Source organism: Plecotus auritus, assembly GCF_963455305.1.
Source record: "Plecotus auritus genome assembly, chromosome: 3".
NCBI lineage: Eukaryota > Metazoa > Chordata > Mammalia > Chiroptera > Vespertilionidae > Plecotus > Plecotus auritus.
Window position 1 is genome coordinate 213,129,741 of NC_137772.1, and position 144,179 is coordinate 213,273,919.

General features: G+C 43.1%; 2 protein-coding genes across 6 annotated transcripts; one reads left to right on the plus strand and one right to left on the minus strand.

Moving 5' to 3' along the window:
- Positions 1-41,358: 41,358 nt before the first annotated feature.
- Positions 41,359-102,600, minus strand: PAH (phenylalanine hydroxylase). Of its 5 annotated transcripts, XM_080661433.1 has the most exons (14): positions 101,445-102,600; positions 94,979-95,086; positions 85,127-85,310; positions 72,854-72,942; positions 64,093-64,160; positions 61,131-61,327; positions 59,344-59,479; positions 58,211-58,280; positions 56,484-56,540; positions 55,603-55,698; positions 54,934-55,067; positions 53,194-53,309; positions 52,265-52,326; positions 50,219-51,325 (listed from the first exon to the last, which is right to left on the minus strand). In XM_080661433.1, exons 1-13 carry the CDS (start codon positions 101,505-101,507, stop codon positions 52,283-52,285), a joined length of 1,362 nt encoding a protein of 453 aa, XP_080517559.1. In that variant the 5' UTR covers positions 101,508-102,600; the 3' UTR covers positions 50,219-51,325; positions 52,265-52,282. The 5 variants fall into 5 exon arrangements, with proteins under 5 accessions (XP_080517557.1, XP_080517556.1, XP_080517558.1 ...); XM_080661431.1 differs by lacking the exons at positions 50,219-51,325; positions 52,265-52,326 and adding an exon at positions 41,359-42,272 and having other exon boundaries at positions 101,445-101,612; XM_080661430.1 differs by lacking the exon at positions 52,265-52,326 and having other exon boundaries at positions 49,656-50,441; positions 101,445-101,608.
- A 19,559-nt stretch (positions 102,601-122,159) lies between these two features.
- On the plus strand, positions 122,160-124,469 carry ASCL1 (achaete-scute family bHLH transcription factor 1). The gene is made up of 2 exons (XM_080661434.1): positions 122,160-122,943; positions 123,356-124,469. The coding sequence occupies exon 1, from the start codon at positions 122,204-122,206 to the stop codon at positions 122,894-122,896; it is 693 nt and encodes a 230-aa protein (XP_080517560.1). The 5' UTR covers positions 122,160-122,203; the 3' UTR covers positions 122,897-122,943; positions 123,356-124,469.
- Positions 124,470-144,179: the final 19,710 nt, after the last annotated feature.

Genomic DNA, 144,179 nt, shown 5'->3' on the forward strand with positions numbered 1-144,179 from the left:
ACCGGTCGGTCGTTCCACTGGTTGTTCCACCAATTGGTTGATTTGCATATTAGGCTTTTATTATATAGGATATTGTCATCTATATTCTGTACATTAGCTCCCTAGGATGTATTTACTACTCGTTGCAAGTTTTACCCTCAAACAGCATCTATCCTATCTCCCCACATTCTGCCTCCCCTGGTCATCACCATGTTACTCTCTGTTTTTACAGGTTTGGCTACAAAGGAGGGATAATTCTATGTGAAATTCTATGTGATCTGATAGAGGTGCTAATTATCACTACAGTGGCAATCAGATTACAATACATTCATGTCTGAAATCCACATGTTCTATACTTTAGAGATATATAATGTTATGTTTCAAATATATTTCAATGTTTAAAAAAGCTTTCTCAGGCTATGAAAACCCAACTTTATCTGACCCACCACACTCAAATCTCTTTACTTAACTTCCCCCATGCCTTCAGCTCTCTGCCCCCAGCCTCTGATTAATCTTGTCTTGTTCTTCCCACACCTTCTCACTCCATCCAAGGTATATATCCCACCTGGAATGTTACAAATAGTTCAGTGTTTCCCAAAGTATTTTTCCTGGATTATCTGCTTCAGAATCATGGGGGTGAGGGTAACAGAGGAGGAAGAAAGAAGGATTTTTAAAATATAAAGATTCCTGGGCCCAGTGACCCCAACTCTATTAAACCATATTGGGAGGGGGGATGACTTTGGCAAGCTGCATTTTTAATCCTTGTCCCACATGATTCTGATACACAGGAAAGTTTGAGGACCTCAGCAAGACCAAACCTACAGGCTTCCCAAATTCTTTCTTCTTCAAGGCCCTTCTCAGAAGATGAGAGGACTCTCCCACCCCCACCCCCACCCCAACACACAATGTAAGTCCAGAACCTGGGCCATACACCTTACACAAGTCACTTAAAAAATCTCCAACCCTATGCTTTCTTATCCAAGAGCAGGAAGTGGCATCTAAGTTATAAACTGGTAAGAGGAACAGGACAGGTAACATATATACAGGAATGCAGCTGGCCTGGTCACAGTTAGGGGAGGCTGGAGGTGGCATGTTCCAATTAAGCAGGAAAGCTATTCCTCTACCTCAGTCAATTGTGACCAGGTGTGAGTGCCATCCAGAGGTGACAAATCTTCTACATCTGGATTTTTATTTAAATTTTTCTAATTTTTAATTTATTTATTTATTTGTGTGTGTGTGTGTGTGTGTGTGTGTGTGTGTTTAACAAGCCAAACAAAATACATGTGATGGGCACATTTGGGCTGTGAGTCCACATTTGCACCTCTGGACAAGAACTCTGCAAGGCTGTTTTTAGCATGAGTGTTCTAGGATACTTGATCCTGAACCTTTCTGGTTTAATAAGTTGTCTGTCACTAGTTGCAGCTTTTCATCTGTCCCCTCACCTTTCCAGGAAAACCAAAGGCTTTGGTCTAAGCACTTTGCATTATTAACTTTAATCTTTATCACAACAGCATTATGATGGCATTATCATCTGCCATATCTACATGAGGAACTGAAGCCCAGAAAAGTTAATTAACTTGCCCAGAGTCGCACAAGTGAGTAGAAGAGCCAGAATCCAAACCCCAAATGCCTGATTCCAGAGTCTACCATAACTCTTGCAGACAAAGTCAGCACACTTTCAAGAGGAAAAGGAAGCATCTATACTAATAAAAGGGTAATATGCTAATTAGACTGGGAGACCTTCCGGGAGAACTTCCGAATGTCCTTCCTGACAAAGCCATGGTGGTGGGGCCGAGGCAGAGATAGTTAGGGGCAATCAGACCAGGAGGGGAGGGCAGTTGGGGACGAGCAGGCCAGCTGGGGGGGCCAGTTGGGGGCAAGCAGGTCGGCAAGGGAGACAGTTGGGGGCAAGAAGGCCAGCATGCAGAGTGTTTAGGGGTGATCAGGCAGGCAGGCAGGTGAGCGGTTAGGAACCAGCAGTCCCAGATTGCAAGAGGGATGTCCCAGATTAGAGAGAGTGCAGGCCGGGCTGAGGGACACCACCCTCCCATGCACGAATTTCGTGCACTGGGCCACTAGTTATTAATAACAATGCCAGGACAACAGATGGAAACCACAACTATTGTAGGACAACAGGACATAAGGTCACCCTATGTATTCTTCCATTTAAACTGTACTCTCCGAGTGGTCTGCAGCTTCATGAAAAGGGTGCCAATTTCACAGCCAAACTCCAGCTTAACTGAGCTGAAGCATGAAAGGACCTTGCTCAGTGCCTGAACCATGGTAGGAATTCAACACATGTCTGCTTCCTTCAGTCAAGCTTTGATATTCCAACTGGGGAATATAGGCACATAGAGCCCTGATTCTGGAGGCCCTCACAACACAGTTGATAGAAAAAGAACACAAATGAAAACTCTCAAAAGGCCACACAAAGCCTTAAATGATGCATGGCTGGGTATAGGAGTTCAGAGATGGTGACTCTCTCAGGTTTAATTTTCTAAACCACTTGGTAAGTCCTCAGTGTTTCCCAAAGTGAATGGGGCTCAAATTGAATCCTGAGAACGAGACAGCAAGTCTAGAATTGAGCTAAAGAAAGACAAAGAGTTTACTCAGAAGTTAAAGAAAGACTCAGCAGGGTCTCTGTGACTGAACTCGAAGTTTCTCCAATTCCAACCTTTGTAATACTTTAGGATAACACAGAACAAAAATGTCCCTTTTGTGTAAAGTTTTGTATATTTGTCATTATTTTGCACCCACTCACAAACCCCCAGAGGACCTGGGTGAGGACTGGAACCTCCTAGGCATTGGAAGTATAGACAGAGGAATTTCTGAAGAGAATTGGCCTGTGGTTTTTGAGAACTTCTGAACTTAGGGATTTTGGACAAAATGCTGTCCATCACAATGGTTCTTATAGTAAGAGCAACAGCTACTGGCTACCTAGTGCCCCTGATTTATGTCAAAAGAAAGGGTAATTTCACCATACTTTTACTCGAGAGTGGGAAATTCTAAATAGGCTCAACACTCCCCTCTAGTGTGCAAAATGGGCAGACGAGGGGATCGAAGAGCGTTCATGACAAACACAGCTGGGTAGATGGGAGAAGGTGAAAGGAAAGAAACATTCTTATATCTGCAGAAGGTCCATGAATTAATAAATATTTAAGTGCCCAAGAAATAGACAAGTACTTCCATGATAAAAAGTTATAAGACAGTGCTTCCCACAGAATGAAGGGCTATGAAGCACCAGTCCTGAATGATAGCCCCTCTAAGGGCCATGGTTAAATAGGTTAAGAGTCCTCTCAGCACACCATGTTCCCCAAACTCCTGTTATGAAATTAGAGTGTTAGGTAAAGGCTAGACTAGTAAAGGCTTTGGGAAGTTATGCAGTAATGAAATTCCATTCCCCACACATTTTTGACCACTGAAGCTTTTTCTGATTTGCTTTCTCATAAATCCATGCCATTCCCCTGGGATGACTGCTCGTGGAGCATCATGCTAGTGGAAAAAACACAAGTTTCTTACCGTCAGCTCCCATAGGCATTGGTGGCTCCAATTTTCTTACAAAGGTCAAACTCAATAAACCAATGGTAAACCAATAGAGCTGACCAAGGCAATAGGGAAGAAGAACAGAGTGATGACTGATACCAAATATCTGGTCCCTGGTGCCAAGGACTGGAAGATCCCAGAAGGGGCTGAGAGCTAATCCAGTTCTGCCCCACCGCACACCCAGCCCAGTCTTTAAACAAGACACATAACCTTCTTACAGTCCTCCTAATGCGTCATAGTCACTATGTCTATCAAACTTCAGCTGAGGCTTATTTCAAGTGTCCCCTTCCTCAAATTTCCTCCTGACTCTAGCCTCCATTGAGCATTTCTTCTGATCTTCGATTAGACCATCCTTTTATTTATTCATCAAAGGTGTGTTGAATACCTACTATGTGCAAAACACAGTAGGTATACAGATCTAGAAAAGACAAAGAACCTACTCTCAGGAGCTTGCAATTTCTACCACTGGAGGAAGATTTAAAGAGGAAGCAACACAGGCTCTGCTCCAAGGAATACCACAGCTGATGAAAGATACTGTAAGTCACAAATATGTTTTCTGTAGAACGCATCCATCACTCTCATTATGACCACATGGAGTTCCTAGGACAAAGACTGCATCATGGTAGTTTTCATTATTGCTAATGTTACTACTACTGCTATTATATATTACATTATATTGCATTACTTTATTCTCATTTTCATGTCCAAGAAAGTAGAAGGGTTGACATTGAAATTGGGACTCAAAAGAACAGTTGGCCCAGAAAGAAACTCACTACAGACTGATTCATTTGCCTCCCAGCATAACCATTATTGCTTGTCTCATTTTTGGTTCTTATAAGGGTATTTCTAGTATCACATGACCTCACTCATCTAGGGGAAATAATGAACAACAAAAACTGATGAACAAAAACAGACCCGGAGACAGGGAAGCATCAATCAGACAGTCAAACCTCAGAGGGAAGGTAGGGGAGGGTGGGGGTAAAGGGGAGAGATCAACCAAAGGACTTGTATGCATGCATATAAGCCTAACCAGTGGTCACAGACAACCGGGGGGTGGGGGCATGCATGGGGAGGGGTTTGGGATGGGAATGGGGGGATGAGGACAAATATGTGATACCTTAATCAACAAAGAAATTAATTTTAAAAAAAGGAAGTAGAAGGGTAAGGAGCCATCTCCCCCACAAATGGATTAGTTGATGAAATTATTTATTTACTCAGTGACTGGTAATTACCAAAGCCAATGACACTTTATTTCTCTACCTGTAAAACAATGTTATCAATAACTCTCCTCTTGGCTAATTTCATTGGTTCATCAATCCCTTCCTTTATTCTTTCAACTAATACTGATGGATTCCCCGTGATGTGCCCGACTCTGAGCTAGGGAGAGAGAATCTAGTAATAAACAAGACAGATATGGTCTCTGCCCTCCTGGATCCTGCTGTATCCCAAGATTTGGAAGATGATTTAAATGGTATTATGTTATATGAATGTATTTTGTGACATGCAGGGCTGGGTAAATGTACAGTATTATTATAATTAAACACTGCTATCAAGCTTGGCCTCTGGTCTCTATAATGGAGACTATCATGTGCTTACTTGGCACTGAGCCTGGTTTCATAGGCACTTTCAGAAATGTCTGCTGAATGAATTAGTGAGTGGAGAAGTTAATTAAAAGCATTGTCACAGGAATTCCATTTGCTACATAAATAGTAATCATGATGAAAAGAAAGGGGTCAAATAAGAATACCTATGAATTAATAAGCTCCTGTGATGTGATAAATATGACATTATGTACTTTATAATCATTATCCTCCTAGCAACCATGGCATTGGTATTATATTCCCATTTTAGAGGTGAGAAAAAAGAAAGTTCAGGGATAGTAAGTAACTCACCCAAGGCTATAAGCACATAGCCTTGGCCAGGTGGCTCAGTTGTTTGGAGTATTGTCCTATACACCAAAAGGTTGTGGGTTCAATTCCCAGTCAGTGCACATCCCTCGGTTTCGGGTTCAATCTTGGTCGGGGCAAGTACAGGAGGCAACCAATCTATGTTTCTCTCTTACATCTCTCTCTCTCTCTTCCCCTTCCTTCCTCTCTCGCTAAAATCAGTGAAAATATACCCTCAGGTGAGGATAAAAAAGAAAAGAAAAGAAAAAAAAAACTACGGTAAAGGAATCAGTGGCCTGAGAATACACTTACATTTTACTTCTCCTTTCAGGGGAAGTTTCATTCCTCCTCCAGATCCAATTTCTTCCCCAGATCCAATTTTTATTATTGGGGAACATGGTCTTCTTTTACAGACAAACTAAATGAGAATGAATGAGGTGATGCGTTCTACCTAATGTGTTACAGCTGGAAATGGGGACCATGGCTAATTGCTGAAATCAATGCCTTGGAGGCAATCATTACCAGCTCAGCCTAATAGGAACCCAGGGCATCTCTGATAATATAGTGTTGATTTCCTCCCAACATTTTCCAAAAAAAGGGAAACAACAGATTTTCTTAACATAAAAAGGCCAGGAGTCTCTGTGCTGAGCGAGAGGATGCAGAACTCAGTCCCACAGTAGCAGGGCCAGAGTGGACCTAAATGTCACCTAGTCCAATTGCTTATTTGATGCCTGAATTTCCTCTACCTCATCCCCACCAAGTGCCCTCTAGCTGTGCTCTCACACTCCTGGGCCTGGAGAATTCTTTCATGCTAGGGGTAGCCCATTTTATCATTGCAATGAACTGATTGTAAATCTGCTATATGTTGAGCTGAAACCTACTTCAGAAACTTCTACTCATTGGTTTTCATCTTCTCCCATGGGATCACCCAGAAATCTGACCTGCTACCCACATGATTACCGTTTCCATATTGCTCCCATGATATAACATCACACACTTATACCATTAACCATTTCATGTTTTCTCTTTCAACTCATTGTAACTTAAACATCTATGTTAATCTCAAAACTGAGCCATAATGTCTGTGAACTCATAGGTTTGATGTGTTTGTTTTGAATTTTTTAATAATTATTAATTCTATTATCAATGTATTATTAATTACATGTATTATTTGTATTGATGTATTAATAATTAGCATTATTATTAATGTATTATTAATTTTTCAATGGTGGTATGGCTACCCCATTTTGGAAAACACCATGCATGTCCCTTTTCTATATGCAGTATTTGAAAATAACAACCACAGCTAACTTCATTAGAATAAACATACTCAGTATTCTCAGTCATATTACATATGCAAAATTAATTTACTACTCTGGTTACTTGCCTCCTATTTGTCTATAGGCTGATTTAGGTTGTGTGGACAGCCTCAACCATAACTCTTTCATTACATATACTCTGATTTTATGAATAAAATCTGCATTTTCGTTAGCTTTCTTGGAAATCAAGCTACTATATGTATTTCTAAAGAGTTCACTGGTACCTAACATCCTTAAGTCTTTATTTTTTTATCTGCACCAGGGTTATACCATCTTTTCCCATATTGCTCATTCTTTTTTCTCCAAAAGACAATGTGAGGAGAAGACAGCAACATTAGGAAGGGGACATGCTTTAGTTTTGCACCTTAGCCTGATACTTGTAAAGGCTGGTGTGACAAGCCAGAAAGCAAGTTTAAAATGAGCTTATCAGTGGTCTTTGTGGCACAATTCCTGCATCTGCTGCCACTGTAGCTACCATCATCTTGTTCTTATTGGATGAGCAACACAGTAATGCCCTCTCTTTAACCACTGACCTTCTCCAACTGTATCCATGGACACATAAGCAATCCAGTTCCTTGCCTTTAAGAGTTGCTATCCTAGAAAGGGGGCTGGATTCTTCACTCCATCCTACAGAGGCTACAGAGGGCCAAGCAAAATGGAAACCATTTCAAAGTGATGTATGAGACTATTGGCTCCCAATGGAAAGATAGACTAATAGCTGTGCCATATGAACTTCAGTTCCTGGACATTCACTCCTTTGGGAGAGAGTTGAGATGGCTGCATTTCAATGGGTACAGCCTCTCTGCAACCTTGGCCCTATTTCCCAGCTCTTAGAGGGTGAGTAGCAAGCTAAGTTTTCCAGTAGAAAGCTGTATTTCCAGGTGCCAAAATTGCACTTGGCCATGGAACTGTTGCAGAAGGCCTCTGGGGGAGTCTCTGTGTTTTTGCATGGTTGTGGGTTGCTAGGTCTGGGATAACCTGGGGCAGGCTACATTGCTCACCAAAGCCTTAAATAAAGTGCTTCAGCAGGAGAACACAGGGTAAGCTCGCCTGGCCTTTCTGTCAGGGTTGGCAAAGCCAGTCACATAGCTGCCATGTCAAAGACCTCATGCAAGGTATGTCTAGCTGAAAGCATGAAATGATTTGGTCAGACCAGATGGCTATGTGAGAGAGAGCCAGACAACTACCAATGCTTGTTTAAGGTAATCTGAACCACTTTTTAATAATAATTTTTAATAAACCACTTATCATCTGCTTCTAAATAGTAGAAAAGCCAAGTCTGTGTAACTAGGGGGAATTCATTACAGTGGAAGCTGTCTTGCACATGTTTTCTTCTGGGGTCCTATAAGCAGGCTTCAAAGAGATTTCAGGGTGAGGCATCCCAGAGTGAACTATATCAATGATGCCAGTGTCAACCTGGGTCCCCAGAGAATCTGAAACCTCATCTATTCTATAATGTGATCTGCTCAAATGCCAGAGAAGGCCCTCCCATCATCCCAATGTGAGAAAGGCTTGATTTGACATTCCTCTGGGTGTAGGCTCTCCACTTGGTGAAGTAAACCTTCCCTGCTTTGGATGGATGCCTCTGAAGCCACCAATATGTCTTGACAGTAGCTGCATGACTCAGAGAACTTTCTTTATTTGGTCTATGGGGGGGGGGGGGTGGCATTTGGCGTTCCGTATCTGGACCTAATCAAACAGCAAGGGAGATCTGTCTCCACAGCTTCCCAGGGTGCCCTGAAGCACATGGGAATTAGGATGGACTCAGATGCTCATACAAGACAGTTATGTGATTTTTATGGAGCAGCTGCATTGATATTCTTCACTGGCTTGGATTATTGCCATGGTCTCCTAATGGTCCTTCCTCATCTGTTCTTAGCACAGCAGCCAGAGTCCTGCTATTCAGTTACATCATGTCATTGCTCTGCTCAGAACCTTCCAAAGGCTTCATGCCTCACTCCGAGTAAATTAAAAGTAGTTGTGATAACCTGTAAGGCAGTACCGATTCTAACTTCATTTCCTATTACTTTGCTCTTTCCTCCACTCTGCTCAGCCACACTGGCCTCCTTGCTCTTCCTCGGGCATATTCCTGCTCTTACTTTTTCTTTGCCTAACTACATGGCTTACTCCTTTATAGTATCTAGATTTGCTCCAATACAATCTTCTTGGTGAGACCTTCTTTAATCCCTCCTAACCTACTAGCACCCTTTCCTATACTTCATTGCTTAATTTTTATCCCTGGCATTTATCAATGATAAGCAGACCATAAGGTTTGCTTGTTTATTTCATTTATTGTGTGTCTCTTCTGAGTAAACCATCTCTGGGAGCAAGGATTTGTTCCCTGTTGAGTCTCCAGGATCTAAAGTGTGTCTAATATATGATAAGCACTCAGCAAATGTGTTCAGTACTTGAACCCTATTGTTTAATCCTCCAACAACTTGTGAAGCAGATTCTTCTACGTTCAGTTCAGAGATGAAGAAATAAGGCTTAGAGAACTAAGGCAAGTTAGGTAACTTGCCCAGGGTAACATTGATGGCCACTGATGTTTCTGTGGCCTGGCTGCTTAGTCCAGAGTGCCATTATAATGCTTCTCCTGTTATAATACTGCATCTCCTTAAGTAAGTTGCCTTCAGATACAGTTCTCCCACATCTGGTAATCCCTGGACCCTTCCACATCAATACCTACAGACTGAACTTATCAGCATTTCCACCATAATTTCCCTTAGGACTTCCAAAGTAGGGAGCCACACTTTTCCATGCTCTAACTCACTCTCTGCCCAGAGTGGACCAATGACATAAGGAGGTCTTCTTTAGCTCAGTTCAGTCAAGTACCGAAAAGAAATCCCACTAATTTGGACATTTTAAGTAGAATGTATATAGCATATCTGATATGGAGGGCACTCTACAAACTTTCTTATGTATTTTTCCTGACCACTCCAGGTAAGAATTTTAACCCCTGACTCAGAAAGTCCTGGTTTATTATTTTTTAAAATAATATGTTTTAATTGATTTCAGAGAGAGAAAGGGAGAGGGAGAGAGAGATATAAACATCAATGATGAGAGAGAATCATTGATGGGCTTCCTCTTGCACACATGCCCTGACTGGGAACTGAACTGTGACCTCTTGGTTCATAGGTCCACACTCAACCATTGAGCCACACCAGCTGGCAAAAGTCCTGGTTTAAATACAAGTTCTGTTGTGTGCTCTCTGTGTGACCAAGGGAAGCTAATTAAATCTCTTTAACAAGACTTCCTATTGTAGAGGGCCCCCTGGGAAGGCACATGGGCATTCTTTAATTATTGTCAGCTGAATCCAGTGTCATCAGCAAAGCCACGCCCTGGGAACACGCCTTGCCAAAAGGGCAAGGGTGTTGTCAGCTTGACCTTCATTTCAGCCCCATGGTGTGGGGAAGTAGGTTTTGATATCTAAATCCAGCCTAGCCACTGTCTCTCCATCAGAAGAGGGCAGCGGTCCACCCAGCCCCAGCTTTTCTTTCTATCTCTGTGTCTTATCTCTTTCTTTTATTTCTCAATCCCCAGCTGCCTCTACTCAGGAATTGGACCCACTCTCTAGCCATGCTGGATTCGGAAAAGAGAGAAAATAGTTACATCTAATTTGTAATCTAGTTCCTACTGCAGGGAATGATTGTAAGGAGTGAATGAGATTATGCTCATGAAGCATTGGTGAGTACTATGGAAATGCACAGAACACTTAGATGTAATAAGGAGATGTTAGCATGATTGTCAAGAGCGGGCATCTAAAGAGACCACATGAGCTGAGTGACTTGCCACCATTCCATAGCCACAACCACACTCTTGATGCCACACTGGCCTCCTTGCCCTTCCTCAAGGAAACCTATCTAATAAATAAATCCACTGTTGATACATTGGCCCAAGTAAGAATGTGTGAATTCATTTATCACTGTGGCTACAGACAAATAGAAATCTCCAATCTAAGGGAAATGAGCTGGATTGCTTATGTGTCCATGAAAATGGTTGGAGAAGTCCAGTGTTTAAATAAAAAACAAAACAAAAAAAAAAAACGAGCTAACAAACTTCCACTATGTTCTTTTCATTACCATGTCCTGAAATTTAAAAAAAATAATAATTAAAATTATCCTATCTATCTTACCAGTATATATTTGTGGAGGTAAACATTTACATGGGAAAGAAAAACTAAGAGTAGTCTACAGTAAATGGATAGAGCCAAAACACAACAATGACCATCAGCATTAGAGGAGAAATTGTCCCTGGAAAAGTAATCAAGAAGGACTCAGAGGGAGGTGATACTGGGGCTGGCCTTGCATGTGAACTGGATGTGAATAAGCAGCAGGAATGCAGACCTGCCATTGGAGAAATAAGTGAGCTTAAAGGGTGGCTGGAAAGGATGGAAAGTCAGAGAGTAGATGGCCTTGAACAACAGTTGAAGAACTTTGGCCTTGGTCTTACAAGAAATAGGGGAGTGGGTCAGTGTTTAAGAAGATAAGAATGACATGGAGCCAGAGCATATGGACTGTCGAAGCTGGGAGGTGCCAGCCTCCACCTGGGACTAAGCAGGAAACAGGTCCAGAGAGAGGAAATGGCTTGCCCAAGAGATGAGTCATTCCATGACAAAATCAAGACTTCAATTCAGGTCTGTGACTCCTAGTCTGGTTTTCTCTCCACTATCTCATCTTCATAAAAGGTCAGCAGACAGATGATTAATTTTATGGGTCATAAAACCAAAAATGTCTTTCATTTCTTATCCCATCTCCTTACATGTGGATTAACCATGAATGTGCAATGTACACTTACTGTTGCTAAATTTATTTATGTATTCATTCATCCGTTTGTTCATTCATTTATTTTGCTAATCCTCACCCGAGGATATGTTTTCCCCATTGATTTTTAGAGAGAGTGGAAGTTGAAGGGGGGAGACAGAGAGAGAGAAACATTGATGTGAGAAAGACACATCGATTGGTTGCCTCCCACATGCACCCCAACCAGGGCTGGGGATCGAACCTGCAACTAAGGTGCATGCCCTTGACTGGAATCGGAATCGAATCTGCAACCCTTCCATCTGTGGGCTGACACTCTAACCATTGAGCAAAATCAGCTAGGGCTAGATTTTTAATATTAGAACTAGACAATCTAAGAGAATTCAGTCCAGTATTCTAGTGAGCAAAAGACAGGCTTTCTAATAGCCTGAAATTATATGAAACCTACTTTTATTTCACACTTGCTCAACTTTCCCTTCAAATTCCACTTCTTCCCTTCACTCATTATTCAATCATAAGGTCTTTATCCCAGGCCCTGTCCACATCAGGCCTGAGCCTTATGACTAGGTAGGTTCTGGCTTGCCAACAGCCAAGCATTTCCCAAGAAACTGGAATTGATTAGGCCCTGATTGGAATAAAACTTGCTTTTACAATTTACATCTTGAAATAAATTTAAACTTCTGCTTGCTGTATTGAGAGGAGCCAAATAATTAAATTGATAGTGAGATTGTCCCTCCATACAGCCCAGGAACCACAGGTGATGATGGCCCTGCCAGTGGGACGGGTTAAATACTGGATGGTGATCAGTCTAGGACACAAAATATGTTTCTAAGAAATTATTTCCTGAAAACAAAATGACCTCACTCTGTTAAACTCCTGGATATACCTTTACTTGTCCATCTGTAACATAAGCTTGTTGACAGGATGAACTTTGAGATACATTGAGCCCTAGAATCACTTTTTCCCCATTTTAGGAAAAATGACTCAAAGTCAGCTTTTCAGAATTCTAGTCACTGGTTGAAAAAAGTCTATGCATTCTTGCATTATACATGGTCTTGTGCTGGGGTTCTTGTCCCAGCGTTACAGAGGGTTCAGCAATCTGGAGAAAGGGGCTGATGCGTAGATTCAAGAAGGAGTCCAAAGACGAAAGATAATTTTGAAAGGCATTGGGGGTCAGAGGATCTTCAGCTAAAGGAGCTACGGTAGAAGACTTTCCCTTGTCTAGGACCCCGTGCTATTTATTAAAACAATTTGTCCTAAGGCAAGGTGGAGGCATACACTGCAAAGGGTACGGTTTCAAAGTTAGGTTTACAGAAGCATTGTCAGTTTGGGGAATAGCCTACAGCTGTTCAGGTGTTTGGCCAACAGGAGGCAATAAAATGCCCTGAGCTGTCTGGCAGCAGACAATCCTATTCAGGTTTGGGGAAATGCCCTTCAGCCGTTCCAGCAGGTAAACTACATTTGACTCAACCTTTGTTGAGCTCCCAAGCTTCACCAACCTTTTGATGAAACTCTTGTAATTATATGACATTTTGGAATTGGTTCCCGGCAGTCTTGTGCCTCATAGTACAATTCATCCTTAGAGGTCACAAGATATTAGCTTATTAAAGGCTCTAAGAAATCTTGGAGTAAATAAACTTTGCATAAAAAGCTATTGCCCAAACTTATTCTATAATAGAATTGTTTCCTTTCTCCCAAGAATTTCCTAGACTATTTTTCTAAATGTATAAGAGAGATAGCAATGAATGGAAAGCAAAAGAATAATTTCCTGTAAGATAAGGTAAATTCTTTATGGGAACATGGTTCAGTTATACATGACAGTGGTCTCTAGAGGAGAAAAGCAGGAGGTGACAAATATGATTTATAGTCATGTAGGGAAGGCCATATGGAGGGGTAGCTATGGAAAAAACTAATATTAGGTTCAAATATTATATAGGGTTCATGGCAGATGCACTAAAGTCACATAAATTCCCTGTAAGATCAACAATCACTATTGCATACTCATATTGTTAATAAAGTCCTTTCTTATACATTACCATAATTGAGTCACTCAACTGTTCTGATTTTTATCTTGTTTATAAATAAGGAAAAAAATTCAGAGAGGCTAAGCATGGTGGATGTTGTGGTGTGGTACCCAGATTCCTACGGTATTAGCACCAAGGCTCCCCTTCCTCCAACCAAAATTTTAAGCTGTTGATGGATTACAGCCAAGTCCCTCCCCAGGAAAGGGAGTTGCCTTGTACAAAGTCAGTTCCCTTTCCTGGGAGAGTCCACATCTACTGACTTCTTCAGAAGAGGGTACAGCCTTGGATGGTATGGCTTAGTTGGTTGAAGCATTGTCCTGTGCACCGAGGGATCTTGGATTTGATTCCCAGATCTTGGTCCTCTCTCACATCAATGATTTTCTCTTTCTCTCCCTCTCCCTCTCCCTATCCCTTTTTCTCTCTCTCGGGTCAGTAAAAAATATCCTCCAGTGAGGATTTCTTTTTTAAAAGGGTAGTGTGTAAACTTTTAGACTATCTAAATAACTCAGTGATCTATCATTTTCCAAGTAAACAACACATGAAGTTACAAAATTATGACTGGTTAAAGAATCCAATCCGAGTGAAAGATACTAGTAGACCAGTAGATTTTAATTTAAAAGAGTTCATTGATTTGGTTTCAAATTTCTAATTGCAATTAACTTTTAAGAACTTACTGCTAATTGAGTTTCATTTAAGCATCAAAGAAGATTATACACAATTATCTAAAAAAAAGTCTATTAAAATACTTCTCCTTTTCCAACTTCATAGCTATATGAGAAACAGATTTTCTTTATATACTTTAATCAAAACATATAACAGACTGAATGCAGAGTATTAGAATCCAGCTATTGAATAAAGCCAGATACTAAAATATTTTGCAACGATGTGAAACAATGTCACTTTTCTCACTAATTTTTTGTTTTTTAATAAAATAAAGCTAGTTTATAACATTTGTAAATGTTAGTGTTACTATGTAGATTTATTATTGTTAATTTAAAATTAATTGATGAATATTTTTAATTTCTTAATTCTAAGTTATAAATGGATAAATATTGCTAGATAAAACCCACACAAACAAAAGCTCTTTGGGGTCCTCAATAATTTTTAAGATTATAAGGGGATCCTGAGACCAAAGAGTTTGAGAACCTTCAGCCTAGAATGAGTGCTGGCATAGAGTTAGCATTCAAGAATCATTTATTGCATAACCCCAACATTTATACAAGAAAATAGATGGGTAATAAACATACACTCCCTGTTAAATTACAGATGGTATCTCTGTACATTACAAAATAGACTATTGTATCCCTCCAAGTTAATGAGTACACTTTCCTGGTGGCTCAAGGTGGGCAATGTCAAGAAAGGGAATGAATATTCATCCCAAGTTTGATGGTCTTGAGAGGAAATCTCCCTTTCCTGTAGACAGCCAAATTCTCAGGTATTTTTAGAATGCAGGAAGTCTGTCCACTTGAAATTTCTCCTCCCTAGGCCTTGCCTTGCCCAGTGGTGTTCTTTACCTGCAGCCAAGGAACACTTACGAAAGGGAGAACCCAGTACAGTCCCTGACGGCTCTACCCATCAGATCCCCCAAGACATGGAGGAAAGAGCTGCTGGGACAGGACATCTGCATTGGGAACCCAGACACTTGAAGTCTCTCTTTTATAGGAATGACCAAATCAAAGTCACAGCCAGGAGCAGCCCGCTGCCCCTCTTCCTCAAGCTCCCCTTTGGAATAAAGCAGGATAACCAGAGAGGAAAAAAACTAAAATCAAAAACCCTGAGATTATCAACGGACCTGGGGACACTTCGGAGTGCCTGTGTTATGAAAGCTGAAATTAAGCAGCACTGAAGTGCGCTTTATGAATATTAAGACTCAAAGATGACAACAGGGCTTTCTGCCCAACATTTTCTGGAGCTGGCCCTGGGACTTCCAACAGTTTTAAAGCAAGCTTATTCTATGGCCAGATTTTGAGCAATAACACCCACCAGCTTTCATAAGCAAAGTACAGGAGGTTCACTTCAAATTTTGGAATTTCAGCAACATTTGATTAAGTAGAACCAAAGTAACACGACCTTTTCATAAGACAGACACTTTTTATCTTACATTTTTTTAAAAAAACACTGATGTGATAAAAACAAAACACTAAATGACATAAATAATTTCATGAGAGGGAAAGGATTCTTTGCAGGGAGTATCCAGGGTCACACACCCTTCCAGCTCAGTCTTCTGTCCTTACAGCATTCACTGCAATTGATATAATAGCAACTGCGGCTCTGAATGTTGATTCAAGGCATCAGAGATCCAACACTCACCAACTTCTCGTGCGTGTTAGAAAGTTAATAGACATCATTTATTATTGAAAACTTTGCTTCATGTATTGAGATAACTGGGAAGTCTATGAGATTTTACAAGGCTCAACTATAAACTGTTGTGACACGTTCCCCTGGTGTGGCAGTCACATTGCTATACATTATCAGTTAACAGATAGTTTGTTACTGATAACAGCTAGCGTAGTGAAGGTCAAGATCATTTTTATAATAACAAAAGAGAGAATAATTTTTAAAAATTTAATATGTTTCACTTTTTTCCTTCTACATACTTGACCATTACTCTGCTTGACCCGGTCATGGTCATCCATTTGCAGAGACATGAGGATATTACAAAGGAGTCCACTATTAAAGAGGAGGGTGATGTTCATTCAAAATAAGATTTCAGAGCAAGAGGGACATTAAATTGGAGTTTTTGTTCAGAAGGTTTTCTAATTCCTTTGTCTCCCTTTTAGCATGGGGGTGTTCCTGGAAGACCCAGCTGTAAGACTTCCCCTAAAGGATGGTGAGTATCCCCTCCTACATGTGACAGGAGCTTGCCAATTCATAGCAATAGAATGTGACCAAAATAAAAGTTGTATCTCGCTCCACGTATACCCAGACAGCAATCTCAGGGAAAAGAGAAAGTAGAGATAGAGGGGATCTCCCGCCCCATTTGAGGTTCTGGGAAGATGCCAAGTCACAGACTTCCCCATATCATCCAGAGGCACGTCCATGTCAAAGTAGGTAGGACAGGGCCGTGTGGCTGGGCTGAAGGTGGCATGGAGTTGAGATTTTTTTGAAGCTTCCTTCTCTTCCCAATTGGGGTAAATGTGGAGTCAAGAGCCAACAGGTCTGTCGTAGGGTCTTTTCTATGATCGGTGGGTGAAATGAACCAGTAGCAGAAGCTGGTTGGGCCTTTTCACCAGGGGAACAAGAGGCAGCAAGTTAGCAAAGAAGGAAATGGACAATTCTCCCCAAGGGCACTGCCCAGGTCAAAGAATGATTAGCATTAGAAGCTAACAACATGCTTGCAGGATTGAAGGGCTTTAGGGTAGAAAGAAATTACCTGAGCCCAGCCAACCTGAATAGGATGGTCCTTCCGTGTAAGTGAAAGTTATTTATGGGTATGCAAATGTTTACTCTGGAGATGTTATTTTGAAAATAATAATGTTCTTTGCTCTTGTTTTTCCCAGTACATGGCTCAGCATCTCCATCTGCAGACAGGAGAAATTAGGAAGGCTGCAATTAGAATGCAAAGGAAAAGCGCATTAATAATTTTCCAAATTGGCCCTTTCTATAATAGCCTCCCTCTCACTCATTTGCATAGCAATGTGCTTACTGGAGTGTGGAAGGGGTGGAGTCTGAGTCTCGGCTGAGAATCACCCTTATATTATACATAACCCACAATGGGCTTGTCTGTCCCTGAGTGCTTGGTCTTGGCACATCCCAAGGCATCTGTCACAAATGTAAGTGACACTCGCCACATGTGCTTTGGCAGGAGAAAGACCAAAAACAACTGCTTTCAACAATGAACCTGCAGTTTGGGTAATAAGCAGCATGGAGGAGTATTAGGACTGGGGTGGGGGTGGAGTTGGGAAGAGACCGAAAGCTGGGCTTTGAGATATTGGGCAAGTTGCTTCCTTTCAGAGCTTCAGTTTTCCCTTCTGTGGAAGGAGACAGTGGAATGACTTTTAAGAGACCTTGCAGAGGGAAAAACTGTGCACTCTTCAATGCCTAAGCGCATGAGGTTGAGTCCCCTCACAACCTCCAAGTGCGCCAGACAAGACACAGCTGTGCGCACAGTGGCCTCCCGGCCTGCAGCAGGAGCCCAGACGAGGGCTGCACTGGGCTCAGCAGGACGACTTGGGAAGGTGGTCACTTGGTTATGTCACCTCTGGGCTCCCCTTTCTTCTCTAATACTTCATTGCCTTCTCCCACTCCACACCCGCCCCACACCACTAAAAAAACACAAAAAACACACACCACAAAGTACTCCAGATGCTGTCCTTTGTCAAAAAGTGCTTTCACTTAGCCTGGATGGTCTGGCTCCGTAGTCAAGCACTGACCCACGAACCATGTGGTCATTGGTTGGATTCCAGGTTAGGGCACATGCCTGGAATTCCAGCTCAATCCCCAGTAGGGGGTGTGCAGGAGGCAGCTGATCAATGATGTTTCTCTCTCATCGATGTTTCTATCTCTGTATCCCTCTCCCTTCTCTCTCTAAAGGAAAGAAATAATTTATATATATGTTTAAAGTGCTTTCAGTTAAGCTAATGCCACTAATCACAAATGTATTCTTTGGTGTGAATTTAAGTCAGATATTACCACTCCTAAGGAGAGATGGGGTACCCACTCACCCCATACACCACTCCATGTGATAATACTCTTCCAGGCTTCTGTGCCTGCCTATTCTGTCCCCTGCTGCCCTCACCAAGCCCCCAAGCCTCAAAGGCCCTCTTCCCAGTGAACGAGATCCATCCTCTAAGACAGAGCCCAATTGAACGCCACCTCTCCTATGCAGGCTTCGGGCCCCGGCGCCCGGGCAGTTATTCACTCCTGCACTGGGCTTTGGCAGCATTTAGGGACATGCCAAGTGCTCCCCTGCTCCTCTGACATCCACCAGACCTTCACCTGGCTGACTCCCAATAAGTCCTCATTCCAAATGTCACCTCCTCAGAGAGGTCGTCCCTGAACAGCCTGAACTTCAGGTCCCCTCTCTCAGTCATTCCCTAACCCTCTTTTAAGTTTTTCATCACACCCACACCTCTCTGCAGTTCCTGTATCCACATAGGCATTTCATGTTTATTTCTGTCTCTCCCAACAGGAAAAGAAGCCCCGAGTGGGGAGACCTCTCATTCACTGCAGTTCACCTAGAACACAGCCTGCTATGTAGTTTACTCGGCTCCTGGGTGGCAGAGCGTCAGGTAGAATCCAGGTTCTGGCCCAAACTCAGGCACCCTTTCTCCTGTCCACCCAGAGCGTGGCAATCGGGGCACAAGCTTTGCAACCAGTGTTAGGGCAACTCTTGGCCCTAGCCCTGGTTCTGATGCATGGTAACCACGTGTCACTGAGCAAGCCATTCCATCCCTCTGAGCCTCAGTTGCCTCATCTGTAAAATGGGAGCAGCTGGATTGGCCCCGCATAATGTTTGGAAAGCACTTAGCACAGTTCCTGACATGTTGTGAGGACTCAGGGAATGTTAGTCATCGCTAATATAACTACTATTACCTCCTTCCTAACTCTGGCATGTTTGGGTTGGCTGACTCCAGATTTACATACTGCGTGCCGAATGCATTCGGTGAGAGCTCAGACCCAAATCGTTGCCTCTCTTCTGTGCCCTGTTTCTACTCCAGCCTTATGCAGCTTTGAACTTCTGAAAGGACTACTGACCTAACCAGGCTTATCCCCAGTTACCTGAAGTTAGTAGATTGTTAACACAGTGCTCAGAGAAAGGGCTGCTCCTTTTAGCAGTTATCCGATGAATTAACAGTGGTCGGCAAACTGCGGCTCGTGAGCCACATGCGGCTCTTTGGCCCCTTGAATGTGGCTCTTCCACAAAATACCACGTGCGGGCCCGCACATACAGTGCGATTGAAACTTCGTGGCCCATGCGCAGAGGTCGGTTTTCGGCTCTCAAAAGAACTTTCAATCGTTGTACTGTTGATATTTGGCTCTGTTGACTAATGAGTTTGCTGACCACTGAATTAGGAGGTTCACCAAAGAAACCCTGTGTCCAGAGTCCTATGGATAATCCTATTAGGCATCTGGGGGTACCCCTCCTTGCTTTGGTGACACACAGGATGGGGACATCAACTGAATCTGAACCTGCAGTGCTGAAGGGGCTCACTCTGAACTCAATCACTGCCATTCTACCCAACCAGTGCTGGGCAGGCCTGTAGCCACATCCCAGAAACAACGACGCCAGGAGGTTCATTAAGCGTGTTGTTTATCAAGGCCTGGCACCCACTGCTTCCTTACCCTTATTTCTTTAGCTTAAAAGTCAAAAAAAAAAGAAAAAGAAAAGAAAAGAAAAGAAAAGAAAAGAAAAGAAAAGAAAAGAAAAGAAAAGAAAGGAGGGGAGGAGAGGGGAGGAAAGGGGAGGGAAGGGAAGGGAAGGGAAGGGAAGGGAAGGGAAGGGAAGGGAAGGGAAGGGAAGGGAAGGGAAGGGAAGGGAAGGGAAGGGAAGGGAAAGGAAGGGAAGGGAAAGGAAAGGAAGGGAAGGGAAGGGAAGAGGAGAAGAGAAGAGAAGAGAAGAGAAGAGAAGAGAAGAGAAGAGAAGAGAAGAGAAGAGAAGAGAAGAGAAGAGAGGAGAGGAGAGGAGAGGAGAAGAGAAGAGAGGAGAGGAGAGGAGAGGAGAGGAGAGGAGAGGAGAGGAGAGGAGAGGAGAGGAGAGGAGAGAAGAGAAGAGAAGAGAAGAGAAGAGAAGAGAAGAGAAGAGAAGAGAAGAGAGGAGAAGAGAAGAGAGGAGAAGAGAAGAGAGGAGAAGAGGGGGAGAAGGTGCCTAGTTAAGGGCGATTGCTCATTCATTGGTTTTAGTTAACTAAGAGGTTTACCATCATTCACATCAGGCAAATCACTGCTCTGCCTCCTGAATTGATCTGAAATAAGAAAAAATAATCTGTTTTTTCCACTTGATTTTCAGTACGTACACTGACCTGACTCTTGTTGGTCTGTGGACCCCGCCCTCTGTGTCTGTACCCACAGCTCTGGGTAAGGGATTCTAGAGTCCACCTAAAATATTAGCATTTTTGGATCCTGGCGAACACAAAGGTGAATGTGTCTATTCGGTTATGGAATTTTCCTTATTGCTGACACAGGCCGGCCCCGTGTGCCAGAGAGGATCTGTGCAGATGGACTGCTTATAAAAGAGGCTAGAAGAAGGGAAGGAGGGAAGAGGCAAGGTGGCTGAGGGTCAGCAGGAGGGCCAGCAGGGCCAAGGAGCGGTGGCCCAGGGGCCAGGCTGACCGAAGCTCCGGGCTGCGGCGGCTGCCCTGTGAGCACGGGCTTTCACTCCTGGCCTGAGAAAACCTTCGCAGGGGCCTAAATAAAACTTTTCAACTTACAAAACTTCAGCAGTAATGAATTCCAGCTGTGTGGCAGAGCAAAATCCCAAGTCCAAATAGTTTCCCTAGAAAGAAACTGTCGTGCTGCCCCTGCCTCCTTAACTCTCTTATCCCCGAGGGACAAGCACACACAGACCTGTTCTCTGGTCCCTCCAAGGTGGAATGGGGGAGCGGCTTTGGCGGCCTTTGCAAGGTGGGACTGGAGTAAGTTCATGTGGCTTTTCCGTCCCAATCCAATCCCTGAGATAGGCCACAGCTCTGTCCCCACTGTCACCGGAACCCTGTATTGTAGCCATCACCTCCATCAGGGGTTGCAAACTGGAGTCCACTCACTGCTCAAACCCTGCTCACTGCCTGTTTTTATAAATTGTGCTAATGGGACACATCCATGCGTATTCACCTATAGACTGTCCATGGCTGCTTTTCTGCTACTTGAAGTTGAGTGCATGTGACAAAGATAATATGGCCCACAAAGCCTAGCATATCCCCCACCTGGTCCTTTACACACAAAGGTTTTGGAGTCCTGGTTAAAAGAAAATGCACGATCCCTGGAGGCTTGCCTGTCTGTCTATACCAGTATCAAAGCTTTGGTCTTGTTTCACCATGGAATTGGGTGAATGAGTGTCTTCAGAGATCATAGAGTCCAATCCATTTTAGATAAGAAACCAAGGTACCCAAAGTAAAGGGTTAGGTAACTGTAGCATTGAGTTTCCCTTTTCACCCTCTCGCCTCCCAGGCCAGTACCCTTTCCACCATCCCAGCTGCCTATCCAACAAGGGAGCTCATGCACATGGCAAATGAACCAAAGTAACAGACAGGTCTTTGCCCGCCAAGATCAATAGCAAAACACCCACATGAACTGGTTTTCAGAAGAGACATTTTATTGAGATCTTCTTGCTATGTTCTGCATGGAAATACTCTAGTGTTTGCTAAAACATATTTTGCAACTTGTGTGTGCAATGACCTGGTATTTTAATAGTTGAGTATTTGTAACTAATGGTTAAATAATTGTTGAACCCAGGATAGAGAGGAAAAAATAGTGCTTTCCGCTCATTCCATCAAATGCTATGAACAGTGGCAAGAATTAGCACAGTGATTTTAATGGGCTACTACACTTAATGACACTTACAGAATGAGTTATTTTTCAGCTGTTTTCATTTAATTTACTCTAATAATCCCTCAAGGATAAATTTTGACTTGGACCAAATAGACCATAAGTTCTGAGAGAGCATGTAACAGATTGTTTGAAATGTATGCATTTCTTCCAGCTATTTTGGAGCTGAAATAAGACAATAACACGGTAGAGAAGCTCATGATTAACTGGAATCAATCTGAACCAGAGCCCTCAAACATCTGGAATTCAGTTTTCAGGTGCACCCTTCCCATCACTCAACATTTAGGGAGAAGAGCCTCATAGCAACAAAACAAGTGAATGGAAATTTAGTTTAAAAATTGACAAAGCAACTTCTGGAAAATGTCTCTGGAGTCAGTCCAGATGTGGAATGGGAAAGATGAGTAATTTCCTGGGATGCCCACAGCATGTTAGGTATATGCCCCTTGGGGGCCTGGGCAGTGGATTTCGGGAAGCAACCAGAAGAAAAGGTGGCGTCACCAGTTAGAGCTAAAGAAGAGACAGGACTTATGTTCTTACAACTGGCCCTGAATCAGAGCACCCCAGGCACTGAGGCACCCCTGAACTCACACCCAGGGACCAAACTGGGTTCAGACACAGAGGGCGGGGTCCACAGACCAATGAAAGTCAGGTCAGTGCTAGGTCTGTTCTTTATCAGCAGTGTAACCTTGAGCAAGTTACCCAGTCTCTCTGTGCCTTTGTTTCCTCATCTGTTGAACAGGAAGAATAATGGTGCCTGCCTATTAGGTTTCAATTAGCCAATGTCAGTGCTGAGGACACAGTCTATTACCTCCAGGGTTTTTGCACAGGCTGCTCCTTCAGCCTTGAATACCCCCATGCCACTTGCGTACGAAATGACTTTCACTCTCCCTTTTCTTCCGTGTGTCTACTCCCGTGCAAGGCTGGGTTCCGTTTTCTGCCTCTGGGTTCCCATGAAACCCTACACTACTACAAGGTATTTTATTTACTTGTCTGATTCTTCCATAGACTGAGTGGTCTGAGAGCAGGAATTTGGTCTCGAGCAACCCGTGTCAGGTAGAATGTCTAGCACAAACTACCCTCCAAAGACTTGGTTTTTAAATGAATACATAATGCATGAATGAATGAACTATGAATAAATCAACAAGTGAACAAATGAAAGACAAATTTCTATTGTTTTTAAATGCATTTTTATTGATTTCAGAGAGGGAGTGAGAAATAGAAACATCAATAATGAAAAAGATTCCTGCACACCCCCTACCTGGGATTGAGCCTACAATCCAGGCATGTGCCCTGACCTGGAATCAAACTCTTGGTTCACAGGTCAATGCTCAACCACTGAGCCACACCAGCCAGGCCCAAATTTCTATTCTATATCTTCCATTTATCTCGACCCTAGATTGTGCCCATGACACTCACTCACCTATTTGGCTTTGAGTGAATTAGGAAAAAAGATCTCTTCTCCAGACTCTTCGCTTCCATCTTTCAGAAAATTATCATGATACATTGGTTTTGTTAGAGCAAGACATTTTACTGTCATCTGTCAGGAAGTTTTAATAATAAGTATATAAAGGTACATGCCTATCATATGACCTAGCACCTGGGGTTGCGGAGTGTCAAACATACCCAGAGATGGCAGCCCTGGTTGTGAACCCAGACTGGTTTATTGGAAATAAAGAAATATTTATTTTTCTGAGTTTCTCTAAAACTCAGGAATCAGACCAAACGTGACCCAGCCCCTTGGTCTTCTTGGATGGGTGTTTGCTGGGAAGGATTGAAAGTCTGTCTAGGTCACATTGGGACACACCATGGAGTCAGTCCTTTTACTCGGGTCATCCATCTTCCTCAGGCATTTTTACTCGGGGACTTTTGTAGGCTTTTCCTCCCAACTGTGAGATATGTGGTGAAAAAAGGATAAACTGGAAGCCAAGAGATTTGAGTTTTATTTCCAGCTCTACCACTAATTGGTTGGGTGATCCTGAACAAATCTCTTAACTAATCTGAGTCTTAGTTCCCTCTTTAGGAAATTAATAATAAAACATTTTGAAGGCCATAAAACTGTCTGCAAAGATAAAGTGCTATCATCATTATCAAAAAAATTTATTTTTAGTAATAATAACAATAATAGTACTAGTAGTAAACCCACCACAAATGTCAGTAATAAGATATCATGGATTGGATTATCTGACTAATACCACCCACCCTCATAGAGAGCATAGAGCAATAGTTTAGGAAGGAGGGACATTTGATATGTCTTTTTTGTAAATTCTTTATTGTTGAAAGTATTACAAATGTATCCTTTTTCCTCCATTGACCTCTTCCAGCCCTCCCTGCCCCTCAACACAGGCCTTCAACCCCTTATTGTCTGTGTCCATTGGTTAGGCTTATATGCATGCATACAAGTCCTTTGATTGATCTCTTACCCTCCCCCACCCTCCCCTGCCTTCCCTCTGAGGTCTGACGGTCTATTCAATGCTTCTATGCCTCTGGATCTATTTTTGTTCATCAGTTTATGTTGTTCATTATATTCCACAAATGAGTGAGATCATGTGATATCTTTCTCCCACTGGATTATTTGACTTAGCATAACGCTCTCCAGTTCCAGCCATGCTGTTGCAAATGGTAAGAGTTCTTTCTTTTTTACAGCAGCATAATATTCCATTGTATAGATACCACAGTTTTTTAATCCACTCATCTGCTGATGGGCATTTAGGCTATTTCCAAATCTTAGCTATTGTAAATTGTGCGGCTATGAACATAGGGGTGCATATATTCTTTCTGATTGGTGTTTCTGATTTCTTGACATATATTCCTAGAAGTGGGATTACTGGGTCAAATGGGAGTTTCGTTTTAATTTTTTTGAGAAAACTCCATACTGTTTTCCACAGTGGTTGCATCAGACTGCATTCCCACCAGCAGTGCACCACTTGATATGTCTTGAATCATGAGAAAGATATTAAGAACATGAGATGCCTCCATACCACAAGAGTGTGAAACAGGGGAACATTATAGGATGCCTGAAAGTTAAAATCTTGTCACCCCAAAAGCCTGTATGAAAGTTTGACACAAAGGTTTTCTCTGAGCACAGGGTTTAGGGCCCTGAGGTGGTTTCTGACGGATAACTCAGAATTACACTGTGTATTATAATTCACATATTTGTTTGTGACCCAAATGCTATAGTGACCCTAATGGCCTCAAAGGGTCAGTCCTAACTCTGATTAAGGGAGAGAAGATCTGAAGGGAATTATCTAGACAGCACTTTTCCCATTAAGATAGAAAATTACAGATTCTATTAAAGCTTTGGGTTTCAGGACAATGTGGTAACCTTACCATTAAGATGCTTTGATGTCAAGATACTGGAATGTCAGGATTAGGAACACAGATAATGTAGCCCAACAACATTACCCCTAGAGGTAACATCCATAGTCATGCATCATAACAGTGGAAGAGCTATAACCCCAACCAAGTTACCCCAAATTTATAGATAGCATCAAGCCCCATTACTTCAAATGTCCTTATACCAATGTGGCACTAGCAGGAATTTCTGATGAGTGTCTGTAGGTTTCCTGGATGCCCATATCCACTTGTTCCACTTGGAGCCACACAGGTCTTGAAGACCCCGAATTTCCCCCTGAGGTCTGTCTCTACACACCCATGATACAGTGTTATAGACTAATGCAATGGGCTGAATGACCATGTTGGAAATACTACATCAGGGTGGGACCGCTTTTCTGTCCCTCTTCCCCACTTACTCTTTGGGAGAAGCATAAACCATTGAGCAGAAGGCCCCTCTACTGTCTAGGTTCACACATGTGCCTATACACTGGGGCTCACCACAGTGCTAGATATTGTCTTATTTTGTTAGTGACCATCAGCATTCATGTCTATCCATTTTACCTTCTCCCCTGAATCTTGAAGTCAGAGAACTACACTTACCAGACTCCTTTGCCTCCAGGGTTGTCTAAATGTGATTTCCAGTCTAAAAATGATTTCCAGTCAGCCAGTGAAATGGCAAAATCTGATGCCATGCACAGGAGGTTTTGTAGTGGTTGTCTGAAATTTACATGTCTCAGGCCTGTAGAAGGAACTGGTTTGCAAGCTCTGGATAGTTTTAAAAATTCTATGACTCTTGAAACCACAGCTTAAACTGGTGGCAGTCCTCCTAACTTTTTCTCTTTTAGCCTTTTTCCCTTTTAGCCTTTCCAATGGTCTTTTTTTTTTTTTTTTTTTTTAAATATATTTTATTGATTTTTCACAGAGAGGAAGGGAGAGGAACAGAGAGTTAGAAACATCGATGAGAGAGGAACATCGATCAGCTGCCTCCTGCACACTCCCCACTGGGGATGTGCCCGCAACCAAGGTACATGCCCTTGACCGGAATCGAACCTGGGACCCTTGAGTCCGCAGGCCGATGCTCTATCCACTGAGCCAAACCAGTTAGGGCTCCAATGGTCTTATAAATACTTATTTTTCTGATGTTAAGTCCCTTGTGCTTGACAAATCTAGAGTAAATTTTCTTTTATTTTTCTGAGCTCTGCCTGATAAAATGAGTGATTTTACCTTTGTGTGATTTGGGGCAAGTGACTTCCCCATTGCAAGCCTCAGCTTCTCCTCTGTAAAATGAAGGGTTGGAGGAAATGACCTCTAAGCTTCCTCCTGATTTTAGCATCAGTAAAACTCCATAAAATCGTAAGTTCTCTCTCATAGGTTTGTGAGAAAGCAAAGGGGAGACGGGGAAGGAAGCTTGCCTTTTGAAATCTAGATATGTTCTGCTGATGGATGTGGTCCTCTGAGCAGCCACAGAATTTCACCAGGAGCTGAAAGGCATCCAAGTACTTCTTACAGGTGTGGGTTTGGTAGAGGCTGCTCAGTTTCTGGTATACTTCTCTCCTGGAAAGGATACCAGTTGCATTATCATCCCTTTATGAGAGTGATGCTCGCCTCATCCAGAGTCCCAAGAAAAGCTCGTGCATCAGCCATGTATCTAAGTGGAGAATAAATTGCCCTCTTCCACCACCAAATTTCAGCTTCCTTTCTGATATTCAACCTGAATATGAGAGGCATTCATTTGAGTTAAGACATTATCCCACAGAAGCTCTTAAGAAAGTTTGATCCATCTAGGAGGGTATTTGTGGTTGACGTGATCAGTCATTTTACCCTGTAAGAGTTAGGGTGGCTGATCTGTGGGTGGTCCACTCACATTCCTTCAGCTTTAACATTTCAATGTGCCCCAGGTACTTCTATCCATAGGTATCAGCATTGCTTTGCCTGAGTACTTTCTCCAAAACTGAAAAGGGCCAATCTGCCCAAGTGCAAAGAAACCATGAAGTACTTGAGAATCAACACACCTCAACTACTGATGAGATGGTGTGTACTAGTAAAGACCCCAGCTCCTTTGCCCCCAGGCTGGATATCTTGGAGTCAGGTAGCATATTCCCCACACCATTTTTCAGAGTTTCCATAAGGTCCAGTTGCCCATAGCTTAATAACGTACCCTTTACTGGCTATCTTCCCTTCAACCTCTCTTTCCAAATAAACCACATGAACTTGAATCCTTGCCCTGGGGTCTGACTCTGAGGGACCTCAGCTAAGGCACTTAGTTTATCAAATGCCTTTCTTCATACCAACCAGTTACATTCCAGGGGGCTGAAGTAATGGGAATTTTTATAGGTAAAGAGGGAAAGTAAATTCTGGAGTGAGGGTTGGAGAGCAGCCTGTGTCCGAGGCTATAGCTAGCAGCAAGGAGGCCCTAAGGGACCGAAGGAAAGGCCAGTAAGAGCTGGAAAAGGGTTGAAGAACATGGAACACTTCTTCGATGCCTTTCTAAAGCTCTAAAGCTCTGACATGTAACAAGGGCTCAGAAGTGTTCGTAGTCTCTGCTGTCTTCACTTTCTTTAGCACTATCCATGAGTATCAGATTATTCATCCATTCTTTCATTCATTGATCCAGTCACAAGTTCACTCATTCAACAATCAAAATAATTTATTTTTTTTATTTTAAATCTTTATCATTGAAAATATTACATATGGCCCTTTTCCTTCCCCCTCCTCCTCCCTTCCCCCATTGACCTCTTCTAGCCCGCCCCCACCCGCTATCCCAGGCCTTTACCACCCTGTTGTCTGTGTCCATGGGTTATTCATATATGCATACAAGTTCTTTGGTTGATCTCTTCCAGCCCACCCACCCTCCCCCCGCCTTCCCTCTGCGATTCCACGGTTTGTTCCATGCTTCTAGGTCTCTGGATCTGCAATATTTTGTTCATCAGTTTATTTTGTTCATCAAAATAATTTCTTAAATGCTGATGTTGTGCTAGGAACTGTGCTAGGTGCTGGGATAAAGGATGAATAGGGCACATCCTCTGTCTTAAAAGGTCATGAATGGAAGCCCCCACTAGTACCAAGTATACCTTCCCATTCAGACGTGCTTGGCTGGAGGCTTTGCAAAGAGATCTCTGCTTGGCTCTGGAAGGGGTGGGCTGCACATTGTATTTTGCTCATTCGAAGTGAACAAGCAATAATGTAATGGCAGGAAGCCTCATAAAATGGTTATTTCTATTCCCGGACTGCTCCAGGGTTCTATCTCATTTATAAACATTGTTTTATGAAAAATTGAGATCATTCTTGGAAGTGCCCAGAGAGAGTGACCTTTGCCTGTTTTGGTGCAGTGTTTGTGTGTGAGTATGTACACGGCTGTTGTTGCTAAGGAGGCGATGGCCAGCCCGGGGTAATGGCTGTCTTTCTATTCTGCACATTTTCTTAGTCAGGGTGGGTGAAACGGACAGCCACCCCCTCCATATCCAGTTCTCCTCAAAACGAGAGAAATGGGGTCAATGGCCTGAGTGCCCGGGAGAGGCTTGCCTTCCCACAGCACAATGAGGACAGATTCCACCCATGTCTCCATATACTTTCAGGCCTAGACGTCTTGGGCACATGTCTCAGGGGTTCTTCATATCATTTTTATGGGAATCAGTTCTTAACACCAGGCTCTGTCTCTAGAGATTTCCAATACATTTCAGAACTCATGTTACCAGAACGGGGACCTGCCCTTGACAGGTCTGCCTAGCACCAGCCGGTAGTGTGTGGGTTTTCTACTTTGTGCAGGAAAAATTTCACAACACGAGTCCAGGTGACTAGAAGAGAACATTTATTAAAGCTGGGGACAGTGAAACAAGAAATGGCTTAGCATAGAAGAAACAACAGGAGAACATAGGCTGGGCTGCCTCAGTTCTCTGAGAAGTCAGAGAAAAGCGGTCCTTGGGGACAGGCTCGAGGGATTAGCCTGGACAAACTGGCACTGCCCATTGCTCCCCTGGCTGCAAGTCTCATGGGGTCCCTTTGAGTTTAGGAGATGCATGCCTGAAGGAAGAGGAAGGGAAAGGGAATGAGAGGCATGCTCCCCAGAGGGAGAGCTCAAGCTGGGCCTATTGTCTTGAGGCTTTTATCTGTCTCTTGTAGGCGGGAATCTTATGGGAAGGCTCAGGGGAGGGTTTCAACAGAATATTCGTCAGTTTTCTAGGTGTGCTCCTTCAGGATCGGGGTCTTTAATGATTGGTCGGTTCAGGGTAGGGAGTTGTTAGTCATTACAGCTGGTCCTGGTGGCAACCACCTGGTCTTGCTGCTTTTCTGGGCCTGGAGCTGAAATACAACTGAGGCCTAGATGTTATCTCTAGAGAGGTGACCTTCTGTATCTGAAGTAAATGTGTCAGCTGTCTCCATTTCCCTATTCCACTTGTCATGGCCTACTGGCCTGTCTCACTCAGAGCTGGTAGAGCTTAGGATGGTGGGGGAGTGTGCCTTATATGAGGGAAGCAGAGGATCTGATTCAAGAGAGGTTTGGGAATGACTAATCCCCAGACCTAGAAAGATGAAGAGCACCAAGCTACAGTCACCCTCCAGCTCTGCCACTTAATTTGCTGTGTGCCACTGGATATATCACTTAACCTCTCTGAACCTCAGTTTTCTCAAATGTCAGCAAATTTACCTGTCTCATATTTTATAAACAAATTCAGCAAATATGTACAATGTCTGGTAAGACACATAGCAGCCAGCCCCTGCCAGATATTTGGCCAGACTATTGCTTTTGGGTGGGATGTTATTTCATTAGTTATCTCCCTAGGCCACACCTTCTTTTCATTTAAGTTTCTGCTCAAACGTCACCTCAGACAAGAAGTCTTCCCTGCTCTGCCTTGTAAAACTCAGTCCCCCTTTTTATCTTCCCTTTTTTTCCCCATAGAACTTATCATTATCTGAAGTTCTGCCATATATATCTTTTTATATAATTAGCTTGTTCTTATTTTCTGTCTCCCCTAACTAGAACGTATGTACCATAAGAGCAAAATGGTTTTGCTCATCATTGTATCCCCAATGCCCACAATGATGCCAAGCACATAGTAGTTGCTCAAAATATATTAGTTAAATCAACTAATATAAGTATTATTAAGTATTATTATCATTCCCTATATGTAGCCCAGAGTATGTATTCTGGACTAATTTAGTAATGGGGGATCTGAGGTTAAACCTAAATGTTCATAAAAATGCTCCCATCAGAATTTGCCAGAATAGGTTAGACTTGTAATTAGAAGAATGCATATTGTCCCTTAATTGCTGGGGCTGACCAGCAGACCCTGAACACGGATGAATGAATTACTCTGACACAACATTTGCTGTGAAAGAGAGAGCTAAGGGACTGCCTGGCTAAAGGAACCAGACAGCCTCAATTGCCTGCCTCATTAGGCTTCTATTGTAGCAGCAGTTTGAGATAAAGTTTATCTTTTAGATACAATCAGTAGGGTAAGTAATATTGGGATGACACATGTGTTTGTAATGTCCTTTAAGCAAGGACACCCAGAGATTAAGTATGAGGATTCCAGTGAACACCGGGGGGTCTGCACATGCACAGACTTGTTTAGAAAGGTCAAGGAATAATTAGGGGCACTACCTTCGGCACTCCCCTAAGTTGGAATTCCAATAAACAGGGCAGGCGGCCTTCCGCACACTTCTCTTTTCTTGGAATGTCCTCCTTGGAAACTTTCCAACCAAGTCTCATGTGCTCCCCAACACTTAATGTTCACAAATGTCACCGTTTTTCCACAGGCACCATTCTATCTCTATCCCACTAGTGTACCATCATAGTTTGTTTTATCCCTGGGGCAGTTTTGGAAGTGACTAATTTTTTAAAAGTATTTTTATTGATTTCAGAGAGAGGAAGGGGGAGGGAGAGTTAGAAAAATCAATGATGAGAATCATTGACTGGCTTCCTCCTGCCTGTCCCCTACTGGGGACCAAGCCCACAACCCTGTCATGAGCCCTGACCAGGAATTGAACCATGACCTCCTGATTCCTAGGTCAACGCTCAACCACTGAGCCACACGGCCAGCTGGAAGTGAATTTTTTACTCTGGGAATATGTTTTGTCTTTGTATGGGCTGGTAGCACTGCAGCGGGACACCCTGCCCCCACCCCTTTAAAAGCCCTTAAAAATATTGCAGTGGGATGCTCAGTTCCCTGGAGGCTCTGCTGGAGCCATCACATTCATGAGGTCATAGATGTTACCCTCTCACATAGCCAGATCACATAAGAGCTAATTTGGAGAGAAATTTCGAGAAAGGGCTGATGTAATTGGCCCCAAAGGTCCTTGGGTGGGGCCATGTGAAGACAACCTTTTCACTGGTCTGGCATAGCCTTGCTCCGAATTACACAAGAATTGACTGGTAGAAAGACCAGGGCACAAGCACCAATGAAATATCAATGTAGATGGTACCCCACCACTCTCTAAAACCCTTGGTGCTTCTAGAGGGTCTGTGCTTAACTAGCAGTTAAAATAAGAAAATATAAATTCAGAGAGGTGAACTGCCTTACTCAAGGTCATACAGCTTGTTAGTGGCAGAGCTGGAATTAAATTCTTGTTTGCCCTGTTCTGAGCTAAACCTTGAGCACATTTAGGACAAGGACTGTCTGATTTTCTCACCATGGATTCCTCAGCACCTAGGACAGTGCCTGGTGCTTAGTATTTGGAACATACTATACATTTTACACCCACTATTTTGGATTAATGTATTTAGAAAAAAAGAAGTTCAAAAGGCAAAGAAACCAAAAGGTTGTGTGAATGAAAAAAGAGGTTCTATGGAAAATAACCTCACAGATGATCTGATCATAAATTCCTATCAGGGCAGGTCATGGTGAGTCATCACACCCCAGGCTATTTTTTGTCAGATCAGCAAAAATTATCAGATATTTTTTGGTAATTAATTTGTGTGCCAATTGTAGTAATTAGTTTATGTGTGCCATAAGATGAAAAAGTTTGAAAATCACTGGTCCAGCACATGAAATTGACTAGTATTGCTGAGCTATACAGCTGGGTCTCTTTGATCATTTAAGATTATCCGTTTGTGATAGAGAGTAAATGTTTGATTAGATTCTAGCCTTGGCTTCCCTATGCAGTTGCTTTAAAAATGCCAAGGGAATTATAGAGCAACAAATTCCCTAAACCTGCATGGCTTCATCAACAAAAAGTTATACAAAAAAATACATCAACAAAAAGTTATCCAAAAAAAATACATTCATCACGAGTTTAAAAGTCTCTTCACAAATTTCAAGGAGGGGAGGAAGGAAGGAAGGAAGGAAGGAAGGAAGGAAGGAAGGAAGGAAGGAAGGAAGGAAGGAAGGGAGGAAGGAAGGAAGGAAGGAAAGAAAGAAGGAAGAGAGGGAGGGAGGAAATTAGTTCACCAAGTTAAGATTTTCTGGGGTATGTAATCCACTCTTAGAAATGGGTCATTTCTTGGAAAGCAGGAGAAGAGAGAAAACACATTTTGCAAATTGATTCTCATTTTCTGGTTTAGATTGGTTTCTTCCCGCATGGGTACTAGAGTTAAGTACACATGTGTAAGGATTTCTGTGTACGTTAGTTCCTGGATTACCAAGCAAAGTTCTCATGAGGCTGTTGTCTCACTGATAAAGCTTTACAACACCAACAAGCCTTACCCAGCTGGAATCTAAGCATGAAGGCCATGTCCATCTTATTTAGCACGGCATCTCCAGGATCCTGCCAAGAGTAGGCTTTCAAATACTTTTTCAAATGAATGAACTCGAGTTGGTTTGCAATTTTTTTTTTTACTGCTACCAAATGATCCTATGTAATAAAAGAGTAATATGCAAATTTACCATACCTCCACTACACCCACAAGCCACACCCACCAGCCAATCAGGAGCAAGTATGCAAATTAACCCAACCAAGATGGCTGCAGCCACGGAGAGAGCAGGAGTCTTGGGTTTACCCAGCAATGGAGGAAGCCAAGCTTTCTGCCTGCCCTGCCCTGCCTTGGCCTCCGTTTAAGGCTACAAAGTTTCAATTATAGAAGATAAATAAATCCCAGATACCAGGGCCTCCGCTTGGGTCGCTGGGGGGCATGGCCAGCCTGCAAATCACCACAGGCCCCTCACCCAGGCTGTCCCACACCCCAAGGGAACCCACACCCTGATCTGGGACACCCTTCAGGGCAAACCAGCTGGCCCTCACCCATGTACCAGGCCTCTATCCTATCTAATCCTATCTAATAAAAGAATAATATGCAAATTGACCATCACTCCAACACACAAGATGGCTTCCCCCATGTAGTCAAAGATGACTGCCCCCATGTGGACACAAGATGGCCCCCACAAGATCGCCAGCAGGGGAGGGCAGGTGGGAGGGACCAGGCCTGCAAGGGAGGGCAGTTGGGGTGATCAAGCCTGCAGGGGAGGGCAGTTAGGGGTGACCAGGCCAGCAGAGGAGGGAAGTTGGGGGCGACCGGGCCTGCAGGGAAGGGTAGTTTGGGAGGACCCAGACCTGCAGGGGAGAGCAGTTGAGGGGGACCAGGCTTGCAGGGGAAGGCAATTAGGGGTGACCAGGCCTACAGGGGAATGCAGTTAGGGGTGACCAGGCCTGCAGGGGAGGGCAGTTAGGGGCAAACAGGTTGGCAGGGGAGCAGTTAGGCATCAATCAAGCTGGCAGGGGAGTGGTTAGGGGTGATCAGGCTTGCAGGCAGAAGCGGATAGGGGCAATCAGGAAGACAGGCAGGTGAGCAGTTGGGAGCCAGCAGTCCTGGATTGTGAGAGGGATGTCCGACTGCCCATTTAGGCCCAATCCTAAGCGGGCAATCGGACATCCCTCGAGGGGTCCCAGATTGGAGAGGGTGCAGGCTGGGCTGAGGGACACCCCCACCCCCGTGCACAAATTTCGTACACCGGGCCTCTAGTAATAAAAATAATAAATAGAAATAAATAGAATATAAAGCTATTAGAAAACCTGAAGATGACATTACCGAGAGAGACAGGTATGTGATTCTGACAAAATCAGGTTAGCTTTTGTTCTATCTATTTGGGGTCCAGAGAGAAAATAATGCAAAATGTATACATTATTTAGGTAAAGTTATGGTTATGCCATCAGATGATTTGCATGTGACTATCATTACTCATGCTTTGGGCTTGGGCTATGCCAATTCCAAGTCAATAGCTACCTGTTACACATGCAGATATAGAACTTTTCCATCATCATAGAAAATTCTATTGTATGCTATTGCTACAAGAATGTCTTTTGTTTTTATCAAATAATCTGCTGGTTCATAGGTTGTTGGAACAAGTTTAATTATCTGTGTTTCAATTTCTGTGTCACACACCAATATGGAAGAATGTTTGGTGCCATGGGTAATCTATGAATTGATGAAGTGGGCTTTGAGTATATTAATATATTGTTAACTTGTTAGAATAAAAGGTAAGTTTTTAATAATTCAAAATTGATTTCTAAAGAACCACAAAGCTATCATATAAATTGCCAAAAATACCAGTAAAATATTCCACAAATGACCATTCCTTTGGTTTGACAATTTTATATCAAACACAATTGACATTTTTATTGCTTTTATCAGCAGAACTAAGAAAAAGATAATCTGTTTATTAAATTAAAATAGATAATCACTGTATTTTTAAAAAAGAACTGAAGTTTTTATTATTTTAGTTGATTATTATTTTTTTAATCCTCACACCAGGATATTTTTTAATTGATTTTAGAGAGAAAAGAAGGGAGAGAGAGAGAAACATTGATGTGAGAGAGAAACATCAATCAATTGTCTCCTATATGGACCTTGATGGGGGATTGAACTGGCAACCTAGGTATGTGCCCTGATCGGGAATTGAAGCTGCAACCTTTAGGTGTATGGAACGATGCTCCAGCCCACTGAACAACCAGTCAGGGTGAACAACTGATATTTTTAGAACAACCTATGAAAAGGTTTTGAGATTGTTTCTCAAGGAAGTGATAGATATATTTCATCTCTTACTGTTAATCTTATTTTTCAAATTTATTTCCACCTTCTTTAACTCAGCCTCAATTCTGCCATTTTTTTTTTCACAACACTGGCATGTCTTTATTATTTAGAAAAGCATTTCCAAAGAATGGTACACATACTAGTTTTAGGTGTAACACAGACAATTATTTCTTTATTTTTAAATTTATAATTAGAAAAATTATCTCTTCTCAACCATGACTTCTCAGATATGAAGCTTTTAAAAAATAAATTTATACAAATGTGTAAGACAATTTGTAGGGAATAATCCTAATAATAAAAGCCCAGGGTTGTAATGACCAATCTTGACTGAAGGCTGACAAACCGCAAGTCAGTCCTGCAGTCAGAGCTGGGTTGCCCTGGAGCCCTTCACAGCCACTGCCACATGCTGTGTGCAAGTGATCAGAAGTGTAGGTACCACCTCCATACCACCCCCACACTTCCATCAGTCCCACCGAGCCTGAGGCGCCCTCCCCTAGCTGTTTCGGGGAGGCCTGAGGGAGGAACTGAGTCCTGGGTCCCCATGGCCACTGCTGCACGAGCTGCTTCAGCTCTGCCTGCAAGCTCCAATCAGTGCCCTTCACAGCTGCTACCACATGCTGTGGTATAAAACACAGTGTGCAAGTGATCAGAAGTGCAGGCACCACCTCCATGCCACCCCCACACTTCCATCAGTCCCATAGGGCCTGAGGTGCCCTCCCCATATCTCTACAGGCCTCCACCCGGGCTGCTGATCAGTCCCGTCTTTCTGATCAGGCCCTGTTGATAGGCCCAGAGATGCTGACTGGCATAGAAACTGACCAATCAGAACCAAATTGGCTGGCAGGGGAGGGCAGTTAGGGGTGATCAGGCCAGCAGGGGAGGGCAGTTGGGGGCAAGATCAGGCCGGCAGGGGAGGGCAGTTACGGGTGATTAGGCAGGCAGGCAGAGGCAGTTAGGGGCAATCAGGCAGGCAGGCAGGTGAGTGGTTAGGAGCCAGCGGTCCCAGATTGCGAGAGGGATGTCCGACTGCCGGTTTAGGCCCGATCCCTGTGGAATCGGGCCTAAACTGGCAGTTGGACATCCCCCAAGGGGTCCCTGATTGGAAAGGGTGCAGGCTAAGCTGCGGGAACCCCCTCTGTGCACGAATTTCATGCACCGGGCCACTAGTAGATAAATAATAGCAGTGTTATCCTGATAGGAAAAAAATCATGAAGTTAGTATATAAATGATTAAAGTTTAAAAATCCTGCTTAAATTAACCACCAGGCTTATCTGGCATCTGACCTCTTGGAAGATGATCCCTTAGCTGCTTGAACTTTAATCTAAAAAAAATCCTTCGGTTGGCCAGAGGTGCCACTCTTATTTTAGTCTAATTCTTCAACATTATTTAGAATCTCAGTCTTATTTTTGGACTCTCATGAAGAGGTGAGCATTTCTGTATATTTCCAAAACATTCCACACTATATTTAGCTTCCCTGTGGAAGCCAGCAGATTTTTAGTCTTCTCTACTGCATACGTGTATGTTTTCTCCCTTCCTTCCTTCCTTTTTTCCTTCCTCTTTTCCTTTTTTCCTTCCTTCCTTCCTTCCATTCTTCCTTCCTACCTTCCTTCCTTCCTTCCTTCTTTTCTTCCCTTCCTTCCTTCCTTCTTTCCTTTCTTCCATTAAAAATTGATGGAAAATATCCTCGGGTGAGGATTAACGACAACAACAACAACAAAAAACACTAAAAAATAAAAAGGGATGACATTTGTCATCACAAATGGAAGTATTTCACACAATGTGCTCTATTAAACACTAGTCTTCTATGTCAACCAGAAGAGCAAAAGAGCGCCAAAGCCAAATATATTTGGGAAACGCTGACTATTAAAATCCCCCCTTGGAGTCTCACGTGGCAAAGCATTATAGTGTAATGGTCAAATATGCAAGTTCTGTGGCTGCATGGCCTAAGTTTAAAACTGAGCTCTGTGCCTGTTTCTTCATCTGTGAGCTGGAGAATAGTAACAGGCCTACCTCATGGGGTTTTTGTGAAGATTAACTTGCAGGTAACACACTCAGCACAGGGCCGGGCACAGTGTGAGCATGCCCTAATGTTGATTTTGTATCATGAAAGCATATTACAGATTCTGAGAATTCCTGCAGGAAGGACACTTTTAACTTGGCTTAAGGCAAGTTCAAACTTATTTGAATGTGGAATCCTCTCTTCAAGTATAATATTTTAGTATTAATATTTACGGAGTCAACCATTTGGGAAACACTACTCCCAAAGCTTAAGAAGCTTGAAAATATGTAATACCTTAATCAATAAAGAAAAAAATTTTAAAAAATCATGAGGATTAACCACTCTGAAAAAAATAAACCATATGAACTGAAAAAAACAAAATAAAATAAAGAAGCTTGAAAAGCCAGTTGTTTCCTTCGAGGTGCTTCTGTAGGTAAGGATCTGCTGCCCCCAGGTGGACAGAAGGGTCTTGATCACAAACCTAGAATCTAAGAGCCAAGCTCTCCACAGGTGTAGTTGAGTGTGTGGAGGAAGGAAGTGGAAGGAAAATAGTAATACTGTAATACTGTCAACAATAAAAAAATAAACTTAAAAAAAGAGTAACCAAACTTATTAGCCTAACATGTTCATGTGAGCGCGAGAAAGCAACTCACAAATAAGGTCAAGGCCATTATTTCTTCTACTTTAAGCCCAATGGTTGTCTTCTTTACCCCAAAATACCAGAAAGACACAGCAACTTTTATTAAATTTCCTTAATTTATACCTCTCTTAATTTAATGTGGAAGAAAAACTCCATGTCTGTTGTCTTAATAAACCTTGTGAGAAATTATTTTAGATTACTGGGATAGCACATTAATGTACAAAAGCACACGTAAAAATCTTATTTAAATACAAAAAAGAGTAAGTGAACAAACAAACAAATAATTTTTCCATTAAGATGTGTTTCATACTGGGGCCGCGGGTAATGTTTTATTTTATTTTCATTTTTTTAGCTTTTATTTTTCAGTTACAGTTTACTAGTACATGCAATATTATTTTGTATTAGCATTATTTACACTAGCCAAGATATGGAAGCAACCCAAGTGCCCATCAAAAAATGATTGGATAAAGAAAATGCTGTACATACCTACAATGGAATATGTCTCAGCCATAAACAGAATAAAATCTTACCATCTGCAACAACATGGATGGATCTAGAGCATATTATGTTAATATGCTTTAAAATGATTTACAGGAGAGCTCTATTAAATACTAAGTATACAATAGATACTACCAGGGAGAGTGAGCCACAAGAACTAAGGCTCTGCACCATCCCCATGAAAAGACAGTCTTTTCACTTTATACGCCTTGATGGGAGCACTGCCCAGCCGACACATCACCACCTGCTGGACAATTTGGGTCTGGAGTACAGATGTCTGTGCTGGCTTTAGGCTGGGGCAGTGTTCCTGGATCCAGAACTTTCCCTGGGAAGAGAATGATCTCCCCATGGAATTTTTTTTTTTTTTATCCTGCAAAATGGGCTAGCAGGTATTGTTGTTTTGGGGAAAGAAAGGCCAAATCTGCCTTGAATGCTCCTCGGAGGACTCACTCTCATTGTGTTCAGCAGCAGGAGGTGATTAGCAGTGGGGAGCTCTTCACATTCCATGTCTAAGATGTTAATGTGAGTTGATTTATAACCACTAAGAACCCTCTTCTTACCTGCCACCGGGCAGGGCAGCAAAGACATTGTGATTCCCCTTTCCCTGTCCACTGCACCCCCCTCCCCAAGTGGGGACATTGGTCCAACATTAATGTTTCCTGAACGTCTGTATTCTAAATCTGTGTTTTCCGAGAAAAAAATAAATTAGTAAAGGAGGATCCATCTCTGGGAAGTGGCCCCATTTGTTCAGCAAGGTTTTGTTTTCTCTTTCTCCAAGAGAAGCAGTTACATCAGCCCCAACACTTAGGAGTGTCGTTAAGGACAGGCAGCAGCGTGGCCCCGTTGACCAAACATGAGCCCTGAAGCCAGAGAGACCCAGTTTGAACCCTAACTCAGTCAGCTATTAGCTGGAATATCTTAGGAAAGTTATTCATCATTTTTGGGCCAAAGGATCCCCATCATTAAAGTGGGGGATATTTTCTATTTTCATCAGCAAAGCAAATGATCGGCTTTATTTTATGGTGATTAAATGAAGAGAAGCTGTAAAGTGCCTAACACAGTACCTGGCACACTCAATAAATACTGGCTTTTCTTGGCTGAAATAGTAGTAGTTTTCTACTTGTTGTTAATGTCATTGTCTTTCATGTAGGGTGACTCCAAAGCATCTCATAGACCCATAGAATCTGAGCTGGAAGGGGCCAAAGGTCCAACTACCTGAAGTTGTTCATCTCATCCCCATGCCAAAGAGAACTCTACACAGCCAAGTGAGCAGAATGTAGGGAGACTTCCCATTGGCTGAAATCTAGACAATTAATAGCTCGCATTTATTGAGAGTTCATTCTGTGCTGGGCACTACATTAAGACCTTTATAGGCATGAAGTTAATTCTAAGTTAATCTTCAATACAATCTATGTTGCAATTCCTCTCATTGCCCCCATTTTACGGGTCATGAAACTATTCATCAAAAGGGTTAAGTGACTTTCCCCAAATCACATAGCCCACGAGTGGACTCAGAACTTGACCCCATCAGCCTGACCTCAGAGCCCCATTTCTAACCCTTACATTGTGCTGCTCAATATCTGGTTGAAAGACACAGCAAAACAAAGCCACAGGCTCCACATGCCAGGATGGCTATTTGGATTGAACTGATGAGTTAATTTTTTTTAATTGCTATGGAGTGAAGTCTGGATGTAGAGTTTTTGTTTGTTTGTTTGTTTGTTTGTTTTAAGCTCCCCCACGTAGTTTTAATGTGTAGCCAGTATAGAGAACCACAGGGGTAGATTCTCTTTGCCGCGGATGGTGCCACTTAGTCAGAGAGCTTCTTGAAGTCCTTTCGGGATTGTGTTTGTTTATCTTGACATTCAGTTCAGAACTAATTAGTGATTCCCATCCATTAGGCAATAATACCTTGTGTAAACTCTGACTGAGGATACCACTTTGCATAGAAATATGAGACTTTCCAAGGAGAACATTTTTCTCAATTACTAAATGTAGTCAAGTTTTCTTTGGAAAATGGCAACATCCAAATCTTTTCCTACTAATCATGTATTACAAAAAAAAATTGCCTTGAAACATTGCAAGGCAGCCAACACGATTCAGTAAATGACACCACATAACGGGCTTAGGCCTCATTAGGCTGTCCTCTTTGGCTTTGTCCAGGGAACAGCCACTTCCCTTTGCAATCCCTCATGGGGATGGATTTCTTCACTTTTCCCTGAAAGATCTGGACACCCCCTTTCCCTGAATCCCTCATCAAGTGGTGGCAGCTCAGCCTGTGTTATCTTCTTGTGCAGCTCCCTTGAGGATGGATTGGATTTTACTTACAAAGAAGAGATGTCTGCAACTTTAGATCACTGACATTTGAAAAAGAAACAGGACGCTTTTCTTTTGAATGAGGATACCGGGAGTGGATCTTGTTAGGTATTTATCCAGCATCCCTTTCCTCTTTCCCACCAGGACACCATCTTGTTTAGATATCACTCCTCTCCCCTGTGCGGCCCAGGCGTGACACTATTTCATTTGCTTCTCCAAATGCATCTTTCTTTTCCTGCACCCTGACCCAGGCCTGGGTGTCTGACCTGGGGCTGGGGGGATACCAATGGCATTAACGATGCCCTTCCTCTGTGTTTTTCAGCAAGTGGTGGAAAAGTATGGCTGCGGGGGTTATTTTGCTGTCTTCCTTCATTGCTAAGTAACTGCAGTTGCCAGCAGCTCTCTGGGAATGGACAGAGATCCTCCGGGGCAGCCCTCTCCCTCTGATGCTCTGTGCGCACCTTCTTGGAGAAGCTCCCCGTCCTCACAGTGAGGATGGTACTAATGGCTCCTTGTTGTTGCTACCTCTGGCCTGCACAGTCCCTTGTTGAGTTACCCAAACTCTGCCCACAACTTTATAGTCCCTTTAGTAAATTCTCTTTATGCGACTAGTTTTTTTAAATGTATATTTTTATTGATTTCAGGGGAAGGGAGAGAAAGATAGGAACATCAATGATGAAAGAGAATCACTGATCAGCTGCCTCCTGCACACCCCACACTGGTGATCAAGCCCGAAACCCAGACATGTGCCCTGACCCCGCAGACCTCCTGGTTCATAGGTCGAAACTCAACCACTGAGCTACATCAGCCAGGCTAGTTTTAATATGTCATCTGCTTCGTGCTGGGACCCTAAGACAGCACCAGACTCACTCCCAAGTTTCAGGGCCTGAATCTTTGTTGTTGTTGTTAATCCTCACCTGAGGATATTTTTCCATTGACTCTTTTTTTAGGGAGAGTGGAAGGGAGGGGAAGAGACAGAGAGAGAAACACTGATGTGAGACACATTGATTGGTTGCCTCCTGCATTTGCCCTGACCAGGGCCAGGGATTGAGGGATTGAGCCTACAACCAAGGTATGTGCCTTTGACTGGAATCGAACCCGGGACCCTTTTGTCCGATAATCTATCCACTGAGCCAAACCTGCTAGGGCAGGGCCTTGATCTTGATTACTCTAAACTAGTCACAATATCGCATTTGCCAACAATCAGTTCAGACACCCAGGGTGAAGGCAATCTGCGTGGTATGTCCTTAAGCAATGTTTGTGATACAGAGATGGGCACCTGACTTAAGATGACCAATTAGATGGAAGATATCTTGGTCTGTTTGGGCTGCTATAACATAGTACCACAGACCGGGTGCCTTGTACACAACAGTGATGGAGGCTGGGAAGGTAAAGATCAAGACATCAGCATGGTCAAGGTGAGGGTTTCAACATAAGAATTTTGGGGGGACACCAACATTCAAACTACAGCAAAAGGGCAATGCCTGGCTTCAGCTCCTTCCAGTAGCCATCCTGTGAGCATGAGGGAAGTCACTGTGAAGACAAAGACAGCACACTCTTAGGACACAGCCCAGGGTAATGGCACAGGAGCCCTGATTCTGACATCTATGGACTTACTGTTATGGGCAATAATAAATCTCTTCATAGATTAAGCTCGTTTTATTGAAGTTTTTCTCTCTCTCTGTGTGTGTGTGTGTGTGTGTGTGTGTGTGTTTTGTAGTTTGCTGGTGAAAGCATCATAACCAATATAGTTTTATTAGTATTTTTTATTTGTGTAGCAGCCAGAAGGTTTAAAGCATTTCTAATGCTTTTGATTTTCTCAACAACAGTTACAGCTAAGGTAGTAATAAAAATAGCTATGTGCCAGACACTATTGAAATCACTTTATCTGTAAATATTAACTTGGTTAACCATCACAATAACTATTTAGTAGGTACTATTATTCCTATTATAAGTATCAGATGACAAACAGAAGGCACAGAGAGATAAAAAAATATTAGGTCACCCAGCTGGTACGTGGCAAAGCTGGAATTTGAACCCAGAGCCTGTGTTCTTCATCACTATATTCTACTACACTGTGAATTGGGGAGGGCGCGTTTTCTTATGCTCATGTTTCAGATGGGGCAACTATGGTTCAGCGAGCCAAAGAGCTAGTTCGGAGGGAACTCAGAACTCACATGAGATCTAGTGCTATTTCCATCATGCTGCATTTCCATCCCAGTGAGCTTCCAATCCAGGGCCTTTCTAATAAGTTATGGAACAATCAATGCAAATGACAGCTCTCAACTTCTAATTGTTCAAGTAAAACTGGAGCAGTGTGTGAGAAGAGACTCCGTCTACGGGCCACTAAACACAGTGTAGCCTATAATACACACCTACTATCCAAACTTTTTTCATACACTCCTAAAAGAATTTTATAAAACTATGCACCCCTCATGTATTTGTAAGTTATCATCTGAAAATTTTTATCATCTATTGCAAATAATTTAATTTCTGGGGTATTAAAATATTGACATTTAAAATAAAACTGTAGCTCATACTTCTATAGGTTTCCAAAGAAGTCTGAATTTCATTACAACTTGAGATTCACCATTATCCATTCAAAATTTGTGAATAAGCATTTAGCTCATAGTTAAAAATGTTATATGTTTCCATTTTCTTAAATCCTATTTTCATTCTGTATTGCACACAGAGTTTTATCCCAATGTAATACATTTTATTCCTAAAAGCAATTTATTATACTTTGCAATAAAAAATATGAATATGAATTAAAAGTTTGTCTGGTTTTAAAATTTTTCCTGTGACCTTAAGGTCTTAAGGGCTAAAATGTTTCTGTGGATTGAGTAAGCATAATATGCTAATGACATGCTAAGGCCGCTCAACTGCTTGCTATGACATGCACTGACTACCAGGGGGCAGACACTCCAACCAGTAGGTTAGCTTGCTGCTGGGGTCCGGCCGATCAGGACTGAGTGAGACAGGCTGGACATGCCCTGGAGCCCTCCCATGGTCCCTCCCCGGCTGGCCAACCTCCCGCGTCCCTCCCCAGCCCGATCGTGCACTGGTGGGGTCCCTAGGCCTGGCCTGCACCCTCTCGCAATCCAGAACCCTTCAGGGGATGTCGGAGAGCCGGTTTCGGCCTGATCCCGCAGGCCAGGCTGAGGGATTCCACTGGTGCATGAATTCGAGGGACTCCACTGGTGCACAGGCCTCTAGTGTACAAATATTAAAAGTACACCATTTACAAATAGATATTTACCACAACAGTTTATATTAATTAAAAATGCATTTATTAATTAGTTAGGTTGGTATGCTTTTTACCTCTATTAGTTCATGTAGAATTAACTTATTGCTGTAATGAGTCAGAAAGCAGCATTTATTCTGTTTGTGTGTGTGTGTTTTTAATTTTTTATGGTGGTAAGTGCCGAGAAACCTTATTGACATAAATAAGGTTTATTATAATAATATCATTCAAGTATTTGAACATGTTCAGATTACTTGCCAAAAGTATATAGTAATCTATCAAAAATTATTTTAATGAAGAATTAGATGTCTATTTTCTTCATATCCCTTATCACATCATGAGCACATGGCTGAGTATGAGTTTGAATTTCAAGTCTATAAGTAATATAAATTTGAATTTAAATCCAGTCTACTTCAAAAATTTACTGTAGGATCCCTGGCTGGTGTGGCTCAGTTAGTTGGGTGTCACCCCATGTGCCAAAAGGTTGTTTGTTCCATTCCCAGTCATAGCACATGCCCAGGTTGTGGGCTCAATCCCTGGTAAGGGGCGTGCAGGAGGCAGTTAATCAATGTTTCACTCTCACATCAATGTTTCTCTCTCCCTCTATCTTCTTCTTTCTCTAAAAATCAATAAAAATGTTTTTAAACATTTTACTGTATGAAAGTACCTTAACTTCTCTAAACTTAAGTTGGCTCAGTAAAATGGAACCATTAAAACATGTCAGGGGAAATTAATATATTTGCAGCCTTACCACTTACAAGTACATTACTTTCCCTGCCAGGAGGAAGTATTATTATTATCCCCATTTTAAAGATGAGAAAACTGAAACATAGCATAATAGAATAGTATAGTGGACTTGGGAGTCAAGCTTCCTGAACTCGAGTCCTGGCTCCTTGACTAGTTAAGTGAAGTTGGGCATGTTACTTAATACCTGCCTAGCACAAGATAAAAGTCAATATACGTCAACAAATACTATTAGGCAACTTTTTCCAAGTCACAAACAAACAGTGGCAGTGCTCAGGTTCAAAGCTAGTCAATCTGATTCTAGAGACCATACTCAGAAGCATAACACTAAATTATCCTAGGAGCCAGAAGAACAGAAAAAGATACAAAGATATATATATATTTTTTTTCAACAATGCATCTTTGCCATGAAGATGATGCTTCTTTAGGAAGCAATACTGTAATCAAATAGGCAGCCCAGCTTTATTTAGATTAAAATGTCTGTAAGAATTCCAGCAGTTGACTCTGGATAGGGACTCCAAGGTGGGAGCTTGAAAATAGGGGCAGATATTTCTAAGGCAAATGCCACCATGTGTCCCTCCCAGCAGCAATGTGACTTGTATACCATGGATACTCATTCTATCCTGGGAACTGGCCAACTGGTCAATCTAGAGATCAATCCACTGAGAGTACCCAGGCAGAAGCTACACTCCCTTCTCTGTTTCTATGTGCTTCCACCTCAGGGCCATGCTAATGAAACACACTTCTCCCTCTGGCAAACTGAATCCAGGAAGTCCCACCTCCTCTTCCAAGGTAGATAGGTTGCTGTCCACATTCTTGGCCTGGAGAAGAGATATGGTTTCCTTTTCCCAGCTGATGTTATGTGTTCCCTGTGGCTACCTGCCAGGTGACAATGAATAGACTCTGCACTGACTATAACCTTAATGTCTTCCAATAACCAGCTCTGCCCTTTGCCAGTCGTTGCAACAATACCAGCAAGCTTTATCTAAAATTTACTGAACAATTGCTACGTTTGTCTGCTGAAACCAGTTGTGTGTTTATAGAATGTTAATTCATTTACCTTTTTTGGAAGATTGCCATGCTGCAGGATATTTGTGGTCTCTTCAGCTTCCAGATTCTGAAGATTCAGTGTGTTCTATGTGGTCTCTTATGGTTCCTCTACAAAATGCTGTTGTTGTTACTATCATCAATCCTTAGAGTGAGGGCTAACATTTCTTGGACACTTAGGATATGCCATTGTGTCAAGTACTTAATATGTATTAGTATTTTTAATCCCTAGGAAAATAACCTGTAAGGTGTGTATGCATTAGTATTTGTAGAGGGCCGCCTGGGAGGGCACATGGGCATTTCTTTAAATTGTTGTCAGCTGAGCCCAAGGCGACTGGCAGAGCCGCATCTGGGTTACTCCCTCCCCAAGAAGGTGGGGGGCGTTATCAGTACTGACTTTTTACCTTTGTCCAGGTGCCAGGGAGCGGGCTGTGATATGTAAATCCAGGCAAGCACCAGGAATGCTAGGGCCTACTCAAGAATGCAAATAAGCTCCTTTGATCCTAAGTTTTGGTGATACTTCCTGGTATTTGGGGGTATAAAATAAATGTGCTGCGTGGGCTCCAGGGTCCCTGCCTCTCCATCAGAGAGAATGGCGTCCCACCTGGCTCCCAGCTATGTTTCTATCTTTTTATCTGGTCTCTTTCTTTTCTTTTTTTTTTTTAAATATATTTTTATTGATATTTCACAGAGAGGAAGGGAGAGGGATAGAGAGCTAGAAACATCAATGAGAGAGAAACATCGATCAGCTGCCTCCTGCACACCTCCCACTGAGGATGTGCCCGCAACCAAGGTACATGCCCTTGACCGGAATCGAACCCGGGACCTTTCAGTCCGCAGGCCGACGCTCTATCCACTGAGCCAAACCGGTTTCGGCTGGTCTCTTTCTTTCTTTTATTTCTTAATCCCCAGCTCCTCCACTCAGAATCGGACCCATTCCTTTTCCGTGCTGACGCGGAAAAGAGAGAACACCTCTACAAGCATTATCCCTAAGTTGCAAATGAGAAAACCAAGTATAACAAGATTAACTACATTTCTCAAGGTTACCCAGTTTATAGTGGAGGAGCCAAGATGAGAACCCAGCCTGCCTGACTCCAGGATACCCACTCTATGATAGGAGTTGCTCCTTCTGAGTTACTCATGAATTGGAGGGTTCAATTTACCCTTGTATATATATTTGAGGTTGGGTTATTTGTAGTACATGTACATAGGCCTAAATCCGGAATTTGATTCCCAGCCATATTCTTAGGAAATAGCAGTCTATCAGGTTCCTGCAGGACAGTGATGATGATGGTATTCCTTTTCAGTGCAGATAAAAAACTTGCTTGAAAACCTCTTTTGGAAGTTGTAAGAGTATAAATAGTACGTTATGGGATGGAATTCAAATAAACAAGGTCATTTTTTTAAAAAAATATATTTTATTGATTTTTTACAGAGAGGAAGAGAGAGGGATAGAGAGTTAGAAACATCAATGAGAGAGAGACATCGATCAGCTGCCTCCTGCACGCCCCCTACTGGGGATGTGCCCGCAACCCAGGTACATGCCCTTGACCGGAATCGAACCTGGGACCCTTGAGTCCGCAGGCCGACGCTCTATCCACTGAGCCAAACCGGTTTCGGCTAAACAAGGTCATTTTGATTAGAGAGTGATAAGGGTCCAAATTGTGTCCATACTTGGTTAACAGGTGGTAGCAGTTGTTAAGATTTAAATTTTCCTTGGAAATCAGGGAAATGTAAGAAAGAGAAGTAAAAATATATGAGCTAAGAGAGAACAAATAAATATTAAAATTAATAATTTCATGGGATATGGGCTTCGGAATGGCAATATTGGAAGGGAAAATTCAGAAGCTTGTATGAGCAACACATGCCCCCATCATGATTAACAGGAAACATTATGTACCTCTGTCTTCATTTGGGTTCTCCCAGAAGTGGACCCTGAGACAAGGATTCTAGTGCAAACAGTTTACTTAGGAACTGGAGAGAAAAATGTAGGAAAGAGAAACAGGGAAGAAAAGACACTAAAAGGAAGTGTTATCAAGCAACTATTATTGTGGGCAATGGAGCTTAACTCCACTGAGGAAGTTCTGGGAGCCAGTTTAAAACAAACAAACAAGAACTTGATCAACTCTTCTTGGTCATTGGCAGAAAGCTGATGGGTGGGTAACTGACAGCATCGGAATCAATTTTGCTTTTAGAGGGCAAGGTACACATAGTACCAAACACTTACTGAATGCTTAGAATTAATTTAATTATCACAGCCACCACATAAGGTGGGCAATATTATTGTTGGCACTTAGTTGTTAAAAAGTACAGAGATAACAATTGCTTGTGGCTAATAGCTGGGGAAGGGTAAATAAAGCAGGAGTTCATCCAGGGAGTCTGACTCTAAAATTCATCATCTTACTTCCAGGGAAATGGCAAAACTTCATCTCTAAGTAGGCAAAGTATAGCTTCAGCCTCCTTAATCTATTCCCATTTCTCCAGTTCCATCCCTCTTGGCCACACTGGATTTTTTTTTGCCATAAAAGAGCCAACTTGCTTCTAACAGGTTTCCATTGCCCCTTGATTAGCATTTGCTAGGTAGTATTAGTGATGATAATTGATACTTAGCACTCTCCTAAACTCTTTACAGATTTATTTTAATTAACACTCTTATCAAACCTAAAGGCACATACTATTATATTCTCAAGTTACTGATGAAGGAACAGAAGCAGAAGGTGGTAAATAAATTGCTTGAGGCCATAAATTGCTTGAGGCCATATATTCAGGGAATGGGATACTCGGGTTTCAATCCAACTTCAACTTCTTTGATTAATCACCATGTTCTGTTGTCTCCTTAGTCAGAAAATGCTTCCAAGAACAAAGTTTTGAGGGTTCGGTGGCACTTGACTATTCCAAAAACTACTTTAAAATGAGACGAGGTTAGGGCACCCTGCTAATCCAGGGAAATGACAGAACTTCATCTCTACTCTGTTTTGATTCAGAAGAAATAGGAGAATACAACCATAGGCCTCTTTCTTCTGAGTGAATATGTGTATCTCTGAGCTTTTGTTCTAAGGCATCAATAAACAGGCTGACACTGGACTTGGGAAGGTCATATTCATGTAAACTTCTACTTGGGACCAAGCACCGTTGGTCTTGGGAGCAGGTTTGGGTACCTAGCTCAAGGCGGGACTCCAGGCTCTTAACAAGACACCCTGGGAGGATGGAGAGAGCAGAGCAAGAGGAGGCCTATCTGGGGAGTCACACTCCAGGTCATCCCCAGTGGAACTGGAGACTGTCCAGGGCCTGGAGGGGCAGAAGAACTGGGGCGGGAGCTGTCCGTGGTTCTGGCTGAAGTCAACTCGTGGATATTTAAGGTAAAGAGCAGCCAGCCCATCTTCTCCTAAAGTGGATGGAGAAGTCTGGGGCTTTGGGGGGGGGGGGGGGTGCAGGAGTTGGTTTTAATTAACCTGCTGAGTGGGGAGGTCTGAGAACCCCATTTCCACGCCCTCTGGAGCATATGTCATTGCCTGGGCGAATCTGAAAGTTTCTTTTCATGTTCTCCCTCAGTGTCACCTCCCATTTTAGACTTAAAGACTTTAGCTATTTTGATGCCTCTCACCCTTCCCTCTTCCAGAATCTATTTCTCCTCCAGATCCCTCCTCTGCACCACCTCCAAATGCAGGTGGAAGAGCACCAGGTGAGGGCTTCGAAGGCACATGGCCATTTTAATCTTTACTCCTGGTAAATCCAGGGCAGGCTAATACTGGGATTGGCTTAAAATCCACTGCCCTGGCCTGTATGTCCAGGAGATGGAGCTTTTAATTTCACCAAATAGAAACTGGATCTTTGGAATGCTGAGGTTTGAGTTTCCTAAAATGGAGCTTTTTTTTGTGGTTCCATCTGAGCAAATTCTGAGCCTGGACTGAAAAATGAAAGACTCTTCCTTTTAGTTCAGAGAGCCCCAGGGTGGAAGAGAAAAGGAGGTCCAGGAGTGGGATGGTGCATAGATGGAAACAAGGACCTGCTAAATCAGCTCAACACAGTGGGGTCACAGAAGCGCTGCCCCATGGCCCACCCGGTAATCATTTTGAACTGGCAAGCAAGTAGCTGGTCAAATAAATATTTGTTGTTTTACTGAAGATTCAAGAAAGTGTAATAATTGCATTGTCAATCATTGTATATTAGTTGATTCTCTCTTACTTCTACAAACTATACAGCTAATGGCTAATTTTGGTGACATTTATTTGACAATCCTTTAATGAGTGGTGATAGAGCAGTACTCTTAAAAGAACAGGATGCTTTCTTATCACATCCATAGTTGAGGGACTAATTTGTCCTGTTTGGTTTTTCAAGAATTATTTCTAAGGTTGGCTTTGGAGTGCAGTGCTCAGAGCGGGAAATGACATTGATCATGGTATCAATGACTTATTTTATTTAAAAATATGTTTTTATTGATTTTAAAGAGAGGAAGGGAGAGACAAAGATAAACATCTATGTGACAGAGAAACATTGATTGGTTGCCTCCTGCATGCACCCCGACCGGGAATCAAACCTATATCCTGGGCATGTGCCCTGACTGGGAATCCAAATGGTGTCCATTCAGTGCCCAGAGTGATGCTCAACTAACTGAGCCACACCAGCCAGTGGAATGACTTTTAAAAATTGGTCTTGAATTCCTGCCCCTAGAAAGACAAAAAGTTTGACCACTTGGGCAAGAAAGTCTTAAACTTGGGCAGCAAAGCAAAGTCATGTTTTCTTGTGTTGAATCCTCAGTAAAACCACATGTCTGGAGAATGATGATTTAAATCAATTTCCTTTATGTTAACTATTTCATAAAATTAGCACAACACAATATTTCCAGATTGAAAAAAAAAAGTCATTAGCAACAGAGTGTTGACTTTTTGGAGCTTGTGATTTAAAACCGGTAATGCTACAGCTCTAGAAGGAAAAGGAAGCTTCAAAATGGTGTGTTACTGTCAGAAATGGGAACAGAGGAATGAAGGTATACTGCCTTCAGCTTTAAAGAAGAAATTTCCATTTCAATCTCCAAAGTTATATTTTTCAAGATACAGGTTTAGCTTCATGTTGATGAACATTTCATTATTTTATTGCTTACAACATTAATTTGCATGTTTATATAGATTTGGACTGTGTTGAAAGGTTTAAATTCTGTAGTGTGAGAATTATTTCAAAGCACAGTATTTTTGTGTATTTTTTTAAATATATTTTGATTTTTTGCAGAGTGGAAGATAGAGGGATAGAGAGTTAGAAACATCGATGAGAGAGAAACATTGATCAGCTGCCTCCTGCACACCTCCTACTGGAGATGTGCCCGCAACCAAGGTACGTGCCCTTGACCAGAATCGAACCTAGGACTCTTGAGTCTGCAGGCCGACCCTCTATCCACTGAGCCAAAGCAGTCAGGGCCAAAGCACAGTTTTTAAGGCATTATTATCCTCCCCACTCTTTCTCAGATATCCAGTGTTCATGTGAGATGTACAACCAACAAAAGTTGAAGTCTGTTGACTATCCATCCAGATATGACTTAGATGATCACAATGAGCCCCTGCAATGGATTGGAAATCAGATTCTTTGACCATTGTTTCATGTCACAAGATTATCCAGCTAATATATTTCTAAGGCAGTGAGAGAAATATTTCATTCCAAGAAACACTTGAAAGTCCAAAATTTTGTAACCACTAAATATTTTTAACATAATTAAAAATTCTCATTTGCTCTTTAATAATGTATTTCCTTATTCATTCAATGACTATTTACTGAATATCTACCAGCTAGGCTTTTAGTTAACATCTAATAAATCATAAGAATCTTCAAAATATCTCCCAAAACAAACTTTACAATTACTGGAAAATGATGCTGCAAGTTGTAGGGGTCAGGTGTGGAGTTATACTATCTTCCACAGCAGTATTTATGGTTACAATAAAACATACAGAAATGTTTTGATATTATACTATGAATTTTAATGTTTCTAACTATTTTAATAGGGTTCTGAATTAAAGCAAATCTTTATAGGCAATACAATAAAGCAGTTATTAGAATCATAGTTCAATGAACTAGAAAATGACTTTTGTAGGCTAAGATTTATATTAAACCCAAAGTTCAATTCTGATCACAGGCTTGTGTTTTACATTGAGTGATACATACTCCTTTAGGAATTCTCTATGTAAATATGAAGCTTGAATGAAGCAGGTCACAGATTAATTAACTTTGATGAAAAGTTACATTATTCATTTTAACTCAGTTGAAAGTATGTGATTATCATCTCAAAATCAAAAGATGACCCCAAAAGATCCACCATTATGCTTTGGGGTATGTATTAATATGCTGTCATTTCAGATTATTTAGACTTATTTGTTGCTCCTTCACCTTGTTCAAAAAAGTGATTTAAGGCTGTCATTTCTAATTAAGGTTTGATTTTCAGACTTTCTCAGATAAAATAAAAGAAGTAGTTGGATTTCTATCAACAGATTCTCAGTTGACAGACCCGGTTCTGTCCATGGCTTCACTTTATTTTCTGGAGGGCATTGCAAAGGATTCCAACTTCACCTACAAAAAATAGATGAGCCACTCATATCATGAACACATACCCTTCAAGTGTCCACAATGTGTAAAGCACTGGGAAATCATTGGGATGCACCCCAACCCTCAAGGAGCTAACAGTGATAGAATTTGGGCAATCATGGCTTAGGTAGTTTCAACTTTTAGGAAGTAAGAGAGCTATTAATACAATTGGCTTCCTCTTTCCATAGACTGCTTCTCAGGAAAGGAGTTAACAGTTTTCTCCCCCGGTAAAATCACCAGCTGTTCTGTTTCTTTTTTACATGACCATCCACTGATGCTTCCAAGAAGCCAAGCCATTGAACCTAAAAGTGTGGTTCATACAAACCTCCTGTGTCAGAATCACCTGGGGCCTTATTACAAATACAAACTCCCAAGCCTTACCACATATTTAGTGAATGTAGTCTGGGGCTATGACCCATGACTATTCATTTTTAACTATCACCCCAAGTGATTCTGATGCACACTAGGTTTGAGAATGCACAGTCTAAGTAGATAACTCAGCCTAGAGCACTGGATTAAGAAGGTCTGATGGAGCCGCTCCCATTCATGCCATGTTCTTACCAAGCTCTGAGATGCTTGGCAATCAGTGCAAGGAGGGAATATAGCTCTGAAGAATTGAAGAAAACACTACATTATGAGTAAAATTTAGCATGGCTCCAGTGCCTCCCCTGTACCAAGAACTATGTTAAGTTCTTACTGTTCTATAGTCTTTATAATTCTCATTCTTATTTTAACCTTCATAAGAACATGGCAAGAAATTTAATAAATTTCTTACTGTTTTAATCGTAAAGATAAGAAAACACAACTCTTGATTTCTGGGAAAGAGAGTGGCCTCAAATGTATGTTACTTACTGTTGATGGAGTCAGCCAAAATCTTAAGTTGCTGGGTATTGTCCAAGACCTCAATCCTTTGGGTGTATGGGTCATAACGAACTGAGAAGGGCCGTGGGATTGTAGCAGCAAAGTTTCTGAAACCAAAACCATAGATCTGAGTGAAGGGCACCATTTGGGGAAAAGGTAATTCTGAAAGATTTTTCAATGGCCTTTCACTTGGCTATTAGTAACACAGAAAACACTAGAACAGAGGGTTTAGATGCTGAGACGTGTGATGGAATTTTAGTGAAGTCCTCTTGGGAACCCTTTGCTGTTTGTGTGTCTATGTGACTGTATAAACACATGTAGGCACATATTTATTTGGTCACCTACTTTCAAAAAAGACAGAGGCAGCTTACAATAAAAGCCCAGATTACAATAAGGCCCAAATTCTCATTATAAAATAAAATAAAATAAAATGAGCAAGCAGAATCCAGCTACAGAGTGTTATAGAAAAAAAAAGCTCTGAGATGCTTGGCAATCAGTGCAAGGAGGGAATACAGCTCTCAAGAGTTGAAGAAAACACTCCATTGTGAGTGAAATTTAGCATGGCTCCAGTGCCTCCCCTGTACCAAGAACTATGTTAAGTTCTTACTGTTCTATAGTCTTTATAATTCTCACTCCTATTTTAATTTTCATAAAAACTCTAGCAGGAAGGTACTATTATTTCCCCCATTTTACAGATGAGAAAACTGAGGCTTGCAGCTAAGTGTCTACCAACGCCATACTGACAATATATTGTGAAGCTGAAAAGACCAAAGTAGTCTGACTCTTCAGTAGGCTTGTTTCTTCTTTATTACTCCTAGGTCTGGGAGGAATGCACGTTAAGCAATGTAATTAACAAGCTATTCCAAAATGATGTATAAAATGCAAAGGTATCACAAATGATATTTCTAAGTTGGCTTCTGGTGAAAGTAGAAGCTGCCATAATGAGAAGACAATTATAAGGGAGGCTAGTAGTGCTCTCCAAGTTTATCAAGTCTGGTGGAGCACAGTGGCTAGATATCCAAGTTCCAGAGTTGGAATTCCTGGGCTCACTCACGTCCTGAGATTGGTGCATTTGCTAATTACTTGTTGAGTGCCTACTATGTGTCATGCAATGTTCTAAGGGCTGGGGGAAGAGTAGTAAACAGAAATAACAAAATCTCTATCCTCATGGATCTTAAATCCTATAATACAGTATAGTAGATGTTAATAAGTAGAAAACAGACAAATAAGTCATAGAAGCGGGTAAGTAGTGCTGGGGTTGGGCTGAGTAGTGATTTTAAATAAGTTGGTTAGAGAAAGACGCACAAAGAAGGTTAAATGTGGGTGAAGATTTGAAGGAGGTCAGGGAGTGAGTTCTGCAGGTGTCTAGGAGAATAAAGTGAACACAGGTTATAAGATTTCAAGGACTGATTTGGTGGAGGGACTTCTGTGTCTACTCTGCACACAGGAGGGTTCAATCTGTGGATTTGGTGGCTATATTGAACAAGGATCAGGTGGCCAGGTAGTCTGCAGGGATTGGCATGTGAGGACAATAAGCTGTGAAACAGGGTCTCACGAAGGAACCCCTCCCAACAGAGAGTGGGAAGGGACAAGGGTGGGAGGCTCTGTCTGCTACACACTATTTCTGTGGGCATTGGAGTCCATCTCGTGGCCAACCACCCACCGATCAGTGGCACCAGAGCAAGTAAGGAGGTTCCAAGAGCTGCTGACCTGCCTTAGTTGCCACCTCACCTTACTTTCTCCTTAGCATCATTAAAACTCTCAGCCACGTAATACAGGGGCTGGAACTCTGTGATCGTGTACTCCTGGATGGCTGTCTTCTCCAGCTCCAGTGGGAGGAGGATGGGCTTGTCCGACAAGCAGTACTGCAAACATCAAGTGGAAAAATTTCACAGTTAAATCAGGGCCAATGGTCCCTGTTGTATCCCACAGGCCATTTGTGTGCCTTCTCCCATCTCACCTGTATTCCTTCCACACCACAGCCCAAATTCAGTAAACTTAATTATTTTGCATCTGCTATATTCTACCCTTTATAGTTCATCTAAAACCTACAGTCAAGATAGAAATAAGTAATGCACTGCAACCATTTTCAAATAAGGTGGTCAACAGATGACGGAGCCAACCACATTTGTCGGCATGTGTTTTCATACATCTGTAGGCACAGTTCAATCTTGGAATCAGGAGGCCCCTCTGTCCTGGAGACATGTGAACTTACAGTTCAATTAACACCCACACTCATGATCAGATCATAACTGCTAAGGCAGCAATCTCTTCAGGTTAATCCCCTTGGTTGAATCACAATATGAATGTAAATGGGGTTTCCATAGCACCAATAAAAAAAGAATGGTCAGCTGTTTCCACCACTTTTAAATCTATTGTTAGTTCCTATTAGAATCATACCTGTAATTCACCAAAGGATGACAGGAGCCCAGCGCCATATGCCTTTATGGAATCTCCTTGTTTGCAGAGTCCAAACTCCACAGTAAACCAGTAAATCTGGAATGGAAAGTCAAGTTGAAAGCACACCTTAAGGGAGGTAAAGGCAGCAGATGCCCCACAATCAAGGACCGGACTGCCCAGGTGAGAGTTTGTGCAGGTTTGTTCTCTGAATCAGCATGACATGAGGTCACCTCTCTGTCTCTTGTGTCTCACCCTAACCAATCATTTGTTGAATCAACAGTTGGCTGAATGATAGATGAGACAGGAAGCAGTGACACTGTGGGAGAGTATTGAGGGTGCCCAAAAAGTATACCCCTAACAAATTCTTCTCTCTAGAACAGGAACTCCTTCACCACTTTTGCTTTCTTCTTCATGGAATCAACTAGAGTGAGATGCTCCCTTTATGTTGCTTGAACTTACCAGGCAATCCCATCAGGCTCAGCAGTGGGAGGCAGGAGATTGGAAGGTGATAGAATCAATGAAGGGCCATCCCCTCATCTGTGCTAAACTTGGAATTTCTGAATGACCCCCTTATCAATCATTGCTTCCACACACACACATATTTTATGCTGGAGAAATCTCAAGGGCAATTATTACAGCTTATTGATATTTTCAAGGCACTCTGTTTAGAATCACATGTAAACATCTGCATGCAGCTGATTTCAAAATCCAACCACTAAGGAGAAACCCAAGTGCAAAATTATACTTGTGCAAATGTAAACCAGCGCATTCTGATTTTCTTCCCAAATGACCTGGCTTTCAGGGGAAGATCAAAGCTTCAGAGACCTGAGGGCTGTAACCCATAACACTTCCACTACCCACCACAGAAGGACAGAATTTACCGTGGCGAGTTTCTCAATGTACTCATCAGGTGCACCCAAAGAGGCAAGGCCAATTTCCTGTAATTATGAAAAAACAGAGTCATTGGCATGACAGGATCTGCCTATTTTCAACCTTTATCCTCAGTTAAAGATAAAGGTACTTGACCACAGAAGGTAATGGTTGGCTAGATGTCTTCAGAAGAGCTCAGAGAGACCCTGATTGTTCTGTCAAGTCTTCCTTAACCACACATCATAGAATCACAGATCTCTAGAGTGGGGGAAACCATTCCCTAGCTGGCCCTTTGTATTTGTTTTACAGATGAGAAAACTGTGGCATAGAAAATGGAGATGGCATGCTCAAGGTTACACAGCACTTAGTGTCTAAAGCTTCATCTCTTGATTCCAATTTAGTAATTATTCTTCTGCAGCAGAAGTGGGACATTCCTGGGGCACTAGATGAGTCTTAATCATATACACTGAAGAAACCACAGGACAAGTGCTTGACATCCATCCAGGTATATATAGTTGGAGAGTCTGAAATGTCATGAACCACTTCTCATCACAGCTTCAACTACAAAATTTCTCTAGTGGTCTTTTTGTCTCTGTTGCAGCATTTGCTTCAGTCTGCCTTGTATCTGATAAGAAAACTGATTTATCTTTGGCCATAACAACAATCCCAGTTTTAAAGCTTCCAAAACAAGCAGTGGCACTGGGCAGCAATAACCACACTTCTGAAAGTCAGCCTATCAGCAGTAACTTCAGTCCAGTGGTAACACTTCCACAGTTAAGGTTCAACCAATCCTTAAGCACTTTTTAATGTCCAACAATCTCTGAATCCACATTTCCCAGAACCCTACATAAAAGCAAGTTTTCATTGTTTGGGGGAAGTCTGTGTCTTACAAGTACAGTTTTTCCTTATTTAGCAGGCAATTAATTCAGATTTTTTGTTTGTTCATTTGTTTCATACATTAAGTGGTAGCCTCTTCCTTCAACAGTAGAATGTTTATTTCTTCCAGCTACTTATGAAATTCACACACAATCCCATTACTCTGAAATTTATGCTTGGTCCAGCATTTGTTCATGGGTCATTCCATTTGATCCGTGTGTGTGTGTGTGTGTGTGTGTGTGTGTGTGTGTGTGTGTGTGTGGCAGGAGGGCTTTTTATTGATACACATTTGAAGAACAGGGTGGCCTGGCAAGACAACTTTTCTCAGGTCACATTGTTGTTCAACAATCTCATGATCCATTGATGGTTCTAGGCCACCTCTCAAAGCCTGGAGAGCATTAGTAGGATTCTTTCACTGATCACCGAAGCATTTTTTGAACACGGTCACCACTGTTATAGATGAATCAAGATCCAGCCTGCTGTTTTGATGATAGTGAAAAAACATTTGGCTTATTATTTTTTTTACCAACTCTGAGTAGGGCTATTGGCATTGGATTCTTGGCAAATGTCATCTTACTTAATGAAAACATACACCAAATGACTGCTTGACAAGGTAAGGTCACTTCTACATGGGAATCAGAGAGGTTTTTTATGGATAAAAGGTTATTATACTACACCTGGTAGGATAAGTGATATTAGCAAATTCAACAATATAATTTAGAGGATGAGGGATTCCCAAATCAAATGCTGTGGTCTCTAGAAGGGGTATTGCTATAGGACCATACAACCATCACAGGTGGTAGCACAGAACTGTACCTTCCAGAGACATGAGGCTAGAAGGCTAAAGAGATTCATTCCTCACCTGGGAAAACTGGGCAAAACTGCGATCTGAAAACAAGGGCACATGTCCCAACAGCTCATGGCAGATGTCACTGAAAGACAGAAAACATAGAGCTTGGGAGTGAATAAGGGTTACAAGCAAGCCTGACTCAGTCTTTCTACATAAGAAATGGGTGGGAAGAAAGGAATTAATTCTTTCAGGCTTATGCCCTCACTTCCAAGAATAAGTGGTATACAAACCTTGAGATCAGGTGAGGCAGAGTACAAGAGAAAAGGAAGAAGGTAAAGAAAAGTAAGGGACAGGACAGGACACAGCAGCCAGGGGGTCTTAGGTATATGCCCAGTGGGGTGCAGAAGAGCCAATATTTTTGTTGGCATTCCCCCAGACACCTGAGTGAGCTGTGGATCATGAACACTTCCCATCCCGAGTCCTCAACTTGGCATTGACATTCTTGGGCAGGTACAATGTGCTCAGTTATCTCCATAAGAAATAAAAAATAATTTTTAATAGAATCGTTCCTCTCTTATTCTAGAGTGGGCAGCAGTCAGTCAAGAAAGAGAACTTACATTGATTTAACACTTTATGTGCCAGGTCCATTAAGAACAGGTCTTTTCTGATTTATAGTAATAAATTTTATAGGCAGGGAAAGACCATTTTGGGTGTCCTATTGACTTTTTGTATAAATTGCTTAAGTTCTAGCTGCCTAAGGAGATAGCTAAATGCAAAAATAAGCAGCATAGTAGCCAGCTATTCTCTACTTCCAGTCAAGACACAATCTAGGCAAAAGAAGCTTAGAATCATGTAGGCATGTATTTAAGAGGTGTTGAGATAGCTTGCCTTCTCTTTTTCCTGTTCCCATTTGGAATTTTATAGCTCTGATTCCTACAATCCCTTGGGAATTTGAATGTGACCTCCCATTCCCATGGTCAGGGAAGGTCTGAATCTTTGGTTCACAAGATGTCCATATCTCCAATTAGTATGGTCTGTTTGAACAGAGAAAATCCCCAGAAGCGATGAGTTTTTCCCTTAGCATCAAACAATCCAGGCAACTTGTTCTATGGATGAGTCCACAAATAAACCAAACCTCATTCCTGGATTAGGGAGAGGTGGCATACACTGTTGCTGCCAACTGGTGGAGGGAGGATAATACTCACGGTTCAGGTGTATACATTGGCTTGGACCCATGTCTGATGTACTGGGTGCAGTGGAAGACTCGGAAGGCCAGGCCACCCAGGAAATCCCGAGAGGAAAGCAGGCCAGCCACAGGTCGGAGGCGGAAGCCAGTGCAACCTATGAATCAAGAGAGAAAGAAAACTCAAAGCCCATCACAGCAGAGCCAGAGGTCTCTGAAGACTTTTAGGTGGGGAAGCAATACACCCTGCTGTCCAGGAGATGGGTGCTGATGCCAGATAGACTTATCATCTTCAAATATCTACCCGAATACTTTCTAGCTGGGTGATATGGGCCAAATAAGTTCAAGTCTATGAGACACAGGTTCCTCACCTGCAACATGTGGATAAATACTTCTTAGGATCATTCTGAAAATCAAAAGAGCTAACAAAGTACTTTCACAGAACCTAGCACTTTGGAAACATCCAATAAATTTACCTTCTATTATTGTTTGTTAAGTTGAAATGCTTATTCCCTACTCCTTATCTTTCCAGAGTGCAGAGAAAATTTGCACAGCACTTCCCAGGAAGGAAAAGGATGAAAGGAGCACTCTAGCTTCTCTATCTCACCTCACACAGTCTACCCCATGAGGACCAGTGACTTCCCTGATTGGAGCCTTTGGAAAGAGCAATGAATATTCTTAATTTCACTCTTTCTTCCCTTTCTCTCTTGACTGTTGGTCCATAGAGGAGCACACTCTGGTCTGCTCTTGGCCATGCAGTGGACTACACACTGTGCCAATGAATTGGCAAGGAAGTCCATGGTGGCTACACATCTCTACCACATTCTCTAAGTAGCGTTTATTAGTAATAAAGGTGACATTTTGTTCTCCATCTTTTTGGTTCCTCTATTTTCTTCTCAATTTGTTTCAGACTTAGGAGGAGAATAAGAACAGTGAGCATCATTATAATAATAGCTAATGCTATACATTACATACTATTTGTCAGACACTGTTCTAAGTACTTTATACATACTAACTAATCCTCACAATCCCCCTATGAGGTAGATGTTTTTACTATCCCTACTTTACAAATGGGGAAGTAGGTGTTTACTATGGTTAGTTGATTGTTTTAGTTTGGTTTTGCTGAATTAACACCACCTACTGGCAGAGAGGAAAACCCTTATCTCCTTGGAAGTCATGTCATCCCAATGATGTGGTTCCCCACTAAGATAGTGAGTCCAAGTTAGCCAAATGCATTGAGCACCTACTGTATATGTATCACTATGCTGGTGATTTCGCATGCAGCATCTTATTTCATTCTCACAACTGCCCTCCGAGAAAGGCTAAAATGCTGACACAGACTCCATTGGACAGATGGCAAAAGTGAGGTAGGTTCACCCAACTACAGAACGTCCAAAGCAAGATTCATACCAGATGGGTATATAAACTTGGAGCTCGGGCTTTCTTAGCACTGCCCACAGTGCCCACATTTCTTACACCCAGGCACCCTGCTGCCATCTCATAACATAGCAGAGCTGCAAGGAAAAGCATGACTGGGCAATCTGGGCTTTGAGTATGAAAAAAAAAACAAAACACAAAACAATGTTTCAGGGGCATTGATAGGCAAAACCCATGCCTTGTGCCTTTAAGGAGGGAGGCGATGAGAGTGGATTAATGGTGGAGGCTGGCAGGGAGGCAAAGCTCAGCAGTGACATTCCATTTTTCCTGGGAGAATCAATCTACATGCATTGCCACTGGCACACTCACACTGCCCTCCATTTATTGCCCTCCCCTCCTGCCCCTTTACCTTTGATCCTGACGTTCACTTACTCTGCAGAAACTGAGACACTTCCTCTAGCTGGGGAATGTTATCTTCACGGAAGCCACAATACTTTTCCAGAAGTGGGAAGATGTGGTTGTGCTCATAGCAAGCGTGGGTTTTATACAAGGACTTCAGGGTCTTGAACACCGTCCCCCAGGTTTTCTTTTCCTCCTCTGTGTATTCCACTCGAGGGATGGGCTGCCCACTAGAACAAAGGCATGAGATATTTGTCTCTGGCAGGGCAGGTGCATGAAGGAGTGTTAGCAGAGCTGCCACCACCTGGACTCCAATGGATTATGTAACTTGTTTGAAAGAGGAAAATTCCACTTCTCAATGTAGGAAACATTCAACTGAATTGGTTAAGCAATGATACAAGATCTCACCTCATCAACTGCCCCAATGATTTGCTGTCACATTGGGAAATCACTTGGCCTTTCTGCTCTCTTATCGCTCCAATTGTTTACGTAAGGTGGAAATTCACTTACCTTCAGGGGCCAGGCAGGTAATGTAAATATATAAAGTAGCAGGTATAGGCAATAGGAGCATGGGGTTGAGACAATGAAGAATGTATCCTCTTTCTAAACAAAGGCATCCAAGTTCAATTAAAGCATCCAAGTTCAATTAAAATTTTGTATTATGTCAACTAAAGCAATTGTAGGCAAAAGTGGATTGAATATGTGCACCATGAGTTTAAGACCAACCCTTGTTTAGTGGGCATGCACTTGCTGGATTTGAAATTTTGGTCCCTGGGAAGTTCTATAGGTATTTAAATGCATGCTAGGTACGAGATCTGCTTATCTAGCATCTTCTGCTATGACATAACAGAACTACAGGGAGCCCTGTAGATCCTGAATCGGTGGGGGGGGGGGGGGGGGAGGGACCCAGGCATCTAGATTCCTATAAGTTCCCAGATGACATGCTATAGTTCAAGAGTCATTAGTTTGAAAGGTCCTTTTGAAAACTAAGAATGAGCTGTGTTATGAATAGTAAAATAAAGGAAAACCAAAGAAAGCCTGATTTCGAAGACCTGTGACTGTTCTATGGGCTGTAGGCCTGTTTCCTAACAGAATACACTGTGTCTGGGACAAGAAAAGACTGTTTATTTCAGAATAATGGCTCATCATCAGGCTCCAAACTAGGTCACTCCTGCCTTTTCAGAAGTGTAGCTCACAGGAAAGTAAAGTCACTGCTATGGCCTACAGGCAGACAGGGGTCAGGGGGCAGATACAGATTTTTGCTTTAGTATTGAAAGCAAGACAAGCTCAGAGGGTTCTGTAATGGCCAGCAGTGATTGTGGAAAGGACATCAGGTGGAGCCCCACCTAAGGCTGCACCATTATTTCAGGGCTAAGTGCTGATGAAGGCAAAGAACAGGCTTTTGAAACAAACAGAGTTGGGTTCAATACTTGGCTGTGTCAGTTCACAGCTAAATCACCTTGAACAATTTAGTAAACCTCTCTGAGCCTGTGCAGCTATTACATGGGCTCTTTGGAGACACATTTTATCAACTGATCACTATACTGGGACTTTATGATTCATGGTGCATAAATTTGACCCCTATGTGGAACAATTATTAAGAAGGAACTAGAGACCCAAATGTGGGAGCTGTTGGCATGGAGGGTGGCAGAAGACAAGGATGGGGGCCAAAGTTGAGTCCTAAAAGATGTTACAATTTCTGGGGTGGGAGGAATTGGCCAGAGGAGACTGAGAAGAAATCTCAGAAAAGGAGGAGAGAAACCAGCAGAAAGTGAAATCTATGGAGAAGTACAGTCTCCTGACTCTGAGAGTCCCCAGAAACCCATGGAAGTGACTGAGAATGACTTTAGAGTTAAATAAGTCTAAGTTCAAAATCAGGAAATTCTAATTTCCATCAGGAAAACAGGGAGTCACTATAAAGACTAAATGAAATAAAGTACACAAAGCATTTAGCAAAGCCCCAGACAGAGCAGGGAGATAACACAGGTGAATGAGACCTATTCTTATTGATTAGCTGAAGAAGGACTCCTGTCTACATCTGATTTGATGGTGTCCACCTGACCATATTGGGGCAAAGGTAAGGACAGGAGAGAGAGATCACCATGTTCTGTGATTCCTGCTTGCCACCAGCCAAAACCCAATGTGCTGGGCCAAGGTCAGCATGGTTCTGGATCCCTCTACTACCAGGAGTCATTCAGAGAAGGAATCTCTCATTTGAAAGGTGACTTTGTCTTCTGTATACAGAGCCCTACCATCTTCTTTGTCTCCCTCAAAGTTGTTAAAGAACCACTACTCAGTGTTCTGGTCAATTGCTAAGTTTCTTTTTGTAGACGCCTTTTCTCATGCCCTTAACTCAGGAACGGAGCTCAGATACTAAGTTTCCCATGGGAACATCTGAAGTTCTTGGGGACTCACAATAGCTTGCCAGTTCTCCTCCAAATAACATATTTAGTAGTTGCATTTTCCTTTGGCTAAAAGAAGGCAGAAGAGGAGCACAGAATCCCAGACGGGGTAAAAGACACTCATCTGAAAATTGCCCTTCGCAGCTGGGTCAGATCGGATGAAAGAACGCTGAGGCTGGTGCGCCTGAAACCTCAGATTCATTATTTCAGCAAAGCAGCCAACTCCTGAATGTAAATGATGCTCTTTCTCCTCCCATGTTTAATGTGGAGAATACCAGAGGCTCTTTTATTCAGCACTGAGGCCTTTTATAATTACATCAGACATCACAGCGTAATTATACAACAAAGCCTGATAGAGAGATAGGCCCTGGCGCAGTGGGTAATTTTGTTTTGTCTAGTAGCATTTTTTAAAACAGGTGTTATTAAAGGGGGCTCTACGTGCGTGCGTGTGCACACACACACAAACACACACACACACGCACACACACACACACAGCAGGCAGGACTCTTCATGCTGGTGTTTTCCAAACTTAGGCAAGGAAGAGGCAGGCTAGGAGTGTGCTCTTCCCCCCCCAACTATCAAGCAGACTTACTGTCGGTAGTTGTAGGCTATGTCAGCAAAATGCTTCCGTCTTGCACGGTACACAGGATCTTTAAAGCCCTAGGAGAAAGGAGACACTTGGTATCTCAAGGCTTTGAATGAGAGCCTTGAGCTCCTTCCCTTGATTATACCCTGAAAATAAAGTCTCAGCTAAACCAAGGGTAAGCTCTCCCACCAATATGAGTGATGCATCATTAGCAATACCCTCAATTTACTGAGCCCCTGTGCCATGGGATTCCAAAGTGCAAATAATGTACAGGTTTTAAAGAAATTTCATTCATAGAATTTCTAACTTGTAAACTTGCTAAATTAGACAAAGCTGGTAGGATTGACATCTACGATAAAGATATACAATATCCACTAAATGTTTGACTAATGGTATTTAGAATTGCCTCCTAACTTCTTGATAGACAAACAGTACATGCTTACTGCCATTGCAATTAAAAAAAATTACCATTTATTGATTGCCTACTATGTGCCAGTCTGTGTGTGCTAGAAACTTATTTTATGTATAACTCTCACAACACAGTTGTAAGGTACATTATTTTGAAGAGAAATCTGCACTCTCATGTTAAATGTAGCATAATTCACAATAGCCAAGACATGGAAATAACCTAAGGATTCACTGAGGAGTGAATGAATAATATTCCATTGCCTATATGTATTTATTCAGCCATAAAACAGAAGAGAAAAACCTTCTGACAATATGGATGGACTTTGATGGCATTGTGCTAAGTGAAATAAGTCAGACAGTGAAAACAAATACTGTATGATCTCACTTTTGTGTATATGATTTGAGAAATAGAGAAATCCAAGTGTTTCACTCTGGAAAAGTAAAGTAAAATTATCAGACATTTTTTTTTAAATTCCAAACCTAAGTTCCAGGTAAGTTAAGTAATTATTAGTTTAGAAAAATTCTATGACATGATTATTACAAGGTATAACTTGTTTTCCCAAAGCATGGCATGGTTTTGCATCAGTAATTGCTATAGAACTCTGAAAACTTAGAACTACCATTGGGTCTACTTCTTCTGGGAGAAGATCAGTTGATGTGATAGGAAAAATGGGCACCATGATTTTATTTCCAAGCAACACTAACATACTCTTTCATGAAGCCATCTACTGGGCTAAAAGAAGAACACATCTCCATACTGAGAACTCAAAATATAAATTTAATGGGTGTCAATCATTAAAGCTTGGCTGTGACGGTCATCCTTACCTCCCAGTCTTATTTAACAGTCAGTAGTAAATGGCTTAAACAACCCCTAGGTATGAAATGTAGACTTTTGCACTTGCAAGGTGCCTTGAAGAACATCTATTTCTATATTTTGATCTAGATCTGAAGAAGGTGAAGCTCAGAGAACCATCTGCCCAAGAACCCTCAACTAAAGAACCAGGATCTCCACTCAGGTTTTCTGGTCCTAACCAGGCTGATGAGTAGAGGTTTGAGGGCTGAAGCTAAAAACCAGGGAGACAAGAGAAGAATGTCCTTAACCCATGGATTTCCACCTCATCATGTCACCTCCAGAAATGGGGTGTCCAAGACAATTTATCTTCCCTTTTGGACTCTCTATCTTTAATCTGTGATGTACTTTGTCTAGGTTGTTTAAATATTTTTTCCATCAGTGAAAAAAAAAAGCTTGAAATAAAATCATGTATCCAATAAATGTCAACTTTGTCAGAGGGAATAGATAAATATATTCATGAAATGATGGAAGAAGTACACCAAAGCCTAACAAATGTTATGAAAATGAGAAAAAAAATGACTGTTTTAGTCTTGTATACTATTATGCTTTTGAAGTTTTCTATGGTGTGTAGGGTGTTTTTAATAGGTAGAAAAAAAGTAAAATAATAGTAAAAATCCATCTCAAATAATTATGGAGAGTGGCAGCAAATTCATCCATTGAGATACATCAACACAAACATATGGATTCTCTCTGTGGGATGGTTTCTAACCATGGTTCTTTTTAACTCAAAGTCACCAAAAAGTTCATTATTAGCCTGCAAGGGGACCCCATCAACTAGACTGCATGGACTTCTGCTCTCCCTATTACCAGTGAAAGGGAGCTATAACCTGGAAGTCCGTCTCTCAGGGAGCTGGCCTTCCATCCTTCGGGCTGCCGGGTGACCACAGGGCCTCTACACCACGTGGAATACACTCTGAATGAAGCTACAGTCGGCGATGACTAATCATCCTGTCTCAATTTAGTCTAACAGCAGCAATGTCAGAAACACTGCATGTAATTTATTTATAATCACCCTGTCTCAATTAGGCTAATAGCAGCAATTTGGGTTGCACTGCGGGTAACCAAGTATGTTTTGACAGGAAAATATATTGCTGGTGAAGAAGTGATGAGGGGAAGGGGGAAGAGGGGAGGTCAGATGGAAGAAAGTACAGAGAATTCTACGGGGTGCAGTCTACACATGATCACTTTCCTTATTCTCAGGATTTTTGTTACCTGAGGGTGTTGAAGCACGTGATTTTGTTTTTGTGGGGCTTTGGGGGAAAGGGTAGCTATATGGAAAAGTTCTGAGTATCCTTCTAGATAGAGATCTTACATCATTATTTCTTGCTATCATGGCTAAGCTTAAACCTCAGAAATGCCATCTTTAGTCACACAGGCTGGAACTAATAAAAGTAACATTAATGTCAACTGTAATTGAAAAAAAGTAAAATAACTAAAGGTAAATTTTAACATTAAAAAAAAGTTAGACAGGCTGGGTTGAATTATTGGATTATTAACCCATTCAATCACTAGGAGAATGGCCTGGGGTTGGTCAGTTCACCTCTCGAGCCTTAGTTTCTTCATCAGTAAAATGAGACAGTTAATGGAAGCTACTTCACAGGGTGGGGTGGATTAGATCAAGTGAAATTCTGAGTATAAAGGAGACACTCAAAACCTGATGCTTTGGGGCACAATGGTAGGAAATTCCAAAGCTGAGAAATCTGGCTTTGAACATAAAAAGGATATACTCTCTGGAATGGTCACTGAGCCCATCACCCATCCTTGGGCTTCTTAAACAGCATCTATAGAATTCTTACCTTGCTATTTATTTATAGTTCATCTAGGCCAATAGTAAGAGCCTTTTTGCATCCCATTGGTCCCAAGCCAACTGGAGGAAGGATGATGCACAGGAGACAAGAGTTTCAAAGTGGCATTTTTTTTAAGTATCTACCATTGCCATCCTATAGGTATGGGCCAACGATTTATAAACCAAGAGACAAGGGCAGTGCTGAGCATGCCCCCCCATCCTTGCCCACTGTGTGTTGTCAGCCATGGTCCCCGCCAATAATGCCAAGAAGCCTGTTCTAGCAAGGATTTGGACACCTGGTTGCCCAGACTGGGAAGTCATTGTTTTACTTCTTTCCTCCTCTCTTACTTTCACATTCAATAATCAATTTTTGTCCATTTTTCCTTTCAAGTATCTTGAGTCTGTTCATTTTTACTTTATTCTCATTTCTACAACTTAATTCAGGCCTTCATCTTTTCTTGCCTGGACTACTATAACTGCTTTCTTTGTCTCCTCCCCAAAACCATCTCTCTTCACTTTAGCCCATGTAGATTTAACAAAACGCAAATCTGGTGGGGTTGCTCCCCTCCTTAGAAACTTTCAATGGCTTCTCATCACTTTTAGGGTATAGTCCAAAATCCTGAACAGAGTCCACAGGCCTTTATGTGATCCTGCCCCGCCTACTAGTATATTTCCAACTCTGTGCAGAACTACATATTATATCTCCAAATTTGTCCAGATTGGTCTTATTTTAATTCTTGAAACACACTATGCTTTACCCCCCACATGGAGGCCTTCACACATTCTATTCCCTCTGATTGGAATACTCTTCCTCACTTTCTCAGACCAATAAGCTACTACTCAGTCTTTCCATCTTGGTTTACATCACACCTTCCTTGATTTTTCCAGTTTATTGGTTTTCTTCTACAATACACTCCCTCAGCAACCTGAGTGTTTTTTCTTTTAGACAATCATTATACTTGTTTTTTAAATATAATTTTATTGATTTCAGAAAAGAAGGAAGAGGGAGAGAAAGATAGAAACATCCATAAGAGAGAATCATTGATTGGCTGCCTCCTGTACGTCCACTACTGAGGATGGAGCCTGCAACCCAGGCACGTTCTCTGACTAGAAATTGAACAGTGACCTCCTGGTTCATAGGTCGACGCTCAACCACTGAACCACATCGGCATGGCACAATCATTATACTTGTTAATAATTATTTAATTCAGGAATCTGTTTGTCTTACTTATCACTGGATTTTCTGTGCCTGGCATACTTGGCACACTCCTGTGTAAGACCTATTAAAAATTACGCAAACCTTAAGCAAAACAAACGTTACGGTGTGCCTTTTCAAAGTCCTATCAGATCACTATTTAACAAGCTCACTGTGTGCTCCAGGGGAACGGACATTTGCTTGAAGTGCAATTTACAACTTAGTAAGGCCCCAACACTTCAAAGTTGGATGCTGACGAGTATTTATTCCAAAATATTAGTTCCAATATATTTATTTTATGATCCTGTTGCAAATGATTTCTGTCTAGTAGAAAAGAGAACACTCACAGTTACAGCTTTACTGCCTTCTGGGACATTGGTAATTTGTGAAACCGTCTTGTGATCTTATTCCAGAACTCTATTTTTCAAAGACCATATATACTTTGGTCTCTTGTGTCTTCCTTTGCACCATCTTTGTCATCTTGCTGGGTCCCTCATTCCTGAGTCCATGGATCTTTGACACATGGTCACTACATGTACCTGTATAACAGTTGTTTCTAACTTTTTAAAAATTACACTTTGTCAGAGCAACTTAGTTGGAATGCAATGTCATTGATGATGACTCAACTGGCTGACATTTAGGATAGATTCTGACAGGCCCTCAGGTGGAGAAGGTTGGGTGGGCGGAAGGAAGAGAAAAGGAGACAAGTATTGGAAATATAGTCCTGGTCTTGGGGAAGAGCAGGCTCTTATTGGCAAGTAGGAAAACTTAATGCCTATACCATGAAAGATTGAAAAGCAGTTTGAGATACTTGGATCAAGAACAGAAATAAACACAGAAGAACAGTTGTGTTCGCTCACATTTTCCCCACTGAAAGCTTCCTCCAGTGTGGGTCATCATCTAGACACAGGGGCAGGTGTTAGAGAAACTGAAAGAGAGAGCTCTGAGGTTGGGGTCTGTGTGGTAGGGGCTGCTGGTATCCCCTTCATTATCTCTGAGAATATTGCTAAACTACTTTTCTCTGCGTCCTTACTAAGTTAGTTGTGGGCCTATGACTGAGCTGTAGTCAGTGGAATTTGAGTGAAGAGATGTGAGTCACCTTCCATCCTGGCCCATATGAACCTCCCAGAAGCCATTCTCTGTCTTTTCCAGGCACTGGCACCATGCTCAGGCTCCAAGGACTTGGAAGAGGGTGCAGCCCTTACTTGGAAGGAGACTTGATCCCTACACATGGAACAATTTCCCTATTGACTACACTGGAAATAAACTTTCCTTGGGTTAAGCCATGGAGGTTTGGGGGCTGTTTGATAAGTAAGCAGTTAGCCTACCCTGGTTACCAGAGGGCTTAACTCAGATCTCCCTGTTTGGGAAGTCCTCCCTAACCATTCTGCCCACAGTGACATTAAAACTGATAGCATAGCAGTAAACCTGGTGTTTACTCATATACTTTTTTTGCTTTATGATTTAGCCAAATATTACCCAAACTGTATTCCATGGAACACTACCATTCAAGATAATGTTGCTAAGGGTCAATAAAGGGTTCTATGGGTAAATAAGTTTGAGAAACATTAGGTGAAATGAGTTATATTTTTGCAGGACTTTTCAAAGCCTCTAATGAGACCATGGAACTTGTAAATGCTGAAAATAGGGTTTTAGAACACAGCGTTTCTCCCTTTGATCATGAGATCTGTTTCACAGACTCTAGTTCAGGACACATGTATATGACCCTCTCACTTGCATATGTCTTATGGCTCCTGTGAGGTTATTATGAAGTGGTGAATTTATTTTGACCTGATACTCTGTGCTCAAAGTATAAATCACAGTGACACAGCTCTACAGTATGAGTGTGGGAACCACTGGGCCTGGGGACCAGGTGGATGGGAGGCTCTAGGGAGGCCAAAATATATGAGTTGGGCCTTAAAAGTAAATATGCATGCATATTAGCATAACCAATGGACACAGACCCTGGGGCGGTGGGGCTTGCCCGGGGTGGGAATGGCTGGGGAGGGGGGTCAATTGGGAAAAAATGAGACATATGTAAAATTTTAAACAATTTAATAATAATAATAATAATAATAATAATAATAATAATAATAATAAAAGTAAATAGAGGCCTTCCAGCAGGGAAAGGGGAGCTGGGGGATAAGGAAAAGCATCCTGGCAAAGGAAACAACGTGGACCAGAGCACAGAGGCTGAGAACAGTTGGAGAAAGGAGAACTGCTTTTAGAAATAGAAATCAAGCAGACCCACTTGCATTCTGCTTGCCAAACCTGGGATTACACCCTCATCCCCTCTGCCATCCCTTTGGAAGAGTAGCCACTCACCCTTCTTCTCTCAACCTTACAACTGGAGGCTCCTGGAAGGAAGGGATCCTGTTTTATTAATCATTTCGGCCTCCTTCCCTGCACATGGCCTGGGACATGGCTCACAGACACAGGAGCCCACACAGCCCTCTCTGGCTGAGATTTCTCACTGGAAAATGAGAAAGTACAACCTTCCCACGGATTAGAACATTTAAGTTTTTAAAATGCAGGGAAAGCATTTAGCACAGTGCCTGGTTACACAATCCACGCTCAAGAAATGTTAGCTCTGAATATCATTCGCTTAATAAACACAAGTGGAAGGAAGACAGGGGACAGGGATGGAGGGATGGCAGGATGGAGGAGCTGATACAGCTAGCCTATTTCATTCCCCTTCACCTCTGTTTCGGGAACAATCCTTCCCTGGCTCATTTTCCAGCCCGGCTGTGTTAGAGGCCCTGGTGTGGGCTATTGGGCCAAACCTCAGTGCCTACTGCCAAGAGCAGGGTTCAGGGCGAAGTGCACTCCTCCTGAGCCTGTGGGACAGAGAGGAACAGAGGGTCCTCTCCGAGGAACACCTCTGCCCACACCCTGGAGGGCCTGTTCTGTCCTTGGCCCATCTCTTCCCAGATCAGATGAGAAGCCACAGGAAGGAACAGGGAGAGCCTGGCCCCCTCAGGGGGACAGTGTACCTGATAAATTGTATTTTTACGATAAAGTGCATGTCACTGAGAGGCCAGGGAGCCAAAGATGTGGGCTGGGCCTGTAAGGAGAAATTAACTCCAGAATTTTAAGATCAGCCCCATCTGCCTCTCAGAAGGCAGGCACCAGGACAGAGGTGGGGAGATGTCCATGTCTATGGACTGGCCTCTGCTCTCACATCCCCAAATGACAGGGGGTGTGGCCAATGGAAAGGAAGTGGGACAGGGCAGGAGCACTGGAGCTTGGTAAGAGGAGAAAGGCCACGATGGGCCAACCCCATTTCTGGGTCAAAGGTCATCAGACAGCTTTGCAGAGAAATCATATCTTTTTTTTAATATATTTTATTGATTTTTTACAGAGAGGAAGGAAGAGGGTTAGAGAGTTAGAAACATCAACGAGAGAGAAACATCAATCAGCTGCCCCCTGCACACCTCCTAGTGGGGATGTGCCCGCAACCCAGGTACATGCCCTTGACCGGAATTGAACCTGGGACCTTTCAGTCCACAGGCTGACGCTCTATCCACTGAGCCAAACCGGTTAGGGCAGAAACCATATCTTTGAAGATGCCTTGCTCTCAGGGCCCCCGGCCAAGAGGCCCCAGACATGTCAAAGGGGATCATTCACAACTTACTCAACTGTAAGGACCCATGTGATGTGAGGGGAAATTAGACTGTGGGTAAAACACACAGTCCCTTAGTGTTAGACTAACCCACTGCAAATGGAAACAGCCTTCAAGTCATTTAAAGACGAATGAAGTCACTTGCCTGGGCGGACAGTAAAGGACAGTCAACATGATCATGGGTACACCTCTTGCCTATAGAGGCTGCTAGAACTGGCTCTGAGCCAGGCTGGGTTGTTCCATCCCTGGACCTCCAACCCCAGAGAAAATGAGGATAAAATCTGCCCACCCTGGTCCTCTACCCAGAAGCCATTAAAGGACCCACTCCCCCGCCCACAGGTCATGGGACACAGTCTGAGTTCTCCATCTGGTGCGTCAGATCTTTTAAAACCTGACCCTCATACCTACCACACCAGCCAGCCCTTCTAAAATATTCCAGGTACTTTCAGGACCCTGAACCTTCACATGTACTGTTCCCTCAGATCGTACTGCCTCCTGCCTCCTTGTTTGATAGCATCTTCTACTCAGTTTTCAAAATCCAGTTCAATGTCACCATTCCTCATGCCCCCTGGATCTGGCAGAGTTGTTAGTAGACTTTGTTGTCTCCCAAGCACTTGAATTAAACCTCTGTGATTGTAGAAAGTCAGAGAAATAAAGATTACTTACATATCTGAGTGTGTTTATGTGTGTGTGCACACACTTACATGCATGTATCAGATATAAACAATAGTTTCTAGATGATAACTCATATTTGATCCAACAATAATAATGGCTATGATAATGATGATGATGTGTGAGCAGACACTCAATAAATGACTGCTGTACAAGAAAACAAAGACACATTGCTCCAAAGTAGGATGGGGAGGAACCGAAAGCATCTCATGGGCAGGGCCATGGACTCACAGGGTGGTCTGCATCCAGTTCTGCTCCATAGCTGAGGATCTGGTTGGCAAATCTGTCCAGATCTTGAATGGTCCTTGGGAACCAGGGCACTGCAACACAGAAAGAGCAAAGTCCTGAGTGGCAGATTGGCAGGTCACGGTCAAGGTCATAAGTATGCAATCGGCCCCAATTAGTCAAGTCAGTGGTGGTGAAAGTGGAGTTCCAGACAGCCACCAAGTTACTGATTCAAATGCTATATCCCATTTCTCTTGAAAACCATTTTTTAAATTTCAGCTTTGTTTAAGTATAAGTGACAAAATGGTAAGATACTTGAAAGGTACATGACTGTGATTTGATATATGTATACATTGAAAGGAACCCAGCCCACATTTTAATTAGCACATCCATCATCTCACACATATTTAACTTCTTTCGGAGGGCTTTGAACATTTAAGTTCTACTCTCTTAGGTAATTGCAAGTATGCAATACAGTATTACCAACTATATCACTGTTTTATATATTAGATCCTCAAACCTTATTCACCTTATAGCTGAAAGTTTGTAGCCTTTTACCATCTCCTCTTTCCTCCACCCTCAGCCCCTGGCAACTACTTATCTACTTTCTGTTTCTATGAGTTTAATTTATTTTTTAGGGTCTGTATATAAGTGATACCATGCAGTATTTGTCTTTCTCTCTCTGCCTATTTCACTTAGCATGTTGGAAACTAATTTTAAGACACATTCCCAAACATTTTCTCTTTCCTGGAGATTTTCTCTGAATTATCTCAAAATTAAACTCCTTCCCACCTATCAGTAGAGTGGAACAGTTTTGTATGTTTTTCTTTAGCAGCAGAATATGTATGCAATCCCAGAATACAAACCAGATTAAACCAGAGCTGTTATATTGTCAGCAAGGATGAGCCTGTGAGACCCCATCTTCCTATCACAGGTCTCCATCCCAATGGCCCCAGGCATACTGGCACTCTTTGGATGCCAAAGCCCATTTCGAAGCCACCGGTGAAACAGAATGAATGGGGTCAGGTAGCATGATTTGAGAATGCTCAGCAGAATCCAAGGAATCTGTGGGCTTGTGTGTATTTGGAGCAGCATAGTGGGAAAGAAGATGGGGTCTGAGCTGTGTGGCCTGCAGACATTGGTCATGCAGAGGTGGTGGCACCCAAATTGCTGTGGCCTATAGGAAAGAAGGCATCCTAGGAGTGGCATTGTCCCAGGACTGAACAGAAACTAGGGCATTTTTGGACTGTAAGGTCCATGAGGGCAGGAACTATGAGTGCACTGTAGTTCCAGGTGCATAGGAGGAAAGGAGGGAGGGAGGAAAGGAAGAAAAAAAGGGAGGAAGGAAAGAGAGAGAGAGGGTAAGAAGAGGAAGGAAGGGAGGGAGGAAGGAAGGGAAGAAGTCTGGTCATGTTAACATGTAAGCCATTAATAACTAACCATCGTGGATGGAGTGTCAATTCTGGTTTAGTTGCTATTTCTGAAGTGCCTCCAACGTTAGGAAGGTATTATGCCTTCTATTGTTCAGATGAGGCTCTGAAAGCCTAAATAACTATTTTATAATCACGCAGGAGTAAGAAAGTGGTAGACCCAGAAAATAAGTAGAGAACATAAGTAGACATAATGGGCGGACAGTGACGTGAGCCCAAGGCACCCCTCATTTCCCTGAAATGAGATTTAGGGGAAAGGATGCTGAACTTGCAGTCAACCTGGCCTGGGTTTGAATCCAGGTTCCATCTACCTACTTATCCTCCCTATGCCTCAGTCCTAACTATAAAAATGGGAATAACAGCAACAATAATGGGAAGCATAGCAAACATTTTTTGAGGCCTTACCACGTACCAGGTGCTTGCTTAGCATTTTGGTTGGAATGCCTCTTTTAATATGAGGATTGCTGTGATAAGTGAATAAGAATTTAGGCAAGACATGCAGCCCAGTGTCAGGTCCATAAAAGGTAGCTTTCCATCAGGAGAAAGTTATTTCTGATTCTGCCCAAAGGCTCAGGTCAGGCAGGAAAGAACATGTGTGCCATCTAGTGGCCAGACGGGGGAAATGTCATCCATGACACACTCCACCAAAACAAGAGGCTTTCCTCAGCAGCGTTAATAAAGGTTCATTTTAAATGTTTTTGTTGTTTTTTTTTTTAAATAGAGGTTCATTTAGAGCCTTGTTTCCATAGGTGTGAAGTGCTAAGCTCTCTACTGCCTATGTGAGTAATAAAAAGTAATATTGGATGCCATTCTAAATATTTGACCTATGAGGTGGGTGCTATTGGTCTCCCCATATTTCAATGAGGAAGCTAAGGTACAGAGAGTGGCAAACCCCAACACACACTGCTAGAAAACAACGGTCAGGATTCTAACTCAGGCCCGGCTACTCTGCGGTCTCAGGCCTTAACCATGAATCCACCCCTCCACATGGGCTGGGGGCAGAGCACACTGGTTTAACAGCTGCCTTCCTGATTGTCTTTGCAGCTTCCCACCTGGGGTTCCCATGGCCTCAAAGCCCAGCCCATGTCTCCCAATCATCTCTCTGTGATGATAATAACAGGAACAGAGATGGGCAACAGAGCTGGGCAGCCGGGGCTGGAACGCCGTCTCTGCGCTGACTATCTGTGGCACCCAGAACTTCTTTGTGCCTCAGTCTTCATAGCAATAAAATGAGGATAACAATAGTGCTATAATGTACTACTTTAGAGGAACAATTTGAGGGTAAATGAGTTAATATATGTGACTTGCTGAGAACAGTACCAGCACATCGTAAATACAGTTGACCCTTGCACAACACAGGTTTGAACTACACAGGTCCACTTGTACACGGATTTTTTTCAATATCTATTCATTGATCGTTTGTTATCGGTAAAGCTTTTGGTCAACAGCAGGCTGTTAGTGGTTAGTTTAGTTTGGGGGGAGTTAAGTGATACTTGGATTTTTGACACAGTACAGGGGTCAGTGCTCCTAACCTCCTGTTGTTCAAGGGTCAACTGTACTATTATTGCTCAGCTACAAACTCCAGGGAATTATTTTTACTCTGCCCTTAGCTCAACATAGCACAGAGAACAAGATAGAAAGCCTTCCATCAAAGCTAGAAGGTCTGCCACTTATTTTTTGTATAATTGAGCAAGCATTTTATCTCTCGGAGCCTTAGTTTCTTTATCCACAAAATGGACAAAAACTATCTGTCTTATTGCATGAATTAAAATAGCAAATGTGACAATCCCAGCACAGTGACTGACCCAACATAAGGGCTCAGGGTTAACCATTAGGATGACAAAGATTTTAATGATGATGATATTGGGGGGGGGGGGGCCAGAAATGGGGAAGAAGCAAGACTAGAGTCAGGAAGCTGGTGGTCAGCCCAGCTCTGATATTAACAGGCTTTCTAATTATGGGCCTCAGTTTCCTTCTCCATAAAATGTGAGGGTTTGGATTCACTTGCTGCTGCAATCCCTTTGGGGTTTCAAGTTCCAAGACCTATGGAATGCCTGTGACGGGCCGAGACTGGCCTAGATACCTGAAAACGCACTTCTAGTTCAATCTGTGTGCAACCTCGCTTGTACAGTCACTACATTTGTTCCGGTCCCAAAATGCATTGCCCCTACCATTTCTGTTTCTCCTCTCACCAAAGAAACAAAGATCTCTATCCCACAAATAGAAGTCTTTGGGCCCCCACCTTGATTCACAGCTGTGCATGCTGGCTGTTTCTCAACTGAACGCCAGAGGGCAGCAGAACCAGGATATTTTCAGCTCTGGGTGCCTGTGTGTGTGTGTGTGTGTGTGTGTGTGTGTGTGTGTGTCCTCCCAAGGGAAAACACTAGTTGAGCCACATGACTTAGTTCAGACCCCTTGGTGGAGAAAAGGGGCAAATTTGGAAAGTTTGCAAAGACTCAAAGGATTGAAGTCTTGGTGAAGCTAAATACAGCCTATGTGTTATCTGGGTAGAAAGAGGACCCAGCCAGGCCTCCTGATGTCCCCTTGCTGTCCCCTTGGAGAGCAGAAACAAGGCTGAAGGAAATGAGACCCAGAAGAGGCAGTTCGAGGTGTAGGGAATATGGTATCAAGGTCCCGACAGGCCTTGATTTCTGGGGAAGAGGCCAACCCGAGCAGGGCTGTGAAGCGGGCAGTGTGGGGACACCATGGGCTCCAGGGACAGAGACTGCAGAGGACCCCAGACAAAGTCAGGACCAAGTCTTTACACTTGTGCCTGCCCTTTATACTGCTCAATGGGTGTGCACACCCTGGACTGGAAGCCAGCAGGTCTGCGTTCACGTTTTCTCTCTCCCACCCCAAACTGCATGACTCTGCGCATGTCACTTGTTGCCTGAGCCTCTGGCTTCCCATCTGTAAAATGGGTGAGGCAGCCAATCCCTCACTGGCCTCCTGGGTTGGGGGGAGAAGCAACTGATCAACAGTAGATCAAGCTGTGTCTTCATTACACAGAGACACTTACTAGTTAAGTAAGGTGACGCAGGCCACTGGTGGTAGGGCGGATCCATTCCTGTGTCTCCATCCTCTACAATGGGGCTTTTCCAAATTTCCCAGCCAAAAATATATAGCTACCTTTTTTTTTTCCTTTAAAGTTACATTTTTGAGAGCTTACAATGCACCAGATCCTGTGCTAAATGCTTTCCTTCCATTATTTGCTTACATTCTCAGAGCAATCCTAGGTGGTACCATTATTATTTCTGCTTTACTGATGAGCAAACTGGGGCTCAGAGAGATGGATAGACTTGCTCAAGCTCCCTGGGCTGGAATTAGAACTCTGCAGCTTGTGTATTCCACCGCTGTGCTGGGCTGGTGCAGGGCTCCTTGGTTTTAGATTCCTGTCTTCTCACCAGGAGAGGGAAAGGAGGTGACGAACCTGAACAGGAATCTAAAGGCTCTTGAAGATAATCCCCAGGACAGCCCAGGGCCCTACTACCTTTCATCCCAAGCCTCTCTGGATTTAGAGGTGGTGACTTTTTAATACCTAAGTTCTCAGCGCCTCCCACACATTTTCTCTTCTTCAGTGAAGGTCACAGGCCTCCCCACCACCCGGTCTCACTCACAATGCTGGGAATGGAGACTGACCCCCACGACCCAGGCCTCTGTTTTGAAAAGTTAAATCAGATTAGTTCATTAATGACCTTTGCAAATACCTCGGTGGTGGGCTGGCCTCTGTGAGCCCCTCCATGGCCTTGCAGACTGCCGGGCTTGGTGGTTAATGAATGACTTGGGCAGCCTGGTGCAACAGAGGCCCTCTGTGAAGCCAGAGGCACCCGGGGTGGGGGGTGGGGGGCAGATCATTAATGAATATTGATTTGGTTCCAAGGGAAGCAGCCCGCGGGAGAGCTGGCCCTGGACACCCACGTCGTGGTCTCATTAAGTCGGGGTCAACTGCTCAGCTCAGACACCAAGGGGCAACTGGCTTGGGAGGGCTCCTGAGCCAAAGGCCCCATAGGCCTGGCTGGAGCCTGCTTCCTGGACAGTGGGTCAGAGCAGGCCCCTTAAATTTATAGCAGTTCAAGGTGCAGGCTGAATCCCATCTAACCCCCTCCCTCCACCAGACTTTCACCAGCCCCAGGGTTTAGCCAACAAGGCACCCCAGCTTGCCCCAGACTTCTGCCTCCAGCTTGTCTCAGTGAAAGCAATAAATCCTCCATTTCTTAGTCCCAAAATAGAAGGATGCTCCCCCGCCTCTCTTCCCTGGCTCCTGGGTGTCTCTCCTCCAAGGCAATGACCTCCAGCCCCCAAGAAAAGCAGTCCCTGTGCTAATCACAACATCTCCCCCTGAGAAAGGAGGGCGGTTCGCCAACGTCTTGCAGCATGAAGACTTTCAATGTTCTTATTTTGTTTTGTTTTTTTTCTCTTTGAAGGGGCATCTACTTGCTTTCTAGGTAAGAAACACTCTTTAGGAAAGCCTTGGTAAGAAGGAGTGAGCCAAATGCTGGCTGGTGGTGCCAGGCTCTTTCCCTGCCCCTTCTGGACAGGGCAGTGGCCATGGTGGGTTCAGAGCCCACTTCTATAGTTGACATGGTAGGCAAAGCATTTGCTCTCTCTCTGTCCATATGTTAAAATGAGAATGAGAACTTGATAGATAAAGGGGATCTAGCCATGAAACAAAGAGTAAAAATGTGTTGAAATAAATAAATGGATGGAATGAGTAAATGGTTACAAATGAAATAATAAATACATTTTTTAAATGGCCTGCAAGGTGCCCAGCTGGTGTGGCTCAGCTGGCAGGTCACATGCACCAGGCAGTCACCTGTCCGATTCCTGGTCAGGGCACAACTCGGGTTGCAGGCTCGATCCCCAATAGGGGGCATGCAGGAGGCAGCTGATAGATGTTGCTGTCCCATCAATGTTTCCATCTCTCTCTCCTTCTCACTTCCTCTCTCTGAAATCAATAATAATATAGATAGATAGATAGATAGATAGATAGATAGATAGATATAGATATATATATAGATATATAGATATATAGATATAGATATAGATATAGATATATTTTTAATGACCTGCAAGGTCATTATTCCACTCACCAATCTAAACTGTCCTCCAATATCCTTTTTAAGATGTCAATATCTCATAAACATATTTTTTTTTTGCAGGTTGCCCACTCTATCTCCAAATACTGAATTCTGTTTTCTGAGCACTCACATTGCCCTGAAATCTGATTACCTATCACTTACAACTGGAGTTACAGTCAAGTTACATTGGATGATTAAAAAAAAGACATCTGAAGACTCTTCCATAGAATGTCCATCACCCTCCAGGAGCCCTTCCCCGACCCCTCTGGCTTCAGAGGACTCAGGCCAGGCCTAAGGATTTAGACAAGGGCTTCACCTGCGGTCACCTTGGAGATCTGGGACAAGGTTTAAGGAAGTAAGACCCGGGAGAAGCAAGTTCTGGGTGTTGGGGAAGATGGAATATGTTGAAACAAAAGTCCTGTTCCCAGCTGCCAGGATGTATGGCAACATCAACACATCCAGCAAGCATCCAGGTGGACTGCAAATGGCCATCAATCTGTGTGTTTTTATAAACATGCAAATACATGGTCTCCTCCAGACCCAGGACCACAAGCATCTACAGCCCAGAGAGGCACACCTGGGGGCAAGTGAAATGCACGGGAGGAGGTGTGGAACTGAGAAGAGGACAACAAGAAGGAGGGAACACACAACAGAGGAGCAGAGGAAGGGAGAAAAGAAAGGCAGGCACAGGTGATGGGAATGAGGAAACCCCTAACCATCTGGACCTCCCTCCAGCCTTAAGCAACTTCTCCCTAAAGATTCTTATCATCTCTTTAAGAGTCAAGATACCTTTGAAAAATCTTGTCTCTTAAAAAAATATGCAAACACACACACACACACACACACACACACACACACACGTACCATTATGCCCCAAATTCAGGGTCTTTTCAGATTCTTCCCTATCCTTCTTCTCCTGCCAATTGATCTGAAACTTCTGCTCTTTGGGACAGCAATATTGAAGCAGAAAAGAGAAAACTCCAGAGGGCTGGGAGGGGCAGAGATGTATGAGAGGAAAGGAATGAATATAATGATATTGCTTTAGGTATCCTTGCAGTGATTTTTCCCCTTAAATCGTTGCTTCATAAACTGATCCAAATAAAAAAGAAATAAAATCCTAATTGCCCCCGGCAAGATAGATAGGTAGAGAGATGATAGATGATAGATAGAAAGATAGATAGATAGATAGATAGATAGATAGATAGATAGATAGATAGATAAAATAAATAGCCCTCTACCTACACACACACACACACACACACACACACACACACACACAAGCACACACAAGAGCAATCCGGACTCCTTTTGTTTCCACACCAGGATCTTCATAATCACCACAGCTTGAACAAAATCCACTAAATGTCCATTTGCTTTTGGAAAATAATTCCAAACAGATAATTTTCTCCAAAGGTGATGATCCTTTACTTCCGTCTAGCCCAGACATTTGGTCCGTCTGCTTTTGCTGGCTGCAATCTGTCTCCACGTAGGAATTTCCCACCCCCCTCCAAACGCAATGTCATGCAGACGACTCAAAGGCAAAGGTAAAAGGATTAGGAGATGGATCGATGGAAGATATTAATGCTCTTTTATGTTGGGTTGAAGAAGGATTTGAGGTCATCAGGAGAGAGGATAGCAGGAGAATAGACCTCAAGTATTCAAAAGACTCTCTGGATTAAAATCCTATTAAACTCACATCAGCTTCTCCAGGAGGCATTTGAGAAGGTTGGGGTTTCTTTAACTTGTCACCATAATTAACCTTCTCTTAAGCTCTTTTGGGTGGGGAACGTTTAGCAATTAAGAAACTGAAAAGTTTCATTTTCTATCACCCACATGGCCTTTTGAATGGTTTAAACACTAGAATGAAAAGTGGTTTAGCCTAATTGATTTGAGGGGTTCAGATCTCCCACTTCAACCTGCTGTCAGACTTGCCCCTGAGGTCTGAGCCCCTCACTAGACAGGGCATTTTGTCAAGTGAAAAGAATCAAAGGTTCGTATCTACCATGATACTTTTCTTCCTCTAATCATCCTCCCACTGAGCTCTGCAGAAAGAGCAACTCTGCAAAGGGATAGCTGTTTCCCCTAAAAAAAATCTGCTTCTGGGCTCAGGCTTCACTTCACAAGAACTACTCCCACTAGCCCAAAGGGCCCTTCTCTCGCCACAGGTGCAAGATTACCAAGCTTCAGCATCACCTGTGTCCCTAGCATCTGTTCTGTTATGAGGACGTGAAGGTCAGGAAACCCTGACAGGTAGGGGCAGCCAGTATGGGATGGGGCAGCCAAGTGTCTGAAGAAATGAAGGTCACAAAACATGTGCTGTCTTAAAGGCTTAGTCTTCAGAGTTTTTCTCCACCAGGTAGAATGTCAACCCAATTGTAAATCTCAACACTCCGCTGGGGAATCAAAACTGTGCTATGTTCAGCCCCTGTCCCTCTACGGTATCCACCTGGGTGTCTCTTTGCCTCTGTCAGCCTGCGAGCCCCTTAAGGACAGACAGTGTGGCCCTCTGTCACTCCAGCTCCTAGCACAGTGCCTGGCACAAAGCATCACTCAACACACGCTTAACCACAACTGTACCGGATCCACTCTGTGCCTTAAGGCAAGTCACGGCCTCTGTTTGGTACCATGAAAAATTAAGGAGTCTGTTGGGCTGCATGACCTCTGAGGTCATTTGCTAGTTCTCAGAATCTCTGAAAAAGGAGCTGTGTGTGGGCTGACTTTTCGTGGCTCCTGTGCTTGAGCCATTATTTATAGCAACCGTGATCATGGTATAGAGAACATCTATTAAGCCCTTCAACACACTCTGCACTGCTCTTGATGCTCCACTGCTGTTATTTCATTAATCCTACGAAACAGAGACTCTTGTTGCTCCCATGTGATACAGTGGGAGATCGTAAAGGCCAGCAATTTGCCCAAAGTTCTATTAAGCATGGTGTTCCCTGGTTTTGAAATCTGGGCTCCTAACTATTCTTCCACGGCCGTTAAGAGCCTCCTTTCTGAGCCTCCAGTTCAGGCTGCCAGCCTTCATCTGATCTACATACATCTTCCCTGGCTCCCCAAGGGGCCGTGTGCCTGCCTGTCAATTGCTTTGATTTCCTACCCCAGGGCCGCAGCTGGCCAGGCCTCCACCTGCTCCAAGCAGAGGCAGAGCTTGGCCCTGGGTCCAGCAGGGCCTTTGTCCTGAGAGCCTGCAGCTCCTGTTAGGAGCAGGTGGCCGGAAAAGCAAAAGGAGATGATCATCAGGGAAGCAGCTTGGAAGGTGGAAGGGGGAGGCAGGCAGACAGTGTGGATCTGAGGAAGAATTCCAAGTGCCCTCCCCCAGTGACCTGAGCCCATGAGCATGCTGTCCACCCTCAGCAAGGGCAGAACCCTGGGTGGACTTGCTTGTGTGATAGCCACAGGAGGATGAGGGCAGAGAAGAAGTAGAGATCTCCTAGGAAAGCCTTGGAGGCATCTTATAGAAACTGTGTCAATGGCCTGTGCTAAGAGGTGGGTCTTGTCTCATTTTAAACATCTCTGCCTATTAAAATGCTATTTTCAGTGACAGAGCCTGAAATCCTCTTGATGTAAACTCTTCAGTGTTTTTACAAAAAACTTTTGATTGTACATTAGAATTTTTTTTAGTTATTTAGAAAAACTAGTTCATCTCAGCATTTATACTTCTACGTATTTACCCAAATGAACTGAGAACTCAGGTTCACACAAAAACCTGTTCATGAATGTTTGTAACAGCTTTATTTATAATCATCACAACTGGGATGCAACCAAAATGTCCTTCGATAGGTGAATGGATAAACCATATATGGTACATCCATACAATGGAACATTATCCAGGACTAAAAGGAAATGAGCCATTGAGTAACAAAAAGATATAAAGAAATTAAATATATGTTGCTAAGTGAAAGAAACCACTACATACTCTGATCCCAACTATATGCCATTCTAGAAAAGTCAGAATCACGAAGACAGTAAAATATCAATTGTTTCCAAAGGGATCAAGTGAAGAAGGAGAGAAAAATCAGTGGAGCACAGGGTATTTGGGGGGCAGTTAAACCAACTGCATGAACCTGGAATGATGGATACATGACACTATCCACCATTGTTGATCACCATGTCATTATCTGCATTTGTCAAAACCAAAAGGGCTGTACAATACAAAGCATGATTTCTAACATAAACTATAGACTTTAGTTATTAATACTGTATCACTATGGCTCATCAATTATTAAAAATTTAGCACACTAATGCAAGATGTTAATAACAGGAGAAACTGAGGTGGAGAGGGGAGAGAAAGAGAACATGTGAGAACTCTCTGTACTTCTTGCCCAATTTTCCCATAAGCATGAAACTGCTTTAAAAAATAAAACATTTATTAAACACTAGAGGCCCAGTGCACAAAAATTTGTGCACTTGGGGCGGGGGGTTCCCTCAGCCCAGCCTGCACCCTCTCACAGTCCAGGACCTCTTGGGGGATGTCCACCTGCCAGCTTAGGCCCGCTCCCTTGGGGACTTGGCCTAAGCTGGCAGTCAGACATCCCTCTGGCAGCCCGAGAGCCCTCAGGGGGTGTCCAACTGATGGCTTAGGCCCACTCTGCATCAGTCAGACATCCTTAGCACTGCCAAGGAGGTGGGAGAGACTCCCGCAACCACCACTGCGCTCGCAGCCATCAGCCTGGCTTGGGGCTGAGCAGAGATCCCCTGTGGGAGCATACTGACCACCAGGGGGCAGCTCCTGCATTGAGCATCTGCCTCCTGGTGGTCAGTGCACATCATAGCGACCAGTTGTTCTGGTCATTCCGCCATTAGAGTCAATTTGCATTTTACCCTTTTATTATATAGGATAGTTTATCTGAATATGTTTTGTATCCTAAAAGCAATCACATTGTTCCTCTGTATTCCTTTTAGGATATGCATAATGGTAACAACAACCACATACTATCATTCGCCAGACAGGCAATATATGTGTGAACTCATTTAACCCTCACAGAAACCCCCTGAAAAATTGAGGTCAGAGCAGTGAAAGGGACTTGCCAGGGGTCTCAAAGTCTTTAAGTGGAAGAGGTAGGACTTGAACTGAAGTCTGTTCAACCCCATTTTATAGCCCTACTTTGTTGACTTATTGTTCAGGGGTTATCAATGGGCAATACTTCAGGAAGTGAATGAGGAGGCAGGGCAAGTCTTGACAACTCCTGGATTTAATCATTCACTCCCAAATATTTTCTCAGCACCTGTGTTCTAAGCACTGGGCTAAACTCATAGGATATAAATATTTTTTTAAAAAAAATACATCCTTTGCCTATAGGAAGCTCATAATCTAGAGAAAAAGACAAATAAAGAAATGAAAGCCCTAGGACAAGGGGCAGGCAGTTGCCAGCTACAGAATCTACATACTATGACAAGGATGTGGGGACAGCCCTTTGGTTGGAATGGTGATGACCATGGAATTTGTCTTGAAGTTGTGTTTACATAAAAAGCACCCTGAACACTCTAACCATCCTCCCTCTAGAGATAGGAGATGGAGAGCGTGACAACCCAAGAATGAAAAATATATAAAAATTGCAGCAGCAGAAAGAAAACAACTAATAAGAAATAGCTCTCCAGGGGAAGTGGGGAAAGAACTAACATTTACTAAGTGTCCAAAATATGCTAGGCTCTCGTCTAGATCCCTAACCTACATCTTCTTGCTTAAACCCCCAATGGTCTTCCAGGGTAGATATGATTATAAACAGAATATAGAGTAACTAGGGTTTCAAAATTCCTCTCTTTCTTACCTGTGTCTTTCTTTTTCTCTCGGGAAAGCTCATGCACGGTGGCACCGATCTCGTGCTTCAAGATCTTAATGATGTTGGCCAGAGTAGGCATGCTGCTCTTGTCCAGACTGGTGAAGATTTCATACTCATCTTTCTTTAAGCGCGAAGGTCTGGACTCAATGTGGGTCAGATTTATTTCATTCTCCTAGAAAACAGAATCGGGCATGTGAAGAGGACAGTTGTTGGCATGAACGCAGACCAAACACACCAAACCAGAGCAGAACACACCACACAGGAAATGCAGACAGATGGCAAATAGGATTTTCCAAATCAGAGTAGAAGAAAGTCCTTGAAGTTGCACAAGTTGTCTATTTTCTTTTTTTTTTTCCAAAACCCAATAACAAATGACAAGAAGTGATGATATAGTTCCAATACTGCAGAATTTAACCACAATGAAATCTGCTCAAGGCCTAGAGTTGCAACCATAGATGTTGATTTGGTTCAAATGTCTAAGACAGTGTTTGCTAGAAATATTTACATAGGAAAACTCCCTTTACCAAATGAAATCCCATAGAATCTCAATAATAATATCCCAATAAATAGATAATATAGAAGCAACATTTTTTCTGTTTGAACAGGGTCCATAGGAGTCAAGCTAATTGGGTTTAAATCCAAGTTCTCAATTATATTGGCTATGAGACCTGAAACAATTTACTATATATTTCTAACCTTCAGTTTCCACATCTGTAATTTGGTGATAAAAGTGACACCTGCTTCATAAATTTATTGGGAACATTGGATGAAATGATACATGTACACTGCCAGGTGGTAAATGCTCAGTAAAAATTATTTAGTATAATTACTGCTCATATTTTTATTCAAATATACAACAAATGTGTAGGCAGCGTCTACCAGTACCCATTACTCTTCTAGGTGGTTGGGCTACATCAGTGAACAGAACAAAGGTACTTCTCTTTATAAAAGTTTCCATGCAAGTTATAGGGAGATAAACAACAAACATAATGCAGTGTTTAACAGGGTGGACACATGAGGCTCATTGAGAAGGGGAGAGGCTGCTTGTATTAAATGCCACAAAAATAATAATTACTTGATATACCTACTCAAATTCAATGTCTTTAGCTGATGAGATTTCACTACCATGAATTTGTAATTAAAAAGTCAGTTACTTAAATTGGTGTGAAGTTTTAATGCATGGCAAGTTATCTGCTACTTGTTCAGAAAGTCTATGATTTGTGATTTCATTGAGAGTGCTTCTCATTGTAAAAACATCCAAGGGGCACCCTCTACCCTTTATTAAAATAAGCAAATAGCCCAGCCAGTGTGGCTCAGTGGTTGAGTGTCGACCTATGAACCATGAGGTCACAGTTCGATTCCCAGTCAGGGCACATGCCTGAGTTGCGGGCTCAATCCCCAGTAGGAGGCATGCAGGAGGCAGCTGATCTATAATTCTCTCTCATCATTGATGTTTCTATCTCTCTCCCTCTGCTTTCATTTCTGAAATCAATAAAAATATTTTTTTTAAAAAAGCGAATAACTGGGGTTACCCCAAACATTTAAATAGACAGAATATACCCTGAAAAAAATAATGTTTAACTTGAATAACTTAACTTCAAAACACAAAATTAATCAACTTTATCATTCAAGAAGTTTGTGTTTTTTTTGCCCTTGATGGTTAATGGCAGGTAAAGAGAACATGAATAATTACAATATGAATGCATTTTTCACTTTGAATACCACTTCACAGTTTAGAATTATTTTCTGTGATCTTCCCCACAACCCTTTGAGAAGGTTAAAGGAGAAGTACAGAGCGAAATCAGAGATGAAGGGGTTTTGCCAAAAGTGGTAGGAGACAGGGGCCCATTTTTTCTAACTTCAGAGTCATGGTGATGGAGTGGTTATCTGTGGGCACTAGGCTACAGAGGATACAGCCCCGATGGTGACCCCAGGTTTCCCAATGTGAGGACATGGACCAGAGAGAGAGAAGGTAGAGGAGGGAAGGCCGGAGAGATAGCAGTTGCTTTGAAGCTTTCTAAGCAAACAGAGGTAACTTCCTAAACAAAACAAAAAAAATATTGTCATCCTTCTTGGCTCAGAAAGAGAGTGGGTGAGTTCCACCGGCTATTTACATAAGTTGAAACTTCAAAAAGAAGAAAGAACCAATCCCTGACATTTGGAGAGCAGAGAACACAGCAACGCTAATAGCCAGGACAGGCCACACCTCTGGCAAGCTTACCTGCTGACTAAGAGGACAGAGGTGGGGAGGGGGGCGGAGGGCGTGTAGGGGGAGGAAGGTCTGGAAGGCTGATCATAGGCTGTTAGTACTCACCACCCACACCACACCCCTGGCAACAGCACTGCCTCTCGGAAGAGCCATAAAACAAGTTGTACCCCAAATCGGTTTGTGCTATTCTAAGACTTAACTTATGGGGACATACTTTACCAAAGTGTGTAAGCTAACTAAATTCCCACAATAGGGAAATGGGTAGGTAGACTGTAGTGTAACCACTCAGTAGAGATGACACAACTATTAAAAAAAACAAGTCACAACAACATCTTATATAAAATAAAGTGATAGTGGCCATTGTATTACATGGGAATACTGGTGGTCTCCAGATAATGGGCCCATAGGTGATTTTGTTTCCTTCTTTCTATTTTCATTTTTATCACAGTTCAACTTTTCTAAAATAATGTTTATGACTTTTATAATGAAAAATTTACTTTATTTCTTACAGGGTTATAATGACAACCCCTTGGGAAAATACTTATGATGGATGTAGATATGTGATAATTAACAATTTTTTTAAAAAATGATGCCCAGGCCAACAAAAGACTAGAATGAAATGCATCAAGCTTTTGTTTGTTCATATTTGAAATAAAAATAATAATGTTACCTGTCAGCTTAGTAAGAATTAGAAAGAGAGAAAGTAAAATGTTGGCTGCCTTCATAGGTATTCAGTAAGAAATCATTGTACTCTGCCTCTCTCATCGTGGTAGGATACACATTTCCCTACACATCGAAACACATTCTGTTCCAGCTCCTTCCTCAGCTCCTTTCCCTGGAACATGTTTCAAAAAGGAGAAAGAAAAGCTGAGCATGTTTTCAGAGGAGACCAGACTGGAAACAAGAACTTCTTGGACCACACTACCTGCTGCTGCCTTCGAGTACACGTAAGTGAAGTTATGCCCTCCCTATTTCAGAGGTCACATCAAAGACATTCACAAAGAATGTCCCAAATCATTGGTCTCAAGCAAAGAAATGGAAACTTCCAAGCGTTCATCCAGTCAAGTACTTTCCATGGGCCAAACATTGGGATACAACAGGGAAAAGAGCAAGAAGAATCCCTGCCCTCCTGAAGCTTACATTCTCAAAGGAGGAGACAAATAATAACTGTCATGAATAACTAAAAATCATATTCAGATGGGATGGAGGAAAACAAAGCCGAAAAGAGGGATCAGTTATTTCAGAGGTGCAATGGGGGTGCCATTTTAAACAGTGTGGTCAGGAAGGCCTCAAAAAATAAACAGCTGACATGTAAGCATCGACCTGAAGTCAGTGAGGGAGCAAGGCATGAGGGAACAGTAAGTGCAAAGGCCCTGGGGTAAGATAGTGTCCAATATGACTGAGAGCCAGCAAGGAGGCCAGTGTTGACTAGGGCAGAGTGAGCAAGGGGGAGGGCTCTAGGAAATGAGGAAGAGAAGTGAAGGGAAAGACCACGTAAGGCATTGTGGGCCATTACCTGAAGTTTGGTTTTCACTCCAAGTGATGGAAGAAGCTAAGGGAGGTAATCTGGAAGAGGAGACATCCTTTGACTCCTGTTTTAAAAGGAACATTCTGGCAACTGTTTTATGGATAGACTGTAATGGGGCAAGGGCAGGAACAATCCAGAGGCTCTAACAATATTTGGGGTGAGAAATGATAGTTGCAAAGATTGAGAAGAAATCGCATGGTGGTGCAGGCAGTGCTTCTTATATATTTCACTGGTCTCCTCTTGTGAGAGGGCTCACAACAGCCCCAAATGACCAAGAGTCTGGAAATTAAACCCACTGGGATTAACAGGAAACGGAAAACGTTCAGAAAAGTATAAACACAATTCATTTCTAGAGGGAGCTCAGGATGACCCCTCCCACTCCCCACCTCACACACACTCTACCTTGGAGGAGCGCTCTTGAGCAGATTCATGATGGACTTTCAGTAGGATTCGCACCCCAGAGACTATCTTTTGGGATTCTACTCTTGCTTCCTTTGGAAGTGTCTCTTGAAATATTTTGGCCTTTTCTTCCCGGAGTCTTCCCCCTTTTTGTTAGATTATTTCTCCCCTCCATGTAATTGGGGTTGTGTGCAACTTGGAGGAGACCTCTTCCTAGGGAGAGCTGGGGTAGCAGCTTCATCCAGGATCTCTTCAAGGCTTTAGAGAAAATGCCTTTCTTTTTTTTACATTCCTCTTTCTATACCTTTTCCTGCCACCAGAGCGATATGATCAAAAAGGCACTGTGGTCTGTTCCAGTCCAGGCCACCAAAAAGCAATGATGTGTGTGCTGTCAATGGGCCACAGCGCTGTCTAAACTAACTTCATAACAAAAGTGGAGAAAGTGAGCTCTCTGTTGCTATTTCTCAAGTGTGTCCAGCTCTGAACTGTTCAGCAGCTAAAAACAGTGCTAGTTTTCCACTTGAGGTTCTTCCCTTCAATAAACAGGACATCAGGCCTGCACAAAATGTTTAGTGCAGCACCATTTGTGTGGACAAACCATGGAAGCCATCTAGGTATCCACCAACAGGAAGTGGATAAATACAGCCACACAAAAGAATATATGGAAAGGAAAGGAATGAGCAAGAACTGTGTGAGCAAATCTCCCAAACAATGCTCACCACCCTCTCCTCACAAAAGAGAGCTGTTACAATGTTATGAAGATTAAAGCTTGCAAAACGATGCCATGCATCACTAATGCTTATTTATATAGAGCAAAGTATAAAACATGTATAAGAATCATGCATAAAATTCAGATTCACAGCTACCTCTCAGGAGGAAGTGGAGGAGGAAGGGGTACCCTAGGACATTAGTCATTCATACAATGTTTTATTTCTTAGGCAGGTAGTGAGTTACCTGGGTGTTCTTTATATCATTGCCTATATTTGGGGATTTAAATAAAATGAAAATGTCATCTGGATTCTAAAAAGTTTTCTCCTCCAGTGGGACTCAAAGCTCTTCTTATTTTTATTAAAGAAGAAATGTTTCCCGTAAGCATTTTCCTGCTCATGACTGCCCTGGATCTAAGGCCCAGGTGGGGTAAAATCAACCCTCGTGATTTACTCTCAATCCTGTCCTGCTCACCAGGCCCAGGGGTCACGGGCACGCCTCAAAGTCCAAACTTTAGAGTAATAAACATTGCCTGTCTGGATGCCCCCTGCCACCCAGCCTCTGTCCCCAGGAACATGAGGTGGGCAAAGGGCCAAGGATTTGAGGATTTCATAACCAGACCCCCTGTTTATTCTCTAACTTCAAGTCATTTGTTTCTTTGACTTCCCTCTGCCTCTCCCCTGGCCCACCCCTTCACGTTTCAGCTTAAACCTTTCCTGACCAACTCTATCTCAAGTCTGGGTTAAGGAAGCTTTTAGAACCCCGACCTCATCCAAGGTCTATAGCGACAGAGAATGTCTATCTGGCTCATCCCGGTCTCCATAGCACCATTATATAGGGTTTGAAAATAGGAGATGCATATATATAAGCTGAATGCATAAAGGAGAGAGTATGAGCCCACTGAATATCTGATGAGGGGAAATCGTGGGTCGTCTGGGCAGAGGCAGATAGAGTGTAGGAAGTGAAGGTGACAAACATAGATTGTGCCTTTCCTGTTTGTTTCCAAAAGACCAGTCTACTGTGAAAAAGGAGGGGGAAGTCTGAAGCAATGTTTAGCTCCCAGTGTCTAGCACTGGGCAGCTTGCTTCGCCTGAGCCTCTGTGTCTCCATCAATTACATGATGCTAATGGGGCATACCCATCACTTAAGAGCTCTGCATATCTGCTGATTTGCTTGTTCCCTTCCCTGGAGAATACACAGTGCAGTGATTAGCAGGGGGCTAGTGGGAGGAGAGAGACTGCTTCTGTGCAGTTTCCCCAAGGAGCCTGCTTCTAATTTTATAGCCCATTAACCACTTCCAGTAAAGTCTCACAGGAGGCTTTTTTTGTTAAGAAGGTATGGGACATGAAGTAGTAGAGGCTAAAAAATAGAGAGCTATGGAAAATGTTTAAATAAATGCATAAAGAATGGGCAGAACAAGTCACTGAGGACAACGGGGCATTGGTAGGTTAGCAGGTACAGGTTTTGGTATATTCCTAGTCTTGTGGCCCCAATTCACTAAAACATTTGCTTCTTTGCTCCCTCTACCCGCCCAGCACATGCAAACACAGCACCTGTGTGTCTCTGTTATAAACATTAAATACGTTGTATAGCATTCTGATGTTACTAGCTGAGGTCTACAAAGCCATGGGCCCATTGGCAGGCAACATCATCTCTTCATGGGAAGTTGGCTTTGGTGTTAATCATCTAAGGAAAAGATGGGCTCTCAGGAAGGGAATGAAACCTCGCCATGCTGGGAGAAGTCTGCCCTCCCTTGCAGACCTCGCTTTTTGTTTGAGGAACTAGGATGCCTTGTATGTGCTCCTGGTGAATAGGGGCTAAGAAAGCTTCCACCGAATGGAGTACATATTAAGAGCTTAAAGGTTATATCTCAAAAACATTGCATTCAGAAAAAAACTATATAGCAATTCTTACTGAACATTTAATATGTAACTGCTCTGAGGATTTTATAGGCATTAAGGATTTAATCCTCACAACTATCCTTTAAAGCAGACACTATCCTATTCCCATTTTACAGATAAGGAACTAAAGCACAGGAAAATCAAACAGCTCTCCCAAAGCCACAGCACCATCTCCCAGAGTCCACGCTCTTGACCACTCTACTGAACTGACACAAAGGGGTTTCAGAGCAATGTGCAAAGCATAGTACCTGTCAATATTAATAAAGCTTTTTAAAGGACTGGAAGAAAATATACTAAACTGATAAGAATGTTGCCTAGCCCAGCCATTGTGGCTCAGTGATTGAGTGTCAACCCAGGAACCAAGAGGTCACCAATTCGATTCCTGGTCAGGGCACATGCCCGGGTTGCCGGTTCAATCCCCAGTGCGGGGAGTGCAGGAGGCAGCCAATCAATGGTGTTCTTCTCTCATCAATGTTTCTATCTCTCTTTCCCTTCCCCTTCCTCTCGCTCTAAAAATCAATAAAAACATATTTTAAAAATATTGGCCAGGATGTTTGCAGGATGACAGGATTGAGGGGCTATAGAAAGAACTATAGCTATATCTTGAATGTTCTATATTTTTAAAGAACAATATGTCAATTTGTAATTTTGGAAACCATAACTATACATGTGAAAAAATGAAAGTGAATATGCCCACATGCTGACAGTGGTTTATTGTGGATGGTGGAATCATGGACAATTATTTTTCTTGTATTTTGTCACATTTTTCAATTTGGAAAAAAAGAAAGAATACCTGTAACAGATCCTTTTGCCCCCAGAGAATGGGAGGATGGGGCCAGAATATTTGCACACTTGAAAAACTCCATAGATGCTTCAGATGTACAGGGAGAGCTGTATTTGGCAGTTCAGAGAGAGCTTGTGGGCCTTGGAACCTGAGATGCAGAGCTCAGCCCCATCTCCACCACACCTTAGCTGTGTTGTCACCTCACAGAATGTCAGTTTCATCATTCATAAAATGGAGTAATACCTTCTTCACCAAGTTGAATGAGGACCAAATCAAGCCCGGCTTACCACCTAATGTGGTTCCACACATGCTAGAATGAAATTTTTCTCCTTGCCTTGGCACTTTGAATAATTATAACTTAACTCTGCATTTTGCCAGGCTGGTAAGGAGGAGCAGAAGGCATGCTGGCTTATACAATGTTTAGGGCAGCTTCTGAAATACATCTGGGAAAAAAATCAATACATACCAACACCAGGCCTTTTACCAATCACCCAGGACAGTAACTACTGCGTCCTCCTCTATAAATGGGTATAATAACATCACATCTTGACAAGGGAAATTAATATTTTTGGATAATGCTTTAAAAAGTTCACCCAAATGGTCAGCACACAATGCAATGCACAGATGATGTATTGTGGAACTGCATACTTGAGACTTATGTAATGTTAGTAACCGATGTCACCCAATGAATTTAATTTTAAAAAGTTTACCCAGAGTACACACAGACACACACACACTCACATTCCTTGGGTACATTTCATCCAGTCTGAGTAATTTAGTTACTTGTAGTTTATTTATTAAGTTGAAAACATTCTATTAATTTACTATTATTTAATTTATTAACTCTAATGCCTGACCTCTCAAGGGGAAAATGCTGATTTGATTGACTGAGTAATACAAAGGCTAAATTGTTACAAAGGAGCATTTTACAGATATACTATTTTTATAAATTGTCATTCAGAAAGTACCCTGCCTCGCTTCTCCAACCATTGCTTGAGAACCGGTATTTCCCACCCTACCTCTCTTTTTGGATAGCCAGGTTTAATTTTTTAATGAACTATTTTAGATCAATTTTAGATTGACAGAAAAACTGAGAGGATACTACTAAAAATCCCAATGTACTCTGCACCCAGTTTCCCTATTATTAACATCTTATATTGGTGGTGAAACATTAATAAACCAATATTAGTGCATTATCACAAACTAAAGATATTACTGCATTTGAATTTCCTTAGTTTATATCTAATGTCTTTTTTCTGTTCTAGGATCCCATTCAGATCACTATATTACATTTAGTCATTATGTCCCTTAAGGCTCCTCCTGGCTATAACAATTTCTCAGATATTTCTAGTTTTTTATGACCTTGAGTTTTAAAGAGTTATGGATCAGGTATTTTATATATTGTCCCTTAACTAAAATTTGGGAGATGTTTCTCTCATGGTTAGACTGTGGTTATGGGTTTGGGGGAGGAAGACTGCAAAGGTAAAGTGCCATTCTCATCATTATTGATATGACTTGTCACCATTGATTTTGACCTTGATCACCTGGCTGATCCATTCCTTGTTGGGTTCTCCACAGAAAAGTTACTCTTCCCTCTTCTCATACTGTTTTCTGTGGAAGAAGGTCACTCTGTGCCACCCACACTGAAGAAGAGGGGTGTTAGGTTCTCATCTCTGAGTAGGATATCTATTTAAATTATTTGGAATTCTTCTCCACGGGAGTTTTGTCTCTTCTCCATTTATTTTCTTATTCAATCACCAGATTTCATCCTATTAAAGAACTCAGGGTAAAACTTAATTGGTTCAAAAATATTCCTTCTTAAAATTCAGGGCAAAGAGTAAAAGAAAAGTCTGATTTCCTTTGTTTATATTTAAATTTAATTTCATTCTTAATTGATGACTTAATATACTAAAATTTGGGTGTATAGAGGATATAAGATGACTAAGCCAAGGTTCCCTGCCTGAAGAAACCATCCTCAGGGCCAGAGAGAAATGTATACCCTGAAGGCAAACAAGTGCTACTGGTAAAAGTAAAAACATTGAGAAGATGGTAATTAATTCAAGAAAAGTTTGATAAAAGAAGTCTAAGGCCAGGGCTGGTTTCCTGGGTTCTGAATGATTCTGACTATGAACACAGAAACTGAGGCTCAGAGAGAATGACTTAATTAAAGTCACACAGTTGGTTCATGCAAGAGCCTAAGCTGAACAGCAAGTCTGCCAGTTCCAGATCCTACGTTCACTGCATCCGACTAGAAAATGACCCAGAAGTCAGCTACGCCACTATCCCAGGCAGAAATGAAGAATGCTCTTACCTCAAATAAGCGCAAGACTTTGGCCAGTGCACCAACTTCTTCTTTGAGTGTGAAAATCAGTGATATGGCATCATTTTCATTGGAGTTGTTTTCAATATAACTTGTTTCCTACAGAATTAAACATACTTAGTTAAAATGTTTTCCATGGCTTAGCAACTCATTTCTGTGAAACCTCCAGGGAGGAGACCATCAGGAACTCTTTTATCTAGTTAAACCTTGGAATACATAGATTCTAAAGAGAAGTATATAATGTGGTGGGAAATAAGTCAAGGGCAGTGATATTTTCAATAATACTCCTAGATCAGATCTCAACTTTAGAAGCTTCAGTTATTCACTGGTGTCACCAGTCACCCTGTAGATCCAGTACCTTTTAATGAGCACCCACCAAGTGCCAGGTAAGAGGGCTCAGAGATTCAAAGATGAAGAATCTCAGAATTTGGTTGAATAGACACACAACAAACCAAATAACTAAAAAAATAAAAATAAAAATAAAAAGATCCTTAGAGGTGGTTCAAAAAGTGTTCCAGGAAATCATTGAAAAATACAGGGTGGAAAGTCCTAAAAACAGAACACAGACTTTTGAATCTGAAGATGTGGGTTAGGATCCTCTGAGCTGAACTACTTTGGGCAAATCATTTAGCCTTCATAGTTTCCTCATCTGTAAAATTATGCTAATAACAAGCCCTGTCTAAACAGTGTTCAGATGACGAAAAAAGAAAAGATAAAGTAGTTTAAATAGAATATTAAGAGGAGTCTATAAAAAATGATGATAATACTTTAAATACATAAGAATGACTTCTTGGCCTTTGGCAAAGCTCTCAGGGAAGCATTAACTTGTTCTTGTATACTGGGATCTTCTATATACAACTGTAGAAAAAGTTACAGGATACATAAAAGTACACAAATAACCCACTGGAAGGCAGATGTCTTAAACAAAACAGCAAAGCATGTCAAGGATCTAGCAATTTCTACATGCATGTGACAGCAAATTAGGGTGGGATTAGGATTGGCAGTCCAGAAAGTATTGAAATTTGTTACATTAGTTTTATAATAATATATAAAGTTCCATGTATGCCCAAAAATAAACAGCATGTACCTAAAACTAGGAAGAAAAAAATGTACCGAAAATTACTCTCTTATAAGCAGATTAAAGAAATTAGTGAAATGGATGTTACATTATCTCAATGGGAAGGCTGTGTTGGACAGGGTCTATCAATGACTTGGTGTAATAAGCCCTGCATAAACACCAATGCCCTTAGGATGAACTTCTTTTCATTCAGAAAATAGATTTCCCCAGAACCTTATCTGAAACAGAGCAAGTGTGATTAGAAGGAGTTGCAAATGAATTAGAAGACTGAACTGTTATATATCTTTACATGGAGCATAATGTAGTCTTTCTTAAAAAATTTTAAGCCATCATTTATTAAGATCCTATAATGTCACATGCATTTAGATGATCTCATTTAATTCTTATAACAATCTAAAACAAGCATGTCAAACTCACAGCCCGCGGGCCACATGTGGCCCACAACGAATATTTTTGCGGCCCAGCCAATACAACGATATGTAAGAAACATTTTAATAAAAATTTCGTAACTTAATTTTTACAATATTTTGTTATACATAATTATTAATAGTGAATTACAACGTTCCCTAATGACTGATTACTATAATCGTGTTGCATTCATTTCCATTACTTGCCTTATGTGCAGGCGCACCATTTCTTTCTACTAATACTAGCAGCGAATATATTAGCAGCTGATTACCATGTCATTAGTCTTTTGGAGAACAAGAAAAATAGTTTTATTGCATTACGCTTATTAATTTGTGCAGTTATTCAGTTTCTCGTAAGTTAATGTTCCAGAAAAAAATATTAATTTTTATTAAAATGTTCTATTATTTTATGTTAATGATTACTCATTTATTTCAGCCCTTTGTATTCTGTATGTCTCTATCGAAATAAACCTACATTCCTATGAAAATTGAAGCTTTTGTTTTTTTGCAGCCCACACAAACTTAAACCTTGTTTATTTGGCCTGTGTTAGCCTTTGAGTTTGACATGCTTGATCTAGAAGGTAGGTTGTATGAATTTCCAAGTGCCTCCTTTTACTGATGACAAAATTAAGGCTTAGAGAAATTAGGTAATTTGCCCATTGTTATGTAACCCAGAATACTATCTATGAATCAGGATTTACAGCAGACTCTATTCCACCTTCTCCCTCCTCTAAGTCCTGCCAAAGATATGCAGATGAGTTTCTGACAGCAGTCTTCTTCCCACCAGAGAACACTGAGCCCTTAGTCCTTTCTGATTTCCTTGAAATGACAAAGGATTTCTCTGTTTCTAGTTCCCTTGACAACATTCTCTTATCCTGTTGGCCTCCAAGAAAAGGGACATATTACTGATACATCTCCACAGATGTCACCTCTTAATCCAGACATGTATGTACCATGCTCAATATTCCATCACCACCCCCTTTCCACTCCTGCGCATGTTCAGCCAATCACCAAGACCAATCTGACCTTCTGCAGACATAGCTCTCAGGGTCAGGTCCTTCTTTTGTTCCTACTGCCAGCACGCTAATCTAGCTCTTAGTGATCCTCATTGATCCAACCCAAATAATTTTGCTCATGTCCTTTTCCTACTAAGTTCTTTAGAGGCCCCTCATGGCCAGTGGGATAAAATACTTCCTTCTGATAGTCAAGAGCCTCTTGAGGCTCACCCACAAGACCCTCCCCACCATACAACTGGTTTCTTCCTTGCCCTTTCAACTCCTCATTGGGGTAAATCCACTGCACTCCTCTCTCTCCCTCTTTCAAATAGCTCACCCTTCCTCAAAAGCTCTCTTGGGTCTCACTTCTCTTAGAAACAATCCCTCTCCGTTCTGTGCATTGCTTTGGTTTCTGATACCCAGGTGGAACTTGAATTTTGACTCATAGAGCTAGACTTGGCTTTAGAGTTCATTTAGTTCAAACCCTCATTTTTCAGATAGAGAAACTATGGGCCAAAGAAAGTGACTCACCTGAGGTCACACAGGTAGTGGTCCCAGGTTGAGAACTCAGGCTCCTAATTATCAGTCATTCTATACAATTCCCTCTGCTATGAACATAAGGTCCATATGAAGACCTAGGTTTCTTGCAAAGTAAGAGCTCTTCTCTGATCTAATCACCAGTTACTCAATACCACTCCTTACCTGTTCCTGTGCCTCTTTTACTTTCTCCATTCTCCCCACACAATTTCTAAATCAGGGTTTCTCAGTGAGTGTTCCTTGGATTTCCACTCCAAAATTACCTGGTGATTCCTTATTCAAATGTAGATTCCTGGGTCCCTCCCAAACCAATCAAATCAGAATATCTTGGGTAGGATCTTAGAATCTGCATTTTCTAAAGCATCCCAGATGATACTTAACCATGAAATATTTTAAAATCACTGATAAAAATATACAGCCCATTTTTTTCAAATTATGACTTTTCTCAAATGTGCCTGCAAATTTAAATTTGCCATATGATAAGTCACTACTCTTTCGTGTTAGTAAAATTAATATTGGCTGAGTTCCCACTGTGTGCCAGGAGCCATACTTGGTACTTTGCACAGTTAATAAGCTTCATCTTTGGCAGCAACTAGCACTATTCTACAAGTTTACATGTTTCCACAGTAGCCCCATGAAGTAGTTTTGCAAATGAAGAAATAAACTCAGCAAGGTTAAGTGGCCTATCCAAGACACCCAGCTCATAAGTAGCAAAGTCTGGACTTGAACTCGGGGCCAACAACTCCAAAGTCCTTATTCTGCCTCCTAATGTCAGATTCAACTGGGACTACAGCTCCTCTTTTCAAAGCCTGAGAGACTTTAAATGAAAGGAAGCTCAAGAAAGTTTGTGAAATGGTGTGGTCTTGGGTAGATAGTAATTTCAACATTGCTATATTGACCCAGCATGGGACCTTAGCCAAATCTCTTCCAGAATATGTTTTTATTGGCTCACAATCCAAACCTTATTTGTTTCCAATAGACACGTGAGTTGACTTAGAAACACAGGTACCTCCAGGATGGGTTAAGGCAGACAAGAGAAGCTCAGAAACTAAGTAGGAAGAAATAGGGCTGGGAGAAAGAACTTTACTAGGAACCAGAAAGAAAAGTATTTTGATCATTGAGCAATACATTTAACAATAGAAATATATTGTGTTGGGTTGTGTCTAACAAATACACTCATTGTGTATGGAAAAAGAACACTTTTCCAAATTACAAGCAATAATACTCTTTGGCAAGAATATTCCAGGGGCATTGCTTTTCATTCTTAGTGCTTTTGAGGGGCCATAGTAAGAGGTACATATTTGCCTGAGTGGTTAAACACACATGTATCTACAGTGTAAGACAACTGAAAGGAAGATGCAAGCATCCTGCCATGTACACACTATACCTCTATATTCCAGCATTTGTCTATAGGAGAAAGCAGTGAGGTAGAGGAGCGTGCGGGGGAGAGGGAGGGCTCAGAGTCAAATCTGGTTTTGAACACTGGCTTCATCATTCTTAGTTGTGATTTCTGAGTTCCCTTCATCTTCTATTCCATTCCCTGCACTATTTTTCTTCACAGCACTTATCTCTGCATGGAATTGTATGTTCATTTGGTTAACTTTTTTATTGTCTGTCTCCTACAATACAATAATACAATGTAAGTTTCTCCAGGGTAGAAACTCTGCTGTGCCTGACACATGGTAGGTGCTCAGTAAGTCTTTGTTGGGTGAAGGAATGAGTCAACATGTCTTGCAGAATTGTTCTGCTTGTTGCACGTGTAGAGTGCTTGCCATACCATATGCCTTTCAACCTTGTGTCAGAATTACGTCCAGAGTATGGTCTTTATCTGAGCTGATAGCTTCATGAAGGCATAATCCGTATCTTTTTCATAGACTGTCAGACTTGGATGGAATCCTTAAGTCTATTCCAGTTCAAACACTCCTCCTCCCCAATTTTACAGTCACTGAACTGGGCCTCTCCCCATCCCAATTATATTGCTTTCCCAATACATAGCTTCACTAACCCAAAGATGAGATCCCAGGTCTCCTGACTTCATGTCCAGCATTGCTCCCTGACAAAGCTATACCAGTCACTATACCTGACTCAGTGCTGGTCCCTCCTGCCAATGTTCCAGACACATTTTGAACAATTAAACCCATTCCAGCTATATACCACTGGCACTTTCCTATGTTTCAGGAACTGTGCTAAGAGCTTTATAGATATTATTTCATTTCATCCTCACACCAACCATAGGATGTGGGTACTTTTATTCAAATAAATAAAGGTGAGGCTCTGCAAAGTTAAATACCCTGCTTTCAATGTGCAGGGGGTACCAGGGCATGTTTTAAACCCTGCTCTTTACTTCTAGTCATTAAGAGTGACAATTTGTGGGTCTCGATATTATTCTCAGTGCCTTATAAACAAAGCTTAACTCTCCAGGTTGCTGTCCCTAACTTCTTCTCATGATTGTAGAGGTCTATGGCCAGAAACACAGAAACTAAAGGATGACAAGTCAGGATCTATTCTGGGACCTGTCTGACTCCCACACCATCCCTCTTCAATCCCAAACTCTCCCATCTTCCAAGCATCGCATACATTTTCAAAGGAAGTCTTCCTCTCAGAACTCAAAACAAAAGTCAGTGTGAAAAGTTCTGCAGCTTCTCTGGTTATCCTAAAACGTCAACCACTCATCCCCTCCCATCCACCTTCCTGTTCTCTAGATGGTTCTCACTAACCCTATTGATGAAATGTGTCTGCAGTCAGGTTTGCTCCCTGAGGTGGGCTTTAGCTCTGAACCAGAGAGCCCAGGAGCATGATAAGTCAATAAAAGAATGCAATTGTTCACCTCAAGAGAAAGGCAGCAAATCCCAGAGAATCAGACAACACCTGGGCCTTATCTCCAAGTCACATTTAGGGCTCTCCCACATTCCAAGTCCAAGGCTAACTCGTTCATTTTCCTCTCTGTTTAATGTTCTCCTTCCCTAGGTCTGAGCAAGTCTGAGACTTTCTTCATGGCCCATTTTCTCCCAAAGATTAAAAAAAAAAAAAGGATGCAGTTTCTCACAATTTTGCCACTTCAATAGATGGCTGCGAGCATTTCATAAACAGCACAGAAAAGCAGATGGAGAAGGATCCCATCTCCCATTCCAGACCATTAAGGACCAGCCCCTTCACTATACAGAAGAAAAAGCAGGCAACAGAAAGGGAGAGAGACCTGTCTAAAGACACACAGCTAGTTGGTGGCTACTAAAAGCCAGATCCCTAACTCCTAAAGTAGTCCTCTTTCCCCCTGAAAGCCACGCAGGGCTGATGTCCTGCCTGGGAAACAATTGTTGAGGACCTATGTTATCTGATGACTTCCAAGACAATTTCATTATCTTCAAATGGAAACAGACAAAGCGGTGAGCTTATGGAAGTAGGAAACACCAGCACCCCCTCCCTGCGCGGCTGAGGCTCACCTGGCCAAAGTCAGAGAGTTTCCTGCTCAGGCCTCTTGAGCTCTCCAGGACCGCAGCTGACATGCTGGCTCCCGCAAGTGAGGTCTCTGGCTCTAGGTTGTCAGTCGCAGGCAGGTTTGTCAGCAGCACGTGGTGCTGAGGTTTTTAACCTGACATCAGGGAGAAGAGGGCAGTTTGCAAAGGTGTCTCCTGCAGCGGTCCAGCCACAGTACCGCCCCCAGGAGGTGTGTTCTGACGCAGTGAGCTTTAGGCCACCGCCTGGGGCTGGAGGGTGTAAGGAGGCCAGACTTGGCTGCCCGCCATGGGTAAAGGAAGCTGCCTGGAAAGAGCGCAGGGCCACCTGTGAGCTGGTGATTAGTCAGATTTGGCTTTTCCAGGACTCTCAGAAACAAGAGAAGCAGGTTCTCTGCATTGGAGTAAGCCTATGACCGCTGATGATTCTAATAATACAATGATAAGAAATAATCCTTTGTCCCGCCCTCCCCTCAAAAAAGCAGAGTCAGAATCCCTAATTGAGAATTTTTTTTTTTTTTTTTGGTCTTTTCTATTAACCATTAAACAAACTGCCTTTCTGGGCTTTGACTTCAGAAAACTACATACAAGATTACACTGGTAACGCTGAGCCCAGCTGCTAAAGAGCAAAGGTAAGAGAGAGAGAGAACTGGATTGAAATCCAGCCACGTGTCCTGAAGGTATTTACCTAACTTCACCCCAAGAGGATGGCAGAGCCCCCTTGCCAGGGTGTTTCAAGAATATGAATAATAAGAGTAATGAGGTAATGCATTAAACATTTAGTACAGTTCTTGCCGTATAGTTAAACACTTAGTAAATTAAAGGTGTCATTTCAAAGTGTGCACTCAGCATAATACTCTCCAGGTCCATCCATGCTATTGTAAAGGGTAAGACTTCCTTCATTTTATTTATTTTTTTAAATATACTTTTACTGAGTTCAGAGAGGAAAAGAGAGGGAGAGAGAGATAGAAACATCAATGATGAGAGAGAATCATTGATTGGTTGCCTCCTCCATTCCCCCCTACTGGCATGTGCCCTTGACTGGAATTGAACACAAGACCCTTCAGTCCACAGGCCGGCACTCTATATACTGAGCCCAACCTGCTAGGGCATGACTTCCCTCATTTTTACAGCCAAGTAGTATTCCATTGTGTAAATGTACCACAGCTTTTTTATCCACTCATCTACTGATGGGCACTTGGGCTGCTTCCAAATCTTGGCTATTGTAAATAATGGTGCAATGAGCATAGGGGAGCATATGTTCTTTTGAATTAGTATTTCAGGGTTCTTCGGATATATTCCCAGAAGTGGAATTGCTGAGTCATAAGACAGTTCCACTTTCTTCATGCTGCCAAGTGAAATAAGCCAGTCAGAAAAAGGTAAGTACCATATGATTTCACTCCTATGTGAAATCTAATGAACAAAATAAACTAACAAACTAAAAACAGACTCAGAGAACAGACTGCCACCTTAAGAGGGGAGGGAAATTACAGAGCTGGGTGAAAAGGTCAAGGGGTTAAGTAAAAAACTAATAGATATAGATAACAGTATGATGATTACCAGAGGAAAAGGGGGGTGAGAGGAGGTAGAAGATAATAAAGGGGGCATAAATGGTAATGGAAGGAGACTTGACTTGGGGTTGTGAGCACACAAAGCAGTATACAGATGATGTACTATAGAATTGTACACTAGAAATCTATATAATTTCATTAACCAATGTTACTTCAATAAATTCAATTAAAATAAATATAAAGCCCTAGCTGGTTTGGCTCATTGTATAGAGTGTCTGCCTTTGGACTGAAGGGTCCCACGTTCAATTCTGATCCAGGGCACATGCTCAGGTTGCAGATTCAATCCCCAGTAAGGGGCATGCAGGAGGCAGCTGATCAATGATTCTCTCTCATCATTAATGTTTCTCTCTTTCTCTCTCATCCTCTCTGAAATCAATAAAAATATATTTAAAATAATAATAATAAATAAATAAAAAGTATGTGACCACAAGTAACTATTGAGGACCTGTACGGCACTCCAGTACATATTAGGGATACAGCAGTGAGTGATACAGTCAGTGAACAGAGGACCCTGCCTCCCCACCATGCTGCCATTCTAGAGGGAGTGGAGAAGACAGAAAACAAATAAATAAGGGGAGGCAGAGCTAAGCCTCCTAATAAAATAAAGGGATGGGTTAGGAGTAAATTGGTGGCTGTTGGAGAGTGGACTCTCTCATTGAGCAGGAAGATGTCATTCACCCCATTTTTTTTCAGATCAAGAAACTGAGATGAGGTTTTTGTTGCCAATAGGAGCAAAACAACATATAAAAGAAGATTGCAAACTCAGAGGTTCAGGAAGGATATGAAAAATCAGTGGCATCAAGGCCTTGAGTGGCTGCCTAATATTTACCCAGGAGGGGGTAATGGACTGAGAGAAAACAAGCCAATACTAGAGTTTGCTAAAAATCCACCCTATTCCCTCCCACAATTATTTGATGGAATGATCAAGCATCTGCCAAAAAAAAGTCCCAGATTTGAGATTCAAAACAAATAGATTCCACCACTGATTAGCTCTGTACCTTTGGTCAAGTCCACGCTTCAGCTTCTTTGCCTTGAAAGTGAGGGTTTTACTCAGGCTTCAGACTTTGCTAAAATCTCTCAAGCAAGCAGAAGCTGGCATCAGCATGCCCCAAACCTATTAGTAAAAGGCCTAAGACTCAGCACTATCACCAGCCTGCCTGGCTTCACAGCTGGGCCTCACCTGGGCACTTCCAAGTTTGATAGAAATAGCAGCCATCTTCAGACCTCTCTATAGCTCAGGTCAGGTGGTCCCAGGATGATTTTGCAACTCCCAGGAGGCCCCAGAACCAGTGCACCTGGTGGACAGCTTTAGACCATACCAAATTACAACTCACAAACTGAAGGGGCAGACCCAGTGAGCACCAAAGCCCCAATGAAACTATTAAATAGGGGTGTCTTCTGCATAACAGTTCTTCCACTGTAGTCACAGCTAGTCCTTACAGCCAATTGGCCTGGAGGTTTATTCCTCCAGTGACACCAACAGTAATCAAAGCTCAACTACAACAAGAATGTGCACACAGCCCACACAGGGATGCACCTAGAGTGCCCAGCTCAGGTGACTGGGGAGGCTAAGCCACTGGATCCTACAGGACACCTACCACACAAGGCCACTCTACCAATTCCAGGAGACAGAACAGCTCTACCTAATACATAGAAACAAACACAAGAAAGCAGCCAAAATGTGGAGACAAAGAAACATGTCACAAATAAAAGAACAGAATAAATCTGCAGAAAAAGAACTAAATGAAATGGAAGCAAGAAAACTACTAGATACAGAGTTCAAAACAATGGTTATAAGTTAGCTCAAGGATCTTAATGAGAGCTTTAAGGGACTTGGTGAGACTTTCAAGGATCTTCGTGAGAACTTCAAAAACCTTAGTGAGAACACCAAAGACATGCAAAAGGACCAGTCAGAAATTAAATATACACTAACTGAAATAAAGAATAATTTACAGGGATTCAACAATAGAGTAGAGGATCAAATCAATGATTTGGAATATGAGGAAGCAAAAAACACCCAATCAGAAGAGCAAAAAGAAGAAAGAATCCAAAAATATGAAGATAGTGTAAGGAGCCTCTGGGACAACTTCAAGAATACCAACATTTGCATAATGGGGGTGCCAGAAGGAGAAGAGAGCGAGCAAGATATTGAAAACCTATTTGAAGAAATAATGACAGAAAACTTTTCCTACCTGGTAAAATAAATAGACTTAAAAGTTCAGGAAGCACAGAAAGTCCCAAACAAGAAGAACCCAAACAGGCCCACACCAATACACATCATAATTAAAATGCCAAGAGCTAAAGACAAAGAGAGAATCTTAAAAGCAGCAAGAGAAAAGCAGTTAATTGCCTACAATGGAGCACCCATATTAATGTCATCTGATTTCTCAACAGAAATTTTGCAGGCCAGAAGGGAATGGCAAGAAACATTCAAAATGATGAATAGCAAGGACCTACAACCAAGATTACCCAGCAAAGCTATCATTTAGACTTGAAGGTCAGATAAAGAGCTTCACAGACAAGAAAAGGCTAAAGGAGTTCATCACCACCAAACCAGTATTACATGAAATGTTGAAGGGTATTCTTTAAGAAGAGGAAGAAGAAGGAAAAAAAAAGATAAAAAAATATGAAAAATAAAATGGTAATAAATATACATCTATAAACAAGTGAATCTAAATATCAAAATAAATGAACAGGAAATCTAATGAACAAAAGAAACTGATGAATAAAATAGAATCAGAGGCATGGAAACATGGAACACACTGATGAATCTCAGAGGAAAGAGGGGAGGGGTGCAGAAAGAGATCAACTAAAGATCTTATATGCATACATGCATTACCTATGAACAGAGACAATAGGGTAGTGAAGGCCTGGGATGGGGCAGGGATCAGGTGGAGGGAGACAATGGAGGGGGGGGAAGGGGGACTTTTGTAATACTCTCAACAAACAAGATTTTAAAATAAATAAAATAAAATGGGGGTTTTAAGAGTTGTTGTTTAGGATTTCTTGAGCCTCTTTAATGTGCCAGGTTTTTTACTGCCTGCTAAGAATACAGACATAATTAAGTATAATTTCTGTCCAAGAGTCTCTGCATGTCTGATTAATGTTTCTTCTAGTAAATGGAATGAGTGTGGTTGAACATAAAGGGCAATACCTTGACTTCCACCCCCAGGAGAATCTGTATCCTTTACCAGACTCCAGTATTCTTCAGGTGTGGTAGACATCCATTTAGGAGTTTTCCTCTACCCCAGCATTGCCTTACAAACATCATCTCTTCCCTTGATGCTGCTGGTATACTAAAGGAAGAAATGGATGTGACCACCAGCAATATAAAAGGCATATAGTAAACATGCAAGTAAAAACAGCTACTTATTTCCATGTGCACTGTGTGTTAGACACTGTGCCAAGTTCTCCATAAGCATTATTTCATTTTTTCTCTCAACAACCTTATGAACAATGCATCTCCACTTTATAGATAAGGAAACTAAGGCCCAGAAAGTTTAAATAAGTAGTCCAAAGTCACACTACATTTCACCTGATTGCAAAGTATTGGCTCTTAAATACTCTTTCTTTCCTTTTTGAAATAGTAATTTTATTAGGAAAAAATAATAGCATGTCTCTTTTCTCCTCACACCAGTTAAAAATGAAATTTTTAGTCCCTTCTCACACACACACACACAAATGCCCCAGATCTGGGTTGGGAGGAGAGCTTGCTTAAGTGTATGCTACCTCAGAGAAAAGCACTAGCAGCTTCTTTAAAAATGTTTATTCTGGCAAAAGAAAAGGTGAAATGTATCCATATATTAAGATAAAACCTCACTTAAGATGAGATTGTTTGTGACATACATTTTGTAGATATTTTTTAAACTCTCTTTTTATTTAATTTGAATGGAATACCGTGTGTTGCTGTTACTGACAAGGGAGGTGCTGGATCCTAAGAAAATTGTGCTAACAGTGTAAGACTAGAAGGAGCATCCAAGAATTCAGCCCATAATCCACTGAGAGAGTGTCAAAGGCCATGAAGATGTTGCAAGATGTACAGTTGTGAACCTGGTAAACTCGAAGCTGACCTTCACTGATTTGGAAGTTGAAGATTTCCCAACCACTGCTGATTACCTTTTCATTTAACCTCTTATGTAGAGGGTTTAGTTAATCATAACCTATGAGTTCATGGCACATAAAATCTCCAAGGCCCCTCTCTTGTTTTATTTATTTATTCTCTTTTTATCTTCACTTTCCACTTTCATTCCCTTCTTCTAGAGGCAACATCTCTAATATGTTTACTATTTAGCCTTGGGTTTTTAAAATGCAAGGATATTTTGGTGCATGCATGTATTTTTCATGGATATGAGTGATTTTGTAGTATAGGTTTATTATAGTATATAGAGCTACTACAGATTTCATAGTTTCTTTTTTCTTCCAATTGTGTTCTTAGGATCTTGCCAAGCTGCTAACTGTACATCTACTTTTTGCTTTTTTTTTTTTTTTACCAGTATGGAGTTTTTCATAGTGTGCATCCATCACATTTGACATCTCAATTCTCCAGTGATAGACACCTAGGCTGTCTCTAACTTTTTAGCACCTCCAAACGGTGCTGAGATAAACATCCTCACCTTGTCCCCTTATAAACCTGTGTTAGAATTTAACATACTATTAGAGTAGTAACTAAACTTATGGGTTTCAAAAAAATTGAGATATTCCCTTAAATATTTAAGTAGATCCATGCATTTATGCAGAATTTAGAAATGGGAAATACTGGGAAGTAATCCCCTTGGTGTGTCCCCATTTCTTGGATAACCTGTTCAAGAATTGGGAGGTGGGGGACTGTCCGCATTTCTTGGATAACCTTTTCAAGAATTGGGGGGTAGGGGTCAAGATCAGATTTGTTTCCTAACCAATATGATAGAGAACTTCTCCATCCCTGAAAATACTCCATGATAATAAGGTCCTCCTTCTCTCCCCAGACAAAATTTGCTTGCATTCCAGTGTAAAGATACTGTCTCTCTTTTGGAGAGGATGAAGGGGAAGTTGTGATAAGCTCCTATATAAGATCCATGTTTCCTAAGCCCAGTGTTCCTCAGCTGGGACACAGATCCAATGCATCAGCACCTACCCGGATTCACTCTTTCCCACCCTGCAAAGTGAGCTGGCATTGACACCAATGGGATTTGGTGGTCAAGGGGACCCAGTGTAAACATGAAACTCACTTTGCCTGTCGTGCTCTTAGCAATAAACCATCTAAATCCATTTCAGCTTGATTTTTCCTTACTGGACAATTTTATGGAAGTGTGGCAAGTCAGCCTAATTGTTACATTGATGTTAGGAACTGCTTAATCCACTTGATAAAGAAGAAATATGTGTGGCATATATGGCTCATCACCCTGTTTTCTTTCCTTCTCTCTCATGGAAATAAAAGTTCTGGATGTTAGCTACCCAGCCCCAAGACTTCCCAGAATAAAACTACATTTCCCAGCCTTCCTTGCAGCTAGGTATAGCTACAGGTCTACTATTTGACCAAAGAAATGCAAGGAGAAGTAGTCTGTGCAACATTGAAGAAGTGTCTTTAAAGGAAGCACGACCTTGTCCTTCTACTTTCTCCTTTCTTACAGGACAGAATACAGAAATGCTGGCTGGAGCTGGAGCAGCCTTGTTGGATTATGAGGTAAATTTAGGAATAGGAGCCATGCTTTTCAGAACAAAAACAATCAAGAGAGAAGGAGCCTGGTTCTTGACACCATGGAACATCACTCCAGCAGCCTTGGGCTACTTAGACTTAGATTTATGAGAAAATTTTGCTTAAATCCCTGTGATTTTGAGATTTCTGTTACTCATAGCCAAATATAGTTCTAACAATATAAAAAAACATGGCAATGGTGCTTCAGATGGGATTACATGTCCAAGAACTACACTTTTCTCATCAGAATTTAGAGAACAATGCATATCTCATTGCTAAAACTTGGGAAATTCCCACCTGCAAAGTCAGCTGGCTGTGAGCTTCTTCAAAGCCTCATTTCTGTTGTATTTCTTTTTAGTCTAACTTTCCCCACACAGACAATTCAGAAATCTGAAGATCACTACCAACCAATGCCCACACAAACTAAATGCAATTAATCTATGAAGTCATGGTTTGTATAAAAATAAGATTTATAGCAGCCTATTCCAGGAATGCTTAGCAGAACTTAGACCTATCTTTGGGTCATAATAAAATCAGTTGGTAAATGAAGTACACTTGATCACAGGTTTATTAAATGAAATATATACATATGTAAAATCTCAAGACTCTGGGGCTATTACATTATCATCTCTTCTTGACAATATCAGAGTGAGGTCACTGAACATTGTCATTCACATACTCATTCATTCAACAAATATTTGTTGAGGGCAGCCCTTATGTCAAATATTCTGTCCTAATTTTTTTCTTTAGCTTTTATTTATTTTTTCATTCACTCATTCATTCATACTATATTTTATATCCTAAAGGACTTTAATGCCTTATAGCACAATAAAACAAGACAAAAATATATATACCGGTAAAAGTTAGGGTGCTTTGCAAATTTAAGCCTCTAAGAAGTCAACGCCAATACTAATATTGATAAAATAAAAGCAGAGTAGTTGTTTCAGACAGTGCTTCCTGCCTCAAACCAGAGATTAAATCTTAGTCTTTCTAAATTCCAGGACTAAGCCTTGTGTCTGATACATAGTAAGTACTCAATTCATATTACCTTAATCACATATGTAGAAAAATATGCACAAAACTGTTCGGGGAGGCATTATTCAAAAATGTTTATACAAAAGTGAAATCTTCAGCAATAGGGGAATAATTAAATAAATTAGAGTTCACTCACATAACGGATGCAGACATAAAAATTAGTTTTAAATCATAAAAAATATATCTTAAATGCACACAATTAAATTAGTTATTGATAAAAGTAACATGAAAAATCTTATATTTCCCATTGGGAAGATATGTCAAGAGGCATACAACAATAACAAAGAACAAGAAAGGCATTTTCTCTAGATAGTGGGATTAAAAGATATATTATTTTTGGTCAACTTTTACTTTTCCATTTAAATGTATGTAAAGAAGGAAAGTTGGGGGGGCGGGAAACTTGCATAGAGAATTTGCCCAAAGCCATACTGGATTTCTATTAGACATAAATGGGCTATTCCTCAGCCTTATTTTTTCTAACTCATCTTCTCTGGGAAGAAAAGGAGACAAATAATTATTTAGCACTCAAATATTTAGTGAGTACCAGGCATATTACAGAGGTCATCTTATTTAATTCTTTATACAATCTAATGAAATACAATTTTAGTATTTCATTGTATGGATGAGAAATCTGAAATACTGTGGTCTTGTGGGAGAGGAGGCAAAAGACCCGGGATAGTGATGTTAGAGTTGGGAAAAGTACCCATCATCCTCTCCCTCTGACTCTTGGAAGAGAACAGAACCCTCTGCTGAAGAAGTGGGTGATATAAACACCCCTGTCCACTCAGAGAGTGGCAGGTTGGAGCATTTGAAAGCTACATTCTGTAGTCTTGAGTCATCTAGGTGGCTGCAGTCATTACTCATTGAGCTTGAAGAAAGAAGTTGGCTTAGATATGGTGAGTGACGGGAGAAACAGGTCAAAGATGACTCATAGGCTATTGAGTAGATGGAGACAGTGCATTTTCAGAGATGGCTCCATCCCTGCTCTTGGAGGATCAAAGGCACCCATCAGAATGCCCCTTAGCACTCACCAACACACAGGCCCTGCTCCACCCATTGTGCCTCTTGTCACACATTTGTAAGAATATACACGCAGTGTTCTGACAAGCTAATAACATTCGCTGTGTGATACCATCAGTACCAACTAGAATTGATATTAAGAACTTGCTAGATACCAGGCTCTGTATGTTCCTTGCAGGGAAGTGCTCGAGGTTAGGAAGGTAAGCACGAAAAGATCACTGCCGCTCCTAGAAACCCTGTGCCAAGCAGTAAATGAGGGGGACATGCCCAGAGGGGTGGATAGTTTTTCTGTTTTTTAAATTCTTCATTAAAATATTTTTGCATGTCACTTTCTGTATCACAGATGCATACATCTACATCATCAAATGAGCTGCTTAGACTTAGATTGGTGGGCTCGGTGGTTGAGCATTGACCCATGGGCAGGGGGGATTGAGGTTTGGTTCCCAGTCAGGGCACGTGCCTGGGTTGTGGGCTAGATCCCCAGTGGGAGGCATGTGGGGGGTGACCTATCTACCATTCTCTCTCATCATTGATGTTTCTAGTCCTCTCTCTTCCTCTCCCTTCCTCTCTCTGAAATTAATAAAAACATATTTTTTTTTAAAAAAAAAGAGCTTTAGTTTCACCAAGTCTGTTCACTCAATCAACAAGTGTTTATTGAGCACCTGCCTTGTTCCAGATGCCATACTGAGTGCTGGGCATGCAAAATGAGGAAAAGCAGAATTCCTACAACTATGGAGCTTCAAGAGCAGTGGATTCTTAGCCTGATAAAATGAGAGGCCATTGAAAGGTTTTGAATAAAGGAGCAATAGGGTATGTTATACTTTGAAAAGATCTCTTTGCCTGGGCTGTGATATAAAGCTCCATTTCTTTACACTCTGATGCATCTTATATTGACCATGTCATCTAGTTAGACCAGTGGTCGGCAAACTCATTAGTCAACAGAGCCAAATATCAACAGTACGACTGAAATTTCTTTTGAGAGCCAAATTTTTTAAACTTAAACTTCTTCTAACGCCACTTCTTCAAAATAGATTCGCCCAGGCCATGGTATTTTGTGGAAGAGCCACACGCAAGGGACCAAAGAGCCGCATGTGGCTCGCGAGCCACAGTTTGCCGACCACGGAGTTAGACCATTCTGGTGGCAGTGAGGAAAAGATATTTAAGGGAGATGAAACTGGAAGCAGGATGACCAGTTGGGAGACTATTGAAATAGGGCAATGACATGAGCGATAAACAGAAGGGAAATGATTTACGTACATCCATATACACATACATACATATATACATACACAAGTATGTATATAAATAGTGTAATATGTATATATTTAAGACTTGGTTGTTGTGGAGAGGTATGAGAGACAGGGAGAGTGTATGATAACTCCCAGAATTTTGTTTTGAGAGTGTGGGTGGGTGATGCTAAGCCTTGAATCACAGAACACAAATAAGGAAAAGATTTGAGAATAATGAGCTCAGTTTCAAATATTTTGCACTTGCTACACCAGTGGAACATCCGAGTGTCACCAGGGCATCCCTTTTCCCAAAGTAAGTATATCTATAGGACTAGTGTAATTTCTGTAGCAAAAGAGGTTTGTTCTTCACAGTATGAATAATAGAGACTGTATCTTATCACCCAAAATATCTCTAGAGTACTAGTTCTTCGTCTTCAGTGTTCAAACGGACTATTCTCTAGCGAAGGCAGATGCCAGATTCTGATTTGGTGGGTCTGGGATGAAGCTTCAGATATAACATCATATATTTGTAATGTGGACATTTTGGGGGGTGTGATACATATGTAGCACGGTGCTCTACTGTTGAACTGAATTGGGTGGAGTAGAATTAGTAGAATGAGCTAATTTGTGGTAGTACTAGATTTTTCACATAACTCCAGCTGCAGTTCTAGAAATGACCAGTAGGTGGCGAGAGGCTCACACAACCCGCAAAGGAACATTTTCGACCCCCAAATCTCATATTAAAAATTGTTGAGGCAAGTAGTGAGAAATTCTATTGACCAAGCAAAGTCGTTAGCGAGAGCAGTGAGTTTCTTCCCTTTGCATGTGAATTCCGATGAGCCAGTGGCCCACCTCTTACCCTGGTTGCCTGAGGCCAAAGCCATGCTGATCCCTGGCGCCACCTTCTGGCCATCAGGAGCCAAAATCCTAGCACTAGCGAGAATGGGTCTACCTCCTGCTACCTCCTGAAGCTGTACATGAAGTCATTTACCCCCGTGGGAAGGGCGGAAAATAGAAAATATTTGCTCAAACTGAGGAGCCTTTGCCACTAGAGGGGCTTATGGTTGCCCCTATATTGTCTATATAGTCAGAGCTGGAGAGGAGGCATCTTAACCAGTTCCTCATTTTGTAGACAGAGACCATGGGAGAGGGTGAGAAATTTGCCTGAAGACACTTGGCTAGAAAGTTCTAGAACATGGAGTCTGTCTTAATTTCCAATGGCCTGCCTTTTCACTGTACCTACTACTAACAGGTGTTAAAAGTGTGTGTCTGTGTGTGTGTGTGTGTGTGTGTGTGTGAGAGAGAGAGAGAGAGAGAGAGAGAGAGAGATCAAAGAGAAGCTTAGGGATGACCATCTGGTTGGGGAAGAGGGGCTGGATGATTTTAGGATGTGTTTGCATAACAGCTCCACCTGTTTTAACATTGATTATTTATTTGGGGGTAACCTGGCGGGTGGTGGAGGGTGAAAGTCCAAGGACTGAGGGAGCATGAGGGAGGGGGACTCTCCATCTTGCCCCCACTGTATGTTAATGGACCTTGTTTTCTTCTACACTTCTTATCTGCCCACTAAACTGTAAGCTTATCAAAGTCAATGACTGTCTTGTTCATCTCAGATTATGTTCAATCGTTTTTGGTGAATCCATGAGCGTATCAACCTTGATCATTTTACATCTAAGGGGTATTTTCTAACATCTTAGATCAGCGATTTGCAACATTTTTATCTCATGACACACATAAACTAATTACTCAAATTCTGCGGCACACCCAAAATATGTATTTTTGCCAATATGATAACAAATAAGTATACTTTTTTTTTTATTCATTCACACTGGAAGGCCATTGACAATCTAAGGGAAAAGAAGTTAGTGCCCCTGACTAAATGTTCAGGTATTGCATATTTTAAAAATTCTTTCAACCAGCACACCGGTTGAAAGTCGCTGTCTTAGATGGACAGCACATACCTCCTTTCATGGATTCAGTACACTTGTGTTTATTGAATAATGCATACACAGTGTTTCCCGTGTGTCAGGCACTGTTCCCGGCGTTTTATAAATATTAACTCATTTAATTTTGGTTTTGCTGCTGTTTCTTTAAGATTCTATGTCAATCCATGTGTTAGCAATCATCTTCTCACGTTCTTTATCCCCCTGCTCCTCTAAATAAAATAAAAAATAAAAAAAAAATGACCTGACAGTGGTGCTTAGGGAAGAGAGGTGGAGATGAGAGAGGTGGGGATGGGAAGAAGAGTTAATGTGTTAATGTGATCCCCTGGGGTCACAGTTTCCCAGGTAGATCCACACCAAGCCATGGCCGGCTGCTTCTTCCTAACTTGGTTGCAGCAAACTTTCCCCTTGGCCTGCTGGGCCGGTGCAGGTCTGCAAGGAGGTGGAGAGAGAGCGCGCAGCCCCCGGCTGATTTATAGGCCAGAGCATTCCCGCGCCCCGCCGCCAGGAGTCGGGCTGAGCTCAGACTTCGGGGAGGTGATGATGGACACAGGACACGTGGCCACACAATGGGGACACACGACTGACCTCAGTCACTTCGGCAAACTAACCCTGCTTTCGGGAGGCGGCGGGAGCGTCTGGGAGCTCCGGGGCTTCGGCGCCTGCGTCCATCGCTCCAGTGGGTAGCTCCCCTTGTCTGGTTGAGCACCCAGAACACCCAAGGGCGCACAAGGGTCCCGTAGCTCAGAGGCCCCTGACCCCGAGTTTCAAAGTTATTTTGGGAGAATGGGAGCCTCGGTGCGTCCCGCGCTGTGCACAGAGAGGCACACGAACCCCTGGGGCGCTGGGGCGCTGAGACCTGCCAGGGCGCGCTGGTGGTGAACTTTCCCGCAGTCACTTGTAGGCACCCGGGGACTTGGTTACGTCACAACGCGGTGGGGCAAGGGGATAGACTGAGAAAGGGGCAAACAGGTGTGGAGTGTGTGTGTTGTGTGTGTGGTGGGAGGTGGAGGGACACGAAGAGAGGGAAACACGGAGGAATGGGGAAGGGAACTGGGGACAAATGAATTTGAGAAGAAGCAATCAAGTTGGGGGAAAATAGCAGGGCTTTTTTTTTTCTTCCCTCCTATATGCAAACTGTCACTTCGGGTTAGCCTGAGCCTTCATCTGGCTCATTAGCATGAGCTGTGGCTAAAGCGCTTAAACCCTCTAATTATTTATTATGCCGCCACAGAGCCGGTCGCCACCCCTGGGCGCACTTGCGGGGGCTGGCTGGAGTGGGCACCGCGCGGTGGCTGGGGCGCAGCGCCCCGTCTGGCTGCGTGCTGCCAGGGAGAGAGAGACCCTTTCGCCTGGAGCCCCGCAAACCCTGTTCCTCCAGGCAATGTTGCAGAGTTCTTGGGGTGCATCAGAAATGCCCTCTCCCCAGAATTCACTCCCAGGGAGGCGGTGCAGTACTCATCGCTGTCGGCTGCATTTGTGTGGACCTTCTCTGTGGCCAGCTCCGAAGATGAAGCAGAGGGGAATAGATTTTTGCAACAATGTAAAAAACGGGCTAGGTGGTATGCTGTGTGCACCGTCAGAAGGACCCTGGGAAGAACCTAAAGGTTGCCTTCCCTCCCTCTCCCCTGCCCCACCACACGTTCCAAGACAGTTCATAAAGTTGGGGTTTGTGGGGGGGGGGGTGGACCGCGCTGGGCTGAAAGCCGGCCACTCACGTCCCCGGTTCTATTCAGAAAACAGTTTCAAAATAAGTTAACCTCTGTTGGATGTTTTTCCCCTCCCCTTCTAATTGTCCCCTCCCCCCTCCCTCTCTTCATTCGAGTCTGTTTTATGTTCCTCTGCGTTGTGCCAACTATTTTATCTTTATTCCTTCTCTTTCTCTCTGGCCATTCATTCCTTTTTTTGTGTGTGTGGCTTCTCCGACTGATGTGCGGCTCGTTACCACCCACTGCACGCCCGCTCCTGTAGCTGAGGTGTTTCTATACAAACTCGAGCGTCCAGTTGTCATATTAATTATTACACTGAGTAATGACTGGAATGGTCAAAATAAGGGGAAACTCGAGAGCGCTTTTTCTTGCTGCTCAAAGATTCAGCAAAGAAGCCGTGCAACAAAGCACTAATTGGTCCCCAGAAACACTCCGACAAGGCATGGAAGATAGGTTTCATAGAACCCTGCGATTGTGAAGGGGAGAAAGCGCTGAATGGACCCCACGCTTCTTTTCTAAACTCTCTTGTGAGCAAAAAAAAAAAAAAAAAAAAAAAAATGGACCTCTGTTTGAATACTGCCCTGATCCTTGAATACTATACCCAGCAGAGAAAAAAATGCACCATTTATTGTAAGTTTTTTTTTTCTTCTCCAGCTATTCATGGGTTCTCTGTGAAGAATCAGCTGGTTTTGTTTACCGTGAAAGACCTTTACTTTATTTTCATTCTTGGAGGAGGGAGGGAAAGAGAGCCATGTGCCTAGACAGAGAGGAGCTGGCCTACTGTAACAAAATAGAGTGTAACAAATCCTACAAAAGTTTAGAATGTATTGATTCTTTGGAGAGTTATATAGATTAACGACTTTCTTTATGCTTATCTGAGGAAGGTATTTAATCATAATGTAAATGGGGCTTTAGAAAAAATAAAGACTTCACGTTACTTCTCCTTATTTGGAGAACTTCAAAAGGACTTGTGAGGGTGGCTGCAAGTTACCCCCTCCCTCTACCCCAACCTCCCCTCCCTAACCAAAAGCCACAGTAAAATAATAGTTTGTGCTTTGTTTTGTTTTCCAGCTTTATTTTTTTTTTAGACGTATTGGAAAAGCGAATAGATTTGTTAGAAGCCTGGATTCCTTAATGCAGGTGCAGGCCTGGATGCTGAGCCAAATCTGTGGATTGTGCTATTCTGGCCCCTGAGCAGGCCATCCCCGGCTAGGCAGACTCAACTCAGGCTGGACAGCAGCCGTTTCTGAAGTTATCTTGGGAAGGGCGTGCTGGAGACGGTAGATTGTGTGGCAATGTACTTTTCATCTCCCTGGGTAAGACAGTGTCAAGCACAGACTTAGAACAGCATACACTGCAGGGCAGAGGCCCTGTGTTGTAGCTTCTGGAACCCAAATATCTGAATGCCAAGCATACTTAACTTCTCTCAAAGCACCTGTGGATTCTGGGGCTTAGTGCTCACCCACATTGAGGGGTGCACTAAAACTCTGTGTCCATTCAAAAATCTCAGGTCTGTGTTCATATTCGTACTCTCCTTGCCTCTTATTCAGGATCCACTATAAATATAATTTTACGAAATGATTCATTTTATGAAAACCATAGTTTCATTTTTAATATTAACTCCCCTTCCTCAAAAAAAAAAAAAAAAAAAGAGGGAACTTTTGAGAAGAGATGAGGCATAACTCTCTTCCACAGAGAGAAGGTTCACAATTCTGGAGCATGTGGATAGTGTGGGAGCAGAGGCAGCACTGGCCTGACCTTCAACTGTGAATGGAAATTAAGGTGGCAGGAGACTCAGGACACCAGAGTCTCAGGTCCCCAGGGCAAGGATCCCTATGCATCTCTAGGAAAGCCCTCTGACCATGTAGACCCTGATGTTGAATGTGGACAAGGTGTAATCTAAGGTATGGCCCATCTCCAGGATTCCCTAAATAGAAGAGTTACAGAAATTAAGGCCCTTATGGTATTGCAAGAGAAAGAGAACCCTTCTCGTTTTTCTAGGATGTCTATATTCTGGGTAATGCATACAGAAGGGGGGTAGTGTCCTGCCTCTCCATTACAAGAACGACAGTCCCTGAGATATCAGGAGGGATTTGCAAAGTGAATTCAAAAACAATATCAGATTTAATCCTCCTGACAGCCTTGACAGGTGAGCACCAGTTCTCCATCAGGGATGGAGGCATCCAATACTCCTTTTGTGAGTTCTTTTTCCCCTCCACATCTAGCTAAATGGAACCTCGAGTGATCCAGTTAAGTAAATCCTGGGGTCATGCCCAGAGTCAGTCCCACTGGTGGCAAGGGAGGTCAGAACCAGTGGCTCTGCTAAAGGCCCTGCCATGTGCCAGCCACAGAGAACATCTGCATTTCATCTCTACTGTTTGTGTTAAAAACTTGGCTGCTATCTCCCATCACCTTGACTTGCAAGCATCACCACCATTCCTCAAAAAATGACAGGGCTTACCCACTCCCAGAGGCTGGGACCGTGAGATAGGAGGCATTGGGTCTCCAAAGGCTGTAACAACTATCAGGGTGTGGTTCCAGGAAGCCCAGAGGTGGGCCTCCACCTCCTATGAACCCTTTCCGGGACGGGCTATATGAGCAACCACAGAGCATCCTCATCTCTGGAAAGACTATTCGTATCCATGCCTTCCTATTTAGAGTTGATTCGGGGTGCTCCACATACATCTTGAAATTTCCCAAAAGTTGGAATTAGGTGCTATAACTATGGGCATGGCCGATAAGGAAACTGAGATGGAGAGTACAGAGGTCACCCTGCTGTTAAAGTACCAGAGCCTGGATGTCAAGTCAAGTCCTTCTGCTTTACCTCCCCCTTCCCCCAAGACTTGGGGTTCCCTGGGCCTAAGATAGTAGGCAGCAATTCTCTCAGGTGTGTGAGTGTGGGGGAGGGGTGTCATACCCTGGGTCACAGGGTCTGAGGCAGCATTCGAATGGCCTCAGTCCTTTGCTCCAAACCAGTGAAAACAACTGGAAAGCCCATTTCAGTGCAAACCCCCCACCCCTTGGTAATGCACAATCCCGGAAGGCAGAGGCGCAACCCCCTGCAAAGAGATTCTAGGCTGCTCTGCCTTCGTTTGGGGGACAAGGTGGAGAGGACCGTGTTGGGCTGGGATGCGGGTGGGGGACATATTTATTTACTCCAGTGGGAGGAAGAGAATGCCTGGGTTCTTGGCGCGCTTTGCAAACATGTAAGGAAGTAAGCTTAGGATGCGGGAGCTGGGAGAGTGAGGGGGGGTGGATTTTGGCTCAGAGCTGGAGCAGGGAGAATAGGGACAAATGTTTCAGTGGCTTTGGCCGGAAGGATCCCAGCGCCTGCTCTCTTTTCTCCTGGGTGGAAGCCAATGCGTAGGGCTGCTGTAATGCGTGGCTACAATGGTTGGTGTTTCTATTTGAGGAGCGGTTCAAGGGGTGTGTGTGTGTGTGTGTGTGTGTGTGTGTGTGGTGGTGGTGGTGGTGGTGGTGGTGGTGGTGGTGGTGGAGGTGGAGGTGGAGGTGGAGGTGGAGGTGGTGGAGGTGGTGGTGGTGGTGGTGGAGGTGGAGGTGGTGGCAGTGGCGGTGGTGATGATGGGAATAGGCTCTGGCCTTGAAATCCAAGGTAATTAGGGTCTCCACCCCAAAAAGGAAACTGAGAACACGTGCTGGCTACCTGAAGACTTTCCTTGCTCCTAGATACCGATTGGGAAGCCGAGGGCAGCAGAGGAAGAAGGACTTGTTCAAGGTTACAACACAACATAGGGGTGGGGCCAGAACGATGGACCTTTAAGTGTGGACGCTTAGAGTCTGGGGTGGAAGAGAGCTCAGAGCCCACGGTTCAGCCTAATATGAGAGAACACGCACTCAGAACACGCCCCCAGTTTTGCTAGAGAGGAGCGGGTGGGACACACGAGGCCTTTCCTAGACGCCTCCTACCGCCCAGCACCCGGAGCTGGGAGCTGGGCATCAGGAAGTGCCTGGATAGCCTATTTCGCCGGTGGTGAGTCTCCTGGTTGGAAAGCAGGTGGTGTGGTTCTGCTTTAGGCCTCGCCGCCTCCTACCTTTCCCGGAAACGGGAATTTGGAGATTCTCAGCTCATTTCCTGGGGTGCTGCGTGAGGGTGGGTGAGAGGAGAGACCAGAGGTGTAAACCCCGGAGGTTCAGCGAAGTCACGTGGGGTCGGCAAGCCGTGCGTTACTGTGCGGGAGGGGCAGTGTGGGTCCGGAGATTTACAGAGCTCATCTCCGTGGGCGTGATTCAGTGCTGTACTCCCCAAACTCCCCATTTTAAAAGAGGAAACCGTGGCATTGACGAGAGATGATCCACCTTGGGAGCCACAGGTCTGTACTTTCCGTCCCTACCACATTGTTCTGACCATCCTCTTAGCCTGCCAGAGGTACCAAGGGCGGCCACCTGAGTCACCCCCGCTCCCCGGCTCCACAAAGGGAAGTCCCAGGAGAAGTCATTGATCAGATAATTCCCCGCGATCATCCTTGCCCCCAGGCCTCGAATCCACTGGCTGGTTGGCCTCTGCTCCTTCTGCCTTGACACGCGCCCCAGCCTCCTTCCCCTGCCTCCGCCTGAGCCGTCTGAAGATGGGGCCCATTGCTCTCGATCCGCTTTCCCTGCAGCGCCGCGTCCCAAGGCGCCCCGAAGCTGGACCAGGCTTGGGCCAGAGAGCGCCAGGGCCAGGGCCCAGGAAGGGCGCCTGGGCGAGCGCTGTCCAAGCGGCTGAGCGGCGGCGGCAAGCGCCTCCCCCTCCCTCACGGCGCCAGCACGCGGCCCCGCCGGGCTCGGCTCCCAGACGCCTGCCACCGGCCCGCCGGGCACACGCCTGGGGCGGGATGGAGGCCGAGCCAAGGCCGCCGAGGTGCCTGCGGCAGCTCCGAACAACCAGGGAAGCTCCTCTAGCCCCTCAAGCTCCATCATCATTTTTTCCCCTCAGATCCAGCCCCGACTATCCCAGAAAACTCCCTTCTTTGGGCACCCGCCCTCCCCGCTATGGGATCGCAAATGATCCTTTGAGGGGAGGGGGTGCTACAGGCAGCTGGAGTTCATCCTGGGGGGCTTCCCTGGCGCACACACCTACCTAAGGGCTCTGATCACCTCCCTTCTCCTGGGCACCCTCCACATTTGCTCAGTTGTGGGGAGCACATGCCCGGATGGGACATTAGAGACCACCTAATCAACCTCTGTTGTTACAGACAAGAAAACTGTGGCTCAGAGAGGATGCCACCTACCGAGGGCCACAGAGCCAGTGAAAGGACGCATTGGGACTGGAACCGAAGTCTTAGCAGTATTTTTAGTTTAACAGTCCAGTACTTCGGAAGGAGTGCCCCATCTTTCTGAACTTCAATCGCAAATTTGCATCAGCTTCCAAGAGCAGCAAAGACGCCCCCCACCCCGGGAAAAGAGAGAGAGAGAGAGAGAGAGAGAGAGAGAGAGAGAGAGAGAATGACAGTGGGTAGGAGAAGAAAACAGGAAACATGGAGTCCCACTCCCCTCTAACCTCCACACCACCGGTGCTGCTTTTTCTGCTTAAACCTTCCCCCGTGCTTTGCTCCAAGTTCTCAGCAGAATCCCAAGGCATGTCACCCCAAACCTGTCAACCCTTACACCCCAACTCCCAGAGCTATTTGCCCCCCTTGCGACGCCAGCCTCCCCGCGCCCCCCCCCTTTCTGGAGCCACCCCCGGCTGCAGCCCGCCGCGAGCGCGCCGCCTGTTTATTCAGCCGGGAGTCCGGCACGCGCCAGGCGCACGCACTGCAACAACAAACCCAGCTGAATGGAGAGTTTGCTTGGAGCGGGCGCAGGGAACGGGCGGGGGAAGGGGAGGAAGGGGAGTTTAGGGAGTGGGTGGGAGGAGGAGGAGGTGAGAGGAGGGGGGAGTGGGGGCTGCAGCCGCTCGCTGCAGCAGCGGGGAGTGGGGAGCGAGGCGGGGCCAGGGCTGCGCGTGGGGCTGGGTGTCCCATTGAAAAGGCGGCCGCACTCCGGCCGCCCAGCACTCTCACTTCTGGCCAGGGAACGTGGAAGGCGCACCGACAGGGAGCCTGCCAGGGAGGGCGAGTGAAAGAAGGGAGTAAGAAAGAAAGGAGGTTAACAAAATAATAAAAACAGCCTGAGCCACGGTTGGAGAGACCGGGACCCGGCGCAAGAGAGCGCAGCCTTAGGGGGAGAGGAACGGGAGATTCAGCAGAGCGCGCTCATCACTGACTTTTGCTTCTTCTGCCTTTTTTTTTTTTTTTTTTAACAAGAAGGCGCTAGCGGCAGCCTCACACGCGAGCGCCACGCGAGGCTCCCGAAGCCAACCCGCGAAGGGAGGAGGGAAAGGAGGAGCAGGAGCAGTGGAGGGCGGAGGAAAAGCATTTGCACCTTCTTTGCTCCCATCCTAAATCTCCCGGGGATTTTGTAATTTTTTAAACTTCCCGGAGAGAGCTCCCTCTTCATCTCTCCCCCGCCCCCCCCCTTTTCCCTCACTGTTCGTGCATCCCAGTCCTGTCTGTGTCTCCCTCGCGCGCCCCGCACCTCGCATCCCCGCTTGCTCCTATCCCGCGACTCCTTGGCAGCCGCAGCGCATGGAGAGCTCTGCCAAGATGGAGAGCGGCGCGGGCCAGCAGCCCCAGACGCAACCCCAGCAGCCCTTCCTGCCGCCCGCAGCCTGCTTCTTTGCCACGGCTGCGGCGGCGGCGGCGGCAGCGGCGGCGGCGGCTCAGAGCGCGCAGCAGCAGCAGCAGCAACAACAGGCGCCGCAGCTGAGCCCGGCGGCCGACGGCCAGCCCTCAGGGGGCGGTCACAAGTCAGCGCCCAAGCAAGTGAAGCGACAGCGCTCGTCCTCGCCCGAACTGATGCGCTGCAAACGCCGGCTCAACTTCAGCGGCTTCGGCTACAGCCTGCCGCAGCAGCAGCCGGCCGCCGTGGCGCGCCGCAACGAGCGCGAGCGCAACCGGGTCAAGCTGGTCAACCTGGGCTTCGCCACCCTGCGGGAGCACGTCCCCAATGGCGCGGCCAACAAGAAGATGAGCAAGGTGGAGACGCTGCGCTCCGCCGTCGAGTACATCCGCGCGCTGCAGCAGCTGCTGGACGAGCACGACGCGGTGAGCGCTGCCTTCCAGGCTGGCGTCCTGTCGCCCACCATCTCCCCCAACTACTCCAACGACATGAACTCCATGGCCGGTTCCCCAGTCTCGTCCTACTCGTCGGACGAGGGCTCATACGACCCCCTCAGCCCCGAGGAGCAAGAGCTGCTCGATTTCACCAACTGGTTCTGAGGGGCTCGGCCTGGCCAGGCCCTGGTGCGAATGGACTTGCGAAGCAGGTAGGTTGCATGGGGGGAGAGAGCTGGGTGAGAGGAGGTTACGTATCCTTATCTTCATCCTTTTTCCTCCGTCCTAGTATCTGAGGGAGGGGGACTGTCTCCACGGAGACGCGGGTGGGGGGAGATCGAGTTCCAGGGTTTGTTAAAGTCAGTCGATTTGAAATCCTGGTTGGGTTTGTTTAACTGTTGGCCTCTGAGAGTGGCTTTTTGCCCAGGTCTCCAAGGACTGGAGAGGGGTGAGATGGAGAGGTGGAGAAAGGAGTACTAGGGCCTGTCCAAAGAGGCGCTCTACCAGACAGATCCTCCCCTCCCTAAACCTCCACCCGCCCTCAGCCCCCCTCAACCCCCCCACCCCCCAATGCTGGTCTCCAAATACACATTAACGTCTCCCTTTCTTCTCCTTATGTTATAGGGTGACTGCACAACCTGCATCTTTAGTGCTTTCTCGTCAGTGATGCTGGAAGGGAGAAAAAAGAAAAAGAGAAGAAAAAAATAAAATAAAAGCAGGCAACCAACCCCAACGCCAACCAAGCGATGCAGGCCTGCGAAGCAAGGCTCTCACAAAACAGGGATGCGCTCAGAACTGTTTCATTGCACTCCAATCATTCACGGAGATCTGAAGAGTGACCAGGACCAGAGTCAATGTGCAAAACGCTGCTCATGTGCAAAGGCATTGAGCTCCTGGTGGAAGAGAGCAGCACACGCCCTATACAAACTCCCACCCACCACTAGCAGGCAGAGCTGGAAGCGCTGGCTCACCGGGGTGTCTTCACCTCCCCGCCCTCTTTGAAAGCGCAGTTCTTAACCACTAGCCAAGGGTTGGTGTCTTTCCTCTCAGTATCCCCCATCCCAGGACGCTGTGGACTTTGGTCTGCAGCGACACTCTGCTATACTCAGTCCTTTGACACCCCATCCTTGGGCCTCCTCCCCAAACCCCACTCCCTCACACCATCTTTTCTACCATTTTCATCATAGGATGCTTCCAATCTTTTGTGAATTTTTTTATTATAAGAAAAATCTATTTGTATCTATCCTAACCAGTTTGGGGATATATTAAGATATTTTTGTACATAAGAGAGAAAGAGAAAAAATTTATAGAGTTTTGTACAAATGGTTTAAAATGTGTATATCTTGAAACTTTAACATGTAATGCTATTACCTCTGCATATTTTAGATGTGTAGTTCACCTTACAACTGCCATTTTCCCTGTGTGGTTTCTGTAAAGAACTCTCCTCATAGGGGAGGTCAAAAGGCCACCGGATGTACTTAAGCACCAACGTGTCTTACTTTAGAGAAACTTTGTTAATGTATTAATGATGTTATTAAATACTGTTCCAGAACAAAGTTTATGCAGCTACTGTCCAAACGCAAAGTGGCAGCCAGTGCTTTTGAAAGGTTGCCTTTTGGGAAATTTCTATCACTGCCTTTTTTTTCTTACTGTTTTATTACAAACTTACAAAAAAAACCACATGTATAACCCTGTTTTATACAAACTAGTTTCGTAATAAAACGTTTTTCTTTCTTTCCTTTTTTTTTTTTTTTTAACAAGTGAAGAAGTCTTCTTTGACTCTACTGCCCTGTCCAAGCTATTGGAACTCCAAAGGGAAGGGGTGGGTGAAGGAGAAGAGGGTGGTGCAGAGCATGCTTCCTGGCAGAAATGACAACGATAAGTGTTAAGACCAGTCCTACCTGAGGTGGCTCTATGATGAATGCAGAGGGGAAAAAATACGTAGATAAAAAGGGGTTTCTTCCCTTTTTTATGTTGCAGATGTACTCATACACCCAGAGAATAGGTGGTGATTGACGATTGCATTGTCTTTTGATGAAATGATTTACATTTTAAAAAAATGCCCCCCAAAAGTGAAGTGGAAAGAAAGGGTCCTCTCCCCACTTTTTAACCCTTAACCAACCGTATTCAGAGGTCCTGATTGTGAAACTGCGGAAGGGCTGGATGAGATCATAGGTGCCCTGGGTGCAGGGAGGATGGTGCTAAGTCCCCGGGGTTGGTGTGCTGTTCCTTCACTTGCAGGCGCACATTTTCGACTTCTTTCCCCCAGGATGCACACTTTCCATCCCGATTTTAAGTAAAGGGCGCGTGTGATATGAATTCCTTGCGGAAGGAATGACATCTAAAGAAATCAAAGCCTTAGAAATGTGGGGGCGTTTTTGAGACACCGGCCTATCTAAGCTGGCGACTCTATCCGAATAGCGTGAGCTGCGTGTAAAAGTACCCAATTACCAAGATTCAAAAAGAAATTAGTGGGGTTTTTGGCTGGCTTGCTTCTTGTCAGTTAGCAAGTACGTGATCGGAATCCCACTCCGCCTCTCTCTGGCGCCTCGCTCCCCTCCTGCGTTACTTGCACATTCAGTTTGCGTGTCTCCAGTCAAGCGGAAAGCCAAGCGCAAAATGCGTCTTACAAAATCCAACAAAGAACGGAGAGCCAGCACGTCTTCCAGAGTTAAGAATCCAGTCTGTGTTGGTACATCTATACCGTTTAGTGGCACAGAATAATCATTTTTTAAAGCTGCGATGCGCGGAGCACGCCACAGCGTCTGATGTCATTTTGCTAAATGACCCTCTATAGAATGCACATTGAGGCTCCAGTCCCTTTCAAAGAGATGAGCGTAATTAAGGGGGGAAAAAATCAGTAAATTCCTCATCGCCATAAATAATCGGACTTTCTGCCAGCAGTGGGCCAATTTAGAGCTTACTTGAGGGAAGTAATGCTTTTGTGATGCTTGCTTTTATTTTTATCTTCTCCTTTGGAGGACCAGAGCTGGGCTCCCCGCCTCCCTCCCCTCTCATTTCTTTTTCTTTTAATTTAGCTCCTTTGCAACTTTTCAGATAAGGTAGGCAAAGCAACTGTAGCAAGTCGTTTATTGCTATGAATATAACATTGGGATAATGTTTCAGCCCCCACAAAGGGGTTCCCCCCCCCCACTTCTTCTGAAGACAGGTGTTCTTTTACTCACTTCTGAATGGGAAATAGCCAGTCTCGTTAAACTTGAGGCAAAGTTAGCCCTTGTTTGCCACAATGCGAAGGCAAACTAAAAAAAAAAAAAAAAAAAAAAAATTCACCCCCCCCCCCCACACACACACACACACAATTTTGCCGAAGCTAGGAAAGGGCAAAGCAGAGATTGGGCAAAATCTCATTACATCTGCTCTAATCGCTTAGCAACACAAAGCCTGGGCTTGTGCGGCGAAGGGAAGCCATTCAGGGCGCTGTGACAGGCCGCATTCAGCCGGCATTAGTCAGCCCCATAAATCACCGCTGCCCATTGGCTGCACGGCGGGCTTTGGAGCGGGTTGGGGCTGTCAGCGAAATACAAAATGTAGACCCTCGCCCCTAGCAATCGCGGCCTCTCCTTGGTCCTAGCCCCCTGACTCCACTGTCTTTGGAGGGAGGTGTTGGGAAGAAAACTTGCCTTGACTTTATTGACTGAGAAATCTTACCTATTCAACCAATGACCCAAAGACCCCCGAGTTAAGAGTGGAGACACGCCTAAAATTGATGAGGAGGAGCGGGGAGTGTAGGGGAAAAAAAGAATAAACAGACCACAGAACTGTTGAATGCGAGTATTATCAGAGGCTGGGCTGGAGCTAGTGGGACACACATTTCACCTCCCTGACAAAGCCTTGAATATTTTTTTTTAATTGGAAGGAAGAGGGTGTGTGTGTGGAGAAGAATCTATCTCGCATCAGGCTGGGCCATGGAAGAAGAGAGAAAAAATGGGTCTGCTCTCTGCAAAGGGCATCAAAGGAATAGAACTGAGATGTAGTAAGAAAGAGTAGAATGCGCTTTTCCACTTTGCTGTTCCTGCCGGGCCAGGGATGTTAGAACACAGAATCAACAGCCCAGTTCCTTCTGAGCTTCAGGATTCGTGTGTGTAACATGGGTTTGATGTTACAGCAGCGAGAGGGGGCAATGTAAAGGAGTTAGCACTTGGCCTGGGGGTGGGGGTGACAAGGTTACAAACGAAATGTAAATGTGAGTGCCTGTTGTTATTTTTATCTCCTGTCCTGTCTCTTTTCTTGGGGGCTGGCCAGTTGCTGCCTCTAAATCACAGACTAGCTTTGAAGCTTACCCACCAGCCACGTAGGAGTAGATGTGGAGTCAAGATAGGCTTTCCTGGGAAGCCCAGGTCAACTTCCTTCAAATGTCACCTCCTCCAAGAAGCTTCCCCTGTCTGCTCTATCTAAAGCAATGCTCACAGCCACTCTCCATCCATTATGGTGTTTCTCCTTCTTGGCATTTACCACTATCTGAAAAAAAAAAAAGCATGTGTGTTTGTTTATACAATTGCTGTGGATGGCCCCTTACTAGATGGTATGCTACCTGAGGACAGGGACCTTACCTGTCTTGTTCACTGGTGTCTCCCCAGCCCCAGAAGAAACAGGTATTTGTTGATTGAGTGGATCGTCTGTTCTGTTGCATTGATAGCTGCGTTCCCTGTTCTTCCTTTCCTTCTCCTGATCCACTTTCTGCCCTCTCTGCTCTGCTCTGTGTCTCCAGAGGCGGATCTCTATGCGTTCCATTGCTAGGCCACCCTGGCCCTCTGGCTTCCTGCTGGGTTTGTCCACTGGGAGAAGGTCGTGAGGTAGGAGGGAGGTAGATCTGACTTTTACATCCCTGCTCCTCACTGCTTGGGCTCAGTTGCTTTGGTGCTCCTCGGTCTAGGGCCACACCTCGGTCAGGAGGCTTCTCTCCCACAGCACCAGCTCTTGTCCCGCAGCTGTTGCAGATGCAGTAACAGCTTCCTCCTCTTGCTCCTTCAGTCTCAGAGGTGGTATGGGCTCCCCGCCTTGTTAGTAGTCTCTGGGTGCTGCATCATTCTGGCTCCCTTAGCCCCAAGCACATCTCTGTGTCTCCATTAACCGCTTTTCATGGACCCTTTCAAGTGTTCCATCTGCTCCTGCTGACCCTGGCTGGTACCTAAGCTATTCTCCCACAGACACTCAAGGATGTACTCGTTTTGCATTAAGATTTTCTGGAACTCATGGCTGTCAGAAAGAAACTTCCTAGGGCAGAGGTGATGGGGAGCTAGTTCAAAACTTGACTCTGGAAAATCACTTCACCTTTTTTGAGCAGGGAATGGTTTACCTGAAAGTTTGCAAAAGAAGTCAGTTACAGTTTTCTCTTCTGGAAAACGATGGCATCTTCCCTTTTAGGGATCAACTGGTGAACTGAAAAGGAAAGGGCTTTGGAGTTGCCAATGACTATGTCAGTGCAAGCGAAAATTGCTTCTCAGGATCTTCCAGAAGCAGATAAGGGGTGGTGCTGGGGACTTGCCACCAAGGTAAACGAAGACCAACCCGTCATGCCTTCAGTCAGCCATTCATTCCCTGCGCCATGTATGCACTCATTTAAAAATGGAGGGAATCTGATGAAATTTAGTCACCATTTCTAGGAGCTAATTGTCTTAATTTGTATCTTCTAGAGAGTGAGCTCTGAGAAGCTTGTTTTATTGCAACCTCTTTGAAAAGCCCTACAGGTGCTTCTCTGAACTACAAATGTCCTCAATCCTATCTCCCTTTTCCTACTCTTGAGAAGCCTGAACTAACTAACTCACTCTCTCTCTTCTCTCTCTCTCTCTTCTCTTCTCTCTCTCTCTCTCTCTCTCTCTCTCTCTCTCTCTCTCTTTCTCTCTCTCTCTCTCTCACACACACACACACACACACACACACACACACACACACACACACACACACACACACACAATCCTGGGCCAAGTAATGGTTCATTTTTGGATTTCCCTAGAAAGTCCCGGTTATGCGGAGTCAAAGGTAGAAAGGGAAGTGGATTCGTTAACGCTAAGGTTCTTCTGCCGCTGCCAAAGCCAAGAGCTGGGCTCTAGCGCAGGTCCAAGTTATATTCCTTCTTCCTTTGTATGCAAGATTAGGTTGTTACAAAAGAGCGTGTGTAGGTTAATGGCAGGAGGCAAGTTGCAGCGGAGACGCGGGCCGGGAGCGCGTGTCAGGTTTAATGATTTATTCAAGCTGCAGCGCATCCGGGCGCTGATTGGCTGCAGGCATGCGTCCGCTGTCAGCTGCGCGCGCCCGGCCTCGGCCCACTACCTGCCTGCAGGGGTGGCGCGGGGTGGTGGATGTGGAAGGGGGAGGCGTGGAGGGGAGAAGAGGCTGGGCATCCGCCCAGGTGAAGAGCTGTGTGAAAAGAAGGAAGAGGTAGAAGGTGAGAGGAGGGAAGAGAGAGAGATGAGGGAGAGAAAAAGAAGAGAAATTTGGGGAGAAGGGAGAGGGAGAGAGAGAGGACAGAAGGGTGGATGGAGGAAGAAAAAAGTAAAGGATAAGGTAAGGAAGGAAAGAGGGGAGGAAAGGAGAGATGCAGAGATAAAGGAGAGGAGAAAAACAAGAGGGAGAAAGTGACCAAAAAAAGAAGAAGAAGAATGAATGAATGAATGAATGAATGAATGAATGAGTGAATGAATGAATTAGAGACTAGAGAGAGAGAGAGGTTGGAGAGGGGAGTGTGAGGAGCTTCCAGAACGCCCCACGTGCGCCCCCTCTCCAGGCAGCCTGCAGGCGGCCGCTCACAAAGCCGCCTTTTATGCGCTGTCTTCCAGGGCTATTTTGGGGACGAAATGGGGGAAAGGCGCCAACCCACACTCCTTGAAGGGAGTCACTTTCTGCGAAGTACTTGGAGAGCACTGGGCCCTGGGTCTGGGCGACTGCAGCAGGAAGTGAATGCAAGGGAGAAAAGCTAGGCACCTGCCAAAGAACAAGAACACTTGGAGAGCACCCACCCTCCTCACGCCCCTCCCCGCTCCCCTGTGGGCCTGCAGGCCTGGAAAGCTGCAGTGCTGGGCTAGGGTGCCACCCAGCACCGCTCCCTAACCCTGGACCCAACCGCAGCTGAATTCCCTCCTAAATGCTCTCAGGACCAAAGTACTCCTGCCTGCCTTTCTTTGGGTCCTTCTCTAACTGCCCTCTGAGTCCGTTTCTGCTCTCCCTTCTCTTTCTCTACTTCTTTCCTTCCCCTCTTCTTTCTTCACTCATTTTTGCCATCATTTTTACCAATTGAAAAACAACAGCAACACTCAAACCCTTCTAGATTGGAGCCCTACTCCAGCCAATGGGCCCCTTGAAAAGAGGGCGAGGGGTAGGGAAAAATAGCAGAAGAAAGGTATTTGGATGGGGAAGAGGATGTGACTTGAAAATCAGTCCACTCTGCATTTCCCTGGATAAAGTTGTTGAGCCTTCAGAGTCAGCTGCTTGTGTTCCTTGTGTTCGGGGAGCTAGAATTTCTATCAATAACCACCCCTGTCCCTAAGACCAAGAAAGAAGTAAAGCTGGTCCCCCCCACACACACACCCTCGCCCCTCCCACCTTCAGAACACACAGCCTTTGGCCTCCCCCAACTATAGCTCTATACTAGGAAAAACAGTCTGTCTCCATTGTCCAGGTGCCAGCAGGGCCTTTGGCGAAAGGGAGGCCAGCCAGCCCTCTGATCAAACTCAAAGGTTAGTTAAAAGACAAAAACAGCTGAAAGTCTTCATGAATAATGCTGCCCCCTCTTCAGTCCTCCCCCAATTCCCCCCCTCCCCCCAGCTCCCAGCTCAGTGTAGTGCAAGCCCCAGATCAATGCCCTACCACTTTGTTATGCTGCTCGCCTAAGTCAGAATTTCACAGAAAGGCCAAGAAGAAAAGCTCCCACAATTAGGGGTCGCCTGTCAGAAAACATTAATGCCTTCCTCTCCCAGCCTGTCAGGCCTGCTGCAGATACAAACCGCCATGGCGAATTGGCTCCCCACCCCCGTGAAGCACCAGCCTAAGGAGCCAGGATTTGAAAGCCCAAGGAGACAGGAGACCGAGACGCAGCCTGCCTAAGTGTGGTGTCTGTAGTGTCAGGGTGTGAGCACATAGCCCCGGCTTCTTCTTCTTAAGAGTCAGCACAAGATGCCTGGGAGAGGCCATTGGAGATGGCCCTGTGGATGGGCAGGTGGACAGGTCTCCCGGACCACAGCAGTCTAACAGAACCTTTTCCTACAATGGGCATGGTTAAAATATATGCACGAGACCACACCCTCATCTCCTGCTTACTGAACGTTTCTCAAGTGCCAGGCATCTTATATTGTTCATAATCAGAGCAATCCTATTTGGTGGTGCATTATTATTGTTGCCTTACAGATGAAAAACCCGAGGGGCTCAAAGAAACTATACGACTTGTCTATGATCATGTAGCCAGGTGGTGGCAGAGTCAGGATTTGAATTCAAGTTTGCCTGACTCCAAATTGCCTGTTCTTTCCACCATAATCTAGCCCATGGATTCTCCAATAAGATCTAGAGACCAGCCCTAACTGGTTTGGTTCGGTGGATAGAGCGTCGGCCTGTGGACTGAAGGGTCCCAGGTTCAATTCTGGTCAAGGGCATGTACCTTGGTTGCAGGCACATCCCCAGTAGGGGGTGTGCAGGAGGCAGCTGATCGATGTTTCTAATTCTCTTTCCCTCTCCCTTCCTCTCTGTAAAAAATCAATAAAATATATTAAAAAAATATCTAGAGACCAACTCTATGCTTGTCTGCTTCTGATAACATTATCAATATGCGAAACATGTTCTTTGCCATCTTTTTAATGTAATATAGTATTACAAAGACTATATTCCCTGCTTCTAGAACAGTATCTGGCACATGTTTAACACTCAAGAACTTCTGGAAGGAAGGAAAGAGGAAAGAAAAGGAAAAACAAAAGGAGGAAGAAAAGGAAGGATTCCCTATAAAGAAAGGTTCTTTTGATTTCCTTTGAACATAACTTTGTTCTGATAGATATTTGATTTTTGAGTTAAGCGATCTGGTTGAAATTCTCCATGCACCATCAGTTAGGTAGGGAGTTGAAACTTAGTTTCCTCCTCTGTGTAAGTGGAGATAACACCTAAATATGAAGACAGAATAATATAAACGATACCAAAGTGCCTAGCTTGGTATCCAGCACATAGTAGGTGCTCAAGAAAATTTAGTTGAAAATGAAATAAGATTTAGTCTTTTATTTTTGTGTATCAGGAGACTATATGCCACACACGCAATTACATCCATGAGACAAAAATACTATATATAGCAGTCACTAGGGAATTCTGTTGTTTGATGGTGTCCATGTCATCAAGATGGTGTAAGATGAACCAAAGTCCACCTTCCTGGGTCTGAGGGAGATTGTCTAGTCATGTGGAAGAGTTTCAGAGCCTCAAAGAAGTGAACAGTCATCCGTTAGTAAAAGCAGGTGAAGCAGATAGGAAATCTTCAACCCATTTTGTTGAAGACAAAAAAAGCAGCTCCGAGAAGAATTACTTTGCTTGGAGATAGTATGCACTAGAAGTCAGAATCGGCCTCTGTGCTCCCCTCAGCATTCGGTAGTGATTCGGAACTTTGGCCTCTTCCCCAGGCCTTAGAAAGAAAATTTTTTTAGAAAACCATTTGTAGAAATTCAAGGGTTGGCCATCACTTCCATTGCAGCTGTCACTGGTGAAATACTTAAATTTGTATCAACTCCCAAACTTCCAGGATTGCTTGTTCCCACCTCACTCTGATTCCACACACCAATCAGCTCTTCCAAGGGCCAAAACACCAATAAAAGAAAAGAATGAAGGAAATAAGAAAAGTGCCAGCTCATAATCCCAGGAATATGTAACTCTGCAATAGCTGGTCAGCCTCAGTCCCTGTTCTCCCACTGATTCCTCGTGTGAATGGTTTGGTTTGCAGACACACATTTTCCCTTTTCCCTCCTTCTCTGAGCAAGCTTCTCCATCTTCCAGAAGATTCTGTCTTTGACAGATATTCATTACTTCGCTGACTGCTGGTAAACACGAGGGCTACTTTGGGGAATATTTTTAGGAAAATATTATGTTGTCTGAAGATGTTCAGAATGCAGTGACGCAGGCCAGTCTTAGGAACGTCCCCTCCCCCAGCACCTGGTGTAAGACTGCTGAAGTGAAAACTGTGTTTGTATCACTGCTGTGATGTAGTCAGTGAGTCCCAGGGGTTGTCCTCCATGGTTTATTTAAGTGATGCTGTCTTTTCCATGAAGACATAGAATGAGCGAACACTGCAGCCCTGGGAGGGGACCAGGCTGGATTACTCCATTTTCAGCTTCAGATAGTTCATAGTGTCTCCACTTCCCGAGGGGAGGGACACCAAGCGTGGGAAAGAATTCAACATCCATGTTGGGCATGTTCTTTCTCCAGGTTTTTCCTGTTTACACACATCTTCCCACTCTCTAACATTACCCTGCTTCACTTGGACACACAAATGAAGAGGAATAACTTTATGGTATCTAACTTGGCTATACATGTTAGTGAATAGCTAATTTATTGCTAGAGATCCTCCATAGATGGAACTAGACATGCCCATCTGAGTTCTACGTATTCTTGCTAAGGAAAAAGACTAGACCTGTACAAAAGACACCTAACTAAGAGCGTTTGTTGTAATATTATTATTTTTTAATTAATGTTGAAAAGTATAAAACAACCTGAAATTTTATGTTGGAGTATTGGGTCAAATAAACATTGGCAGGCTCATATAATGGTATATACTGTGAAGGATGTTAAATGGTGATGTAGATTTATGTTTCCTAACATGGAATAAACCTGTGATATATTACACATAAGTGAAAAAAAAAAAAAGAGAATAGCCATCACCTATAATTCTAGTAACTACTAATAGCCATCACCTATAAATATAAATAAATATGTAACTAGTAGTTACATATTTTTGAATCATCAAATAGTCTAAAACATAATTTTAAATGTTGACTGAACGTATAATAACCTCCTAAACAATCTGTGTATTTTTACCCAAAGAGGTTTCTTTCTCCTTATTTTTAGTTTTTGCTATTTGGGAATAGATCCTGTGATGAAAACCTTCATAGCCAAACGATTATGTATGACTAGGCCCTCAGGACACATCTGAGGAGGAACTGCTTTGTTAAGAGATGTGGTTTGTGGAGGGTTTTGGAGCCACATTACCAAATAGCCTTCAGAATCAGATACAATTTTGCCAGCAGTGATATATAGTACATGCTATATTCAACACTGGCTATTATAATGCAAATAAATAACTCTACCAATTGGTAAGTTTAAAAAGGTGGTGTCTCATTCTTTCATTCTGCTTGGTCTACATGACTAGTGACATGCAATTTTTTTCATATTTATTTACGCTAGTGATTCTCACACACTACACTGAGATGAGCTACATTATAATAAATGGGGAGGGGTTAATTGCTTAAAAAAATATTCCTGGAGATTTTGATGAATTAAGTGGTTCTGCTATAAGGTCACTTTGCGGACAGTGATTTTAATTTTAGCCCTTCTGGGGAGATGAGCCTGATAACTCAGAAATGGAAATTGTGGATAAGATAAAACCATCAGTCTCATAAAGGTGACTTATATTCTCAATTTAGTTTTCCAGAGTTCCAGGGGTTGTCCTCAATGGTAGCCTACTGGTGGGGAATGTGGAGGATTACCTTGGACTCTGATTCCCCAAGCGATCCTGCCTTTCTTTTCCAGCTTCTTCCCATTCATACTGACCTCCCAGCCCTGCCCCCCACCTGCTGCAGGCCCAGAGAAGAAAGCCAGTTCCATTGGCCTTGGCTGCCTGGGAAGATCTATATTACTCTGGGGAAGACAGGAGCTGCCCCCATCTTGGTAAAGTGTGAAATTCAGTTTTGATTGCAAAGGGAAGCCATTTCAACAGGATTACACCGTGACCATGTAGATTAAACTCAGCCATATGGCCGGATGCTTCTTCCTACTGTCAGGTAGCAGCACATTGTTAATGACGTGGTGATGACATTTTCAAATGAAAAAACAAAGCCACCTGGACTGGAATAAAGGAGGCGAAAAATGACAAGATGTTGGTAAGCAGTAACAGAGCTCTCAGCCCTCTGCGGGCTTTGAAGAAAAGATCGTGTTTAATTCATTTATAAAAAAGATCAATAAGCATGTGCCTGGTGTTTGAAAAAGAGTTCTGGCTGTTTGGCATGGTTCTGTGACTTTGAATTTTCATCAAAAGGGGTTCCAATGTTGGCTCAAAGAGATTGCTTAATCTCACTTTGCCTCAGTTTCTTCATCTGTTAAGTGGGCATAAATGTAGCCTTCACAAGGTTGTCAATACAACAAAACAGGTTCTGTGATGGTGATTTGTAATCTGCTAGCTGCTCTACAGATGTAACAAAAGATAGATGGTTTTATCAAGCCAGAGTTCTAAGTGGCAAGCAACAGAAAGAAACTCTGGCTGATTTAAACTAAAAGAAACTTGTTGAAAGGCTTTGAGTCATTCATAGAATTACTAGAAAGGCTGATTCCAGGGTCAGAAAAGAGCTAGAAAAAGTGAGGCTGGGTAGCAGGCAAATCATGGCTAAAACCATAGTTGGGTGAAGCTGCAGCCACTTCAGCCTCCAAACTCTGGACACCACCATTTGTACTGCTACCACCTCCAGGACTAGACACTGGGTGTCCTGATGGAGCCATTGCCTGGACACTGGTTGGCTGTAGCCATAGTACAGCTGCCATTGTGGCGAAGATGAATTCTCTGCTGTTCTTGCTTCCTTGTGCCACTAGCTATCAAGTCCATGCCTGAGGGTGGGAGCTTGTGATTGCTTGAGACATAGATTTAAGGGAGGCCAGGACAGGGGTGTCTGGCCTTGCATACTTTTATACTAAGAAATGGGCTCTGCTGTCTACCAAAATGCTTGAGAACATCCAAGGGAAAGTTGATAAGCTATTAGACAGCCTAAAACAAAACAAAACAAAACAAAACAAAATAACAAACAACAAAAGAAGGCTAAAAGCTTCTAGAGCTGGGATCAGCAAACTATTTCTGTAAAGGGTAGCAAGCAAATATTTTCTGCAATTATAGTGTAAGAGCAATATGTAAATGAGTGTGGCTGTGTTCCAATAAAAATTTATTTACAAAAACAGGATTTGACCTTAGGTCATAGTTTGCAGATCCTTGCTCTGGAGTGATGATGATGGTAAAAACTAGGGCCACATTAGAAGCTATCCTTTGAGTCCTGGCTGGAAATGAAAATAGGTGGAGATAGCAGCAATTCTTTAAATTGTACTCTGGTAGGACAGCTCCCCTCATTCAGTTATCTTGCCCCTGGTAACTGCATGTTTTACTGTGAAAGTGATTTCCTAGTTAGGGGGCGAATGACAGGTAAACTGAATTGCAGTTCAGATCTGATCATGAGCTGAAACCTCCTCCAGGTGAGAATTGTGGCAGAGGAGAGGGAGCACAAGAGGGGCCTTCTTCCATCTCTGCTCTCCTGCGTTATCACCCCAGGTCCCCCTGGGCCTCCCAGGTGCTCCTCTCCTCAGCTCTGCTGCACTATTACACCTTTCAGGGCATATGCCATCCTTGCCTGCCACAGATGGTACCAGAAAGGCACTAAGTTTACTCCAGGAACCTGCAGTTTCTTCCAAAGGGCATGGCAGCCACATCGGTGAAATAATTGGCAGCTTCACTGTGTCTAAGTGATGTTGCCATGAACTGGTTTATGTGATCTGGGGACTGAGGAAAGTCAATCCAATGGACTTAAGGAGAAATCATCAGATGTGAAATCATCAGGTGGAAAAACATTGTTTCCTTTTTCCGTCATGCATTTAACTCGTAGGAATTGTGATTCTAAAGTATGTGGATTCTATACTGGACAGTGAGGCTACAAAGATGAATAAAACGTGGTCCCTGTCCTGGAGGATGTTTAGTTTGCTTTGTCTGTCTTTATAAGCAAGTTTGTTATTTTTGCAAGCACTCATTTATTATATCTGTTTCTCCCATGCATGCTAAATGTTGCAGGGAAATGGGCTTATTCATTACTATGTGAGGGAGGCGCCTCATCACTTCGATGAGAAGTAGGTTTGATAGCATGTGCAGAAAAGCCCACCTGTGATGGTGAACCAAGCAGGAGGATTTGTCCCTCCCTCTTCCCCTCCCTCCATTTCTCTGTCTCCTTTTTTCTTTCTCCTTCCTTCTTTCCTTTTCTCCCTCCCTCTTCCTTCCTTTTTCTTTCTTTTCTTCCTTCCTTTCTTTTTTTCTTTCTATCCCTTCTTCCTGCCCTCACTCTCTTTCTACCTTCTTCCTTGACTCTCTGTCCAAGTAAGAAGTCTGGATGAAGGAACTGGGATTAATGTGATGAGTCACGGTGCTCTTAGGACACAGGTGCTGACCAGCTTTACATCCTTACTCATTAGTTTGGTGCCTTGTGGTCCCAGGAAGTCTGCCTTTCAGGCAAGAAGGAGAAGGAGCAGAAGGGTTGTAGCTACTGAAGCTGCTTACCTCTAAAGTGCTTTCCTGTAAGTCCCCTCAGTGAGCCCCAAGTATATCTCTTGGATCAGAACTATCAAATGGCTAATGGAATAAGCAACAGAAGCCTGGAATGAACTTTTTTCAGTCAGCAATGTTACTGCTTAAAACACAGGTGAGGTTCTGTTAATAAGGAAGAAGAGGAGAATGAAGATTGAGTCTCAAAGAAACTCAAGGTCCCTCTACAGTAGATTTAACTCCAGGAGTGCTTTGTACCAATGCATGGGCCCCACCAATAAGCTGCATTTGCTTCTAATCCATTTAGTCTTCTTTATTTGTCTGTACTTTTAAGTTGGAAATTAGGTCATAGTTTTCAACACAATGTCATCAATTTCACTTATGGAGTCATTAAATATTTAAAGGTAGAAGTCCCTAAGAGGTATCCTCTTTCTACCCCCTGAGCACATATAATGGAATGGAGGCCCAGAGATACCGATTTGTCCAACATCACTTTGCTAGATTAAAACACATGGAGAGAATGCTGGGTATATTCTTTCAAAAGATTATGCTCTCAGTCAGATTTTAAAATTGCAAGAATTGCAAACCATCAAGACTAGGTGGACTCTTTCCTAACTAGTTCCTTTCATTACTGGAATCTGCATTGAAGCCCATAGCACCGGCATTGGATTTAAACTACATTTTTAGTCCTTCCTATTTTTTTTTTCTTCCATTCCTAGAGCCTCTAAAGATCTCAATCCAGCGCCCATTAGGTGTTTAGTAGGCTCTGAATATGTTAGTTGAAAAAACATGCCAAACTTGTTTTCCAATCTTGGTTTCAGATATTGCCTCCCACCCAATATCTTCAACAAGAAACCCAAGAGTCAGTTCTGATCCTTCCTCATGCTCTTCAAGTACCCAGTGAGTATCACTAAATCCAAAGCATTCTGCATAATGTATGAAATTTCTATAAAAGCAAATAGTCAAATGTTTTACTGAACTCTTTCCCCAGATCAATGATTAAGAAATGCAGGGAATTAGCCTTTACATTTAGAGATATTTTGCTTGTAAAGGTGTCTGGAGGCTGACGGAAACATCTAGAGTATGCTATTTGAAAATGAAATCAATGTATTATTTAAAAACATTTTTTTCTGTTTCCATATTTTTTTAGGTAATCTATATCTCTTAGGTTCAGCTCTTATTTTCTCAACCCTATTCCTTCTGCCTTTGTTCAGGACCTTATCATTTCTTCCTGAATCACTGCCTCTTAAATAATCTCCTGGTTCATGTCACTAATCCATCCTCCACATTGGGGCCACTTGAATACTTTAAAAGTAATATGCAGACAGCACCACTGCCACCAAAGTTATCTTTCTGAAGTGTGATCATAGATCTTGCTTATTTACAACACTTCTATGTTTTCCCCACTACCCACAACAGTAACTACTTTATTCACTCCACAAATATTTATGGAGCTCCTACTATGTGCCAATACTACACTAGGCAATGTCCATGTGCTGCTGAATAAGGCATACATGGCGGCTACATTTTTGGAGCTTCCACTCCAATGAATGGTTAATGAGGACGTTGACGACCACCTTCTGTCTGCTGCCCTATCAAGATCTCCAACCGTCCTGTTGACCTTTATATCCCCCAAAAACAAACATTATAGATAGTCTGTTGAGCACACCCTGCTTTTTCTCCTTCCACTACCTTTGTACACACTCCTTGTTGGTCTGGTGTATTCTTTTACCTTTTAAGTTCCAGCACTCCCTTCCTTGACCTCACCTAATGCAGATTCATCACTTTTCCTCTGAAATTTTACATATTCTTATCTTTTTCAGTTGTCCTTATCATAATGTGATTTATTTGATTTACATTTATTTGATTACAGCCCTTCCTTTTTTTCCTAGGATGAAGAAATAATCAAAACAAAAGGACTTTGGGGGGGTGGTGGGGGAGGAGGTAGAGGCTGGGAGGATGAAGGTAAAGGGGGGGAATGGGAGATATCTGTAATACTATCAACAATAAAAGTATATTTACAATAAACAAACAAAACAAGAGGACTTTGAATTGTGTTCAGAAAAACCATCAAGCTCACTTTTATTAAGTAGACTGCTTTATCAAGAAGAGAAATGATGGCAATTTTCATATTGACCACCAGAACTTACAATGAGCATCTTGTACTTCTCAGAACAATAGCTCTTAAGAAAAGAGGCCATGATGCTTCATCTCACTCAACTATCACACTTTGTGAATCCTCATTAATTGTCCAACAATATTTCACAAGTCTCAAAAGTAACCAAAATAAAAGAAGTTATCAGTGTGTGGTTAATGATAGGGAGAAACCCTCAATTTTCAGAATGCAAGAAGAAAACTATTCTGTTTTTTTTGTTTGTTCTTTTTGTTTTTGTTTTTTCTCTTTAGGTGTCAAAAGGTCTAGGGAACAGAAAGAACAGTCCATAGCAAAATGCAAACTAACTTGGATCTTTTCTCCTCAGTCTAAAAAAATCCAGGTAGCAAGAGAATGGGGCTGCGGAAAGAAAAATTTAAGGAAAACTGCTTCATATGTTAAAGGAGAAACTCACATTTCTAATTATTTTTCCTGTAAGAGGGGGGAATTTGATATTTTGTTTTCACACTAGGTTGTTGTGTATTTATTAAATGGACTGTGTGCTTTATTTCCTCAGTGCCTCATGCAGGAACATGGTAGGTGCTCAATAAATGCAGGTTTCAATTAAATTAAACTATTATATAGTTAATGGCTGGTTTTGATGGGGAGAGATCTAAAATCGAAAAGAAAGGATAGACATGGCCTGGAAAAAGCACCAGCTGTGTAAAACCATGGGTCACAGGGGATTGTCTAGTTCTACATTTTGTAGCAGGCATGAACTTGCAGTGTACATGTATACAAATATAGCACAATTCAGGCGGGCCACACGTACATACCAATTTTTGTGCCTAGCAACTCACAGGCTCCATAGCTTAAGTCCCGTGCTTCTGGTAGCATCCCCACTCCCTTCTCTTTTGTTGCCTCTGCCGGTGACAAGGAACTTTATTCCTGCATTTTATTTTCTTTTTCAGCAACCTCAGGGAGTCCAGGTGTAAAAGAAGGTGGGGGATGGGAGTGGCTCAGCACTGTTCTAGCCCACTGTGAGCAGGCTTTCACCTTCCGTTCTCTCTGGCTCCAATTCATAATTTTGCATTTTGTTCCTGGAGCCCTCTTCTTTATAAGTCCATTCAGAAAAAAAGATTTCTTTTTAAATTTATACACATTCAATGCGTGTGTGGGTTTTGGGTGGGCTGTGGAAATTGATTTACGAGTCAACCACTTTTCTCTTTTCTCGCCATCTCCCTCTTGAGTGGTCCATCGGCCCTGCGCCTTTCTTTCACGGGAGGAGAATAAGGTTGCCTCTGGAAGAGGTCAGCATTTCAAATTGGCGCAGTTCAACTGCACAAATGACATAGAACTGACAAGAAAAGACAGGGGGTTTGGAGGTCACAGACTGCCGAGGTCTCGCTTAGGGTTTTTGCTTTGTGATGAACCCTGGCACCCAAATGAATTAAATAACAGGCTTAAGGACTATTGAAGGAGGGCTGAATGCAAATCAAAGATAAGTAGAAGTTTTCTTTCCTAAAAGGGGAATGGGTGTTTTCCTTCCCTCTCCCCCTCCATATCTATGCCAGCAAGGGCTGCATGTTAAACATGATTTCGCGGGCATTATGCGGGCGCTTTCACTCCACCACCGCCACGATGGCCTATCTTGGCCTATGATTAATGACCTGCTAGGCAATTTGGAAGCCATAATAACTCCGCGGTCCGCACACAAACTCTATAGCCGCATTCCTTTTGCGGATTTGCCAAGCTGTTACCAAGGGGCCTGCACGGAAGCCGGATTGCTCGCGAGATAGCGAAGCATTGCTGCAGATGCCATGTGGGCCTTATCTGGCTGCAAAGTGCAGTGAGCGGCCGGGCGCATTTACAAAATCCGAAGCGGAGATCTCGCTGCTTCTTTATTTCAGCCCAGCTTAGGGAAAACAAAACAAACATCGCTGCAAGAAGAGAAGGAAAAAAAAAAAAAAAAGCCTGGTAAAAAGCGATCTCTATATGGGTCTCTAGGTTCTGAGCGATTACACAGACAGCATACGGCTGTGTTCCCAAATTTTGAATCAGTTTCACCCAGACCTGACGCTGACAATGCCCTCGGAAAGCAACGAGTGGGATTTGGAAAACGCTAGGTTAGACAAAGGCTGCTCTTCAAGGTTTGCCATTGGAAACTGGGTGCACACTTCTAAATAGGAAGCCTGCGCACTGTAATGAAAGGGGATGGGGCTGGGAGTCAGGGCTGGGGTCTAGTCCCAGTTCGGTGGCTGCCTTGCTCTGTGACCCTGGATGCGTTTCTTCTCTCCTCTCTGTGCTGCAACGTTCGCATTAGTTCAATGACAAGGTTGGGTTTAGCGAACAATCGAGCAGGCATTTTCTGGCTCTATTTTTTATTCCTTTAGCAGATATTTATCGAGTGGCCACCATGTATTTGGCACTTTTCCAGGCTCTTGAGATATTTAGGGAAGAAAGCAGACAAAGATCCCTGTGCCCAAGAAGCTTCCATTCTAGTGGGGGGGAGACCATCATGAACAGGAATGATAATTAACATGTAACCTGTGCATGTTGGAGGATAATACCTATATGGAAAAGGGGAGAGGAGAGCAGGGTAAAGGGGGGCAGGAGAGTCCTGGGTCGGGAGTGGAGGCAGATTGCCATATGGAACCTGGTGGTCAGGGTAGGCCCTGGAGAGAAGTGGGACTTGGCAGTGACCTGTAGGGGATGAGAGAGCCAGCCAAGCATATATCCAAGCAGGAAGCATCTTAGCAGAGAGAACATTACCAGAGAAAAGTTCCTAATAGTCTATGAGTCTCTGGTATGCACCCAAAAATGATGCTGTCATTTTTTCTGAGACTGACTGGTTTTCAGTCACGTAGCCAGCTGGTGGCTACTTCATCACCCTGTCCCATAGTTTCAACTTTGGCTGCATGTTGAAGTACCCTGGAGCCCGGAAAAGTGCACAGGCCTGGGTTCCACATCCAGGGATTCTGATTTTCTTGGTCTGGGGTGCCGCTGGGCATCGCGAGTTCACAAAGCTGCCAGGTATTTCTTATCTGCCGTCAGGCTGAGAAACGCTGATCTAGACGGAGCAAGCAGGTTGACTCACCATAAGCTTTCCAAGGGCTGTTTGTCATTGAAAAGCCGTCGTATAATCACAATGTCAAACCAAGTGCAGGTGTCCCCTGCTTTTCAAAAGTTCATGTTAACTCCCCTTTTCCAAAAGGCCTCCATTAGTACCTGCTTCTGCTAATTGAAAGAAACCAGGAGAGGACTTTTGCCTTTATGAAAAGAAGACAAAAAGCAAAAATAGCGTTCAGTGACATAGTTCTGACCTAAGAGACATAACTGGGACTTACTGAAGGGACTTACAGGAAAGCACTTTAGAGCTTCAGCGGGCACAAGCCTTCTGTTCCTTGTTTTTCCCCTTGTTGCGTGGAAAGCAGCAGTGTGCTGGAGATGGAGCAGTCATCCTGGGACCCCAAGGCACCAAGCCAAATGCTATGTGAGGATAGAGAGCTGGAAATGTGTAGCATATGAGTGCCCCCGCTGTCAGGAACCATATTACAGTGCCTGCTGCATAAACACAAAGCTTGCCTCCGAGTCGATGCTCAACCTTTGGTGAAGCAAGACCACCAATGCTGCATTTTGCTGAGACCCAGAAAGGAAAAAATACTGTGATGTGGTGGAAGGTGCTCCACACTGAGTCTGGGCCTGGGTTCAAGTTCTGGCTCTGCTTCTAGTGAGCTGAGAAATCATTTCAGCTTTTATGATGTGCATAACATTATCTGTTTAAGGAGCTATATCTCAAACAGGTCATGGTTCATGACATCGTTATGTGTAACCAGAAAGTGTAGAAGTCAAGGCAGAGAAATTATATCAAAAGTCTGGGTGCAACCTCCAAAAGTTACAAATTCCTAGAAAGTCACAATCAATAAAACAGTATGGTAATAATCCACAAATCAATTGATGAATCAATGGAACAGAATGCGACAGCTTGAAATAATATTTACCAAAAGTAGTATAAGATAATGGAAATATTATAAACCAATTGGGAATGAATGGTTTATTCAACAAATAATGTTGGTAAAGTTGGCTATATGAAGAGAAAGCAGTCAGTTACTTTCTAACCTTACTTAGTATATAATGCAAAATAAAACCTGGCTTGAGTGAGGGATTGGATGTACAAAATAAAACGATGAACAATTAAAAGACAGGATAGGTCTTAACTGATCTGTGGAATGTGAAGACATCTTTAAGCATAAAGACAATGAAAAAAAAACACACACAAGAGAAAAAGTAGATTAGACTGTAAAGACAACTTAAAAGTTGCACGGTGATGGATAATTAATAGACTTACCATGGTGATTACATTGTAAGGTGTACAAATGTTGAATCACTGTGTTGTTACCTGAAGCTAATACAATATTGTATGCTAACTATATTTTAGTGATTTTTAAAAATATTAAAAGAATTGGTAATACTCAATTTAGGCCATGGAAATAAATATTTCACAATGGCTGGTGGGAATCCAAATTGATATAGCCTTTTGGGAAGCAATTTAACATCACTTAAAGAGGTTTGACAATTTCATGTCCTTTAAACCAGAAATACCATTCACTGGGATTAACATTCAGAAAAACAATCATAAAGAAACAATCAGATATAGAGCCAAAGCTTTATCTATAATTGAAATATTATAATAAAATCTTGGGAATAACCAAAAGGACCAACAACAGAGGAATAACAACATAAATGTTGACAGAGCCAGAATGGGAATAATTACCATCTTAATTTATAAGTGTTTTTATGAAATGTATTCATTGATACGAAAATGATCACAATAAAATGTTAAGTAAAAATTTAAAAGCAGAATACATAAACTGCAT

Bases quoted from the DNA above. Each gene is read 5' to 3' on its own strand.
- PAH (XM_080661429.1), bottom strand. From the start codon at position 101,507: ATGTCAGCTGCGGTCCTGGAGAGCTCAAGAGGCCTGAGCAGGAAACTC. The intron at 55,699-56,483 runs GTAAATTCTGTC...TTTCCATTCCAG, and splicing joins ACATTGAGAAACTCGCCACG to ATTTACTGGTTTACTGTGGA. The intron at 53,310-54,933 runs GTGAGGTGGCAA...TTTTGGTTTCAG, and splicing joins GATGCTAAGGAGAAAGTAAG to AAACTTTGCTGCTACAATCC.
- ASCL1 (XM_080661434.1), top strand. From the start codon at position 122,204: ATGGAGAGCTCTGCCAAGATGGAGAGCGGCGCGGGCCAGCAGCCCCAG.